The 144,179-nt window shown below is 44.9% G+C and overlaps 1 protein-coding gene and 2 long non-coding RNA genes across 9 annotated transcripts; 1 reads left to right on the plus strand and 2 right to left on the minus strand.

Moving 5' to 3' along the window:
* Positions 1 to 10,989: 10,989 nt before the first annotated feature.
* Positions 10,990 to 23,350, plus strand: LOC111757633 (uncharacterized). The gene is made up of 3 exons (XR_002791934.2): positions 10,990 to 11,521; positions 12,912 to 14,557; positions 21,665 to 23,350. It is a non-coding gene; the product is annotated as an uncharacterized LOC111757633 (long non-coding RNA).
* A 7,455-nt stretch (positions 23,351 to 30,805) lies between these two features.
* Positions 30,806 to 40,490, minus strand: LOC106028275 (uncharacterized). The gene is made up of 2 exons (XR_010049746.1): positions 32,845 to 40,490; positions 30,806 to 32,711 (listed from the first exon to the last, which is right to left on the minus strand). It is a non-coding gene; the product is annotated as an uncharacterized LOC106028275 (long non-coding RNA).
* A 3,910-nt stretch (positions 40,491 to 44,400) lies between these two features.
* Snx19 (sorting nexin 19) lies at positions 44,401 to 94,533 on the minus strand. Of its 7 annotated transcripts, none has more exons than XR_010049747.1 (11): positions 92,393 to 94,533; positions 89,523 to 89,664; positions 88,353 to 88,453; positions 88,117 to 88,236; positions 86,299 to 86,429; positions 85,041 to 85,137; positions 84,420 to 84,588; positions 82,054 to 82,183; positions 59,635 to 59,819; positions 53,195 to 53,852; positions 50,524 to 50,964 (listed from the first exon to the last, which is right to left on the minus strand). XR_010049747.1 is itself a non-coding variant. In XM_003472589.5 (11 exons), the coding sequence occupies exons 1-11, from the start codon at positions 94,079 to 94,081 to the stop codon at positions 57,675 to 57,677; spliced, it is 2,985 nt and encodes a 994-aa protein (XP_003472637.1). In that variant the 5' UTR covers positions 94,082 to 94,533; the 3' UTR covers positions 57,408 to 57,674. The 7 variants fall into 7 exon arrangements, 5 of the variants coding, with proteins under 5 accessions (XP_063112171.1, XP_063112170.1, XP_003472637.1 ...); XM_003472589.5 differs by lacking the exons at positions 50,524 to 50,964; positions 53,195 to 53,852 and adding exons at positions 57,408 to 57,807; positions 58,772 to 58,859; XM_063256101.1 differs by lacking the exons at positions 50,524 to 50,964; positions 53,195 to 53,852 and adding an exon at positions 44,401 to 49,042.
* Between the last annotated feature and the right edge of the window lie 49,646 nt (positions 94,534 to 144,179).

Genomic DNA, 144,179 nt, shown 5'->3' on the forward strand with positions numbered 1-144,179 from the left:
AACATTCAGGTCATAAAGAAGACCAAGAGCCCCTTGTAAGGTCTAGTTTTTGTGTATGTGTGCCAATATTAATAAATTCTGATGTGTAAGTTTCTAAGACAGGTGATTGAGAGATGATACCAGTCATTGCATGTTTTAAATAGAGGGAATCTATTTCAGTGATGGGCTCACATGGGGCTGGGTGAACTGAGAAGCCAAGTGTGGGGTCACAGTGGTAACCAGGAAATTAACAATAGGAAGAAACTTGTACCAGCTGTGGGACCAGAGGAATAAAGAGAGGAGGTGCCATTTTTAAATCTTGGTGCACTGCCATCTCACCAAAACTAGCACCACTATGGACCTGAAGCTGGGGTAGAATCCAGTCTCTATTGGCTGATGTTGCTGCAGCAGGCGGGCAGCAGAGGCCTCACCTCTTATTCTACTCCCACTGTCTGCTCTCCTGCCTGTAATCCACAGCTGAGGTAGCCAGAGTCCAGCAGCCCAGGAGTTTGAGAACTGCAAGGCAGGGCACATCCAAGGTGAGGAAGAAATGGGTGGACCAGCAAACAGGCCCCAAATGGGCCTCCAAATAGGTACATTGTCACTGGATCTGATTTAACATAGTTTAGTTTGGATTGCAGCAGATTATTATGTAACTTTCAGTTTCTCTGTCCTGGGGTTTGTCTCCTCCTTACCTTTTATTCTTCTACTTTGTCTTTCACAATTTCTTGATTCATGAAGACATAAAATCCGAGTGCTGTGGAACACAGCGAGCCATGAGGATGGATCTGAGGTAGGAATGGGGAGCAAGTCTGCCCCTTGGAGAGCCTGCTTTCAACTGTCCACAAAAGTCTCCTGGACACAGTAGGGACTGACCCAGAGATAAGGCAAGAAGAAAGGAAGCTAAATGGAAGAAAGGGAGGCTCCATGAAAATCATGAAGACCCTGGTCTCCCCCAGCCTTTCTTTCCCTGGGGTTCAGTGCTCTTCTTCCTATCTTGCTTTCTACCCTCCAAAATCCTTCCCTAACAGAATCTCAAAGCTGGGAATCAAATGGGTGCGTGTGCTTGCACACACACACACACACACACACACACACACACACACACAGACAACCTCTGCTTAAGACCACGAGTCACTTAGCTACATATACCTAAGTACGGATAAACCCAGTCTCCCTCTCTTGGAGGAACTTGCCTTTAAAGTTTCATGTCTATTACTAAAACATTAGAGGTGAGGAGTGCATTTCTCATATTGGATACTTCTCCGCTTGACTGTGGGGCAGGCCGGGAGGTCAGCTGAGCAAGGTAAGACAGAGTGACAAGGAGGCCAGTGCTGGCCATCATCACAGAGCCATGAAGTTAGACAGGAAGGGAAGTTGTGTCCCATCATTTATGAACTATACATTTGTGGTGCTTATTTTTGTGATCAAGTTAGCTGAATTAAGAGACACTCAGCAAGTAAAGCATTTCTGTGCATGTCTGGGAAGAGACTCAGACTCCAGGAGAAACTAATGCTTGAATCAGTGGGCTAAGTAAGGAAGGTCTGTGTTCCCCAGTGTAGGTGGGGACCGGCTAACTGGCTACAGGCCTGGATGGGACTTTTGTTCCTTTTTAGGCAGAGGAAAGCTGAATTCATTTTTAAAAATCTCTTCCTTCTAGAGCTGAGACTCTTCTTTTCCTGCCATTGGACATCAGAACCTCAGATGCTCTGGCCTTCAGACTCCAGCGCTGGCACCAGTGACATCCAGTGCTCTCAGGCCTTTGACTTTGGACCAAGCATTACCTTTATCAACTTCCCTGGTTCTGGGCTTAAACTGAAGCTGGCTAGTGACTTCTCTGAGTTGCCAGCTTGCAGATGACATGCTGTGAGATGCCTCAGCCTCCATGGTATGTGAACCAATTCCCGTAGTAAGTCCCTTCTTATCTCTCTATCCAGCCACACTATAAGTTGTGTCTCTCTGGAGAACTCTGCCTAATTCTCTGTCTGTCTGTCTTTCGTCTATTGGTTTATAAGTATCTTAAACTCTTAAAATCTAGCTTCAGAAGAATTTCTACATTGGATTGGAAAATGAAGCCGTAGAGCTCTTTAATGAGACTTATCAGGTGACATTGGAGTGGAGAGGCTCAAACCCTTGTGACTTACAGCTGCTTAATGAGCTGAATCTGCCCTGAAGAACCACAGCAGGCATCAGAGCCAAGGAAGGCAGAGGGGAAAGAAATAAAGTCCACTGAGTGATAAGGTTATATAAAGAAAAACAGAAGGGAAAAACATTGCCTAATCCAAAAAGAACACACTTACATTGTGATTTCATGTAATATATTTCCTGATCCCCAAAGAGCATTCCTTGCCTTCCCATGCTATCTGATACCAGGCAAGGCTAAATCCCTGTGCCCTGGTCAGAACGGCTCTCAGGGAAACATCTGTATGGATTTGCTAGCTTTCCTTAACAAAAGGGCCAGTTCAAAGCCTCCGGGGCTTTGTGCAGCTCAGTTGCTGACAAGTTTTGCAAGGAGAAGCAAACAGGTTCCCCTTCCATACCAGATGGGCTCTGTTTTCCCAGACCAAGGTTGCAGAAAGTTGTGTGTGGGTGACATCAATTCAGGCTAAGAGTGAGAGGCTTGAGTGATAAACCTTAGACTGAAGCGTGCTCTGGAGAGAATCCATGAAGCAAGTGCCTGGCCTGCTCTTGGCTAATCCAGTAGGAAACTGGCCCCGGCAGTTCTTGCTGTATAAAGTGGCTGGGAATGGGGAGAGTAAAATAGGGAGAGGCCAAGCCTGCTTTCTGGATCATTTGAGTCAAGAAGCAAATTCAGCTTGACAGGGACAACAGAAGTGGTGAAATAAACCAAACAATACTCTCTCCCGGAAACTGAGAATTTGCAACGTATCCAGAGAGAAGGAACCATCAGGCCCAGAATTCACCCCAAACACTAGTGTGTGATTCTCCCTGCTTCTCACACAGTGTGCGGCTCCCACCTGCATAGAAGGGCTTTGTCTTTCAGAGCTACGCAGATACTCAGAGGCCTCCTCCTGCTGCCCTGACTCCCTCGACATCCAGAGGCCAGCTGGCTACAAAGCACCCTGCCTTTCAGAGTCCAGGAACAAGTGTGTTACCATGGGTGCTGGGACCCTGGATGGGGTCCTAAGTGCTTGTATGCTATGCACAAAGAATTGGATGTGGCGGACGATGGTAATAGCCACAATGTTTAATGAGGTGAAAGTGCACTCAGAGTGGGTGGGTTCAGGCTGGGAGAGAGGAAGGTGGCATGGCTGCTGAAGATATTAGGGTTAGGGACTTAAACCATTCTGGGGCCAGGGTGCCTGTCACTGGTGTTTGCCTGACAACGTGGCTGACTAGGTGCCAAGTCACATCAGCCATGTCACAGCACACAACCTTTCCCATCCTTCTCCTTTGTGGTTGGACGCATGAGATCCAATCCATATGGAAGACCCTTTAGTGAGCTCCAGGTGAAGAACAGTTACTGCAGATCATTCTGGAGGACTTGGCAAAAGTACATCCTGGTTTGGAATTCTGGAATTTTCTGGAGCAGGTTCAGGGCTCTTTGCTTTCCTTATCTCTGCCTCTAGGTAGTAAACATTAGGAGAAAGTTTGGTTGGTGGACCTGGGGCTTCGCCCAGCTTCAGGTGGGTTAGAGGAGTGGTCCAGCAGCCAGTGGAGGGGAGTGGATAGTATCCCCACTTTTACTTTCTGTATTATGTGTGTCTTTTAAGATTTGCACCATTGTGAGGCAATCAGATACTGTCGCACCATGGCCCTCCCTCTTCCAGAGACATATGTCAAACTTGTTATTCCAGCCACACCAGCTTCTAAGATACCATCTTAGCTTAAATACCTTTAATATTTTCTTAGATGTAACAGCTACGAGGCTTGGAGCAGAAATTCTGTGGCATATTCAAAATCATGTTCTCAGATCAGTACAGTTAGAACTGGAGCTGAGTGAGACACTGTCACCCTCCAATCAATTCTAATAGTACCTGATGGCTATTCCTGCTTCCATGGTCCTGAGTGAGATGAAAAATAACAAAAGCTTAAGAAATATGCCCTGGTGAGAGCACACAGTGCTGCTCTCCTAGCCTGGCTCTCCTTCACCTTCACCTTCACCCTACCCCTGCCTCAGTACAGGTTCCTAAGTATGCAGTATGCACTTTAAGTATCACTATGATCAGCATGACTCCTGGGATGAGCAGGGGTACTAAGAGCCCCCAGTACAATTCAGCACCCTGACAATCATCCCTGTCCGTCTGACCCAGAGATTCAGTGGAGGTGTGAAGCAGCTGTGTATCTGGCCTTTAAATTCTGAAAGGCTGGTTCATCCGTCCCTTTCTTTGCTGTGAATAATTTCATGTGCTTCTGACCTGTGTGGAGGTTTTTCTGTCCCCTGGACACCTTTCTTGGTCTGTGCTTTGCACTTTGCTGGCATAGACTTTCCCTGAGTGCAGTGTCCTGTGACCTTCCATAGTGGAGCTGATTGCTATTTACGGTGTGTGTATTCTAGACAAGAACCTGGGCAATCACTGGCCCATTCCACTGTAACTGGTGTTTTTCAGAGCACCACCATTTTAAAATTTATTTATTTTTGATACCAGAGACCAAACTCGGGACCTCGCACCAGCCACACAGACGCTTACACCGCTGAGCTAAACCCTCGGCCCTTGGAGAACCACCTTTCAATGAGACACCCTAAAGCATTAAGTATGTGGCCCTGCCATTCTGTTTCAGTGGGAGGCTAAGCAGGTTCTCCCCATGGCCTGACTTCAGCTTCCTCCTGGGCAGTGAGTGTGTAGGTGTGACCTCCAGAGGGCCTAGACATTTGCCATCTTGCCTTAAGATTACCTGGATAGAACACAGCCACACATGCTTTGGAACAAAAGCAAGTGGGCAGGTGGAGGGAGGTGGGGTGGCTCAGCCTGAAAACATGTCTGGAGTGACTTGACCTGGCTCTCAAGCCACCACCTCCAGCAGCTCTTCTGCCCTTGTGTTTCCTCCTGTTGCCATTGAAGAAGAAAACAAAAACAGAATTGCTCATATTTACACCACATACGAATCACAATTTAAGAAGTGATTCTGGGTCATGTGACTGGCAGATAAGCAATAGCAAGGAAATGCCAATTAGGCACAAAGAGTGTAGTGTAGATGAGTCCATGTGGCGCTCTCCTGAAGGTCCTCTCATGTATTTGTCTGTCTCTATTGGTCTTAAGATTTCAGAAAGAGTGAGAGAGACAGAGAGAGAGAGAAAGAGACAGAGTCAGAGTCAGAGACAGAGAGAGGTGTGAACCAACACCATAAGGACATTATTTTCAAATGACAATTTTTAAAATGGAGAACATAATTTTCTGGAAATTGCATTGGTTGGACTTTTAAGGAAGGATTTATGTTCATATGAATTGTGCAGAAAGGAATTTTAATAACAGAGAGGCAATGTGAGACAATGTAGGCCGAGATCATAATTCAGAGCCGAAAGGGCTTTCCAGGGAGGATTAGCATGCACTGTAAACCCTCCCTGTCACAAGAAAGCATGTCTCTGCACTGGAGCTCCCTGGCGAACACACTCCCGGCGTCCAGCCCCACAGTTAATAAATAAGCATCGCCTGCCCTTCTGCTGAGAGCAGAAAAGGTCTGAATGGCTGTGTAAACACACCTCTCCTCTCCGTGGTCCAGTTGTGCAGAGTTAGGCTTCGGAACGTCATCCTTTACATGTTTTGCGTTGGATCATTGATTGTTTGGGTGGGAACAGAGGGGTTGTCCTAGGCAGCATCCTAACCTCTGCTCCCAAGAAACCACTACCAACGCTTTCTTAGCGATTACGATTACAAGTCAAATTGTGTCCAGGTGTTTCTTCCTCCATGCCGAGAACCACTGATACATAGGAATCAGTGCTGCCCACTTAGGTCCTGTGAAGGGTGCACTTGTTGGCTGCTGACCAAATCAAAGGTGGCTATTTGTTTTGGTAAAGAAGAAAACCGATTTATTCAAAGCTGGCTCTAAGGAGACAGAAAGGCCCATTTACCTCAAGTCACCATTGTACCCGGTACAGGTGTCTCTTACACAAGGCAACGGACAGGGGGGTGATACAATGGGACAATGAATGGTTCAAGCTTGTCAACCCCTTCTGGACCCAGACCTCACCTCCCTTCCTGTGGAAGTGAAACCAGCTGCCTGTATCTGCATGTTCTACCCAATCCATCGGGACAGAGAAGAGGTGAGGAGGACACCCTTTCTCGTCTTAGACCTGAGGAAGTTTGGAAAAGCCATTTCTCTCTAAAGGAAAACAAATCTAACTTTCAGAGTTCTTTTTGCCATGACAGAATGCCTTCTTTTTTCTCCAGTGTCTCCTAACAGTGAAGTTAGCTCTTTGGGGAGCTGCAGAGAGGCGTGACATCATGCCTAGTGATGCTAAGTACCAGCTGGTGAATGGGAGTGGGGAGTAGCTAACCTTGTGCCTGTGCTGAGTGAACAGTGCTAGCCTGGACAGGGGTGGGGAGGTCACTGTGGCAGCAGTGGGTCCCTCTCCCATCCCATGCACCTGGGTTTCCCATGAACAGCCTTAATTGAGTGCTGAGTGGGCCAGGTCCTGCTGAGGCTGAGAAAATATGAATTCTGGCTTCAAAACATTGAAACAACTCTTTGGCAACAGTCAGCATTAGAACAGAAATGACTGATGACATAACTCCTCCAGAAGAGCCCCTCTTATTTGGGTAACAAGGAAAACTCAGGCAGAGACACAGGGTGGATTGGGGCAGGGATGTTGTCTGGATGCAAAGCGCTTCCCAAACATGACAATGTCCTACCCTATTCTTCACAACAGTGGGACCTTAAAACAAAGTGACGAAGACTCTCTCTTTGCTCTATACATAATGGATACTTGCTCTGTATTTGCAGGGAAAGATTGTTTCTGTAGTCAGTAACATCTGAATGCTGTTGGATGAGGTAACCTTGGCATTGCCATGGAGACATGTTTTCTAGCTGCGCCTGCATCATGAAACTGCACACTGAGTTATTGCTCATCTGCAGCTGGACGTCCAGACACAGAGGAAAGAGTCGTGTCCATAGCAGGACACACCCCGGAAGAGGCCACAGTGATTGCCACAAGGCCACTCCCCCGGGCCTGTCCACAAACGGGTCCGAAAGGTCCATTTGGACCTAAGACTGATGTACAGATGATGCCGGATTGTGAGCCCTCAGTAAAGGTGAGACAGAGATGGCGTGGCAGGGAAAACTCATGAAAACCAGCTTGCAGGTCTCCTCCCACTGCTGCTCAGATCCAAGGAGGCATCTGTTCCCAACAGTCCCTTTGAAGTAGAAGCCGGGACTGATGCACTGCTGTGCCTCCTGGGACCACAAAAGAGGAGACATTTCTGTGGCTACAAATAGACTAGAAAATACTTGGAGGGTAATATTTGGCTGCACCACAGAGCCTGAATTCTGCTGGAATAGTTTTATAAAGCAGTCAGGCCATGGTACAAAACCCATAAATATCATGCAGATCATGACAGGACCCTGCAGAGACGTTTCTCACGTGGAGAAGTGTCTGGGTGATTCAGGACAGCAGTGCACATGCGGTCCACTGAAACGGGGGCTGTTGCTCACACTGACTTTCTCTCTGAGAAGCACTTACGTCCAGGAGAGGTGGAATCAGTCTTTGACAAGTGATGTGCAGGGTTGATGTGTCTGTTTCCAATAAGCTGTTTTATCATCTGTCGGTGAGTTGAGTGCAAAGTATAAAAGTTGATCTCATAAAAGGGGAACATGAGTGGCTGGCATGTCACGTTGTATCCTTGTCACTCTGTGCCCTGGCAGCTGGGCTGGCCCTTATTTATAGCAAAGGAGGTTACATAAAAGCAGAATAATCGGATTTTAATTATAATGGGGACTTTTTTCACCCCACGGGGCTCTAAAGGGCCAGGACTATTGTGTGACTTCTGGTTTCCAGGGAAATATGTGTCCCTACGCCACTTGGTAAATGTCCTGCAGAGGAGAAAGGCTCTGGGCTTCTTTAAAGTAGGGTGAGAATTGATAAAATATTTGAAAGAAACAGTCACTGGAAAAATAAATGGACTTCAACTAACATTTTTAAGGACTTAAGACTTCACTAACGCATAGGATTTATTTGAAAAATGACAGCTTCCGTTTTCACAGGACGGTATGTCTAACTGCTAAGAGAGGTGGAGAAAAAAATAGCTCTCATTTTAACAATAAGCTCTCAGGCTAGGAATGTGGCTCAGTGACGGAGCGCTTGCCTGACATATGCAAGGCCCTAGGTTCTCTCTTCAGCACTACAAATAAAATAATAATAAGTTAAAAAAAAAAAAAGAATAACCCCTCTCTCATGAAGACCCACTCCATTTGGGGTTCTATTCCACTTTGCTACCAAAATATCCTTCCATCTCTGCCAGCCTTTCTCTTTTCAAGATTTTGTTATAACCAGTGTTCTAGCCAAGGATAAAAAGGAGAGAGAAAAACAACCCATCACCTGCCTTAGAGTATAGAACCATTGCCTAATGCAGGGGCAGAACCATTCAAAACCCACAAATGAGAACCGTTGGTTAATGCCCACGTGGATGGGAAAGTGCTCAGGATGAAGGACCCGAGGGATCTGTTTGCTTCCTTTCTTCACCTGCTGCTTCTCCTCTCTCTCAGCTCCCACGTGGCCTACATGGACATGGCTTTTGACGCCGTTTGCCTTGAGCTCTGCAGCCCACGCTCAGCCTCACTGATTTTATATCTGCAGCCTTGCAGTCTCCCAGCTCACCTCCTCAGGGCTGGCCACAGCAGGTGACAATCTGGATTGACGTCACTCTATCAAGTTAGTGGTGTGGGTACTGGAGAAACTAGAGGGATGTCCTTCCAAGCCAGCCCAGGGCACAGAGGCCTCCACGTGGGTTCTGTCCAGGACAAGACAGATCCCAAGGCCACGTCCCTATGACCCATTCCCTTCGACCAGGTCCCATATGCTAAATTTTCATCACCTTCCAATAATGCTATTGAGTTGTGGTCTCATCAGTGGTTGAATCCACTGATAAAGTTAGAGCCCTCATGATTCAAGCACCCTTTCAAAGCCTCACTTCTGAACACCTGAGACTTATGGGTAAAATTTTTAGAGCTAAGCCATAATAAAACCTTCGAGAGTCTTTAAGATGTCACCTCATCCCCTTCACCACTCGGTACCAACCACCACTGCAGTACCCGTACCACTGACTTGACAGAGTGACGCCAAAGTACCTACAGTAGCTAACCTACAGACTGCCACCTACAGTGGAGGGCATCCCCTTCTGCAAACGTCAGCTGCTCCAAATGAAGGTGAAATGGGTCCTGGCATCCCCATGGCTCTCCTACCTCTTTGGGTTTGTTCTATGTGCATTAGGAATCTGCCAGTGCTCTGGCCTTAGCCACCTTTCGAGGTGCATCACTTCTCCCTAGTTTTCTCCAATCCTGATCCACTGAAAAATAAAAGCTAAACTCTACCTCTACATCCTTCTAATGCCTGCAAGACCTTTTTACAACATGAAATTGCCTCTTCTCCCATCAAAAGGCAGTATCTGTTTCTCCACCCCTTAAACTTTGGGTTTGACTGTGTGGCTTATTCTGGCCAACGAATACCAGTAAATGTGACACCTTTCCCATCTTTCATAAGAACTTCTACCATGTGGATGAGCAGAGACTGTATTCTAGAGAACAAGAGGTCATGACATCTGTCTCGGCCATGTAGGTTGTAAGAGGGAGGCCATCCTGCATCTCCGGGTCTACTGCGGCCACCCCGAGGCGAGTCATAAATGGGCATTTCCTAAGCCACTGGGTTCTGAGGTGTTTCATAACACAGCAGAAATGAACATACTGTTCTTTCCCACTCCTGCATGCTGAAATGTCTTTCCTTCTTTGAAGCTCCTTAGTATTGGTGTTACCTTTCATTTAACATCTGTCATTTTTGACATCTTCTTAAAACCATTTGTGGGAATATTTAATGTCTATGGGGGAATAAGTTGGTTGAAGGCTAAATTCATGCCAGATTCATTTTTACATTTTCCCCAGGCTACTTCCACAGTATCATCCATGCCCCCCGGTTTCTGGGGGGGGGGTGCTGGTGATTAAGCACCACGGAACAGGGATTTAAAATACAGATTTTGAATTTGTGGGTTAAAACTTCAGTTCTGTTGTGCACTGACTGTCTTCCAGAGAAAATTACGAAGCTGTTTTATTTTGCTTCAGTTTTCTCACCCATGAAAGAGGTCCTAATAACGGAGCCTATATCATGGACTTGCGAAAGGGTTGCAGGAGTTGATGTAAATAATTTGTTAAATACAACTAAAGAGAGGTGCTGGTACTGCCTCCAGCGACTGCAGGCCTCGGCCTCTTTCATGGTTGTCTCTGTTTTCACTCTCACTAAATGCGACCCTGTGCTGCATTACTGAGTAAAAATCCCACTGGCAATCAACTAGTCTGATAACAAAGGGTCAGAAGAGGTGGCTGGATCTCTCTGGGGTCCTCTCCCACTTTAGAGTGAGGGCAGTTTATAAGGAAGTGTTCAGGAGACAGTTGGTAAAAGGATGGCCTTTGGAGCCATTTGGTCTGCATTGTGAGTGCTGGCTCTGTCACTCACAGCTTGAGCACGCCGGGGCAGGTTAGGATGCCTTCCTGGGTCATTTGTAAGGGGGAGTAGCGTTGCCCGCCCCTCAGGATGGATGTGGCCCCTATGGTGTCTGCTCAGTGACAGACATCCTCACTGCTCCTCCGTGTGTGTCCTCTCTCAGTTATGACAGGTGCTCCATCTCTACTGCAATGGTCCCGGCTGCGCGTTCTTGCCTGAAGGACACCGAGGGTGGGGAATATCTGCCAAAGGCGCCATTATAAACGCAGCTAAATTTAGGACTGCCTGGCAATGCCTTCCTCTCTTGTGAGCTCAGTTTTGTGGTGGTTGTTGAGTTCCACATCCATATATGGTGGCCATTTGCACAGCTGCAGAACAGGATTGCAGCACCTGACCGCACCTCCTCCATCCTGGGCTCCTCCTGCCCTGAGCATTACAGGGAATAAGAGTGGCAGTGGTACTGGACAACAGGGTTACAGCAGATTCTTGATTTAGCCTCTTCAGTGTCTTTGCAATCTGTCTATTGTTACATCTGTTCCTCGTCCAAGCTGCAGTCGTCTCTTACCTAAACAACTGCCTTTGCCTCTCCTCCACTAGGGACGTGTGCAGAAAACAGGGCCCCCAGGACTTCTGTCCAGTCACTAATTGAGGAGTCAGCCTAGGAACAGAAGGGAGGACAGGCAGCATGGGAGAAGAAAGACCCTTTCGGATTGCAGGCCACCGCTTTGGACAGCCAGGACCTGCTTGGGACCTTCTGAGGGCTTTGGAATGCTCTGGGCCTGCGCATTGCAGCCAGTGCCCAGCCTCTGCTGGTTGAAGGTTGCTCTGGGAAGCGCAGTCTCCCCAGTACATCCAGCTTGTCCCTGTCCAGGACCTGCAGAGCTGCCTGCACCAGTGTGGTTGAAGGTGTATGGTAAGAGGCACCGGAGCCAGGAGGTGAGGTGATACCCACGCACGGGGCTCTGCCATGACTGTAGCTGACTCAGTGGGGCTGTGCAGGTGCAGGGCAGAACATGCAGGGCTTCCATGAACCTCCTCATATCCCTCCTCACCTTGGGCACCTTGATTTTCTTCACATAGGAGCAACAGCAATCGCTTCTTCAGAAGGCTAAGTGGACTGGTCATACCTACACACCCAGGTGTCAGGACTTAAATTGGCTTGCAGATGAAAATGTCACTAGTGACCCAAGAGACCGTAGCCCATCTTTTGCCCAGCTGTGTGCTCCATTCCTCCTCACCTCCTGCCCCTACCCTATCAGGGAAGCAGGGGTGGATGAAAAGTGCCAGCCACCTGATTTGAGTGGGTCACATAATCAAGGCATCGATCTGCATTTTAAACTCCCTGGTGACCCAAAAGAGAGGGACTGGGGAAAAGCAAAGCCCCCTGATTTGGGGAATTACATCCAGGAGTGTCTAAGTTTCCTAAGCTTGGAAGAGCTGCTGCTGATTTTAACTGTCCTTTATATTAGTTAAGATAGTTATACCACTAATTTTCTTATTTCATTGAAAAGAAAGGTTTGTGCTAAAATGGTTTGGACAGTTAAATGCCATTACCTTGTGTTGGGAGCCGCCGACACCGGTCGCCTTACTTGGCGGACGTAGGGCCTGTGGGTGGGAGCGGGGCCTGAGCTAGATTGCCCCTCCCATCGAGTGAGTCAAGTTGGCGCCTGCTTCCTGCCCCCTGATTGCGCTGGCGACTTAAACAACCCGCTCTGTAAGATAGTCTGCCTAGCAACAACTGATGTTAGCCAATTAGCCCGCATCGCGCGCTTTGAACTGATTGGCCACTGTCACCCTATAAAAGTGAATGCCTCTCCCGCCACGAGAGAGAGAAGCACAGAGGAAGCACAGAGAGAGATAGAAAAAGTCCACCGGCGAGAAAGGGCTGGTGGCAGAGTGGAGGCCTCGCGGGGCCCACGCGGAGATAAATAAAGGCAAGGTTGCACACCGCCAGACTTTGTCGTGTGTCTTTCCTGCCGGCCGGGAGCGACCCCGACAACCTTGCACTCTGAGTCACTAATTTAAAGGTAACAATATGTAGTGTATTAACCGCTGTTACCCTCCTATTTTCTTGTTTGAAACGGTTTTATTCTGTTTTTCTCTTTAAAATAAAATAATTGTCCCTCTGAAAATCTTCCCCGTCTCCTCAGGAGCTGGGCCCTTGGTCCCGGCTTCACTCCTGTTCTGTGCTCTCTGAGTGTTGGGCACCATTCCCTGTTCCATGCGTCTCCCAGCTGCTTAGGGTGCCCGCCCTTCCATCTATCATCCCTTTCTCCCTTTCACCGACTTTCCTCCTTCTTTCTCTGTTTTCTCCACTCTCTGTAAGGCTCTTCCCTCCTGCCTCTGGGTCCATCTGTGTGAGCCTCAAACACCTCCACACGTGTATGGTCAGCTTTCCATTGCTGTGCCGAACAGGAGCGATGATCACCTGGAAGGAGAACTTCACACTGGCTAGTGGTGTCAGAGGCCTCAGTCCACGGCTGTTTGGTCTTTGGCTTCGGGCCTCCATTTAGGGGAGACTGAGTGGCTCAGGAGGCCTCTGGACCTCATGGTGTCTGGAAAGTAAAGAGAGAGAGAAGAGGGCCAGGGAACGCCCAGCCACCTAACTTCCCTCCACTAGGGCCACTCCTATAGGGCTCACTGCCTCCCCAGCTCAGGGCTGATCCCTAGTCAGCTGGCTGTCCATTTCTCCCCACCCCCTTCTTCTGCCACTCCTCCATCCCTCCGAAGAGTTGTACAGAGCGGCTTGGCTTCCTGTGGAAAGGGAAGCAGCCACCCCTTGTCCTCCACTCCACCCTGCTGCAGTCAGACACCTCCCAGCAGGGAGTCTGAGGCCCGGAGCCAATGCCCAGGTTCCTGCTAGGCCTGTGGCAGACACAGCATGTCCCGCTCCCACACCAGCTCGGACAGTGCTGCCCTACAGAGCATGGGACTGGTGGAGCCTCTCCTGGGCTCAGGTAGAAAAGGCACGCGTTTGTCTTTGGCAGCAAGAGAGCACAGACATCTTTTAAAGAAAGTCATCCGCTATGTGTCAGAATAGTGGAGCCAGTTAATATTTTATTATTGTTTAACTCCAGGGATGGGGGTGGAGCAGGGAGTTACTTTCCATGTTCAAGACAAACGCAGTCCTGAGGCTTGCAGTTTTATGGTAGCACTGGTTGCCAGAGTTCCTTTTCCTTCTGACTCTAGAGGGAAAAAATAAAAAATTAATTACCTACTTACAGATCAATTGCATCTTCCACTGCACAGAACAGGCTGCTGCTAGGGTGGGAAGCCTTTGAGCCAGGTCGCCTTCCTAGGGATCTTGTGAGGAAGGCCTCAGACTAGGCGGCCCTTACCCCGCTCCTCCAGGACAGGGGTTCCAGCCCATGCAGCTGAGACACCCTCCCCAAATCAGTTCAGAGCCAAAGGGTATCAATCAGTGCCCTGAGAGTGACATATTTCCTTGGGTCTTCTCTGTATTTGGTTTCCTTTGGAATCTGGGTCTCATGGGACATATGCTGGACCTTTTATAGATGAAGCTTTGGGATGACACCTTGGGAGAGTGGGGAAAGCTGGAAGAGGAAACGGGAAGAGGTCAATGTGGGTGTGGTGTGCGTGTGCAGGAGGCAACCGAAAGGAATGCAGGGGTGAAGGACAGAAGTGGGGTGAGACGTATGGCTGCAGTAGAATTAAACTTGGGGATCTGGTATGTTGGGTGGGATGGGCTCTGGGATGACAGCTGGGGACTTTTTATATCTATAGTAACGCTTGTCAGTCCGTAGAAGTGTCTATCTCTGCATCTGATCCCAGCTTGCCTTTCTCCTTTCCTTCCTGCATCAGCAAATCTTTCTGAGCACATGCTGCCAGCCAGCTCGTGGCATGAGCTCCTCTCTGCTCTCTGCTGTCAGGGAACCTGGCAATTGTACTCCTGGAATCCAATGTCGCTCCACAGGCCGATGGACGCTGAAACCCGGGAGGCCCACTGGAGAGGTGCGTATGCACCCACATCACTGTGGAGGGCCACAGTGGAATGCCAGGAGGGCCTTAGAGAAGGCAGAACAGCACAGCTGCAGCCCTGCCAAAACCTACCCTTAAGCAGGAGAAAAATGATCTAAAACATCAGAGCAGAGTGGCCCTTCAAAGTAATGAGCTTCCTGTGCGAGGGCCAGGCAAGCAGGACAGGCTGCTGTGGTGCAGGGGAGGTGGCCCACTCAATGCCAATGTCCTTTCTAAGTTCTTATTCTGTGATTCTTTGAAACATGGAACAACTTTATTTTTAAATCCACAGTCATTTATTTTTAGCTTGGGGCTCATTTTGCAAATGCTTTTTAACAGAGTTGGAGGGGGAGGGTGTTCCAAAGACCTTCCCATTTTTGCAGCCTCTAAAACCTTTCCAGAGCAGGTTTTCACCCTCAAGCTCTAGGTTCTGGGCTGTAGGGAAACTTCTTGTGCTTTAGTGAAAGCCCACAGCCTTCCTTGTCTCTGGATCACTGCTTATTTTTAAGAGATGTTCCTGAGGTCTTAATTCTTATTTCCTTCTCTCGGTTTACAGAGACAGGAATTAAAGGCCAGTGGGTGCACTGCAACCAGCGTGGTAGAACCTGTCCCTGGGAAAGATGCTTGGGTCAGAGGGGAAGCTCAGATTACCTGGATAATGGGTGTCGCCTGAGCACGTGGTGTTGGTGCCCTGCATTTTAGTCTACTGGAAGTCAGCTGAGCCAGTTTGTGGCCACTCTGGACCAAGCCCAAGTACCCTGGGCTGTCCCAGGTTAGCCATACCTGTGAATCTGATCTTTGGCCATCCTGGGGACCTGGAGGGAGGGTGGTAAGGTGGGAAACACCACCAGCTCTAGCCAGCTGTGGTTTAGGTGGGCAACATCTCCAGGCCAGTGGCTGGGAGTGGGCCAGCACCTCCTTGCAGACTACACACGGCTGCCACCTCCTGGAACTTGCTGTCACTCTTCTGTGAACAGCTCCACAGAGAGGGAGACACTAGGGGACAGGACAGGCGGGTGCAGCTGGGTGTCACTGCGTGCTACTGGAAGGGCTGAGCTGGAGGAGGTTGTAGCTCTGGGTGACGAGGGGCTTGTGCTGTCTCAGCCTTGCATCGGTAGAGGCCAAGATGGACTTATCACCTCCTTTGCACCTCATACGCAGTGTTCCTAAAACAACTGGATTTTTCCAGCAATCCTTTTTCTGGCTCTCAGAGTTGGAGCGCTATTTCAGGGTGCTCAGAAGGGCCCTGCTGCACATCCCTGACATAGGCACCTCCTATGGCAAAGGAGGGTAACCCAGAGACACGGGCCTTTCTGAAGGCTCTAGACCCAAAGGGCAATAAGTAGGAACAGCAGGTCACTGTGCCCAACTCCTGTCTCCAAAAGTGCAGCCCTATTAGTGTTCTTCCTGGGAAGATCAGCTGTTGGCCAGCATCCTGAGATGGTGTCTACTTGCCCTGGCTGGCAGGTACAAAACATGCTCCAGAAGGAATTCCATCCTGCTGGGCCTTTGTTGTGTCTCTGAGGGGCACAACAAAGGGGCATAGATGCCCCTTCTAGTCCTGCATGCTGCGACTTGATTGGAACCTTGACAGTCAAGCTCTTGGTGCAATTCTGTTTGACTTTTGTCCATTTATCACCTTCTGTCAATGCCCCTGGGGCCCCAGAGTAATCATAGTCTGCACCAAAATTCAAGTGGTGTTTCCCAAACCCACAGGTGATGGGAGTCCCTAAAATGCCAAGAGACTTATTTGCAAGTGGATGGTAGAGACCACAAGTGATCTTGCTACCTCTGCTGAGCACGCCCCCAGCTCTGTTATTTGAACTTGGTCCACATTCACCTGGGCCCTAGCATCCAGGGAGTTAGTGCCACACAAAGCCTTTGCCAGGAAGGTTGGCAAAGGGCTGCTTGACCCTTCTTGCTGCTGCAGGCAGTGGTCAGGGGTGGAAGGGCTCTGCTGGCCTGACTGGAAAGATAGGCTGAGGCCTGACAGGCATGATTTTTGTAGCAGTGGGGTTTCATGTGCCATAAAAGAAAGGGCTACATCATGGGGTACCTGCTGACCACCGGTCAGGAAGGGCCAGATGTATCTGAGGACCTGAATCTTCCTCAGATGCTGGGGTACTGAAGCTGAAAGGTGCCGAGGTACATGCAGAGGTTACCAAATTCAGCTCTGGTAGGAGATCTGTCGAGCAGAGCTGTTGTCCTGGAGATGCTGTCCTCTCCAGGGAACCACGATGTGCATTTATTTTATCATGGAGCCCAGCACAGTGTGTTGCACAGTCCACAGACCAACGCTGTGGTCAGAGGCAGTGAGCTTCTGCTCTGCTATTTTGCTTTGTGACTTAGATCCTGTGTTTTCCCCCTATTTTACATGCTGAGGAGCTGTAGAATTAATTAAGTCACATCACCAAGACAGCTGAGAAGCCCCTATGTTGAAAATCTTTCTGTCTTGAGGCAGTGAGCTAGGGGCTGCTGCGTTCTTCACACAGGTTGACTGGCATCTGGACAGTGAGCCCACAGTCCTTTGGAGTTGTGGCTCCTTCAGAGCAGTGTGGATGACACTGCACTGGCACTGGGCTCCTCCCTTTTGTGACCAGAACCTGCATGCATGCCACAGCCTGTCCAGATCAGGACAGCCACCTGGAGACACAGACTACAGTGCTGTTCACTTAGCTTCTCAGAGATTTGTAACTTAGCTCTTGACATCGCTGGCCCTCTGCTGTGGCACCTGAGAAAGTGGACACAGGAAATCAGAGACTGTGTCACAGGTCAGGTGTTCAAATTGTGGGAGGGATGGACTTCCTGGCAGAAAAGCCCCTACTTAGCTTGGGCTCAAAGCAGCCACCAGCAAAAGGCAGTCAGAGCGAACTGGCCCTTTATCCCCAGGGCTGAGCTCATTCCTGGTGCAGGCTCTAGCCGCAGGGCTCCTCTGCCAAGTCCCTTGGCCTCCCTCCGCTGCTGTGGAATCCGAGCGGGACCGTCACTCGCCCAGCTGTTAGGAATCATGTTGAGGATGAAAACAATTAAGCTGGGCAGAGAGCCCGCCCCAAATCCTGACCTCATCTTTGCACCCTCTGTCCACTATTCTGCTCTCTTTCCTGGTCACCTCTTCTACCCATCCAATCAGCCTGGACGAGCACACTGGCCAGCAGCTTGCTAGCTCCAAACACATGGAGCTGCAGTGGAGTGGAAGACCCTGGGGCACATGGAAGGGATCAAGAAGCAGCTCTCCCAGGAAGCCCGGCCATCTGTGTGACACCACCTGATAGCAACCTTTCCTGTACGTCCCCCTGGCTCTCTGTGTGGCAAACTCCCAGAACTGAGGTTACAGATGTGGAAACTGAGGCATGGTTGAGGAGAGTTGTAAGCAGCTTGGTCACACACCCAGGCTGCCTGAGACTTTCAGTCCAGCTCAGGCCCACACACCAAAGGGAGCTGGGTGAAGGGTGATGGTGTGACTGCCTCTTTCAGTTCCATACCACTCCTGAACTCCTCCAAATATCTATGTCCCTGCCCCTGGCCCTGGGCTTTAGTTCTTCACCTCATGTCCCTGCGATCTAAATCTGTGGCTGGCACACAGCGGTGCTCAGCAGATTTGCTTCATCTGACCAGTGATGGTGCCTGCTTTCTGCCAGCATCACTGGGGTGGGGGCTTCTGGTCTCCCCACAGCACCTCCTGCTCCAGCTCCAGAGTGGGGGTGCTAGGGCTGGGACCTGGGCAGTGAGTGCAGGCCATCTCCCACTGGCCAGCTCCCTGCCTCTGCACCACATGCTGCCCGAGTCCAGCTGTTGCTTGCCACACATGCCCTGCTCTCCTTCTGTTCAGGTGTTCCTGTTCCTGCTTCATCTGGCCACTCACCTTCAGTGTCAAAGTATAGGTCTCAAAGTCTAAGGTGGCTGACTTTAGACACCCACAAGGGAGAGGAAGGTCAGTCCTAGGGAGCAGGTGACAGAGAGGACTTCAGGGTGCACAGAGGATGCCTGGGAAACCCAGCTCGGCGGGCCGTACCCAGAACTCCCCTGGTCACTCCCGAGGCCCACTCTGAGTGTTGGGGTGGATGACAGGAGTGCAGGGAAACTGGAAAAGTATCGAATTTTACCTCATAAATATGTACAACTATTATATGTTAATCCAAACCTTTAAAAAATGTTTCAGGACACAGAAATATTAAATATCCTGATTTGGTCATTACACGTTGTATACTGGGGCTCAGAAATTGCAGTTAAAATAATAGTTAATAAATATTTTGAAAAGGAAGAAAGGCATCCCACAGTGAATTTCTTCTCAGCATATCACCTTACCAAGGCAACAATTCCACCCCTCGAGGGTGGCTGTGCTCCACCCACCTTCCAGCTGCTTGGGTGTGGCTGGGGATAGGAGACTGGGCTGTTCGGACAGATGATTTCAATTTAAGGCAACATTTGGAAGAATATTGTTCCACTTTCTCATTTTTCTTAGTCCTCCCCCACCCTTGAAACGTGATTCGATCAGTGGCGGATGAGAAAGGCCTGTTTCCATAACAGCACCACTGTGAGAAGGAAAAATCAGAATTTGAAGCAGCCTTGGATTTATCTGGAAGAAGCAGTGGGTGGGGAAAGAGATGGAGGCCTGGCAAACACAGACATCTCAGAAGCAGCCAGATGCCTCCTTCCATCCCAGGCCGGCACTTCAGAACCCACGAGAGTCAAAGATCAGGGGTCAGCGTGGAAGATCCTCATATCTGGGGCACCTCCTCGCTCCATTTCTGATTTCTGTTTAGCTGGATCTTTCAAGGCACAAGCCCTACTGCACTGATGTCACCCAGTGATCAGGATCTTTCCCTTTCTTGTCAATTTTTCCTGTGTAGTTGAACATGTTAAAGTGCACTTTCCTGTCCCCTCTAAAATCTCCAAAGTAGAATATGATCACCATATCATCCTCCAACACCAATGAGCATGAGTCCAACTGTCCAGATAGGCTGATACAAAACTTGGCCTTGACACTGTTCATGGTCAAAGATTTCATCCAAAAGGAGGAGATCTTTGGGAAATAGCAAGAGTTTAAGCTCAGCCTCTACACCCATTTGGAGTTGCTGCAGTTGGGTTTCTACTGAGAAACTACAGGCTGGACTTGATGTCCCAGCTCTCAGCTGGCATAAGATATTTAGGGAAGCTGCTTGTGGGAGGCATGGTTTCTTAGATGGTGCATTGCCCTGAAGATCTCCAGTTCTGAGTGTGAGGATTTGGGGTAGATGGACACTTTTTGCTGAGGCTCTCAAACTGCTGGTGTCCTTGGAGATCTATATACTAGACTAGCTCTGGGCCTGGCCAGAGCTAATGGTCCAGAGTTTGGAAAAATCCCCAGTGCAATCTCCTCATCCAAAGGTTCTGCCCTTTGCTCAGAACCCCACTGTGCCTTTTAAAGGAGACTGGATCCATATGTTTCTAATTCATTTACACTTAACTCATCAGCACACTCCTTTTTATGAGTGATGTGCTATTTGGAGATGTCTTTGTAAGCTTGTTTATAAGAAACCCTTAGAAACAAGGGGCCATGCCTCATCAAGGCATGTGTTAGGGATGGCAGGGAAGACTCCTTCTGATTTTGGGTTTGAGTCCTGTTTTGGTTCACAAGATGAAACGTGAGGTTTCTGCAGAACTGCGTAGTTTAAGTGTCATATCCTGTGAGCACAAGCCTAAGGAAATAAAAAGTCTGTGCAGATCTGACTCTCATTGAATGCTGGATTTGTGAATACCAAGGTGATAGATACTGTAGGACTTGCACTGGAAAAGATCACAGACACGGGAGAATATGAACAGCTAACTGCATGAAGCTAGCATGTAGGGGAAAGCATGGTGCAGAGGGAGGAAAGGTGAGCAGTGCAATCTGGGAAGACTCACTGGGCAGAAAGAGAAACATTTGGCCTGAGCTTTGGAGTCCAGCTTGGACTTCCAGATACATGTAGGCAAAGCTTGTAGACCAACAGAACAACAACCCGGCACAGTATGCAAGGCGGACATGCACAGAGTGTATTTTATGAGCATCAAACAGACCAGTGTGGTCATATCACAGAGTCTTGGGGGAAATCATAGTGAGAATTAGGGCCAGAAACATAAACTTGAGAAAGAATTAAGATCTTTTTCTGTATGCAATGGGAACTAATATATATTTTTAACCATGGAATGACTTTATTAGAACAATGATTAAAAAATGAGAGCTCAGGTTATAGTGTAATTGAGGCTTTATTGAATAATTTCCGTGTTCAAGCAAGTGTTCTAATTCACTCACAAGAATAAATCCATTTCATTGTCATTTCAATCCATGAGGTAAAGACAATTTCCATGTCTATCACATAGGAGTAAAATGGAGAACAGATAGGGAACCTGATCTGTTCAAGCAGTCAGCAATCCATAGAACTATGATTCAGATCTCGCTTTGGGTCCCAGGAGCTGTGCTCTTAACACTTAACACTCTCATGGGGAAGAAGCAAGAAGCAAGCAGCACAGGAGGAAGGTATTTCAGGATCCAGGAAGAGATTCTGAGGGTCACACTGAGCAGTGAGTGAGAGACAGACCTATGCACAGACGCAGTGAAGCCCTGTCCCCTGCTGGCTGTGGGAGTGTGGGGAGGAACAGGGAGCAGAGAAGTCTTTGTATCTTGGGATTTGAACCACAGAAGGCAAAACAAGTTTTGTGGCGGTGGTGAACAGTTCAGACTTGCAGATCATGGTTTTGTATGAAAATACTCTGCTAGAAATTGGAAGCCTGGGATGGATAAAGTTTGAAGCTTCAGATACTGAAACAAAATAGGGATCGTTGGAGCCAGAGCAGTTCAGAGCATCAGAAAGCCAAGGTCTCTTTGAAGCCACGGAGAATAACTTATCATCTATTACCATTTTGCTTTCTTATTATTTAAAGTACAGAATTTGGTTGTTAATTTGAGACAGCCCTTCTTTTTCAAATGTTTGCAGCTATGAATTTCTCTCAGCACCACTTTCTCTGTGTCCCATAAGTATTGGTATTGTTGTCTGCATTTGTTTTGGGGATTTTCTAATTTCCCCTGTGACTTCCTCTTTCACCCATTAGTTAATGGTATGTTGTTAAAATTCCACCTTCCAGGGGGAGAACCAGCAGTGTCTCCTGAGATCCACGCCATGTTGAAACTTAGGACTCTGGGAAGCCAAGCAAGCACCTCCCCTCCCTGGTAAGCAGAGGCAGTGTGGCAGACTGCAGCCCTTCCAGGGGGAGAACCAGCAGCAGCTCCTGAGATCCATACCGTTGGAACTGAGGACGCTGTGAAGCCAAATGACCATCCTGCCTCCCTGCTAAGCAATAGTGAACCTACTGCTACATGGCCTAGAGTCAAATATCCCACTTCCCGTATCCTCCTTCTCCCCCCGCCCCACCCAGCCCACTAGCAAATGGGATCCAGAAATCTGAGCGTCTCCTGGGAGGTTGACCATAGCAAATAAGGGGGACTTCCTTCTACCATTTCTTTGAAGGCAAATATTTTTATTACTGTTTTGCTCTTTTCTGATTAATGGTACTGCTCTATTCAATATTCTGTTTTGATAAGTTCTATAGTGTTCTATCTTTCATCTCATTTTGATATACGTGATTGAAAGAACAACTATTACAAAGATAACAAAATATACTGTGATACCTATTACTGTTATCCCGGTAACCTGCTGTGAAGTTCTGTACCAATTTCACTGTACGATCTTAGTTGGCTTTATTCTGACTTGTTCTGTTGTATACTTTCAAAATAAAATTTAAAAAAAGAAGAAAAAATAAAATTCCACATATTAGGGGCAGGGATTTACCTTAGTGGTGCAGCTCCTGCCCTGACAAATGTGAGGTCCTGAGTTCAATTCCTGGTATCAAAAAAGTAAAGTAAACAGTAAAATAAATTCCACATATTTTTAGATTTCCATGTGCTATGGAAAACAAATAACATGTGAGGAAATGACACTGAGGAGGCTTAGGAGACAGTTTATTACACCAGTTGGCCTGAGTGGGATCTCTCCCAAAGAGTCACAGCCTTGCCTGGGATGTGTGTGTGGGGGGATGTTGGGTCTTTTATAGGGAGAGCAAGGGGGAAATACAGAGACAGATTTGGTGCATTATGACTGGGTGGGTGACATGACAGGTTGCCAAGAGAGTTTAAACATTTCAAGTTACATTGCAAGGCCATCAGTTAAACAAGCATCAGTTACACACAGGAGGGAATGTTCCATTGTCAGGGTTATCGAGATGTATCTGCTTGGTTTTGGTGGGCACTCTTGGTGAGCTTTCTTGGCAAGCTTTTGTTGAACATTTCTATTTCCCCTTCACATGTATTTGTGGATTTGTAGATTTTGGGGGTTCTGCTATTAGTTTCTACTTTTATTTCACTGTGGTTGGAAAAGATAGTTTATATGACTTTGATCTTTTAAAATTAAGACTTGTTTTGAGACCTCACATATATCTATAATGGAGAATACTCCATGCGTACTTGATAAAATGGTGCATTCTGCATATGTCTAAGAGGTCCAGTTGATTTGGATGTTCAAATACTGTTTCCTTTATTATCTTCTGCTTGGTGGTTTACCAATTATTTAAATCCTAGGATAGAAATCTACTAGATTGTAGAACTGTTTCTTCATATCTGTCAAAATTTATTTTGTGTATTTTGGAGCTCTGGTACATATATGTTTATATTTGCTGCATCTTCTTAGTTGATTGATCCTTGTAGGAATATATAATGTCTGTTATCTCTCATAGAGTTTTTAACTTAAAATGTATTTTGTTGGTATTAATATAATAGCCTCAGATTCCTTTTGGTTGCTGTTTGCATGAAGATCTTTAACCTTACATTCACTTTCAACCTATGTGTGTCCTTAGATTTAATGGGAGTTTCTACTAGGCAGCATATAGTTGGGTCATGATTTTTGAAAGTTTTCCAGTCTAATACTTTGTGTGTCACCCTCCATTATCATTTTTATGACTCCTTAATAGCCTCTGACTGCTTGACTGTCCTTACCATACCAACAAAAAGGCAGACAAGAGAATCAAAGGCTCTATGTTCATAGGTTGTAAGCAAATGACTTTCTCCCACAAGTAGTATACATGTGACAAGTTATAAAGAATGAGCATATATAAGCAAAGGCCTTGGAAAGGCCAGTTCTACCATATCAACCACTATTCCAAGACATCAAATAAATCTGTCCTTGTATAATACTATCTTGGGCCTAGAGGTTATGGTACCATGGTGGGTTCTAATGCATGTCTTGTTCTGTGAAAACACTAATTGCATGAGCTTGTGTTGCTCTGAAAGTAGAGACTGGCATAGGAACACTGGAGCAGGTGCTTTATTTTTGAGGTGATTCCAAGTTGCAGAAATGAATGATGAGAGGGAGAACAGTCTACTGTAAGATTCCATTGATGCTGCTACTGTGGACCTTGCAAACTCAATTCTGCAGGAGTTGCTGAGATGTGTACACAGTTATCAAATACTAGGAATTTCTAGTGGGAAGGACAGGAATTCAGAGGATCTATTCAATGTGAAAGTTTCCCCTGGAGGACATTAGTTAGTCTCTGGCTCTTTAAATTGCACACGTTCCTGGGCACAGTGAGTTATTGTCTATTGGTGAGGTATTTACAGCAGATAAGGTAGTGGTATTCTCTGTCATTGGTCAAAGTTATGCTTGACCTGGCTGTAATGGTCTGTGGTAGGTTGGAACGCTGATGTGTTGGGTAGTATCAAAGCTGTTCACAGCCTGACAGTCATTCTACATCCTCATAAATACAGATGTGGTGCTCTACCATACAGAACCCCATCGTGTAAATGAAGACTCCCACTTGTCTTTTTCCATCTTTCTCTTCTCTTCCTTTCCCTGTCACATTTCATTCTTTTAAAAAATCTCAACACAATAATAATGAGGAAGTGAATCCCATACTTTTCCAAGCAACTGCCATTATGAAAAGGAGCTCTTTGTTTTCCTGATTTATCAATCCTAGAGGAAAATCTTTAGCAGATTCTCTGACTTTTCAGGGTAACTCCTTATATGTTGAGAAATCAAGGGACCAGGGATCCCCCGAAGCTATGGATTGACTAGAGGACTGCAGTGGTTTGCACTGCTTCTCTGTGGGGCTGCTGTGTGCAGGGGGTACCCAGAGCCCTGTGCATGTCACGCAGCCTTTCATTGACTTTTTCCCCAGGGATTCCTTTTGGCTGAACAGCAAGCTCTCTGGGCTCTGCGACAAGAGAACATCTCTAACATAACATAAATGCTGGGCAGCTGCTGGAACCTGGAGATGGCTCAGCACAAGCAGCTGTGTGAGGTTTTTGACCTTGGAGAAAGCAACACCAAATCCCACGGCCATGGGCTGGTTTCCCTTTGGACTTAGTGCAAATGAGGCTTAATGATAATTAAACAGAAACACGTGGAGGTGAAGGATACTAAAAATGCGTTCCTTGTGAAGTAAAGAGGGGACACAGAAAGAAATTTTATGCTGACAGCAGAGAAAACTTTTTCTAGAATCATGAGAGATACAATGACTGTGAATTGTTAGCTTGAGAGACAACTCTCGTTTCTACTTTTTGTGATTCAATCCTGCTTATGCACACTTGTTGCCATGAACACCACCTTTTCCACCACCTCCACAGAACACAAAAGCACCTATGACTATAAGAAAGGACCCGAGAGTGGACACTGGATAGAGTAGGAGATGACTGCTCAAGGGGGATGTGAGTGGCCAACATCTCCACTAAGGGGCTCTAGGTAAGGTCGGCAGATTTTGTGTATCTTGGGAGAAGATCTTTTTTATGGTCACTTGGGAGAATAATCTTTTGTAAGATCACTTGGAGTTCCCTAAAAACTGCTTATATCACTAGAATAAAAGGAATAACAACAACAAAAACAGAAAAGAAAACTATGTGAAAACATTAATCATAGAAAGTTGGAAAGGCAAAGACATTTGTGGCTATGGAAAATTGGAAATAAATTTTGCTTGCTTTCCCTAAGCAATGCCAGCTGTGGGTCTGCACCCTCAAAGCAAAACAGAGTGTACAGGAGAAGAGGGGAGACAAGGATCTCCCAAAGGCTTTGTGTGTGTCTGGGTTAAGACACTTATATTCTATACTTTCCTGTTCCTCAAATCACTGCTTCAGTGTGGGGCTTAGAGAATGACACAGTAAGTGCTGTTCATAGTTCAGTGACCCAAAGTCAGCTAGGATGAAGCAAATCTACATTATGCCCACTCTTCTCATTGAATTTGAATTCTGGGATCTTACTAAGCTTTCCCATTGTGTTTAAACACCATTTCTAAGAGAGTTTATCCCAAAACTTTGAACAATGATGTGTGTGCTTGATGGTATAGATCAGTGCCACACAGTCTGAGCTTTGGGGTCAGATCTGAGATTCCAGCTCCACTGTTTACTACTTGTAGAGTTTGGGGAACTGTTTAGCCTCTTAAAAGCTTGGCTTCCTTAACTATAAAATTTAAGAACCAGTGGAATTTGGGAGATGAAATGAGATGGTACTCAAAGAAAACTCAGCACAGTATGTTACAGAGAAAGCAGTTGATAGCTGCTGGCCGTAAATAATCTCCTCCTCCCCTCCCGCCCCTCTCCCCTCCCTCCCCCTCCCCCTCCTCTTCTTCCTCCTCCCCCTACCCTTCCTCTTCCTTCTCCTCCTCCTCCTCCTCCTCTCTTCCTCTTCCTCCTCGTCTTCTTCTTTCCCTTTCCACCACAGACATAGAAACACTGTGGCCTTCTGCAAGTGTTTTATAAATAAAGTTTTATTGGAACACAGTCCATCCATTTGTTAGTGTATTTTCTGTGGTAGCTTTAACAGGAAAGAGATGAGCAGTTCTAACACAGAGAGTATGAGCCACAAAGCTAAAAATACTTACTCTCTGGTTTGGGCTCGTACCATAAAAAGCACACATCAGTGTCCAGAGCTATGAGGGTAAATTCTCTTAGAAACTATTTTTATTTTTATTTATTTTTTTGGTACCAGGGATCGAACTCACAACCTCACACTTGCCAGGCAGGCGCTTATGCAGCTGAACTAAATCCCCAGCCTTAGAAATTATTTTTAATTGCAATAGGAAAGCTTAGTAAAATCTCAGAATTGATATTTTATAAGAAAAGTGGAAATAACATAAAACTTTGTTGATATCTGCTCTAGAATTTAAAAAAATGTAGAGAGAAATTTGTGCTTTTTTGGGGTTTAAATTACCATTACATCACAGCTTTGATGGAAAGAAACTAGAGAAAGAGTTCAGATGAAACTTTCAAGAAACGGAATCTATGTTTTCATCAAGGATTTTGCAACACACCTAGAGGCAGAGAAGAGCAAACGGGAAGAAAGGAGCTGTTATTAAACCAAACATGTTACTCAGAGAAAGGGCAGTGGGGACTTTTTGATTTTTGAAAAATCACAGGGGCAAGTAAAAAAAAGCTTAATGAGTAGGAAACAATTACTCCCCATAATTTTTATTGTGACTTATGTATTTTTGTTAAAATAGAAATTTCTGTTTCCAAGTCTAGAGACATAATCTGGAAAACCTCACAGAACATTTATAACAGGAAAGTATTTGCACAGAATAACAGATATGATATCTCTTATTGTGAATTTTCCTTTAAACTTAAAAGTTGATGGGCATGGCAGTCATCACTATAATTCCAGTGGCCTTGGAGGCTGAGGCAGGAGGATCACAAGTTTGAACCCATGTTGGGCGACATTGTGACTTAGTGAGATTTTTGACTCAAAATAAAAAGTAAGAGGGCTGGGGATGTAGCCTGGTGTGACGGTCCTGGGGTCAACCCCCAGCTCCACATAAACAATAAAACCACAGAACAAAAACCTGAAACTTAGCATAGCCAAATGCAGAGTATGGTAGAATTACTGGTCTTGCATTCTAAAATTATCTTTTTAGATTTATAGTGCTGAACATAGTCTTAAAACTCTCTTGGAAAAAAAGGAGTGACTTGAGTTGTTAGCAACAAACTGGAAAGAAAATAAAAACATCCTAGTCCTCTAGGAGGCTGAGGCAGGAGGATGCCAAGGTCAAGCTCAGCCTGGGAAATATAATGAGACCTTATCTCAAAACAAAAAATAAAAAAGCACAGGGGCTGTGACTCACTGTGGAAATTCTGAGTTCAAACTCTAGTATTAGAAAAGTAAAAGCCAATTAAACAGTGATAACAAAAAACACAATACTTTAAAGGTTAGGTAGAAATGGGTTGGGGCAGTTTATCCAGGAGGGCAGAGAGATAGGATTTGCCCACAGGAAGCTCAAAAGCATTGAAAGAACCAGGAAGGATCCCCAGGACTGGCATGGAGCCCCAGCATCATTGTGGTCAGCTGCGGTCAACGGCCACTCTTCCCTCCGTCTGAGCAGTTCCATGAGAACCATGCCCAGACCTCCCTGTCTCGAGGGACTCACAGGCCCCAGGGACAGTGCCACCTGAACTTCTTGTTTCTGCAGGGCATGAGTGGCCAGTGGTACCCTGAAACTTTTCCCTCATCTCTCTTGGGGCTGTGAGCAGTTCAGGGCGGACATTAGCTCCAGGTCTCCCCCAAACTAAGCCTGAGGTGGGGCTGAAAATCAGCACAGCTCTTCAGGGCCTCACCCTGCAGTCCCTGCCGCCTGTCCCTCCCCACGTGGCAACATTCGGGAACAACATGCAGCAGGTCCCTGGGCTAGAGGTGCTCCTCCCCATCTGCCTTTGTTCCTGGCCCCTAAATGAACAACCAACACTAATGCCTGTACCCCACACCAGCTCCTGCTGCCCAGAAACAGCTCCTGCTGTTTTGTAGATTTGAGGACAAAAAATGTAAACATTTCAATAATAATATATTTTTAAAGGCACAAGGGGGCTAGGTCTGTAAAACAGCTCACCTCTCATCATCTGCAGAAGAAATCTAATAAGTTTTGGGGTTCACTGGGGAGCCAGAGTATATTTCATTTTATGAGAGGATTAAGTTTTTACTGAATTACATCTTTATTCAAGGTGCTGCTTGTGTTTATCTACTAAAATTAGAAATTTAACTCGGTGATTTTTGGGCTAGTGAAAGGTAAGCCACCATAAAAAGTCCTTTGATGAATCAGTTCTTTTAGCTATGACCCTCTTAGGGCTTGAAGACTGCTGGGCAGAGGTTACCCCCGAAGATGAGGTTGGTGGCAGCTGCTGGCCAAGGCTCTAAGTGACCAAGTTAAGTGTCCTCTGGGACCGCGATTGGCCCAAGGGCAGGGGAACGAACAGCGGAAGGAGTCACAGCGAAACCAGGTTTGATGTAGTTGTGCCACTAGTATTTGAGGTTCCTAAATCTCGCTGGGCTTTAATTTAATTATCTATAAAAATCAAGGGAAAGGATTATTGGTGATTCTAACATACCAATCTGATGTTAAGCTAGTGACTCAAACTTCCTCAGGGATGTTGTTAAAAGTGCACATTTCTTGGCCTAAATCTGGGATCAACGTAACTGTCATGTTCATCAGAAGGGAACCAGTTAAATAAATTATGATACAGCCAGGCATAAGTGCCCCTAAAAACAGTGGATACGTAGCACTGTTGTGTAGATGGCTCTCTAAGGACTTTCACTAATTGAAAAAGCAAAGTGCACAGTAAATTCTTGAATAAGTGAATCTCTCTCTCTCTCTCTCTCTCTCTCTCTCTCTCTCTTTCTCTCTCTCTCTGTCTCTCTCTCACTGGGACCGACTTTTTCAGCTTTTGTTTACTAAAGATTGCAAGTGAAACTGTGAACAGTGTTTCTTTTTGTAAAGTCTGACAGCTACACGTAGGCTACTTAAACAACAGTTCACCCCACCTGTTCTGATGCCTTTTTCTTTGGTGTCCTTTAGCATTTATCTCCTCCTGTGTTACAAGGAGGGGACACAGTTCTCTGGGGAAAGGAACTGAATGGGCAGGAGGTAGACCTGGGTGTGGATTTACCAGGTGAGCAGCTCTGTGGAGCTTGCTTCTCGGATCTTGGGATCCTCATCTTTTCATGGAGTCACATGATTAGCAATCAAACTGAGTGGTTAGTTTGCACATAGCGTCATGCAGTCTACCCTGGGAAAGACACCCACATGCAGATGTGGAATAATGAACAAAGAGCATATGTGAACCCTCAATAGATTCTTTAAAGACAGAAGATATAAAATCCACCCTTGAGGAACTTTATGACCTGATTAGGGAGACAAATTTGCATGAGCCAATTAGAGGACAGTATACTGCCACATACAAAGGACCCTGGATCACCCTTATTCTTACGTCACACCCTCTCCAAAATGAGTCTCCTGAAATTCAAGAAAATCAGACTCGACAATAAAAGTAAAACCCAGGCCCCTTGACTGTATTTGCATTGATCTGTAAAGTAAAAGGTGAGCCAATGATCGCTAAGTTCTTTGCAGTGATAAAGTTCTCTAATTCTACAATTTCTAAAAGCAGGTCTGCAGTGAAGAACCCTCCCAGCTGAAACCAGATTCCTTCTGATTCAGTGGTGTCTCCATTTCCATTTAAGGACTTGGACGACCCCATACAGTCTCTGTATGCAAAGCTCCCCAAAGATAACCCCAAAGAGAGATCCCTACACGGTGTCAGACCCAGTGTCTGCCCTGGAGAGCCTATTTTGGCACTACCCTGTCTGGATGAGGCTGGGGGAGAGGAGACCTAGCCTGGGGCAGCCAGGTGGCAGTCTAGCCTGCTTCATCACAAAGGCCCCAGTGAGCTTGGGGACCGCACGTAACAGGGGCTCCGGGCAGGTCAGACTTGACGCCTAACTTGACCCCATTGGCAGCTAGAGTCTGATAAAGACGTGATTGAGCTGGGGAATTCTTCCTGACAGCTTAACAGATGGCTATAATTAGGGGCCCGGCTCTGAAAGCATGGAGGAACATAGAGTCCATTGTAGGCAAGCTAAACGCTGTAAATGCCAAGACCAAAATGTGGCGTGAAAGAAGCTCAACATTCTCTACTACGCAGGAGGAGTAAGTCTGCGGGGAAATGTGTTTACTGAGCGTGATCAAGCAGACTCATTTCCTGTTTCTTCCTCAGACCTCGAGTTTGCATCTATGGCAGATGTTTCTGGTGTGACTTTGATCCCTGTAGCTCTACAATCTAACACCAGAGAGATGGAGTGGGTAAGATCGGCTTCCCAGGCTGGGAGGTTTTATGTAGAAGATCTCAAACTATTCCCCTCCTCTTTGGTTTCCTCCTGGAACCATTCCCTGACTGATAATAATGCTGATGATGACAATGACCAAACATTTTTAGTGTTTAATCCATATTTGTCAGATCTGTTTATGCTTCATTGTCAAAATGATATTAATGAAAGTAGCTTTAAGCCCAGTACAATTTGGGGGGACTTTGTAAAATCTTTTTCTTAGAAATAAGAAGCCACAGTGTGCTATTGATAGTAAGATCCAACTTACAATGATCAAAAAAAAAATACAGTGAGCAATGGTGATAATGGTCTCTTCAGGAAGAACAACAGCTCATTATTAGGACAGAAACTCAGAAAGTCAGCAAGGCTCTGACTAAGTAGGGGTGTTAGTCTGGACTTCAAAATGCTCAGGCCTGTCATAGTAGCTAAGAGTTCAGTTCCTGGTTAAGTTCATGAAGTAGAGGTCTTGAAAGAAATTCATGAATCAAAAAATTAGATAATACCAGGTTCTCAAGGGATTTTTGAGGCTCCAAAGTGCAAAGCTGAAATCCTATCTCTACGTTTCCTACTAAGAAGTTGAACTTCCTCCGCTGTAAGGTTCTGGTGATCAGAAACTCCACCTCTTCTTACAGTCTCCTCTAATTTGGGCCGCCATGAGTTCTAAAACTTTCTCCCTCACGTTGATCTAAAATCTGTTTGTTGTTTTTTCCTACCTCCTACTGATTTTTCCCATTCAATCTCTTGGAGTCAAACAGAACACAGCTAAGTTCTTGTTCTGCATGTATCCAGGACCAGCCACATAATTTGCAGGGCTCGGTTTAAAATAAAAGTGGAACCTCTTATTTGCAATTATTAAGAATTTCAAGATGGTAGCAGCAGAGTATTAAGCCAAGCATGGAACCTTCTAAGTGCGGGGCCCTGTGTGTATAATATGTGTCACATATGTAACTCTTACTTACAACTCTTTTAGTGACCTCCTTGAGTCCAGGAGGTTTTCTGGGTAGGTCACTTTTTGTTTTGGTTTTCAATGACAGGATTTTGTAGAATTCAAAAAGAAAACACATCATCTCCTCTACTTGGTATTAAACTCTTATCAAATTCATGGAGTAGTCTGGTCTTTTCAGATATTAAAGAGTCCATGTAGTCTTTTCTCGGGCTCTGAACTGTGCTTGAGCAAACATTTGCTCTTTTCTGCTGGGCTTGGGAGGCCTGCAGAGACCTGCTTCTCCCCTCAGGCCTTACACTTTCCCTCCCTTTTCCCACTGCCCAGGCCTGGCTGATGGTGAGAAGAGAGTGGTGGGTGGGAACCGCCTTCACACCTGGAGGTGCCCATGTGAGCTGTCTGAGTTGAGGACCCAATGCTGCCTCGTCCCTTTCTCTGGCTTTCTCCTTGCATGGGGACTTCGGTTGCAGCTTCCGGCATCTGTGATACCTCCTTGGTTGGAGGTTTATAGGATTTTCTCAGCCTGTGGCGCTTGGTTCTCCCTCTGCCCCACTGAACTTCATCTCCATTTTTCCCGTGCTGGAATACTGGGGTCATCATCCCACACTGCTCATTTCCAGTGGTCCCTTGGACAATTTCCAAACTGCCTTCTGGCTGGTCTCCTTCTCCGGACTCACATCTGGACCTTAGAGATGAGTGTTCCTGTCCTCCCTCCATCGCAGCTGTCTCTTCATTTGGCCAGCAAAGGCCCCCAAGTATAGCCTCTCTTCTTCAGAATTTCTCCAAAGATGAGTCAGAAACCAGTTCTAGAATGTTCTCTAGCTCCAAGGAACATATGTCAAGCTTGTTGAGAGGTCCTTTGAAGCGCTTCTCAGCTGGCCTGAGTAGTGGAAGATGAGGAGAACATTTCGACATGCAATTGTCTCTTCTTACATTTTTATTGCTATTAGCACATGTCTGCCATATTAACTTCCCACGAGGCAATCCGTATGCACTGCCATTGTCTTTGTGGGGAAATGTCACTGTTTCCTGCACCACAGTCATAGCATCTGGAGTGGATGGTGGACTAAAGTGAAGAGCATAAATTCTTTTATTTAAAAGAGAATAAAACAAAACAGCAGATCAAAGCAGATCAGAACAAAACAACACAAGCAACACAGGATTTCGAAACAAGACAATAGGAAATCAACAGAGGCTACCGTAATGTCTCTTGTTTTCTTCGAAATAGTGGTCCATATCTTCTCTCACCATGAATTCAAACAAAACAAAATAGTATAGAACCGATGAAAACAAATGAATAAAAGCATCACAAGCCTTCAAAACCAGACAATAGGAGAAGCAACAGTGGCTACCATAATGTCTCTTGTTCGCTTTAAAACAGCTGTTCACATCTTCGCACCTACTGAAATAAAATAATAGAAAACATTCAAACCAATCAAAACAAAGAATAAAAGCATTATTGGATTTCAAAACAAGATGACACAAAGTCAAAGAGCATAAATTCTTGGCCTGGCACCATTCTTCAAACCTGTGGGAAGTTGACAGCTTTTGGACCTTGGCAGCAATGCAGACCAGAGACATCTGAGCTCCACAGCCTGGCCCCTGGATGGACTGAGAACAGTTGAGGGTGATCATTGCTGTAAAGTCAAGGTAGAACCTCCAAACTATGACTGTGTTTGGAGATGGGGATTTTCTGAAGATGATTAAGGTAAAAATGAGCTCATAAAGGTGACCTGATAGAATAGCTGTCCTTGTCAGACGAGAGTACTTGGTAGCTGTCTGTCTCTGTGCCTCTTTCTCTCCCCATCCCTCTGTCCTCACCATGCAAGGACACACTGAGTGATATCTCACCTACAAAGAAGGGAACCTTCCTCAGAACCACACTGTCTGGTAACTTCACGATTCCAATCTCAAACAGTGGAAAATAAATCACTGTTTTAAAGCCAACCTCCTATGCTATTTTATGTTGCAGCCCAAGTTGACTAAGACACCTGTGCCTCAGGGTTTGATGACTGCCTTGTTAAATCTGGGTGACTTCCAGGCCTCCGGACTTTCCAGCGGATCAGAACCTGTTTGCTCATCTGTCTGCAGGGGCTCAAGTGTGTGAACCAGTGGAATCCCACCTTCCACGGAGGCCGTCCTCTGCCATATGTGAAAGTGTGTGGAGTCACCTGCCCCTTACAACCTCTTGGCTGCTCATAAAATTGAAGGTATGAGAGAAACACATTGGAGACTGGTTGGTGCATGAACAGAGCCAGGCCAGCTCCTACCAACATGACTTAGATGCTGATTTTCCTTTCTGCTAAGGGCGTAGGGTAGAACTTGGGCAAGTTAAATGTGCTTCTGATGCAACACAATTGTGTCCGACTTCAAGGATGTGCATAGGTCTGAAGGCCCAGCGCCAGGGAGGTCAGATGAGTGCAGAGAGCTTGATCCTCAGCCCCCGGAGCAGAGGGCGCAGCCTGCGAATGCTTCCTGAAAGGGCACTGAGGCTGGTGGTCTAAACCCACCCTGCTGCATCGTTCCTTGTCTCATTTCCTATCTTGTCCATACTATGCATTTGTACATGTGTTGTATAAGCATATATAAGAGTAGGGTGACATTGGAGGAGAACTGGTGAGACTGAACAAAGGTCTGCAAGCTAGCAAATCACACTGTTTCAGTGATCATACATTTACTCCAACATAGTATCAGGTGGTATAAGATGCTAACATAGGAGGATGCTGAGAGAGAATTTTTGCAATCATTCTTTCAAACTAGAAGCTTAAAAATACATGTATTTTAAAATATCTATTTATTTTTGTACTAGGGAGGAGTTCAGGACCTTTGCTACATCCCCAGGATTTTTAAAAAAATATTGATATAAAGACTCACTAGGTTGATAATTTGTCCAGGTTAGAATCAACCTTGTAATCCTCCTGCCTCAGTTTCCCAGAGTTCTGGGATTACAGGTGTGGTCCACCACACCTGGCTAAAGACTACATTTATATTAGTACCTTTTCCGGCCCTAGGAGGAGAGCAGTGAATAGGACTCAGACCCTGCTCTCAAAACTTGTGATGCAATCCTGACCAAATACCATTAACATACCTCACAGATTTAGAGAAAACACACCTAAAATTCATTTGGAGGAGGAGACCTAGAATAGCAAAGGTAATCCAGGCTAACAAAGGCAAAGCAGGAGGTATCACCATTCCTGACTGGTAATTATACTACAAAGCTACTATAATAAAATCAGCATGGCAAACAAAACAAAACAGACCTGATGATCAGTGGAACAGATTAGAAGATGCAGATGCAACTACAAACACACTCAGTCACCTTATCTTTGACAAAGAGGCCAGATGTGTTCACTGGAAGAAAGATAGCTTCTTTAATAAATGGTACTGGAAAAATTAGCTTTCCACATGCCAAAGACTAAAACTAGACCCATATGTATCACCATGCACTAAACTAAAGTCAAAATGGATCAAAGATCTAAATACTAAACAGAGACACTAAATCTACTGGAAAACAAAGTGGGTAGAAAACTTGAAGACATAGAGGTAGGCAGAGATTCATGAACAAAACCCAAAGTGCACATGAAGTACTTCAAAGAATCAACAACTGGAATCTCATCTTATTGACAAGTTTTTCACATCAAAAGAAATGAACAGAGTGAAAAGAAAACCACAGAGTTGTAAAAAAATTTTAACCAACTTTTTCTCAGACAAAAGACTTCTATCTAGAACATGACGAAAAATTGAAAAAGAATCAGCATCCTCCAAATTCGAAGGCTCAGTCCAAAAATGGGCACCTGAGATGAACACACACTTCTCAAATGAAAAATGCAAATGGAAAATAAATATATGAAAAAATGTTCAACATCGCTAGTCATTTGAGAGATACAAAATAAAACAACACTGAGATTCCATTTCAAACCTGAAAGAATGGCTATCACCAAGAAATCAACCAATTTTTAAAAAAAAAGAAAGAAAAAAACCAACCAGTAGCTGGCGGGCTGTGGGGAAAAAGGAACATGTCTCCACTGTTGGTGGGAATGTGAACTGGTACAACCACTGTGGAAACCAGTGTGGGATTAGAGACCCATTTGACCCAGCTATTCTCCTTCTGGGTATTTTGCTGGAAAAATTAAAAACATTGTACCACAGTGTGATATGTGCACTCATGTTTATAGCAGTGCAATTTATAATAGCTAAATCTTGGAATGGAAACAACCAAAATGCCTGTCGACTAAGGAATGGAAAAAAAAAAGACGTATTTTTATGCAATGGAGTACTACTCCGCTATAAAGAAGGATAAACTCAAGGCTTTTATAGGTAAATGGATCATACTCATAAATGAAATAAATCAGACTTGTATGTGTAAACACTGTATTTGTCTTCCTGGTGTAAAAACTGAAAAAATAAATAAGAACCAAAATGTACAACAGATATTGGTGAAAGGAGAAGAAACTTCTCAAAAGGAAAGAAAAACTGGGATGGGGGAAAGGAGAAAAGAAGGAAAAAAAATATATTGGCTAAGAGAATCACACCACTAACTTCTATTAGTTCACTGAAAGGAAAGGTTTGTACTTACATTGTTTGATCGGTTTTTCATGCCTATATCTTGTAATCTGAGCCACTTTTTTTTTTGGTCTTTTTGCAGTACCAGGGATTGAATTCACGACCTTGCACTTGCCAGGCAAGAGCTTATGCCCCTGAGTTATCCCCAGCCTCGCAGCTACTTTGAAGATAACAATATGCAATGCATTAACCATTGTTAATCCTCCATTAGCTTGTTTTGAAATTCTATATCATTGCTTTTATTGTTTTTCCCCCTTTAAAAAAAGCTTGTGATGTGTTGACAGAAGGGCCAGTGGGGACGCACTACTTGTTGGATACCTGCACACACGCAGTGCCACTAGGAGTGTCGCGGCCCAGGGGCCAGAGCAAGGCAGCGCTAGCACAGAAGCTGGGTCCCAGAGCCTGGGAAGGGGCTGCTCTAGGGAACCAGAGCTTGTGGAAGGGACACACGAGGAGCCTGAGCCCCTGTGAGACGAAGCGCGGTGAGGGTGCACAGAAGCGAGCTGGGAGCTGACCCAAGACGGGCTTCCTGCGGCCAGCCAGGGAACAAGCTCGCTCGTTGTGGGTCCTGGTAGTGCACCTGTCAGCAAAGCGCATGCGTCAGGTCTACATCCTGGAGAAAACCAGTCTGGGGCTCCCTTTTTGCAGTCAGCCAGATTATGAGCACCCGAGCAGCAGGACTCTGCGAAGGCTAGGGCCTCTCCTCGCTGGGCACACACGGGCGCGCAGTTAGGCTGTGCCCGAGGAGGGAGTCAGCATCCCCTGTGTCCCCTTTCACTAACTGTGGGTTCCCCAGCTCTCTGCACTGGGGCGTCCAGGTGTGTGGAGCTTTGACTGTCTTCCGCCCCTCTCACATATTGCTATAGATGGGAATTACTGAACGGCTTCAGACCACTTCTCACTGCGATCTGGGCACAGTCGTTCTCCTCACACTCAGCTGGGCTTCAAGTTCAGCTAGCTTTAAAATATTTCACAGTTAGATTATAAACTAGAGAGAGAGAGACAGCCAGAGAGAGAGAGAGAGAGAGAGAGAGAGAGAGAGAGAGAGAGAATTCAAAATCAATTAGGCCTCAAATTATACAATTTTAGGGACAAGTCTATGGGTAATTCTTCATGCTCAGGGCCACCACCATGAATTCTTGTTGTTTGTTTATTATTTATTTATCTATTGAATATATAAATAAATTGAACTCACTCAGCAGCCCAGGCTGGTCTGGAGCTTTGTGGTGATCCTTCTGCCTCGGCCGGTGGAATGCTGGGATTGCAGTGTGCACCCCCACACTGGGCTGCCAAGATGTATTTTGATTATGAATTTTGAAGGTATCTCTCTTTAACTTCTTAGGTCTTACCTCCATCCACCCACAGGGATCTTTCTCCCTCTGATCATTTCATCTTCCCTTGCCAGCCTACCTAATTTTCCAGAACTTTCCATTCGTGACAATTCCACAGGTTCACGGTTGTCTCTCTCTAATAGAGTCCCCATTATGGCTTCCAGCTTTATGCCTTCTGCTGACCCTCAAAAGTGAACACACTTCTCACAGAACAATTTGAGTCCAAGTTTAGGGAAATTATTTAGCTCCAAGAGCCCATGATGCCCTCCTCTTACAGGTGATTTGGGCTTTACCAAGAACAGAAACAACTTCTTAAATCCACTTAAATCTTCAAGAGAAGGTGGGGTGCTGCCCTCCCTCGATCTCAATAATAACAAAGCCTGAGTTGAGTTCTTTAGGGACCAAACCACTCTGAAAGCGAATGCCCCCATGAAAACCCAAGTCCTCATAACCAGGTATTTATCACCCAGGAATATGGCCCACGTTTGTGTTTCCTGGTACTTTGGTCTATTTGAGAAGAACTTGAGGCTGAGTTGCTATGAAATTCTAGGCCAGTTACCTGGAGGAAGAACCACGACAAAAAATGGGCTTTTGCAACAGTCTCCTACGGTGTCAGGGAAGCAGGTGTCTGTTTTCACCCAAAGGAAAAGACGTCAGGTTGGAAGCCCTGGGGCCCTGTATTAACAGCAGGTGAAACCTCTTACATGGGTGTCCCCTGCCCTCCAAGAATTCTTGTTTTGTTAGGTGAAGTATGACACAGACCTTCAGAATTTTCTATCCTGTCTATGTGGCTTGGAAGATCTCGAGTGATGTTTGATATTTAGAGGTGAACAGAATACTGGTCTTAGCAATTTCCTTTGTTCCTTTACTAATATAATCCACAAGGATTTTTACTTGGGTACCAGATATTAAAATGTAAGTAAGATGTGATTGATGTCTCCACGGAGTTTATACCTGTCTTAGTCACTATCACTGCTGGGGCAAAATATCTGACACTTGCATTTTAAAGGAGAAAGGGTTATCTTGGCTCATGGTTTCAGCACACGCCTGGCTCAAATGCAGAAACTGCAGGGTTGGAAGGGTCTGGGTGGAGGAAGACTTCGGCATTTTTATAATAATGACCTATTCCATGTAGTAATATCCTTTTTCTCTTAAGGATACCTTTTCCTCCTGGTCTCACCTAAGATTGGCTTCTTAAGAACTGTTTATAGTGAGAACTTCAAGATCTGCTTTCTGTAATAAGTTACACTTTCTTTTTTGCTCCTCTAAACAATACAATATCTTGACAAGTTCTTAGCAGACACAAAGAACTGAGATGGGTTATTACCTTTGCCTCCTTACCTTCTTTCTGGGCCCATTTTTTTTTCTTCTGATTTTCAACTCCTTCCCAGTCTCTGTCTCTTCCTTCGGCACCAAAACCCTGCCAATATTCTCTAGGAAGCAGCTGAGGAACCAGTCTGATCCAGAGCGCTGCTCCTGGGTTCTGGAAGCAGAGATGCAGAACTCGGCCAGCCAGGCCTTAAACAAGTTGGTTCAGCAGCTCCAGAGAGAATACGCAGCAGGACAGTAACCCTGATGACGCTGTCTCGCTGTCTGCAGAAGCTCCTCAAGAGCTTCACCCACATCAGCTAATCCACTATAGCAAGGAGATAGAATTATATCTCATCTGGCAGTTTATTTTCAAAAGTCATCAGGCCACAAGAATTTCATTTGGGTGGAGTATTTATAATGACCTTTTATCAGGGTCTGATCCCTCATCCCTTCTAGTAAATGAATCTTAACACTGGTGGCAGTATATTTATACTCACTGTCTTTTACAAGCTCTGTATCAGTATAGAGGATTTCACTCTGCAAGAAACAAAAGAACTGTCAGCTGCCGGTGTTGTGAATGCTAGATCCCTCGATGTCAGCTTCCAGATGACATTTGTTCACCATCCTGGAGTTCTACAGGCTCCCTGGAGCCCACAGCCCAAAGGCATGGCACCCTTACTAAGCATTTATTTTCCAGGAAGAAGCTAATATTTGTGTGTGTCTCAGTTACGTCCCTCATTGCTGGGACACAAAACCTGACACCCACAGCTCTCAGAGGAGGACAAGTTGATTTTCGCTCACAGTTGGTAAAAGTTTTAGTCTGCAGTGCACCAGCTCCACGGCTCTCTGGCTGGCGGAGCAGAGGAAAAGGTGCTCACCCTGTGGCAGAGGGGGACAGCAGAGCCCAGAGAGGGAGCAGTCTGGGAGGGGCTGTGCCCTTCCGGGGAACGCCCCCAGCGGCCACCTCTTCTGACCAGACCCCGCCTCCTCACGCAGTCAGCTGTGTTCTCATACCCAAAATGCAGTCACAGAGTGCCCCACTTTTGAGCACACGAGGCTTTGGATGGACACACGCATGCGCACTCCCCCCCCCCATATAAACCATAACACCACTTCCTGGTCCTTGTTTTTAGTCAGTGAGACTGAAGAGGTAAGTAGGTAGAAGTTTCCAGGGTCTCTCACCAAGCGCTCCTGGTGTCTCTGTCACTCACACGACCCTGTCCAGTATTCACAGATCTCGAAGCGCCTTGCTTTATCAATACAATTCCACGGGTGGCTGAGCTGGAGTGAAACTGGGGCCTCTCTTTGTCTCCCTCAAGACTGAGCGGACAGCTGTGGCCTCCCAGCTCCCGGCCCACGAAGCCCAAAGGAGACGTGCTCCTTACACTCCAGCTGGGTGCAGCTCCCCTCTTGCATGACCAGCTAGAACTAGGCACATGATGTCCCCAGCCATAAGTGATAGATCTGGCCCCGTCTGTCCCCACACGCCCTAGTTCCTGTGTTCTGAGAACAATCACAGCCCATTCCTCACCCTGCAGCCCCTGATTTAGCCCGAGATCTGTGCACAGGCCATGACACACCTGCCTCGCCCGCTCCGTCACCACGCCCATGGCTATAGCCAAGTCCTCAGCCGCTGTCACTCTCCCATTCCTCTTACCCCCACCTAGGCCTGCCCCCAGCGCCCCTACCCTATCCATAAAAGACCCAGCTCAGTAACCTGACCCACTTTTGGAGTCACTCCAGAAATTTCCACCTGAAACCCCCAAATTCAGGCTGGCTGCATTCTTTACCTGGTCATCACTGTTTCCCTAACAGTAAGGGTCCAGGAAGGACAATTCTCACAGCGCCAGGGAGGCAGAGAGCCCGCAGCATCCTGCAGAGCGCGCGGTGCTCAGCACTGCCTGGTGTGCTCTGTGTTTCAGGTCCAATCCGTCATCCAGAAGCACTGAATATGTGTGAGTGTGTTGGAAAGTGTTCCTGGCTGACACGCCCTCCCCTTCAGAAGCGCCTATGGCTTCACAGGAGATTCCTGGCACTGTCCTATTGAAGTTCAAGGGAGGGATATTGGCCAATAACTTAAATGGGAGGGAGACTGGAATTTCATGGAGGAAGTAGGACCTGCAATGGATTTGAACATTTGGCATCCTGGCAGTAACAAGCACCAGGGAGGACTTTTGATGCGTGGCTCAGAGTGTCTGAGCTCTTTGCTTCAATGTGTTGATTGATTGTTTACTGTTTATTTATTTATTCATTGAATGTTTACCAAATGCTTGTATATGCCAGGCCCTGGGGATTGTATTATTGATATGTTTCTTCATGGAGCTTGAAGCAGAAGGCACTAAACAAAAAATGAGAGAATGAGAGAGAAGGAGAGAGAGAGAGACAGACTGGGAGAGAGAGAGAAAGAGACAGGGAGAGAGAGAGAGAGAGAGAGAGAGAGAGAGAGAGAGAGAGAGAGAGACTGATAGTGTAGTGGGCGATGAAATATTAACACTGAATAGAGTAGGTAACGGTGTGAGCATGTCCGGGCTGCAGAGGGAGGAGAAACATTACTATTTCATATTTTGGGGAGGGCAGAAAAGCAGTCAAGCAAGCAGACTGTGCAGATCTAAGAGAGGTGTCTAGCACAGGGCACAGCTCTGTAGGCACAGGAGCCCGGGGCCACGTGAGGAAAGCAGAACACCATGCACAGATAGCAGCCTGCACAGATAGCAGCCGGGAGCCGGGGCATCAGGGTTTGCTTTGCAGGCCTGGGGGTGGACATTACAGCGGAGTGACTATGGATCCAAGCCCGACCCTTGCCCACTCCATCTATTACTAGGTGAATGTGGAGGAAACCTGGCAGTCACTGCGGTCTCTGGGGATTAAGGCAGCGGACCCCGCAGAGCACCAAGCCCAGAGGCTCACACGTGGGCAGCCCTCTGGTTCTAGCTACTTCTGGCCTAGCACGGTGCTTCCCCTCTCCAGGATTTAATACTGTCATCCACGGATGGCGAGCTTCGGAGAGCTGGGCTCCTCTCTCACGACTCAAGAAGCCTTCCAGGGAAATCTGAGGCTAGCTGTCCCCCTGCACACCGTGGGCATGTCGCTCTCTCCAGTCCCAGGAAACGCTTCATGGTGTGCTCCTGTCGTGGTCCCTCCCCCATGAATACAGGCCGATCTCTGTGTGGCGAGCAGGCTGCCAGGGAAGGGTCACAAGTCGGGTCACAGCTGATCTTGGGTGCCCATCAGAGATGCCAGTGGAGCATCACACTGCCCTGTGTCACCCCTGATGTTCCCGGGTTGAAATTCTCACCCTGAGGTGGGGACTGGTACTAATACCTTTGGGGGGAGATTAAATCATGAGTGTGGCGCTGTCCCAGCTGTGTGAGGACACGGAGGGAAGAGACGTTCGCCAGGCAGTCTGCTGGGCCCTGCCCTTAGACCCGCAGCGCCAGACCTGACAATGAAGGCCTTGTGCGCTGACTTTTCAGAACTCACAGGACTCTGTAGGCTCCAGCAGTGGGGACCTCCCTCTAGGATTCTTCCTGCAAGGACAGGGTTTCCAATGAAACCCCCACCCACCCTTCTCCACAAACAGCAGGATGCCTGTCTGTGGACTCTGGGAGCAATGGAGCAGCACCGTGCACGGAATAGGAACAGGTGACGGTGAGCCTGGGTGGTGGTGACCCTGCTGGGCGGTGGTGACCCTGGGCGGTGGTGACTATGGGCGGTGGTGACCCTGGGCGATGGTGATCCTGGACAATGCTGCCCCTGGGCAGTGGTGAGCCTGAGCGGTGGTCACCCTGGACGGTGGCCCCCAGAGGACCCAGGTGCTATAGCGCCTGCGTAGGGAAGGGAGGCGTGTGCTGTGGGTCGCGCTCGGGCCTAGGTGTGCGCCGCCGCCGCCCCTCACTGATCCGGGCCGGGAAGGCCCCGAGCGCTCTGGGCCTCGTGTTTGTCCCATGCGAAGCGTGGGGGAGGCCTTGGTTTTGAAGAATTGTGACGCTCAGTCCTTAAGAATTGCAGGGCCCCTTCTTGTGGCCAGGGACGGCGCGCGGACGTGCGGCGGGCGATCGGCCCCCTCGGGTCGGCCCAATGCGCGTGCTGCAGGCCGGGCGGGAGCAGACACGGCGCGGGGCGGGCCCGGGGCAGCGGGAGGGCGACAGCACACAGCGACCCGCGCCTGCCTTCGCGGCCCCCTCTCCCCGCGGTGACCCCCGTCTCCAGGGGGGCGCCCGTGACCTCAGCACTGCAGAGCGAGGCCTCCCGCGCCCGCACCCCGCCTCCCCAGGCCCAGCGCCCCCAGGGCCGGTTCGCCCCAGACGCGCGCGGGGTCCTCGGAGCGCGCGGCCGCTGTCTTCCCGATGCGTGAAGCAACGGCGCCACCTGCTGGCTGCAACGCCTCCGCGCGCCGGTGACATGCGCGACCTCGGGCGCCCCCTTGTGGATGTTTGGAAGACGGGGCGCAGAACCAACTGGGGGAGAGCCCTCGGGCCAAGCCAACCTTGCTGCTCGAGAGGACTTCCCACCGCGGTGACCCAGTGATTCTGCTGGCTGCGCAGAGGAACGGAGCCTGAAAAGCCAGCCGTGCAACGCGTTAGACGCGGAGGCTCAGAGGCACAGATGTATCCAGGGACCAGCCACAAGTGACACACTCCCAGGTTGCTCTGGGTAGCAAATAGAAGAAGTAGCTGCTTAGAGGAGAGCAAAGAACTGTGCAGAGCGGTGGGAAAGAACCGGAGGAAGTGGAAGGAGAGAGAGGAGGTGCTGTTCCGGCCCTCCTCACCTCCCTGGCTGGCTGCAGCCATCTGAAAAGCAGGCTGGAGCTCTTTCACCGGAGGGAATGGCTTCGCATTGCCAGCTCCTCCCGTCTGAACCAGCCAGTCCCCACTCAGCCCCCCAATCCTCCCTCGGCTCCACTGTGTCACTGGCAATCGCTCGAAGAAGCCCCTGGCTGGGGCTCAACCTCGGCTCCTGTGTCAGCCGTGTAAGAATCTCAGTGTCTTGGGAACGTGAGCTCGACTTGAAATAAACTTCCCTGAAAGGCTTATTTTGTTTTGGGACAAGTCTCATACCAATCTGTCCTGCCAAGAAACGACTGCTGTTAAACTGTTGGTTTTCACTGCTGTCAAACACAATCTTCCTAGCACTGCATGAGACAGCTGGCCTTTGGGGCCCACTGGAGCAGAAGGCTTTGGACTGGCCGAGACTTTCCCAGAACACTCTGGAGAGCAGAACTCCACCAACATTACCACCACAGGAACACCTTTCAATCCGCTGTTGGGGTGCCCTGAGCGGGGTCCTGTCTCAGCACCCCAGAGGAGGCTGGGAGACCTGGAGCCCACTGCAGCTTACCTTAGCTTTATTCATTTGATTTTATTTCCCTTTATTCCAAATGCAGACAGTCCTGCAGGGGGCCTGCCTCGCACACAAAGGACAGGAGAAGGAAGAAACAATGTGTCCATGGTTTTACCCAGCGCTAAGCTACTAACAGGACACAGGACCAAACTCTGTAGACGCCTCCTGTCAGCAGTGCCTCTCGGCACACTCAGACATGAAAAGGGCCAGTTTTATGTTACAGGTCTTGTTCTTTTATTTTGACTTTTGATTACAGTAAAAAAAAAAATCACCCAGATGAATTGTTATATCAGGCAGTGCTGTAGGGTGCGTCCACTGCGACGGCCAAGGACAGCAACTTCCCAGCCTCCCCTTTTACATCTCTGAGTCCTGTGGTCCTGTCAGTGGCTCGGTTTCCTGTGTCAGGCAGTCGGGGAGCTGCCCTGTATTCCAGGTCCCTCGCAGTCTGCATGCTGCTTTGGTTCCTGGAGAGGACATCTTTTACCATGCTGCGGGTGGCTGTGCACACTGTCACACACAGTCACCCTCCCGTCACAGAGAGCTATGTGGGCTTCCTCGCTCCATGGAGAGAAGGTGTCCTCATGCTCCTCATGCTGCTGTAGGACTGGTGGGGATAAAACAAGAACCTGGCCTGCGAGGGCTTTCGTTCATTCTCACACACAATACGAACTTTAAAAATCTCTGCTATGACCCCAGGAACACTGCGCTAAGTGAAATCAGCCAGGTGCAGAGAGAGGAAAGCCACATGGTCTGACTTATATGTGGGATCTAAAAGAGTAAAACCTGTAGTAATAGAGAGTAGATGGTGGTTAGCAGGGCCGGAGGCAGGGAAGGGTACCTGCAGATCCTGGCCCGAGGACGCAGACATTCACTCGTGAAGGGTGAGGAAACTCACAGAGCGCAAACACAGCGTGATGACTAGAGGTAGCAACAATATATTGTGTATTTGAAAATTGCAGACAGTAGGCTTGAAGTATTTTTACCATGCACAAAACAGCGTAAGTAAGATAATGGCTAAATTTGGCTAGTTTACAATGTATCTCAAAGCATCATATTGTAACCTATAATATATATACAAGCTTTGTTCAATCTATAAAGCTTATACAGCATGGTATATAATATAGTATCAATCATGCAAATCGGTAGTAAGTGGTACAAAAAAAAAAAAAAACAAACCAGCAGGATAGGAATGAGGAGGAAGGAATGCTACTTTTCAGGTGCAGTGCTCAGGGAAGCAGCCTCCGAGAAGCTAGCACGTCCAGAGTGGGCAGAGCCACGTGGACATGAGGAGAAGACCATGCAGGCAGAGGAATGAGAGGAGGCGAAGGCCCGGTTCCCAGGTGTGCTTAGCTTGGGAAGAGTGCGGGGAGGAGGCTGTACCCTGGCAGAGGTCTTGGGCTGTGACTCTGAGAAGCCATGCAGTGCGTGCATTGTGGGAGCACCTCTAAGGGGCAGGCAGTGAGCATGGCCTGGCCTCGGGCTCCGGGCACCCCTGTGGCAGTGTGTGTGGGAGGAGGTGCGTGCCAAGGGTGCCCATGGTCCTGCCCTCCACCCCAGGCCCTGCAAGTGTGGACACCAGTTCTGAAAAAGCTCTGGAGGGAGTGGCTGGAGTACTCAGGGGCCCCTGGCCACGCTGGGGGAGTTCAGACAGGACAAGACCCTGCAAAACGGGAAGACATGGCCTTTTTGGTCAAGGAGAGATGTGTGTAAGAAGGTGGCCTCGGGCACCTTCTAGCTACCAAGCAGCCTAGTTGGAATCAAGCCTCTCACAGCAGAGTGGAGGGAGCGGGAGCGAGTGGTGGGAGGCTGAGCAGCAAGGAGGTGACAGCCTCCCTCCAAGTCAGCGTTAGAAGTGGCCCCTCCTAATCCAGATGATCTTCCCAAATTGGGATGGTCAGGACACCAGTGCTGTTGTGCTTGGAGGCCATTGAGCTCCCTGGGGGCCTCTTCCTGTCCAAAGGCTGAAAGGGGTGGTTACCTCATAGGCCACCAGCCCCACCTGCCCTGGACTAAGCAACGCTGTCCCCAGGTGCCCCTCTGAGGAGGATGGAGGCCTAGCGCTGCATGCCTGCATGTCTTTCTTCATGTGCCGGGCTGTGCCTGCGCCTGCCCCAGCTCTCGAGTGCTCTAGGTCTTGTGACAACCAATGTGACTTATCCAGAAATGAGCTCGCCCCTCCTCCCGGAGTACAGATGCGCAAGACGCCACTTTGCTAGGGCCCAGCTTGGAGCCTGGGCGTTGGATCGGCTGTCCAGCAAGAGCGGTAGGTGTGGCATACTCCCAGCAGCACGCTGGTGCCCGCCTGCTGCCACCATCTATGAGATAATGTCTCTCCATTTTGGGACCCTGACATAGTTACATCAGACCTCCGTGGCTGAGCTCACATTCCAGGCCTGAGACCAGTGTGACAGCACCGAAACCTGAGCCGCGAGAGACATTCTCAGGCTCAAAACTCACAAACCCCACAGGGAAAGGAATTTGATCAGAAAACAACACCATTTGGGTTATTTTAATGCCGGGATTTGAGCTGCCCTTTAAGCAGAGCCCCTTCTGTCACAGGGCTTTGAAGCCAAGTGACCCTGGCGATGACTTTCACTTGTTTTTGACTGCAGGGCAAGGTCATGTTTGGTCTCTGTGCTGACATCGTGGAGAGCGAGACCCGGTGCAGGCTGTGCTTCTGGGTGTGCAATGACGGGGCTCAGGCCAGGGCCTGGACTACGGGTCCAGTGCAGGGAATCTGCCCCAGCACCCTCGGTCAGCCACCCAGAGATGAACGTACCCAGGCAATCATTCTATCTCATTGTCCGGGACCCGTTCACCGTTAACCCTCTGAAAGGTCACCACTGTCCACCAGCCGATCGACTCCTGAATGCAGAACTCCTTGTAGACTTGCTGTTTATTGCATCTTTTGTTTAGTGCAGTGGAGAGGAGAAACCAACATGTTGTGTGGTCTGTGCATACAAGGAGTAAACACGAGGCTGTGACATAAAGACTGGAGCTCAGTGAACTGTAGATATCAAAGGACTTGGCATGCAGGATCATTCGCATGGGTGCACAGCAAGAGCAAAGGCCCAGGGGTGGCAATGCACACGAGTGTGGGACAAAGAGTCTTCAGACTTTAGTTTCTTAAGACTGAAGTTGATGAGAAGACCCTTCCCCCAGGGGAAGGGAGAGTTCAAGTCAGGCTTGCTGTCACTGGAAGGGAGCACTTAGTTTAGAAATCCTTTCCTGCACCCCACCCCGGCTTCCTGCTTTCCCTACATTGAGACCCAAATGAAGGTGAAAAAAATCTCCGCTATGGATACAGAAGTCAGGTGAACACCATCACTCCACAGTTTTCAGGACACATTCAGAGAGCATCCTGACGGTTCCAGACGCTGGCCTGGGCCTGCTGTCAGGTGGACAGGGTCTTTTTTGGTGCTCATCCAGCCTGTCTGCGTGGACACAGAAATCCACAGAAGTCCAGGGAGGTCAGGAGATTGGACTGAGGTCTCTAGGGCCCTTGACAAGAAGCTACAGCGAGCTCCTCAGGTGTCAGGCAAACGTGTGTTCACACATTGCTTCCTTCTTTGCTGCCTTTGGAGACAGCCAGGTGATGGGGACTTGCTCAAGTGTCACACCATGCAGCTGTGACTTCCCACAGCTTGAGATAAGGTTTTTATTTTTATTTTTTTGCATTTGTTTGGTCATTTCAGAAATGGCTCTTCTCTGCCATTGTATCACCTATAGGGTTAAAGGGACACAGTCACCAGTTTTCCAGTGTGTGTATGTGTGTGTGTGTGGGGGGGGGAGGGGGGCTCAGGACCTTGTGCTGGCTGGGAAGGTGCTGTGTTGCTGAGCTGCAGGTCACCTGTTTCCCTGCAGCCAGGAGGCTCTTCTCTTTCACACTGAAATCCACATGTGCTAAGGAGGGAGGAGTGCTCCCGGGTTCCAGAACTGTTACACATCAGAAGGTTGATCACCCCAGGGGCAGGCTTGCCCTTGGCCTTTCCGCCCGCCCCTTACATACTGGGAGCAGAGACGTCCCTGAAGACAGAAGGGGAAGTCATGTCCCTTGGTGTGGTCACCTCCTCCCACTTTCCCGCAGAGTTAGGTAGGACTATACAAAGTGAAAGAATCAGATTGAAAAAGCCCTTTCCCCAGGGGCTGGGATTGAGCGTTGCAGAGTCTGCCTGTTGGTGGGCAAAAAATCACCGCTCTTTCTGAGCCCAGAACAGCATCTCATTTCTCCTACAGTTGATGGAGAAGCCCTTTCACCCCAGGAACTGAGAGGCCATATAGGGGGACATGTTTCTGGGATGCCTCAAGACACTAGACCTGGGGAAGGGGCCTGGTTACCATAGTAACAATCCTGCAGCTTGGCAAGTTAGAGAGAAGTTTAAGGTGGAGAGCGCTGCAGCTGTGACCTCACTCAGGATGCCTCCTCCCCAGGTGGAAGGTAAGCGCCCCCCACCCCAGGGATTCACAGCAGAGAGCATGTCTCAGCGACGTCCCCAGGCTCCGCTTTGCTGGTTCACTGCTGGATGCTGAATGTGTCCTTGGGCCTTTGCTTTACACTCGCTCGGGGGCTGTGAAGAAAGCTTCCAGGTGGTCATGAGAGTTCCAAGCCCACTGGAAGGAAAGAAGGCTGCTGCTCACTGGCACGAGGCAGCTGCCGACTTCATGCGTAGATCAAGCAGCTGTATGCAGGCGAAGTCTCCCAGGGGCCGCCTGCCTGCCTGTGCAGAGGGAGCCTGAGCGCTTGTGGGGTGGTGAGAGGGTGCCAGAGGAAGACAGTGGCCCCGCACTGGACGGCATGCTGAGAGCACCGCAGCAACCAAGCCGGGCTGCCTGGAGGGCTGTCGAGGACCCACTGCAGAGACAGAACTAGGTAAAGCCTGAGGGTGGGTTAGGCAGCACCTCAGTACCTACATGCTCCACGGGCAGGTCAGTGGGGGCCCAGGTCAGTTAGACAGAAATGTGACCGCCAGTGTGCTCCTTCCTGGTCATGAAAACAGCTGTATGTATCTTTCAGGCAACTGGAGCTTGGTAAGTCAGTCAGTTTAAACTAAGCTTCCAGTTAAATTTCATATTTCATACTCTGGGAGGCTGAAGCAGGAGGACCAAAAGTTCAAGCCCAGACCAGGAACTCAGCAATTTAGTGAGACCTTGTCTCAAAAAATAAATAAACAAATAAACAAACAATGAAAAAACCAGAACTATAGCTCACAGTGAAAGCTCTAGGCTCAACCAAACAAAAACAACAATCCGTTTTCAAAAGGAACTACAGTGCAGGTAGGTGGAAGGCATATATAACTATAAGCAGACAGGCCGGGTCACCTGTAATCTCAGTATACTAAGGAGGCTGAAGCAGGAAGAGTGCATGAGTTTGAGGCCATCCTGGGCTACAGCACAGCCTAAACTCCACAGGGAGACCTTGTCTCAAACAAACACCTAAAAAAAGAACTACAGGGGATGGAATTAACAGCAGTCCCTTTGCTTTTACATGGCACTTGTTATTTCCCCATCTGAGCACGAATCGTTCAGCATCTCTGTGTCAGTCTTAGGAAGTCTCTCTAGTAGGCGGAGCCTCAGGAAGTGACGCGGATGAAAACTTTTTGGAGTTTCTGGAGGCTGCAGGAGTGGTTTGATACCAGCTGCCTCAGAGAAAGCTCTCCAGGGCACTGACCCTCAGAACCTGAGCCTAGAAGCGAGTGAAGGACACTTGAGCGGCTGCTTTGCCAGTGGTGTGAACAGTGCCCAGCACGTGAAGAATTTACCAGAATGAGTGACTTTGGGCTTGGTAGTGATTCCGATGCCATGGAGGGGAGCATGGGCTAACCTCCCCCAGAAGACCACAGTGGAATGAAGTGCAAGCACACACTCAAGGCTCGTGCCTGTCCTCGCGCTGACGCATCTACTCACTTTTTAGTTACTGTCCTCCTTGCTGAGGCCCAATACGCAACACCACAGTTTAAAACGGAGAGGTTCTGGCTCCTGTTTTAGTCTGAGGTAGGCAGGAGGGCACTGCGGAGGGCCTGGTGGGGGAGGGTGGCTTGCAGTAGGGGGTGAAGAGGCAGCGGGAGAAGCGAGGGCCAGGGACAGAGCTGTAACCTTCTGGGTCACCCGGCCTACTGCCATCTGCCTCTTTCAACCAGGCCCTGCTCCTGACAGTACCACAGACAGTTGCCTTCCTTGAGGTCCTGCATGAGGTTTTGGGGGAATATTTAGAGGTAAACCTAGCAGCTACCAAACAAGATGAGAGGGCGTCCAGGCTGGTCCTGAGGGCCGATCAGCTGAGGAAAACTATGGATAAGGAAACAGTCATGTGAGGGCTATGAAAGACAGGAGAGATGACAGGGACACGAAGAGTTTATTAAAGAAGGCATTCGTTCTTGTTGCTACTTACATTTAACCAGAAGTGAAGGGAGAGGGGCAATCAGGGAGGCACGCTATGTGCAAAGCTGCCTGCTGTGAAAGCAGATCTGGAAAATTTCTATCACTTGGAAAAACTGCACAGAAACCCTGATCCTGTAAAGAGCTCAGGTCTTTCCATCCCGACAGCAGGCGTCTGTCCCTCCAAAACCTCAGGATGTGGCGCTGCTGTAACATGAGCTCTCGCCTCGGTGCTCCTGGCTGCTAACAGGACGGCCATCGTACAGCCTGTGCAAGTGGGGAGGCTGCAAACACGACTGCGGTATGGACACGAGTGCTCCCTCGCCTGGGCTGTCCGGGCTGGCTCTTGCCTTGGGAATGCTACATGCCCCTTGTCAGGTCACATCTGTGCAGCATCACCTGCAGAGGGGGACAGTCTCAGCTTCAAACGTAAGATTTCTCTACCTCGAACAGATCCACTGAAAGGGAAAATTGTTGGTCCTCACCCTTAGGCAAGATATTCAGAGCTGCTGGGGACAGATCTGGTATTAATTGTCCAGTGTCTCCACTGGAACAAGTGGTTCCTTCCAGGAAGGTTCACACTGGAGACGGACCAGCCCGCCCCAGGGTGGGTAGAGTCACTCTTGACTGCAGAGCTGGTTCCACAACTTGTGCAAAAAACCACACAGTGGGGTGAGGACCCGACTGGTTTCTCTGCAGATTCGATCCTTATTGTAAAAAGACACATGACTGAGTCGCCTGGAGATTCCTCCTTTTCGTGAAATGTGCCATTATTTTGATTCTCAAGCTGACTTTCCTCCTCCTGCGCCTCTCTGCTAGCTCTTCCCTTTCATGTCCTGGCCTGGATGATTCCTTTTCCAGGTCAGAACAGGTGACTGCATCCCCACACTGGTAGGATGTCTGGGATCCCTCCGTTCTTAGGCTCCTGGCCTTGGTTTGCTCTGTTGGGTCTGGGCAAACAGCAGTGGTTGTGGCATCTTAGATGTGGCTTTGGTGAACCAACAGAAAAGGTGCGAAATTCACCTGGGCCCAGAGGAACTGCAGGATAACTTGAAAGAATTTGCACAGAGGGTGGACTTTTTCAGCTGTCTTTTATTTTCCCTTTATGGTAATCGATCCCTTAAAGATTTGTGTCTGTGGCAGGGAGGAGTTGAGAATTTTTTTTCTTGATTTCAGTGAGAAGAGAAGTGGCCACAGTAGGGCAGAGGGATGCGGAATCAGCAGACATGCTGGGTTATTTTTATGACTGACTGATTTAAAAAATATTTTCAATTCAAGCGTTTTGTTTAAAAACCTTAGCTTTTCAAACTTATGGCCCACATACTTAGATTGCAAATGGTACTGTTAAAAAGTGTCAGGGATCTTGCATAGGAAATAAAAGAACAAACTTTTTCATTTGACATTTGCTGCTGAATAAAGTCCTCCAGATGGCTATTTGCTATTCTCCTGCCCCATCGCCGTCTTCTGCTCCCAGTGTATTTTCAGAAAATCTGTTCAGGCTACCTCTGAAGTTAATAAGCACAATTTGTTCTTTAGTAAAGTTTAGTATTTATTTTGTATTTGTTATAGATTAGGTATAGATGGAGAAAGGACAAGGCGGTGCAGGGATATAATAGGAATGAAAGACACAGGATGTTTGCTGCCCTGAAAGAATTAGAACCTCTTACAGAAACCTCACCTATATGCAGTCACTGTAAATAACGAGAGGGAGGAGGGAGAGTTTTGTCTGTGAGCTCACCAGTGCTTTGGCAGTAGGTGCTATCGACAGGTGAAAGCAGCCCATCTGTCCAGCAGGAGGCCGGAAGGCAACCCGCCTGCAAACAGGCGCACAGGCCAAAGGCCAAGGACCTGAGACAGAATGTACATCCCTAGATTTCTGCAAAACTTTCTCAAATAACCTTCTGCCTCAACCATCTCCATAACAGGTTCTGTTCGTTCCCAAGAAAAACCCCTCCTGCCAGCCATGCCCACGGACTCTCCCGGAAACTCGGGGGCTGGAATGAAAGATGCCTTCACTGTCCTTGTATCATCTGCATTCCTCAGTAACAGAAGGCCAACTCTGAACAAATCACAGGAAGCTGGAAAGGAACTGGCCTCTATCACTAGTGAGATCTGACTCCATAGGACCAGTATATGTAAAGGACTAGAACTCTAAAAGGTGTTTTTTCTTACTGTAAGATCTTCTCTCTCTCTGCAACATAAGTGTTCCCTTCACATGCTCAGGGTTTGTCCCTCTGACAGCTACTGGAGCAGGACAATTCTTCCTTGGGTGAGACCAGCACAGGCTGATTATGCGGGGCCAGTGGTGGCGAACCTATGGGGTCTGTCAACAAGGAAACCTCTAAAAGGTTCATCGCCACTGACCTAGGCTGACAGTTCACCAAGTCCACCTCGACTCAGAACAGAACAGGCAGGTCCCAGCTTCTGTGGACATGGTACAGTCTCCTTCATCTGCACTGATACCTGTTCTATATAGTTCAGTCATGAGTAAACTTAAGTTTCTAGAAGTAACCACAGCCAACTCTCCTTTGCTTCTAAGAACTGGGCGCAGCTGTGACACGAAGAAAAGGGGCAGCAAAAAGCCCCAATGTGGAGTATTTGCGAACTACACACTTAACTTCTTACTTACCAAGCAGCTTGCCTTTCCGGAACAAACACTAACTGGTGATGAGGGATCTCTCTAGGGTAGAAAGAATAGATAAGTCCCCTCAGGAAATGCTTTTTCTGTTTGTATTATGGTGCTGTTTCTGTTTGTTTTCCTCCCATGTCTCACTAACTGCTGTGACTTCACAAAGGCAGGGCACCCACACTTTCAAAGCGCTAGCCGCCGAGAGGCATCCTCTGTGCCTTTTCCTGCTTGCTCTGGCTTCTAGGAAAGCAGTTACAGTGGACTTCGGAGCAGGACGGGAGTGTCTGACAGGGCTGTGGCTGAAGGACTCGGACAGCTCTGCGCCGCTGCCTGGCAACTACCGGTGCCCACATTTCGTACCCCAATTCAGTGTGACGTGTGACTCAGTCGCTGCCGTCACACTTCACACTTGAAGTTCCTCGGGTTTACATTTCTTTTTAAAGCAGTGGTGTTGTCTCACGTAATAGGAGATAGCGGGCAGGGCGGAGGATGCACACATCGGCCTGGGCAGAGCTCCCTCCTCCCTCCTGCGAACCATCACTCATCCAAGCAAGTGGCCTCTCCTCACACAGGGGCTGTGGCCACAGGCAGCGCTGCTCCCAGTCTCTTGTCCCCGGAGGCAGTGTGAGTGGCAAGTGCCTTGTGATTTCTGGCATTTCTGGTGGAAAAGAAATGGGTGCCAAGGTCCCAGCGAGCTTTTCCAGTTGGGCCTCCAGCACAAAACATCATGGTTTCCCTCCTCCCAAGTCGGTTCCTCCCTTGGTTCCGCCCTCCCCGTCGAGGGTGTTAGGAGCCAGTTCCTCTCCATCCTGGGAAAGTCCATCCTTCTCCCACGGAAAAGGCTGAACAGCAGGTGCGGAGGGTGCTGAGGAGCTGAGGTCTGCCAGGGTGGCCTGGCCCAGCTGCTCCTGGAGGAAGGCAGGGCACCCGCACTTTCATAGTGTAGCTGTTCCTCACTTAATGACCTTCCTGGTTAACAACTATTTGGACTTAGGATCTGCCACTCGAACTTATGCCCATCTTTTTTTTTTTTTTGTGGTACAGTACTGCATATCTTGCTTATAGACCCTCAGTCTCTTACCTTCTTTATACAGTACTATAGCTTTGTCTGATTGCAGTGTAGTTTTATGCTGTTATATATTATACTACAGGATATAAGTTATACAAATAAAAGCAAAGTCATCAAGTTGGAGTTCTGCCCTTTTTTACTGAATACTGTAACATACATGGTATACACAATTCCTCAATTAGTGACCAATTCATTTAATGACTTAGCCATAGGAATGGTAACTTGGTTGTTAAATGAGGAATGTTTAGATAGCGCTTGAACTGTTAGTAGGCCTTGGCCTAGACTCGTGAATCCAAACTTGCATTTTTACAAGCGCCCAAGTGAATCACAGGTGTGTCACAGCTTGGTGGCACTATTTTAATTTACCACTCTAGACCTACAACTCACTGGTAAATCTAAGCCAAGTTTGGGGACAGTCACACATACTGGTGACTGCATGACTCAACTGGTAGGGGGGGTGTTTTCACACCTCAGTGGAGAAGGAGCAGGGACAACAGAGACAGCTGCCACACACCCTGAGACAGTTCTCTCTGACTCCGTACAAAAAAGATCCACAATGCGGACTCTTTAAGAGAGAGAACCTCATTGTACTTTGTTTAGTGTGGGCTTCTCAGCAGAGAAGATCTATACGTAGGTTTCAACTATAAAATGGTACCAGGCAACATCGACCAAGATGTGACAGCAACTGATGGTCTGCCCTGCGTGGATGGGTGGAGAGAGCTGGCCTATGTACACAATTCGGATGGGCCTGGAGGAGCAGGAGCCCAGTGAAGAACAAACACTGTGTTCCCGCTTATATGTAGCTATATAAATTCCCTGAAGCAGACAACAGAAAGGTGGTTCTTCAACCTGACACCACTGTCTCGTACGGCCAGGAGAGGGAGACAAGAAATTCTGCTCAGTGGGTATGAACTTTAGCCAGGGAAGGCAAAGCAGCTCCAGAGCCCTGACAGACAGCCATGTGTTTGCAGTCGCAGCGATGGACTGCACGACCTGCTCAGCGGGCGGATCTCGCTTTATGTGTTTCTTTACAGTGACCTGGAAATTTCAAAATGGGAAGGTGGTGTAGCTTGATTCATGTCAAAAGTAGCACAATCTGAGTACCTACTTCTCCTCAGCCCACATTCTCCAGTATGCTTTTGAGTTTTGGGAGGCATCATCTGTAAGTCTGGAAATGAAAATGTGGGCCACTTGGGACTTCTGAGGTCAGCTGAGCAAGAGTGAGGATCGCATTTACCACTGGGCAGAAAAGAACGCCACATCTCTCTCTCTGTGTTACAGAAGAGAGGAAAGGCTTTCATCTTACTTCCAATATTAAAATTCTGACAAGGGAATACAACTTAATAGCAAGTAATTGAAAAAAAAAAAAAAAAACAAGGAAGGCTTCTGGGTTACGCTTGCGCCTGGCTGGCAGCCTCTTCCCAACGGCCGGGGCTGGCTCCGGGATATTGCTATTGGGACCGCCACCATCGGAGTGGCTACCTTCACACCCAGAAGGGCGCTGTGTCCCTGGTGACACTTGTTACTTCCCAGGACAGTTTATCTTTGAGGACAGGCAGAGGAGAGGTGGGGCTTCTTACATAAGAGAGATATGAAAAAGTACTTTGGGCTGGAAACGTCAAGATTCTCCGCCACAGGAAACACCATGTGTCAGCCTACCGACCTACTGAATCTGGGCCACATTCGATCCAGAAGCGATAGCACATTCAAAGTAACACAGGTGGCCAGCGACACAGGAGGGGGGGTCATTGGGTAGCAGAAACCGGGTGCCCATCTTCTCCCATCCAGAACAGAGCAGTATGCACTGAAGCGGTCACAGCGGGTCTGGCTGGAACCCCCCAACTCCAAAGCCCTACACATACCACCCAAGGCTCAGACCTTAGCTCTCCCTGCCTGCCTGTCAAAGTCTAGGATGGGAAATGTTTCTAGTTTCCAAGCCATTTTCACATCACAGCCAGTTTCTAAGGCCAGAGGGGCCACGAGACATCAGCTCAGGTATCCCTGTGCTTTTCAGCAAGAATAGCGCACCTCAGCCTCATGCTTACTCAGGTTACAGGTTTGGGGTGCAACTGCGCAACTTTTGTCTATGAGCAGTTTTAACTGTGGCCTTATCACCCTTTCAGGATCTAAAAGATCGCTGAAAAGTCTTGATGTCCCAGGCTACTTTCACCAGGATAACTCCAGGACCCTCCTCCAAGTGGGAGGAGCTCACTGTTCGCAAAGCAAAGTGGGGCTGAGGGGACAGTCACCCCGTGTGTCCCAGGGACACCTGAAAACCTCTCTGCCAGTCACTCGTGTGGCTTAGCAGGCAATGCCCCTTGGGGGCTCGGCGTCGGCTCCTCTGGCAGCCCTTCCTCTGAACTGCCCTATCCTTCTATGATGACACAGTCTGGCAGAGTACAGCTGGCTCCATGGTGGGTTACAGCCAGATCCTTCCAGAGCAGGAAGCAAAAGCCATTCTCTGTTCCTCTACTAATATTATCTGCTCAGAATAAGTTTCCTGCCAAAGCTTGTGAAGGAGGCCCCTGGCCCTCGGCTTTCTGTTCTCTGGGCAGTCTCACCGCAGAGCCAGAGCTTGCCCTGCCCTCTGGAAAGGCTGAGGCTGAACACATGGCTTGTGATCTGGCTGATGACAGAGGGAAAGTCACAGATCCCCAAGCGCAAGGGCTTTTCCTGAGCAGGGGTTGAGAGGAAAGCTCACACAATCTGGGATGCAACTCTCTTGCAGGAAAGGGTGTGCAGGGTGGGGTGGGTTTACCAGAAGCTCTGGCAGCTTCCCCAAAGCCCTCTGGACAGGAAAGTGTAGCCTGCAGGGAAGCTGCCTTTATGACACACTCCATAAGGCTGTCAGGCTGGAAGACAGCTGAGGAGTGAGATGTCCGAGAAGTACTTTTCTTCCATACACTTCTAGAATGGTGGGAAAACTAGGTAGGGTTTGGAGTCTCATTCTCAAGAGTGATCTTGAATGAATTTTCAGTTTCAGGTGGGAACACGGAGCTCAAAAGATTATTTTCTCTTCCAAGGAAACCTGGCTATGGTTTTCTCCTGTTCTATGCAGAGCTTGTGTGCTGGTGAATTGGGCACATATATGCACAGGGCTGGGCTTGTGGGAAATAATCTGAAATAGGAAGGGAAGCAGAGAAGGAAAAGGACTCATTCCTTTATTTTGTAGCTTCCTTCTCCGAAGCAAACAGGACCAACCTACTAACAACACCTGCCAAAATTTATGGAAATGGAGAGGCATGCAACCGATATATACATACATTCATACATACATACACAGAACCTTTATTACCTGCAACAACTGGGGTAGCACTAGAAGGAGAACGGAGCCACACAGCCCGTTTCCCCGGGGCGCAGCTGTCCTGACCGGACACTGGGGCTGACCTTGGGAAAAGGATAGTATCTCCACTAGGAGGCCACACCCATCTTCTTGGGGCTGCCTGGGGAACTCGAGGGGGTACTGGTTGATGCAGGGTCTTCAGCTGAGCCACAGAGACCCAGGAACTCCAGGATGATATCTCCAAGGCAGAAAATTAAATGTCTGAAACAGACAGATGAGCAACTTAAAGGAGGCTTATATTTCCTCCTTCCCCAAATTAATATCTACAACCCAAGCTGCAGCAGTTTGAAGGACAAACTACCATGAAATCAGTGTGGAACTGCTAGTGGCAAGATTACTACTTTAAACTAGAGTTTTACAAAATTTGACTTCTTTTTGCCCAGTGACCTTAGCACATGGGCGCTGCCCTAAGGGCTGTGAGAGGTAAGCCCCGTAGGACCCATCACTGACCACGCTGCTGCTCGACAGGCTGCTTACAGGAAGCGAGGCCCAACAAGTTTGGAGGGTGCGAGTGGGGACCCTACCCTACCCTATCCTTGGGGTAGGATGGAGGGATGTGTGGAGTGCCTGAGGCTTTTCAAGAGCATCTCCACCTAAGGGAAGGAGCCTAGCTGTTCTGAACTATTCTTGCAGTCTTTATCCACCCTTTCTGGTCCCTTTATTAGAGTCCACCTTATTATCTTGTCCATCTGATAGTAAGCAGAGACACCTCCTGATCCCAGGGGAGTCACAGTCTTGCTGTGAGGCCAGGAATTTACATAGAAAAATCATTGCACAGCAAGTACAGGCCAGGTGTGTCCTGCAGTGTTAACACAGGCCGGCTGGTGTTGGGAAGAAGAACCAGCAGGCACAATGAATAAGCCTTAGAGGTGCTTCCAGTAGCTCGCATGAGGGCCTGCAAGGAGTTCTCCCAAATACAAATGGCAGCCGGCCTGGAATAGCTCGCTACCCAAACAGTCTGCTCTGAAGCCCGAACCGTGGACTTCACTCAGCGCATGGAATCCAGGGAAAGGCTGGAAGATAGCCGAGGAGTGAGCCTGGTGTCCAGAACAAGGCAAGCTAAGACTACCATCACGTCCTTCTGAATACTGGTTTGTGTGAAGAAACCCTGCCACCTCAGACGGCTTTCCTACAGCTGGTATTGGGTACCTGTGCTTCGGCCTACCTGTTGATGAGGGGCTGCTGTAGGGACTCCAAGACCAGCCCCCAGCTCAGCTGGCATTTGTCTGCTCCTAGGATTTCTACTAAAATACCTGGTGAGGGAAACATAGAAGATTTGTGTTTACTCCTGAAGCATCAGAAACGAAGGAGGCTGTCTCTCAGGGTCTCTGCCATCTTACATAGCTAGGGCATTTTTGGCACATCTCCAAATCACATACCAAACTAAAATCTCGTAACACAGAGGAAAGCCAACAGAAATGTCTCCTTAATAATGTTTCCTAAACAAGAATGAGTCGCAAGAAATAATTTTGTAACCTGCCACAAAAGTGCAGGTGCTACTTCTGAGGTGACGGTGTCACTCTGCTGGAGCAGAGACGGGGATGGGGTAAAGATGCCCTGGTCAGTGCTGAGCTCACTACTGTTCCCTGGCTACCACTGCCTCCTGCTCGCTGAAGCACCAAGGATGAGTTTCTAGCTGTGCCCCTGACCCACCAGGCCTGAGCTTGGGCCATGTTCTTTCTTGGCCCCTGAACACCATGAGCCACCCAAGAACCTGCAGCCTTCAGCTGGGAAGAATGCTCTGAGACCCGCTCCTCCAGGGACTGCTTCCTGAGATCTGCTCACACGTTTGTATATCAATGTCTGCCCCCCAGGGTTCTGCCTGAGTATGGAGACAGTGTGGCCTACGCCATCCGCTTCATTCCCTTGCCATTCCTGAGTGAGGGACACAGCTGCAGCCATGGCTACTTGCTCATCAGTCTGATTTGTGGACCCAGTCACATGGTAGGCCCTCCTGGAAATGGAGAACGGTGTGGGGTAACAGAGGCCAGCATGACAGAAGGACATTCGGTCTCACTGGTCAGTTACCTGGCAGGATGCCCATGAGGCTCTGCAAGGCCTGTTTCTCAGTAGCCTTCTTCTGCTCCTGAGTCCGTACAGGTCGTGGAAACTTAGGCAAAACTCCCCCGGGCCAGATGGACTCCTGAAGGAGCTGCAGGTACTGCACCCAGTGCTGTGGGCAGGTCAGGTTAGCCACCTGCACCTCCAGCCACCTGTGTTGGCAGAGAAAAGAAGGCTCAGATAAACCGGAAGGAAATGGGGCAGCACCGCGTCCCCCTACTGTTCAGGGTGGAGATGGCGTCAGGAGGTGAGGACTCCTGAGGGGTGACCAGGTCTTGGGGCAGAGCCCCTGTGAAGGTGAGTTGGTGTCTTTACAAAAGAGAGGTATGGAAGACCTCTCTCCCATTCTACCATGTGTGGACATGAGGACACGGGGAGGGGACAGCCCTCACGAACAAGGACAGGCCTCACCAGACACTGAGGCTGCTAGAGCTCTGTCTCTGGACTGTGGGAAATAAATTTCTGTTGTTGTCCAGCCACCAGTGTATGGTATTTTCTCAGAGAAGCCTGACCTTAATGGGCTAAGCAGGAATCCTGTGGGCAGCCGGAAGGGGCTCAACGTGAGCACGCCCACTCGCAATGCAACAGCTGTGACCACAGAACGTGAAAGTGAGTGACAGTAGCAGGTATTTACTGAGTGTCCAGTGACCCACGCATTGTGGTCAGGTTTGCAGAATAGGCGTGAAGTGGCCTGGGACCCAGGGAAGGGCTGCACCAGGTCTTTCCAGCTATCCAGCCATGGGAGCATCTTAACCCTCTCAGAGTCCTGCACGCCGCCTTCAGAGAAAGGATTGGTGCTTTTAACAAGAAACCCTCGCCCCCTTCTCGCTGCTCTGGTGCACAAAGGTCTCCATGGCCCTTCTGGGCCGGGAGAGCTGCCTTGCCCACAAGGTCCTCTTCTCTCCCGGACCGAAGTCTTGCTGTAACTCCACCTCTTCCCCAAATCCTAGACCAGCCCAGCCAGCAGTCCTCTCCTCCTGCTAGACTTCCACCGCTACTCAGCACTGTAGCACAGGTTTAAAGCTGGTATTTTACTCAGGAATATCAATTATTTTTTCACGTGTGCAGAACTTTCAACTGAATTGTAAGTGTCACAAAAGTTCTAGGCCATGATTCTCTTAAAAAACTCAACAAAGTGTGTTGGTGCTCAAGAAATATTTGCTGACTCCTAACATTTTCATTAGAATAAGTATTTCCTTTTGTTTTACCTTCAAATATCAGTCCAGAACTCTGAGGGCCAGATATATACATGCATCACTCTTTCTTTGCCTCAGTGTTCCCCAGAGTGACATGGTCACCAGCGGAGATGACTGTTGAGGTCTCTGGTACATGTGTCACACTGGAGACTGGCAGGCCTGTCCCAGTCATGAATGGACCCTCAACTGGTTTTCTACTCTTGTCCAGAAGACTGTTTAGGACCACAGGACACGGCCACGCATGCCACTGCTCCTACACCTGAAGTACTGGTCACTCATCAAAGAGCAGAGGGGGCTGCCAAGGCAAACTTTATTTAACTGCCACTATGCCAGACAGTCTGCATTCCGCCCATGCTGGGCATTCCAGCCCTGGGGCTACAATCCCCCAAGCCCGAGGCTCACAAATGAGTCTAAGAATAGCCACCTGAAAGGTAATAGGAGGGCAGGAATGGCAGACCTCGATGGAGATCAAGAGCGGCACAAAGCCGCTCGTGCCCAAAATAGCCCTCACGATTGTGCCTGTTATTATTAGGGCCGCATCTCCTTTTCACAGGGCTTTTCATTCAGCGAGCCTAAGCCGCCTGCTGAGAGGGATCCAGCGACACAGATCCCTGTTCCTGTTTATAGAAGAGGGTCACCACAGGGAGGTGGCTGCGATCAGGTTCTCTGCAGGGATCGAGTGACCCACGGGTCCCTTCTTCACCTCCACCCACGTGTACGTGTGTGTTTTGCTGAGCTGAACAGTGTGTGTGAGGCCCTCAGCGAACAGACTTCAGGAGGAGGGCAAAGCCTGCTATCTGAAATCTTCCGAGACCCCAAAAACCCTGAGAACTAGACATACTCAGCCAGAATTCGTTCTAGCCAGTGGCTCACTCATACAACACACATAGTAAGCCCTCTATCCTTAGTTCTGTCCTCCGGAGTCAAGAATGCCTGTGACTCAGACTCCTCCTCAAAGCTTCAGGATGCATACAATTGCCCCTAGACACAGCATTATTCCATGGCGATCTAGGGACTCGGTCATCTTCTGGGTATGTCTTATAAGACGGAAGCTGATTACTTTGGCATTAACATTAAACTTGTCCAGTGGGACATGACCTCACACTGCATTAAGGCACAAATGTCCTCTGCTCTCTTCCCAGGTGAGTCACATCTCATACACATAGGATGGAGAGTTTAGTATGTGACAAAGTACGAATGTATACAAGTCTCTAAGAACACAACCTATGGAACTCCAACAAGCGGGAATCCTGGGGGCAAGAATTGAAGTCTGCAGAAGCAAAATGAGCAACCTGCTGGTCAGAACAATGCGGTGAGTACGGGGAGCCCATCAGGACAGCCGACTGACAGGACCAAAACCTCAAACAGCACGCTGACTACAAGTGCAACAAAGGCCCTGCCCAGCACTATAAAAGTCTGCGGCCCGGAGCGGGTCCACAGAAGGCCTGGCAGTCAGACCTAGAATGCGTGTGACGAGACGCGTGTGACTGAAAGCGCAGCAGCAGCTTTGGGCCCACAAAGGCTGTGGCTGCTACTCACAGGCGCTCTGCTGTCAGCTTCCTGTGTTACTCTCCAGCCCTGCAGGTTACATGCTTCGGCCCTATGTGACCTAAGCCTTGGCTCTTCCTGGAATTTTCCTCTTATCCAGGTTCTTCCCACCACCTCCTCGGAAAATGAAGGCCATTCTCTCCCATCTCACTTGCCAAGCCCAGGCAGCCCTTGTGGAAGTCTCAGTGCAACATGGCTCTCTGGAACACAGAACCTCTGACAGTTCACGACAAACACTTCAGTCTGGAAGGGAGAAATGACAAAACTCAGACCAAGAAAACCACTGCCATGGCCCTTGGCCTCAAGGTCTTGCTCCTCCTGTAGTATGCCTGCTGAAATCTGTGAGCTGTCACCCCATTTCTAAGACATGCTTTGTTATTGCACACAGCGCCTTTCAGGCTGTGGGGCCGGGTTTGGGGATCTGGTACAATTGGCCTTGCCTGACGCCTAGACAGAACCAAATGTCCATGGGTTCTAGATAGCAGGGGAAAGGATGGGGATTTCTTCACCCAAGGAGCTCATCTCTCCTCTCCATCCCTGCCTCCCCTTCCTTTGACATTCGTTCCTACAGTGAAGCTCCATCCACACCACCACCACCACTTCTTTGCTCAACAACTGCTTGGTCCTGCTTGATTTATCCAGAGACTGAGAGAACACAGAGGACAAGGAGCTTAGGTGCAGGGGACTTAGAAGAGACACTGACGCTTTGAGCCTCCCTGTTAGCTCCCGCCCTCTCTCCTCCACACGTTGTCTTCCTATTCTTAACACGGCAGTGAGAATGTTCCAAGCCATCTGTGTCCTTATGTCCTTAAGCAAAACAGATGGAGCTGAGCATCACGGGAACTTTTGGAGCATCCGCTTCTGTAATATTTTTCAAATTGTCAGCTGTATATCATTAGAATTTATATAACCTGCTTTATTGTTTGTGGCATTATTTTAGTGATAATCAGTTGGTACTATTTACTTTTGGCTAAGAAAAGTCTAAAGTTTCAAGGAGCATACACACACCTACTCCTTACTATAAAGTACTAACAATAAACCATTAACAAAGTACAAAAACTATTATTTATGTAATACAAAACAAATGAGGTAAATATGCTAAAATAAATACGGTAGAGAATAGCCTCAAATAACACTGGTTTTATTTTCCGTTACTATTTCGGTTCTGATATTTGATTAGGGATCCTTGCTTCTACCAGTCTATGTTTATTCCCCGCCCCCCACCAAAAGAAGGAAAAAATTCACAGGTTTATCATGTCAAGCCATCTCTGAATCATTCAGGGTACATCAAAGCCATACAAGGGGCCCAGAAATAGTCAACGACAACATGACAAAACAAGAGACGACACCCAGGCACTCAGGACTTCTCCTCTGCCAGGTGCGGAAGAAGGGAGGAGGAGGGAGGAAGTGCTTGCATGACCCCAGGGTGCGAGGTACTCCGCGCGATCAGGGCAGCGCGTCTGGAACAGCTACAGATGGAGGAATAAAGCAGTGGCTAAAGAGGAGCCAGTTTAATACGAGGGCTTAAGATGGTGCTTCAAGGTTAGCAGAAGGGTCCTTTCCCATCCAAACAGAAGAATCAAGTCTTCTGAGGAAGGGGAGAAGACTTGGCCATATGTCATCTACTTAGCTACACTGTTTCTATTCTTTTTAAGAGAAACCAGACCGCTGGACATGACGAAGGGTCTTGCATCACCACGGCTTCATGGGAAGCGTCAAAGAGAAGACAGCAGAATCCTACGTGAGAAAATATTCACCAGAACCACCACAGTACTCTAGCACAAGTGCCAGTGTGTTGCTGGAAAACAACATTCTTCATGGCCTGCCTGTCCGCTAGGTTGTGTGTCAGAGGCAGCCTCTGGGAGGTGACCATTAGACTCCATCCTAGGGCACCAGAGGTGGCTCAAGGGGCAGAGCTGGGCAGGGTACAGCTACTCTTATGTCCAGAGGCAACTTCTGCCATTCTGGACAGGCCTACAGTAGGAGTGTTCAGTCACCAAGCTGCCCTCTGAGCAGGGACTGCAGCCTTGGCAGTGCGGACTCTGTCACGCTGTGGGCTGTCCTGAACTGTCAGCACATTCCTTCTTCCTTCGCCCCAGGTAGATGGCAGTGGTGACAATCAAAACCATCTCCAGCCACTGCCTCACGTCTCTTGAGGACAGATGGCTCCAGCCGAGAATCACTGCCTTCAACCCGGGGTCTTTTGGGTCTAGTGTCAGGCTGTTCTCACACCCATGTTAAATTGGACAGTCACAGCACATAATAGTGTTCAAATTGTGAGCTGTGCATCACTAGAATTTATGCAATCTGTTGTATTATTTGTGGTATTATTTGAAGAAACTGAAATAGAAATAGAGCAGAATAGAAAACGTGAAAGCACAATACCTGTTTCAGGATATTTCTGGGTCACATATATGTCTATATCAGATAGGTGTGAGTGTGTGTGTGTTTGCACACTTGCCCACACTCTCAATAGGGTGCAATGTAAAATTTATTTTTTACTGTGGATTAACATTTTAAAGGAAGTTTGAAAATCACCTTTACAGTACGAAGGATTAGGAGTTCTGAGAGAAGGGAGGAAAGAGTACAGGTCCCAGTTTCAGCTCCCAGGAAACACTGCTCACCCTTGCCATCCCCCTTGGTGCCCATTTACAGTGGCAGATGCCACGAGCACTGTTTTCTGCATGCTGGTCGTGGGACACATATTGGGCAGCCCCAGTCCACAGAGTGGAGGAGAGAGCAGGTCTTGGTGGGGATGGTGTGGATTCCTGGCCTTTCCCCTTAAGCTGTTTCTGACAATTTCACAGGTGATAAAAGTGACACTTTTCTTCTGATTCCTTTCCCAGGACTCTGTGTTCCTGTTCTAGCCTCCCTGGTGTTTACAGACAGTTCTTCCTTCAGCTCAGCTCCAGGCTTCTAGGTCCCATAACTAGGTCACCCCAAGAGATCCAGCTGTGTCTGACTGTGGATCTGGGTTACCATGCTTTCTGCCCTGTGTAGGAGGAGTAGGAAAGGAACTTGGGGTAAGAAACTCCAGCTTCTTCCCCTAGTGACTATTGCAAAACTGAAGGTGGCCAAAGTGTGCATCATGTCTTCTTTGACTTTTTCTATTATCTTTCAAATCATGGATCCATGGCTCCGGCACCTGTCCACCAGAAGACGACTTTATGAACACCACAGGTTAAGCGTCTGCATTCCACATTTTTATATCTACGAAGTGTTTGTTTTTGATGAGTAATGTGTAAGTCACAGATGTACAATTACTATGAATTACAAATTCAAGGATTCTTAGTCAAGAAAAGAACTTCAAGCACTTATCTGTCAAACCTCAGAGGTTGTCTCCTCCAACCTCATGAATCCCACACATGGAAACACTTAGAAGCACTAGGGAGCAGCTCGCAGCGGGAAGAGCCCCTTAGAGGCTGTGTGCTTCAACCTCTGCCCCATGCAGAAACGGCTCTGCCTCTGTGATATAGCAGCACAGAAAAGGGCTCCAGCCTCTGCGGCAGAAACCTGGGTGTGGCTCTTGGTCCTGCCTCCCACTAGCAGGAAGTTGTGTAGCTTGGGAAGTTGTTAGGCTCTTGAAAAGAATGATCTAAATAAAAGAAAATAAAAAAAAAAAAAAAAAAAGGAAGCAAAGGGTGATCTTCGCTCATTAGAAATACTTCTTAAAACTGGCAATACAAACCTGCCTCTTGTGAGTTTTAGTCATTGTCCTAGCTCTATGTACAGGTTGTAGAGGTGACATAAAGGGGAAATAATAGCTAAATTTAAAAACGCAAAGCACCGTCTTTTGTGTGGCCTAGTGCCTGAGAACTCCAGAAGGTAGAATTATGACCAATAGGTATCTGGTCGAATCTTTGCCGAAAGACAGCATCTTGCATTTCTAAATTCATCTATTATTTCCCTTTATGTCTCTTCTATAACCCATACATTCTTAATTCTGCCAACTTCAAAACTGGGCCCCTAGTAGAAAACAAAAGAATGGAGGTGAGAAATGTGCCCTTGCTCATTCTGGTTCCCTCCTCTAAGCGCACTGTTGCTCTGCTGCTCCTCTCTTAGTGTCCAGAACCCCAGGCCTGAGAGGTGACCTGAGCAGCGGAGGAACACAGCACTTGTTCCTGGACCAGATGCTCTCCCTTTGGACAGCTAAAGACTGCTGGCTCTTGGAGCATACAAACACTAATTCACGTAACACGTGCAAAACCCTGACCCTACATTTAAGACAAGTCACGTGTCCTGTTTAAGCCTAGTTCTGCCCTCCCTATTTCCACTACTAATAATAAACAACAACAAAACCCAACTAAGTTCAGTTTATAATGTTTATTTCTATCAAATTCTACTTTGTGGTTTTATACTATCACCCTCATCTTTTGAGATCTTTTTGAATACTGAGTTGTATTTCCCATAATATTAATTATTGACTGTCATGGTTTATGTCTGTGTCCCCCAGGCCTCATGAGTTTGCATTGTGCATTTGTGATTGGTTCATTGTCTAGTGCTTGGATTGATGATGTCAATGCTATACCCACATACGGGTGGAGCCAGGATGTGATGTAATGGCAGGAAGAAGGTGTGTCTTGCTCTTTGCTGGTTCCTGCTTGCTGTTTGCAGCCGCCATGAACTTCCGCCCAGCTATGTCCGCCTGCCTGGGAGCCTACTGAGTGTGGACTGAAACCTCCAAAAACTGTAAGAAATAAACCTTTTCTTTCCCAACTTGGGCTTCAGGTATTTTGTCTCAGCAATGAGTAAAAAGTAACTAAGACATTTACCTAAGATTACGGTGGCTTTCATATTTGCTATGAAAAATCTGGACAGCTGCCTAGCTGAGAAGAGCAAAGGCAAGGCTCTATCACTAGAAATTTCCTTCGAGGCTGACCTCAGTTTACTCTCTTGTGTGAAAAATGTTTCATTAGCCATGAAAGCGCTACACAGTCCGGGCACACATGTCCACTTTATGATACGCACATCATGACAGAAGCTTGCTGAAATTCATGTAATTGCTACCCTATTCCCTTCATCTGATGGCCTCAAAATCCCACCAGTAAGAGAATTACGGTCCTCTCAGGTAGGACACACTCCTACTGATCCCGCACGGCTCTCTTGGGCTACTCGCCTTCCTGAGTGCTCACAAATATCCATTTTATAACTGGTTTCAAGAATGTTTAGAGAAAACTACCAAGGACTATTATCTTTATCAAGGGTTTAAAAGGCAAAGTATTTACCACCCCCAGTCCTCTCCATATGGCAATGTTTCTTAGTGACTTTAGGTTTTTAATGGTAAAGTACATCTTTCAGCTTCAAGGAATCCAGTTCCTCTAGACCAAGAACCTGAAGCTGACCACGGGATAAACACTCTCCTTATTTTCCTATGTTCTTTTCTGTTTTAGCCTTCAGTTCTCCTTTGATGTTTGTCAACTCCTGTTAGACCATTTTCCTTGACAAAGAAACTATAAATAGCCTAGCAAACAGCAGTTGTTGAATGCAATATAAACCTTTTTGTCAATGTAAGTAGTTAATACTACCCCAAATAATATGCCTGTATGTTTTTATTGGTTGTTTTTTAGAGGTCTTCTTTTGAATGATTCTGTACATCTTCAGCTCTCTGTGTGTCTCAGTGTACTGGACACATTCCTTTCGGTCCTGCTGCCATGACCTCTGCAGCACTAAGTTCCCTCTACTCATTCAGGATCTGAGCTCAGTTAACTACCCTGGCTTCACTGGGTGCTAACTTTCTCCTTGGTAGAATCATATTTGCTTGCTCATTTATGAGACACATAGTGCTGAACTTCTTTCAAATGCCAAAAGAATGAGATGTAAGGTTTGAGGATAGAGACCTGACTTACCTCCTCTTGCTGTGCCTCTGAGCAGTTCCCGTAACAGCCTCAGTTACAGATGTTTGCTGACTGAATCAGCCCTGTTCCCAAACGACCAGACACCTCTGCTCTTAGCATGTTACATTCATTTGTTATCACCGCATGTAAAGCTGTTATGTGTAATCTTACTGCCAGCTTCCCCGGTGAGTTGTACTGTCCGTCCACCTTTCTTTTTGCGTCAGTAGCTTTACATGACTTTCAGTTGTAACTTTATCCAAGTTTGTTTCAACTCCTTGATCTCCCCTACACAGATGAGTCTTTTAGAGTGTATTCTCCTCATCTTCATTTGTGCTCTCTCTGCAGCTTGGTGTCTACCCTGCAAGTTACTGTGTTCCAGGGCTCTAAAACATTCAAGAACATTCCCCAGGTAGTGGTTTCCCAGTTAGCTACCCATTCCACACTTTCCTGTGTCTCCCACAGACAGACACAGGGGAAGATGCAAATATTATCTGGACATAGGCGTTCAGTCTGAAAACCGCATTGCAGTTGTAAGCGGGACTGTGAGGCCTCTTTTGCCGAAAGCACTGGACTCTTCCCTTGTGCCGGCGAATGTCTGAGGGTGACTACACTGGACATCTCTGCCTCCATTTTGTATCTGCCTGCCTTGCTGAGTCACTTTCTTCCGAAGCTACCTCGGACCACAGGAAGTGTGGGTCTGACATGGGTCTCGGCTACTGCCTCGTTACTGAGAAGGAAGGGTCTATTATAGCTCAGTTTCTAGAAGTTTCAGTCCATAGTTAAGCTGGTGGCTCCAAGGCAATGGTGCACGGCAGAGGGGGAACAGCTCACGGCAATGGGAAGCAGAGAGACCAAAGGGTCAGGGAGAAGGAGAGACCCTTCCAGGGTCTGGAAGTGGCCCCCGGTGACCACCTCCTCCAACACGGCCTCACCTCCCAATGCTACAGTTAGCTCTGAACCCATCGGAGGACTCATCCACGGTGATCACCCAGTTACCTCCCACCAGCCCCACCTGGGAGCACAGAGGCTTCAGTAACAACCAGCATTCTATGCGATGAGGGGCAGACTCTCCAGGTGACAGCAACTTGAGCAGGAAGCTGCGGACGAGGCCTCTCCAGAACAATCCTGAGAAAATGATGACCCAGGCTGTGGTCTGGCATACGGTGTGACTCTGCATACTTCTGGCCTTCTTGTCTGTTTGGGGACTCATGTCATACCCCAAAAGACAGGGCCGAGGACACTGGCCCCCTTGGCTTCCCCTTATGGATATGCTGGTCCAATTCCTTTCCCGCCTCCAGCAGTGCTCACCTGTCCCATAGGCACCTTGGGGTGAATGGCAGAGTCTGGTCTGTTGGGCTGTCCAGGGCTGCGGCCTCTGCCCTGGAATTCTGGTGGTATTACCAGAGACAGTCCAGGTGCCGTCATTTACTTTTATACAAATAAAAGTAACAATCTCTTGTCTCAATGGGCACAACAGACTTTTAACTGTGATCAGAGACACTGCTCACATGAACAGCTATGCCAACCTGAGCACCCGAGCTCCTTCAAGGCCAGCCGGCACACGGCGTCTCAATCCACAGGGCAGAGTTATGCTGGGGCTTTCCTCTCCCTGTTCCTAAGCAAGTGCCAACCTCTGGCTGATCCTATCTCCTCAGAATCTCGTCAAGCCATTGCTCATACCATCTGCATGGCAGTGGTCTCAGTGGGCCCCTCCTCACCTTCTAGCCGCGCTTTGAAGCAAAGCCTTCCTGTCTCCCAACGCCAGCTTTTCCCCCTTTAATTAATCCTCTAGGACACTGTTGAAGAGGTTTTTCTAAATTACAAGTGCGACCATCCTGTCACTGTTATGTGTTCTGTAAACCTGCCTCCTACCAAATGGGGGAGAGGGTATGTCCTTTGAAGGAGTCAGAGGATTCTGAAGAGTCCGCTACCCTAAAATGCTTCAGGGTTACCTCCGCACACTGGAATTCCTCCTTTGAGAAGCGCAGACATGCTACACGGCTTTACTGCCCTGCCCTCAGTGCTCTGCCCCCCAGCTCTGATCTAGATTCCCCTCACTTTTTCGTTATTGACACATATTAATTGCAGTGGGGTACAGTACACACAGATCAAATCCTCACATGCGCCCCTCGCAATCTCTAGTTGCCATTGTTGTACCATGGGGGCAACTGTTTGAGCTTCCACGTACCACAGAACATGTGGTACCCGATTCTCTGTGCCTGGCTTACTTCACTTAACGTAATGATCTCCAGTTCCATCCATTCTGCTGCAATAAAGCAGATTTCCTCCTGCTTTACAGCTGACAGTTCTCTCGCATGTGTACCACACCGCATTTATCCATGCAGCTGCTGCTGGGCACCACACCTTAGCTACCGCGAGTGGAGCAGCATAAACCTAGGTGTGCAGCTACCTCTATTACAGCACGCTGACTTCGTCTCCTCTGGACACACGCCCAGGAGTGGGAGGGCTGGATTGCGGGGTAGTTCTGTTTCCAGGTTTCTGAGGAACCGCCATACTGCTCTCCATAGGGCTACACTGATTTATATTCTCACGACAACCTATGAGGGTTTCTCTTTCTCCACATCTTCACCAACATTTGCTGTTTTTTGTTTTTCTGCTAACACCCATCTGACTTCCCTCTTCAGGCTGCATGTGATACTACCTGCCCTTGCAGCCTTCCCTGGGGACCCCACGACTGACTACTCAGCCTCGTCTCTGACTCACAGATAGCTTTTAAAGCCTTAATTTTATATTAGGATTCTTTATTTGTAAGTCTGTATCTCCAATTGGATATTAAACTTTCTATAGTAGGGACTTAGGGTCTTTTTATGTATTTTTGTCATGTAACACAGTGCCTGGTATAGGAAGGTAATTAATAAATACCAATTCACATGTGCATTACTGCTCTAAATCAGACAAACAGAATCTTAAAGTATGGCACACAGCTCCAAATAGGCTCTGCAGAAAGCACACATCCCACTATTCGAAGCTGCCCAAAAAAGGTTGCTCCTTAATTATTCATGCTGACAGAGGGAGACAGAGATAGGTCCTAAAAACCTGTGGGCCCTGCAGACACCTTTGTACATGGTGTTTGATACACGTTTCTGAATGTCTGGCTCTAAACTTTAGATTGACTTTGCTGACGAACTTTGTTGAAGCTAATAATAAAACGAAACCCTGGGCCAATACACCAGCTGTGTCCGTGGCGGCAAGTAGTCAGCAGATGGAGAATGCGGGATTCATCACGGATAATCCATGCAGTGGGCAGTTTGCACCTAGTTATGGATTCCTCTGGAAGCCCAGAGATGGAAGCAAGGGATAGTCAGCCAGGCTTCCTCGCTGGTACACTATAAATCCTAGAGAAGACAAACAGCTGCCAGCAGCCTACGTTTTTGTTAGTTTCCCTGGCAAACAGGCTCAGAGGACAGAAGTGACTGGAAGTCAAACAAAAACAGAGTGGGGTTATGAGGACTGTAAGTCACCCCCTCTGCTGGATGGAGTAGCATCAAACTTATTCCAGCCAGTCTCCGAAGCTAGCATGAAGCAAGGAAGGCAGAACAAGGGGAAAGACTGAGGTCGAAGGTCAGACTACCTTTCTAACAAACAGAATGAAAGGCAGGTCCTGGAGGACTCCGTTCTGGAGAACACCTAGTGCACAGGGTGGGGCTCTAGCCATGTGTTCTAGAGGTCAGGACTGGGGCCCTTTAGGCTCCCTGAGGAAGTATTACACACGCCTGGTGCCTTCTGAAGCCTTCCAAGCCAACTTCCCAGCTATACCTCGAAGCCACTGATGCACTGCAGTCAGGCAATGAAGAAACTGGAGGCAATATGCCTTAAAGATGACACCAGAAGGCCACTGACACTGAGCTTGCTGGGTGGCTCACAGCCTGAATGGACCGAATTCTGGCCTCCCTTCTGTCAGGAGGTTAGTGCTTGCCTGCGTGCTTCGCAATGTTATCAGAAAGACTAAATGGGAAGATGGAAGAATTTAAAGTGCTTTCGTGTATGTGTGTGCAACAGAGAAACAGGCTTTACAGAACGCTGCCAGCTGCAGTGAAGACACGACAGCAGGGTCCCGAATGAGCTTTGCTTTCCCTGCCTATGTTTTCCCACTGTAAACTCACTCCCCGCTGGCAGTGTCAGGAAGGAAGTGCAGGAACAGTATCCCATCTGGGACTGGGTGACTAGGGGACTATACGACTGAAGAAGGACTCCATCGGAGATAGTGGGTATATTGAAAAATTTATTTCCAAGTCCTTGAAACTACACCTCTATGTGGTCAACCATGAAACTTGTACCAAAGACTACAGGATCCAAAAGGCCTCTCCCCCTTTCCCCTCGGCTCCGTGTGAACTGGCGGCCTGGCTCATTCTCAGTCCCCAGGTAGTTACCCTGACCCTGCCTTTCTGTCTCAGCCCAGAGTGAGGGCAGGGAGGTGGTGGGCAAGGAGGGTGAGGTAATTAAAGTGGCCACCCATGCAGAAGAAAATGGAGTCTGCAGGAGGGGACAGGGCAGGCAAAGGGTGCAAAGTCCTTGGGAAGAGAGGCAGACACAAAGCAGGGGAAAAGGCAGGCCTTCAGTGGTTGTCCAGACAACCAGGGCCCCTATTGTACTTGGTGGCTCTGCCTCTGGGGAGACCTCTGGGCTCCATGGATGGTCCAGGCCAGGAGAGGAGCTGGAGGGGAGGCCACGGTGGGCAGCGGTGCCGAGTGCGAGGTGGGGGAAGGATGGCTATGCGGTCTCGGGAGGAGCTGACCTCCAGACTTCTGTGGAAATGAGCAGTAACACAGTGTGCTCAGGCATCACTTGGAAGAAGATTATCTAGGACTGTATTTAAATAAGCAGACACAGTGGGCGTCCACACTATGCTGGGAAAATGGTTAGAGGAGGCTAGGAAAGACCAGCCTTGAGAACACATGAATAAGACAAGTAGATGTCAGAAATAAACAGGCAGGGGAAACACAGAGGTGGGGGCTAGAAGAGAAGGAAAAGCGACCCAAATGAACGGAAGAACCACTTGTGAGGAAGAGTTATTGGAAGATCCTGTTTCTGGTTTCCTGTCAGAGGCTGACCTCGCAGCCTTCCCGGTGGAGTAGAAGGCTCTCTATCCTGACAATAAGGGCACAGAGGCAGAGTGCTGCCACACCAGTCTGCTCCAACTGGGGCCTTGGGGATACCGGCTGTTGACAGAAAATATGGGGAAGCAGTATCTCAAATTGAAAAAGACAAAAAGGATCCAGAGGAAGAGGAAGAAGTTGTTGGAAGCCATTTACATACACAGTGACCTTCCTCCCCAAATCCGCTGGTGCTAGCATTCCCTGAAAGGTGGGCAACAGTGTATCCCCCTGTTCTCCGTGGTCTCCTCCTACTCCAGTACCAAAGAAGCCTCCTTCACCACTGGTACCCGGTAAGAAGGTGCTGGAACAGCACCTTCTATCACAGCAGGCCCTGCGTTCAGTGCCCAGCATAACCTTCCCAAGAAAGAAAGAAAAAGGTCTACACTAAGTGTTAAACTGTGGCTGTGTCCCTAAAACCAAGTTATAGGAAAGGGCCAAGCACTCTGCATTTACAGCCGAGAGCAACAGGAAATGCCCTGGATGTAGGGGCTGACATGATTCTAACATTAGTACAACCGGAAATGTTACTTCCACTTCAGTCATTTCTACTTCATTCACAGTCTCAAGCTTTAGGACCCCAAAGGCCCGGCACAGGACTAGAGAGCCCACAGACAGCACCAACCAAACCCTTTCATCTAGGTGTCCAGCTGGTCTCCTGGCCATCACAGCCCTCTGTGTACTGAATTCCTAAGGGACAGAGGTGGGGGTGTTTACTTAATGGGCAGCTGCTGGCAGCACACAGTGCTCGGAAATAAGAATGCACTACAGTCCCCTGAGAAAGCGGGCACAAGGGTGGAAGATGAAACAAACTTGGCGTGTCAGAGTCACTAGCGCTATGGACTGGGTGGATCTGAGGCCTCTGATTCAGAGCAAGACACAGAACTGCCTGGATTCTATCACTGTCTTGGCAAGGGAGCTGTAATTCCCAGACAAGTTCCCCTCATAGAAGGCCAGCAAAGGGTATTGTTTAACCTGCGGCGCCACCTGGTGCCTAGAGGAGGAATTACTGTACTTAGGCTTCCCATGGAGTAACCTGGTGTCCTTCCTGTGACATATTTGCAACAACAAAATAACAGACAGGCTGGCTAATACTCAAAATATGTCCAAAGGTTGCTTTTTATTTAAAAAGTGACATAATGCTCTCTTACTCTTTTAAGTATGTTGTGTTGCCTGGAATATCCTTCAGCCTAAATCAGTTTAAAGGATACCTGTCGTAAGCGCTGGCTCTAAATACATACCTTACTCTATAAATACTCCCCGATATTTACTGCCTAACCATCTTTCATCCCTCAGCTCCACGAGTGAGGCAAAGAAGACCGAGAGGAGGCTGAGCGGCAAAGGCAGACTGAGTAACTTATCCAGGTCACCGAGAAAGTGCATCTTGCAGGATTCGGATTTGGATCTGACCTCAAGGCTCAAGGAGTCTTGCTGCCCCATGGGAAGGCAGTGGTCTGAAGGGTGTAGCAGCAGGACAGCTTGCAAAGAGGGCAAGCTCAGCGGAGCTGGGGTGCTTCAGGAGAAGGTGTCAGGAGAAACCTCGTGCTTAGGTCCAACCACGGCTCTGGGAACTGGAGCTGGGCAGATGATCAGATGGGAGATGCTCTGTAGGAAAGGGACATGGGGTTCTGATTCCATTTGTGCTGCTCGTCCCTCAGAACTGTTGAGGAACCCGAGGTTCTCCTGAAATAAACACAGGGCTGACTCAAGTGGAATGGCATGTGAACTTAAACACTTGTTCAACGGGAACAAACTCATCAAGCCCGCGGGCAGTGTTTACGGTGGTGAGTAAAACATAGTCCCTGCCCTCTGGAGTATTACGTAGTGGTCTAAAGCTGTCGCCAAAAGCTCTCAGGTTCCTATTCGTAGTTACACATAGGCAAGAGACAGTGATAACATGACTCAGGGGGACAAAGACTCTGGTGTTTCAGGGTCATGGCAGCTTCTTAGGAGCCCTTCCAGTGAGCAATGGTGCACTCCTTGAGCGCAGAAGAATCCCAGAGTGCAAGCACACAATGCACAGGATGGGGTGGTCAGCCACACCCAGCTGATACCACCCTGAGACCCACTCAAGTGCAGACTGTCAGCACGGGACAGGACAGGCAAGGCGGCTTCACTCTAGGAAGCAGCACAATGACACTCAGAAGTCAGGCAAGGACTGGAAGAAGAGGACATGAGCCCTCTGGGGCTCTCTCAGGCCTGGCCTATGAGGGTCAAGAGCTTCTTCTGGTATGGCCTATTGGCAGAGGCGTGGGACAAGCAGTGGTCCTTCTCCCTAAGAGACACAATGCAATCCGGGCAGGCATTGCGCTAAAGAAATTCACTTCAGCACCTCTAAAAACAGCCCCAGTCACTGATTACTTCCATGCTGGGAAATAACCTGACACAAAATACCTCAGGACTGAGTTCTAGAGCGATTATCTGGGGGTCCTCTCTAACTGTGCATTTTTCTGGGAAGTTGTGCACAGGTGTAAGAGACAATGGACTCCAGACCGGGTACCTGTGAACCCCCATTCACATCAGGACTAGGACATGAGATGCAGGTAGCTACGGGACACTAGGCAGTCTTCAGCCGGCTACTTAGGAATAAATCAGAATACGCATTTGGAAATGTGTTTCTACACTGCCAGCAGACGCATGTGCCTGGTGGAAACTGAGGGACTGGAAAGGAATAAAGCTCGGGGAGCTTGAAACAAGGCCAATTCTAGGGCCCCTGCTTTGTGAGAAAGTCTGCGTAGGGCAGGCCACTGCAATAGAAAGTTTCTTCACCTGCATATAATTTTTCTCTCTCTTAAAATGTGGCAACATAGGGCTCTTGCTAACTTACAGACCGCACATCATTTCCCCAAAAATACGTAACTTCCTGCCAGGCACCGTCAGTATGGGGCATGTCGGTTCCTTTCCGACGTCATTGCTTGTGCCCTGTGGTAGCTGCCTGCAGTTTCCCTTAAGAAACACCAGATTTGTGAAGATCCCTCATCCATGTGCCACTCACACATGCCCACTGAGAAAGACCCGCGGGAGTTGACCCTGGTGAACCCCTGTGATTCTGGAGTGACCCAGAGGGGATCACAGAAGCATGCGAGTTCATGGCCATTTTTAACTCTCCTTAGGCGAGACAGACACCCTGCCTTGATGGTCTCAACACTCAATGGCCCCAGACACTGCCACAACCTCCCCCTCACTGACCTTGCCTGGGAGACGGTTTGCAGACAGACAGTTTTTCTAAGAAAATGACCCCGCAGCCTGGCTTAGGGTACAGAACTCGCCGTTTAATTTTTTTCCTGGGTGCACTGCTTATTGGCCTCCAGACACCTGCATGTTTTCTTGCTTTGTGAAAATTTCCTGACATTACATATTTTTTACTCCTCTGCCTACAGATTATAGAACCTTTTCCTTTTCCCCTACTTTCTGCCAAGCAATTCTACGCCACGTGCCCCAGCACATACGCACAGAAGCACATGTGCACACACACACACACTTGCACTCACTCTTTAACTAAGAAATCTTGGTGACAATGCCAGGAATGTGTCTACTGCCCTTTGACAGGGGTCCGATGCCACCCTCTGGGCCACGGGGAGGGCAGGGCATGGCCGTGGCATTCTCATACTCTACTACTGGCCTGGCTCCTATTTTTATGTGGCCTCACTCTGGGCATCCAGGCAGCTGGTCCAGCTTCTTCTCATTCCTCCACTCTAAATCAGACTCCAAAATAACCCCACCTCTTACCTTGGCTGCATCCTTCTGACCCAAACCTTCTATCATCAATGGAGCATAATACATCTCTCCTCCTTCCCTGCAACCCAGACTAGCTCAGAGCAGTTTCCCTAACCCTGACTGTGAGGCTTGCAGGGATACTGTCAAGTTTTCTGTTTTCAGATGTGAGCAGTTTGCACAAGCTAGATTCCCTCCTGAGCTCACACTGCTACACTAACTCCCTTTCCCCTCCCAAATAAGGAGGTCTCCATGTTACATAATGGTATGTTCCCAGCACAGAAGTTGACACACGAGGTTGGGCACGCATGCGTGCAGGACTTGCCTTTGACTTAACAATGCCTTTTTTGGGCATCTAACTTCTCATGTGCTCCCCTCCTCAACTCCTTCCACACCATGAACAGTCATGAGAGATTTATAAGCCTGGCTTAGATCAGAAGCCTCCGACCTTAGCTGAGAAAAGGGGGTCACGAAGTTGAATTTATTTCTCCCTCTCCACCCCTGCAGACTGGAGACAGCATGCCTGTAACCTGGCAGAGGTCCTCAGAGTCCAAGGCAGTTATGTACACAGGTCTTTTAAGGAAACAGAGCGAGTAAAAGAAACTGGAAGCAGAAGAAATAAATGCCTTCCTGGAGAAATAATGCTGGAGGTTGGAAAATAAGGGCATTTGCAGGAGGTGGTGCTCCTAATTCTAGGTGGCTGAATCATTCCTGATGCCCAGACCACATTGTGTTCAGAATAACTAGAGAAATGGCTGCAGCCACCTGTGGAACCAGCACCCATGACCTTGCTACATAAAACACAGAACTCAAAGGCAGAAAGTCTAAGTGCCCATCAAAGGATGTGGCTCAGGTCCCTGCAGTTTCAGAGAGAACAAACATGCGGCCTCTCAAGCAGCTGTCACAAAGGCATGGGGACACTGGACCTCATTTCGTACCCACCCAGGTGGAGGGGCAGGGGGTGCAGCAGGGAGGGTACCACTGCTCCTATCAAGTTCCCGGCTTATTTGCTTACTACAGCAAACAAAGTCAAACACTGGCACTGCATAAACTGTACCTTAAAAATAAAAATCGCAGGCTGCCCAGGGATAGAATGTAGCTGACTTTTGGGGGTGGCAGTGCCTTTTTTGCTATGTCAGTGTGTAGAGATGGGGATGCAACCTGGATTCTAAATATCTGGTAGTCTCTTCCTGGGGAAAGTCTGCTGCTCTGAACCGAAGAGTTTTCAGTTAGCTTTTATCCCTCCAAACTACTGGGCACAGGGCTGAGCCTTCAAAGTTGGAGAATCATCAGAGCCAAAGTGAGAGAAATCTGGGTTCAGATTCTACATGTACTGTAATATTTAGGAGCTCTGTAATCAGGATGTAAAACTCTCAATTCTTTGAAAGCTTTAGCTTCCTCACATGGTAAGTGGGGAATCACAATGCCTCTTCCTCGGGCTTTGCAAGTGATTATAGATGCTACAATGTGCCTAACATGTGCATGAAGTAATCTCCACAAACCCTGTCTTTGCGTGGCCTAGACATGTTGTCTTCATACGTAAGACTAAGCTACAGAATCATCTCGACAGTCCTTATAAAGCCAAGCCGTCACGTCTAGAAGGTCCATCCTGAGTAGCTCAGACAGGCACACAAGAAACAGTGGCAGCAGGCAGTCGGCGACTGGTAGAGGGTGGAACGTCCTGAAGACTAAAAACCGAGTTCATCTGGAGCCAATAGTAGAGGAAGAAGAGACCAAACACACATTTCAGTCTTCCTTTCCTTCACTGAAGAGGAAATTTTTCTGAAGACCCAACATTTACTGGAAACCTTGTAATACATCTAAAGAAAAACAGTATTACTGATTCTATGTTCAGATGAGGAAACCCAAGCTCAGAGAATTTAAATACAGAACAGCCATCTACAGTGGTAGTTGTACCTTGGGCTTTGGAACACCTGGGCTTGAACGCTGGCCCCATCACTAGTTGGCCTGTGACCACGGGTAAGGTCCTAGATTTAGTGTTCATCTTCATTAGATTGTAAGATACATGTAAGCAGGAACCATGTCTGCTTTGTTCAGCACTAACCGGTCCTCAGGAAAATTTCTTTCAATGAATAAAATGGTAAGGCCAAAAGAAATCTTCAACTGGATAGAGAGATAAGTACTTCCAGACAAAGTATGACGAATGCCATGAAACAGCTTGAACGAATTTCTACCACCAAGTTAAAAGGCAGCTCAGACCAGGGCCCAAGTGCTTCTTTCCATCCCACTCACCCTTCACTGAGCTACTGCAGCACGACGGGCAGTTTCCCAGCCCACATCTGAGCCCTGAAGCTCTCGCCCACACCTACAGGGTCCACGGGGCCTGTTTCCTTTTCAGTTCACCCTCCTGCTTGGATTTCCGAAGATCCTCGCCAGGCGAGACGCAGAGGCCCTCTGAACTGACCTAGGCCCTTTAATATTCACGTTATTCAAACTGTAGATAAACCTCTCCTACCTTCTTAAAGTGGAGCTCACTCTCTCTTGAATTTCTCCTATGCTTCTATGTACCTATGGAATAATTTTGTGTTTTCTGAAATTGAGTCCTCACGCAAATGATTTTAAAGGAGAGGGAGACATCAGTGATCAATATCTGGAATCTTTCCATTTTTTAAAGCACTTGAAAGACCAGCAAAGGGAAGCTTAATAGAGGGAGAAGAGAAGTGAAGGCCAAATAAGCAACACTCATAGATGGCTGAATAAAACATAAGGGAACATATTTTCAATATAAAGATACTAAGAAAGGAAATGTTTATGCCTTTATCAAATACTTACTGACTCTCTGTCTGCCCAGGTCTTGTACAATGTGCTGAGGACACAACGCTAGTTCGGGCCCTTAAAGGAGGGCTTCTGTCACTTTGGGAATGTTCCTTCATGACTGTTTAGGGGAAGGGACAGAGCTGTCCCGAGTAGCACAGGATGGTAGGCAGCATCTTCCCACACACACTGGATGCCACTGGGAATCTCCTCTCCTGCTCCCAGCTACGACCCTGGATTCCCCAGATACTGCCTAAGTCACTAGGAAGATGCAGGTGACTGCTAGTTGAGAACCACTGGTGTGGGGAAGCAGATAATTTACACAATACCTGTGAGGCAAGAGTTAGTGCTAAAACTTTGGTAGCAAAGAAGGTTCCTTAGTTCTACGAAAGCGGGAGAGGATACCATAGAAAACTGCACAGAATAAATGACTTCTCATGATTACTGAGAAATATTTAGTACTAGGTTAAACACATGAAAATGGGGGCAATTAGGGTCCGAGTAGGAGAGCAGGAAAATGAGGAGAGAAATTTCATTCAGGCAGAGATAAGAAGATAAGCAAATGCCTCGAGGAAAGAGACCACTCAGGCAATGAATGACAGTTTGCAGGGGAGAACAGAAATAAAACTGGGGCCAGATCATGCTAGGTAAGTAGCAACAAATTTAAATATAAATAGCAAATGTATTTCTAAGCTTTTTTTGTGTTCAAGATTGAACCCAGGGCCTTATGCATGCTACACTTAAGCTCTATCACTGAACTACATCTCAGGCTCTAACTGTGTATTTAAAACACAGTGAGCCCTTTTACAAACAAAACCTTGCCTTGATCCTTGATCAAAGCGAACTGCTTTAGCTGGGTCATGGTCTTCCTGTTTCTAAGACAGGTCCTTGAAGTACCTCCATGGGACTTTAGAACCCCGAGACTGTTCTAGGCAGCACAGTGCCATTGGGAAATCTGAGTACAGAAGTAGTTTTTCAAAAAAAGCTCCCTGGTGGCAGAGCTGAGTATGAAGAAGGGGCAACAGGGAAAGCCTAATGGTACAGAGATCAGCCAGCATCTCACACATGGGCCTCACCAGGTGACTAACATACAGGGAAAAGCAGACTGCTTTGGGGTCACATAAATCCAGTTTAAAGCTTCTTGTATGTCAGCGTGACCTTGGGCACATCATTTGCTAAGCTCTGTTTTCTTATTCTGTAAAATGGGGCTGCCTACTCCACTTGATCACTATGGAAAATATGTAGCTGGGGCCAGGTACTAGGCACTGGCAGACACAAATATGTGTCTCTTTCCCTGCGTCTCTATGAGCCTTACTAATTCAATGCAACTCTGAGCATGCTGAGAGGGAACAGATTCTTCAGGGAGTTTCTACGTGGTATACAATAGATAATGGCGTGGTTCTGTAAAAAGATTTTTTGGAGCAACCTTCATGTTCTCTGGAGTGAACCACATGATATGGACATGTCAGCATTTGGCTTCTTACTGCCAGGATGTCTCATAAGGCAGAGATCAAGTAGATAAAACTTAAGCACTCCATGTGTCTCTGGTTCACAGACAGTGTCTCAGTTCTTTTTTAGTTTAGCAAAGCTGACAGCCATTCTGTGATTGGGAAGTCAGCAGTTAAAAACTTATCTGTATATAAATCTTCCAGGAGATCAAGTTGTGTTGGAATCACAAAGCTTGAATTATAAAAGCCAAGTTGTAAATCCAAACTTCTTTCTGGCTTTCACACCTTGTATCACCAAGCGCTTCTTCATTTGTGAATATTTATTCTTCTATTGGAGAAAACAACCTTTAATCTGTTTCTCTTGTCATTCCCCGTTTATTGTCACGGTGGTAAATACTGCCAGTGAAGAGTAACACTCCCTGTAACATGGTGAACGATGTGAGGCTTTGGGATAGAAGTGGGTAGAGAATTCACCCAGAGTTCAGATGAAAGCATCTGAAGCTCACAGGAAGTATCTAAGTACAGGACACAGGAAGTCTTGCAGAGCAAGATGCTGTCAAACATTAGAAAACAGGGCTATCAGTGGGAGATTTGGACATTCTCCAGGCATTGCAGCCCCTGGGACTGAGAATCTATCTTCTTGCATGGCCGCAGGTCCTTGGACCCTATGCTTCCCTTTCCTAGTGCAGGGACCCACATTCGGTCCAGCTCTGAGCATTCCGAGCTTCTGAAGCGACAGCGATCTCGGCAGCCTTACCTCTGAACAAGGGTTCCGAAGACAAGGCGGAGACATTTCTGCATGTTTTCAGTGCACAGCCATTTCCACTGCTGCATCACGAGCAAGAGGATCAGATCCAGGGCTATGTCCGCTAACTCGGTCTCCGTTCCTGGGGGACAAAAAAGCATTACAGGTAACTCAGGAGAAAGCCCCATGTCAGAAGTGTGCTTCAGGGGCCTGGGTCTCTTGAACCTTAGTGTGGACGACCATATACTTTTACAATCCCTCTGCACTGCGATCAGGATCTACGCATTGGTGTCCGGAAGTTCAGTGACTGCCCTGCACGCCTTCACAATTCTTTTATGTTCCTCATGTTGTCACCTAGTTTTTAAAAAATGCTTTACATGTAATTATTTTATTCATCTAGCTTCTGTTTCTCCTCTATTTCCTGGCATGAATTCATTCTATTCCAATAAGTGCTCCCACCTGATGACTAACTGGAACTGGCAAGGCTTCGTCCTTCCAGCCTCGCCTTCCACTCGCCCCCACAATGTACCACGGAAACGCCGTGGGCAGATCGGGGAAAGATCTGAGTTACAGTCTCCTGCAAGACTATCTCCATTACACACACCGTGGGGGCTGAGATTCAAGACGCTTTCCTTTGATTCTGAGATAACATGGTTCTAGGAAAAGCATCACACCTCCAGAAAAATGTCATGACATATACTGGTTTTGTCCCTATTTGGAAGATCTGAAGGGTCATGAATGAGCTCATCTCCATGCTAAGCTGGAGCTCCTGAACACATGTGTACGTGGAAAGAAGCGTCAGTCCTTTAAACTTGTGCCATGTGGATTTTCATTCGATCTCCTTTCCTAGAAACCCTGCCGGGAGTGCCTGACACCTCAAGTGAATGTGAGATGCTGGTCTCACTGCTCTGCTTGGTGTCACAACCACCAGTGTCTCTCAAAGTCCAAATCTCATGGGTGTGCTTCACCCACTGTGCCCAGGTGTTCATCCTTTAGAACAAGCATGCCTGCAGAGCTGCGTAAATGTGCTCGAGTGATTTCCACTTTCCTCTAAACCCCATTGAAAGAGGATTCCCTTCACCTGTACTGTACCGAGGGGCACAGGAGCTGATGAACCACCTTCTGGATATTTGCTCAAAACTGGGCTGTCTGGTTCCTTGAGAAATAGCCTCCCCTGCAATGTAATCATTTCTCAGTTCAAGCATCTGCCTGAAGCTGCCACCATGTGGCAACATTTGGTCATAGCAGTTTAAAAAAATTGAAGTAAACAAAGTACAGCTAAGCTGTCTTTAAGTAAATGTCTCTCACAGGAGCTTCTGGAATCATTTGGGCTGGAAGAAAGAAGTGCTAGGGCATAAATTCTCCCTTTAGAGGGATGAAACTTAAAATCTGTAGGCTTGATTTTGGGCAGAATGGTATTATTTTGGTCATTCTTTATATTTACGATGCCTTAGGAGTTCTGAGCTTCTTTCCCTGTCATGGCTCCTGCTTTACCTGACCAGTGAGCTACGCATGCAAACCCCACTTGTAATGTACTTAAATTGAGGGCCAAAGAGCAGAGGCCAGGTGATTTGTTCACAGGCCCCAGGAGAGAGCAGTGGAGTTGGCTTTTCTTGTTGTGACCTTCTATTCCCAGCAGAGGTCTCTGTCTTGGTAGAATCCACAACCCTTCTTCTTAAGCACACCAATTAATATTTAACCTGCCCTTCCTTTTCTGGGAAGCAAAGCTGCCCTGCCCCAAATACTCACAAGTGGAGAGCCCTCCCCTGCTCTGCTCAGGACTAGGTGGTATCTTCTGCCACAGCAGTAACTGACGCAGAAGGAACAGATCTGGGGGAAAGATGCACACCATGTCTCAGCTGCTCTACAGAATCCAGTAGATAGGTGTCAACAGCACATGTGTGATAGTAGAAGCCAGCAGTGTGGCCAGGATTATCCAGGGAAAATGTGCAGAGAACAAGCAGAGAGCCAAAACCGAACTTCCAGAAGGCTGATAAGGAAAAGCAGTGGAGCACAAGGGGACCACAAAAGAGACACAGAGAAATCCAGGAAACTGGTATCACAGACAGTGGGGAAGGATATTTACAGATATAGACAGCAGCCTCTTATGTCAGAGTGTGCCACAAATGTCTTAAATGAGATGCTGACATTACAAGCAGGGAGCAGATCCTGCTGCGTGGGGACCACTGGTGTCTGGACCCTGTTCTGCTCCAGCTGGCAGTGGGGTTGCATCCTCCTTTATCTCTATCCAGCACCTCTCAGGCTGGAGCTCGGCATACCACACGCTCAGCTGAACACAACAGAAATTAAAGCTACAAAGCTCAGTTCTCCAAGTCCTAGGCTCCTTTCTCCGGGGGAGCAGGGACCTCCCTACTTACCTGAGTCATTGCTGCTCAGGTGTTGGGCTGCAACAGTTGCACTGGGCAAGCAACTGTCCACATGTCCCTTGGGGATTTGTTCTGGGGCTCCTGCTGCCTGCATTTCCAGTACTTTTGTCTGCTTTTTAATAAACGATTCCATTCCGGACATGGACAGGATCTCTGACCCCTAAGGAAACAGGCAGAGGCACATGAAGAATGTGGACAGGAGGCAATGGATGTGGCACCCTAGGTTTCTGTATGTCTCACTTGCAAAAGAACTGTGGGCACAGACCTGCTGAATGAGCTATTCCAGGAAAGCTTCTCTTTACCCAGGTTGTAAACCCGCCACAGCACAGTCACTTCTGGACACACTCTTAGGTCTCTGTTCCCTTCCAGAAGTTGACTTTTCTTTCTGTCATTCATGCCACACTTAAGAAGCCAAGCTGACAACTCCAGACTGGTAGGAACTCAAAGTCAGCGGAGAAAACATGTTTAACAAAAATCTCAGAGGCAGACGTTATGCCCTTTAGCGGGACACAGAGCCCTCCTGATCGCAGAGACCATCTGACCTCCCATAACTGCACGGGCACTAAGCTACGTTCTCATCCTTGCAGCTCCCTGGGCTGCTTTGCTTCTTACCACATGGCTTTCCTGGAGGCAATAGAGAATCCTGTCATGTGCTTCTGTCACAGTCAGGGCTGGCGCAATTTTGCTGGATGAGAACCTCAGTCTGGACCTGGTACAGAAACACACAGCACACACAGCACAGTTCATGGTTTTGGCTGGCAGGTACCGGTAACGCATTAGGCACCAGACCTGGGACTTACTGTGCCAAGGGGCCAGGGAAGGCCGAGGTCCTCCCAGCAAGGCACCGTCTAGCCGTGCCTCTAGACGGAGCACCACTCTTCCAGTGGCAAAAGGCTTTTGCCAATAAAATGGGAACCAGTTGGTCACGGTCATATTTTCACAGGCTAGGAAAGTGGCAAGTGCATACCACGCACATTAAAAATTTGTTCAAGATTAAGTAAGTGGCACAGACTGAAGGTTTTTAGTAACGTTGCTGGTACTCTTTCAGGACAATCATTTATTCCTCTGTGTTCTACATAAAACTGGAGGGTGAGTTCCAAGTGATAAAGGTGTTTCTAGAAAAAGAAGATTCAGCAGTTCTGGCATCACAGTCATCGTTCAAACTCTGGGCATAATTTAAAAAGACCGAGCACTGTGGTCTGGTTCTGCTGGCCCTTAACATGGACAGAGACAGAGATGGACAAGGATAGTCAGTGCCCTGCCGTGTTCTCTCTCTGCCTCTTTGTAATGATCCAGATGCACATGAAATCTCCAGTAAGGCTAAGTGTGGTGCCCCTACCTTCCACATGCTGATGCGGGAGCTGCTGAGGAACAGCTGGAGCCTCAGTGTCTCAGCGAGAAGCAGCCGTCACCCAGTTACTAAAACAGGCCCTGCGGGTTTCCATTCTAGCCCTTTCCTGTTTATTGCTAGTGTATGCAATTTCTGAGCCAAGTATTCCAGAAATGATGGCAAAAAGAGATGGTTCTAAGCATTAATTCTTAGTGGAAAAGAAACATTTTGGTTTCTCAGGAAAACAGAAAAGAGGACATCAATATTCTAGAGTTTTCCTTCTTGTCACAACTCTGTGGTCACCTGGGGCCCTGGTTCCTAAGGCAAGAGCAAGCACTCAGGGCACTGCCCTTGCAGCATGTGAGTGCCCTGGTGGAGCACCAAGGCACCCTGGTCTCACTTTGCCTAAGAGCAGGTACATCAGACCTCCCTCTTCTCTTCCACATGGGTGGGGCCTGCAAACAGAATCGAGCTTGGCTCAGGGTTGGGATCAACCTGAGAATTGGGGGAAGGCTCCCAGATCACCAGAGGGCTCCTCACTTGCTGGCCTTCTTGCCTTCTGTCTGTGGCTTGCTCTCATTCTCGGCCTCACTCAGCTCCTCCGTGGGGCTCTGGGGCTCAGAGCGAGGAAATGCGGTCTTCAATGTGTCCACAATGGCACTCACCACCATCTGCAGGGCCAGAGGGGCGGGTCAGTCAGTGCGCTCAGTCCCCAGAAGGAAAGCAACCCACCGCAGAACAATCACCTCACTGTGCTTTGCGCAATAGGACAGGCATGGTGCCAGGCCACCAAGCTCAGCCTTCTCCACCAGCAAAGTCAACACCACTCAATGACAACAATCCTCCTTCCTCTGTGGCCATAAAAATCTCCTTATTGCAGAGTAAGACAAATAATGCAACGGAGAAAGCAGCCAAAACAAATCATGAACTAAGTAAAAGCCAACCTGGAAGTTTTTTAGGCTGGAGAATGCTTTTCATGTTCAGTTTTTTCCCCCCTTTTTACATTAAAAGGTGATATCGAGTCATGGAGCAAAGAACTCTTTTTTTTTTTTTTTTCCAGTCCACAGTTTCTTTAGGTACAAAACATAAATATCATTCAGGTCAAAATTCAGGTATTCTGGAGTTAATATTAACTTTGGTACTACCAGGAGAAAACCTAATAATCTTCAATGAAGAATGAGAATGGTCTCTACTTCTCAGAATGAGAAAATAACACACATTTACTTCAAAAAGAAAACATACAAATAAAGTCCTCAACTATCAAGAAATGGAAGGAAGCCCTTCCTGTCCTTGGTGCCTCTTGCCAACGAACACTGCTAGCAGAGAGCTGTCCCAAGGCTCTGTTTCCTTGTTCAGTCACGGTCTCCCCCAGGGGCATGATCAGCACGTGTAGGACAAGGCTGAATGTCACCGAGCCCACTGGGGATGCCAGGGAGAACACAGCAGGTCAGGTGCAGAGGACTGCATCAGCACACAGATACTGGGAGGACACAACTTGCTCTCCAGGCTCCAGAACTACAGACTGTGGGCGGTCTCCACGTGTCCCATTTACTCCTGCATCACTGGTGAGTAACGCAGGTATCCACCTGGGAAACACTGAGCTGGTGAGCACACACTCTGCACAGACTCTGATAAGCTCTGTCCAGTGTGTGGTTTTTCCCATAGCAGCGGATGCCCCCCGATGCCTGCCCTGTGTAGTGGATGTCTCCTGACATCTGTCCTATGTAATTTTATTTTACTTTGCTCCTCCAACCCTAGATGAGAAGATGGAGGCCCCTCCTCTTCTGCCAGTGTTTCTCATCCAAGTAAGTACATGGCTGTCTTCTACTGGACACAAACCTCAGGATTCTTCCTTGGAGATGCGATACCAGCTGGTCAGTACAGTTGACATGTGCGGGTGTGCTGCACAGATGTCCTAACATCTGCAGGTGCTGATATATTTTTATGAAGAAGGTACAGCTCTCTGCACACTGTCTCCGGCAGAGAAGCATCACATCATCTAAGTCTGCTTAGTGTTCTGTCTGTGGGCTCCCCTTCCTGAAGAATCAATGCGGGAATCCCTTGTCTATGGAGGCTCACATGTCCCCTTACATACTCCCTCTAAGAGACAATATCAGGTTCCTGGAGGAGCAGAGATTTCATACACTTATAGAATTAGGGTTCTGTCTACTAACAGCTGCTCACTAGGATTCAGCAAGTTGAAGACCTAACCACTATTTGGCAAAAGGTCTTAAAAGTTCTAGTACATGTTCTATTGCGTGTACCCCATGTTCTAGCTCCCTGACTTTCCAAGCCCAAACTCCACTCAGCAAACATGCCGCATTTACAGCATAAGCTGTGTAGTGGCCCTCCGGGTACCTTGTCTATCCGAGACACCATGAACGGTTTCTTCACAAAGGCGATACGAGCATCAGTGTTCAGAGCAAGGAACTCCTGTACCTCCTCACTGTTAGCAATCTCAGGAATGGCACAGAGTTGCTGCAAAAATAAGACAAGAGGGTTTTAATAAGCAATTTCAGTCCCCACATCTCTCTTTGTTACCTTGGGCAGGTGCCAGTCAGAATGAGAGCAAAGCTAGAAGAGAAGATGCTGACCTTCAGGAATGATTCCAGGAGGCTTTTCCGGGCTTCTACTCTGTCACTGTCCATGTTTCCAAAAGGAAGATCTGGAAAGAGCTTTTTTGGACCCTTTACATCTTCAAAACAAAAATGAGATTCATTCATTATACATTCACAAAAAGCTTATTAATTAAAAATACAGAAAGTGACTACTGACTATACTGAGTATATTTCCCTGGGATTTTTCACTTAACTTCAGGAGTTCCACATATACCCACAGGGATATGACAAATGCAAGGTACTCCTATCACTGCCAAGTGTAACAATGGCTATCAAAGTGAGGGCTCTGAGTCCAGTGGAGCTACTGGACTAGTTCTAGTGCTACTGTAATAATGATCTTTCTGTGACTTTATTTTCTATAGAGTGGGATGGTACCTTGGTTCTCCCAAAGGAAGTCCTAGAAAACTGAAAATCAAAACAGCAGCCCTTGCCAGCCTCTCCGGGCTGGGCCTGCCATCTCTCTCACTCCGTGGCTACTCTGCAGCTGCCTGCGGCTGGCATTTTCGATCTCTGGTTGTCACAGCTGACTATTTTCTGGCTAGGTCTTATTTTCAGGGAGAGAGGGTGGCAGTTGTCTCACAGGTTGTGAGGATGAAACCGAGCAGGTGTCAGGTGTTTAGAAGAGAACCCGTTAGGAACGAGCTCAACTTGGTATTAGATGTTGTTATTAAGACAATAAATGTGTAACATATGCCCAAACCTACTAAAATGTTTATGTGGGTGATTGACATTTTTACAAACAAAGTAACGAGTTATTAGCTTATTCTTAGAGTTAAATTTATACCATTTTCTTTTTTCTGTGCTGTGAAGATGCTGAACAGCATAAAAAACTTGTGGTTGTTAAAGGAAAGGAAGTGATGAGGATTTCTGGGTAACATTTTAATATTTGAAAATTATCAATCTATGGTTCTGAGAAAGTTTAACTGCTCACTGTCTCATGGGCACAGGCAGAAAAGTGAATTTTAAGCTTAAAGGGGTTTAGTGCCAAGGACAGACAGCCTCAAGAGGGACAGGTCAGAACTGTCCATCACCTAAACCTTGAAACTTCTAAGTAAGACCTGGGGAAGAGAGAATCCTAGTTCTGTACTCCCACCCCAAAATCCCGCCACACATTCAGGTCAGGGTGGCACCAGGGTGGATGCTGACTTTTGATGAACTTCCGCAGATCTGGTTTCTCCTCCAGACGGGTCTGCAGGTTCAAGAACTCCCGGTAGCGGCGGTTCACGGTGTGGTAGGCCAGCTGCTGCAGGCCACTGCTGCCCTCACTACTGTGCAGGGCGGTCTCGTACTGTTGGAGGAACAGAGAGCTGCTGACTGATGAGCCGTGTCAAGGACTTCTACTCAGGTGCTGAAGACCACTTACTCACTGGCACACAGTAACAGCGAGTGGACCTCAAGAGAGGCAGAAGAGGTCCCCGCCCTGCTGCAAACCTGCTACATCTGAGTGGAACAGCTCAAACTCTAAAAGCAGCTGACTTAAAGAATGAAATCTACTTTCTGATATATTCAGCCCACAAAGTCAGAAATGAGTTCACTGCTCCTGCTTTGGCCATGCAAAAGCTTCCTCCCGTCAGATACGAGCCTTTATTTACAGAAATGGCTATATCACTCTTTTTTAATCTTAAAGATCGAGAGTAAACCAGAAGGCATATTAGCCATAAAAATGACATTTCTATCATTTTTAAATTACAGGCAGGACCTTTTAAGGGGAAAACCATTTTGCCATTAACTCAGCCAGTGATGGTATCTCTTAAAAGCAGGAAGAGCAAACGATTTCAAACAGCAGATGGGTAGAAGTCATTTGTTTGCTTGGAATGAATTAAAGGACATGCATTTTTGTTTTGCTTTGGGCAGATTTATCTTCCTAAATATTATTCCTAAAAGTAAACTGAAATTTTTCCTAAGTATAGGGTACCTAATGTTTGCATCAAGTCACATGATGAGCAGAGATGCGGTTACAGGATCTGCGTCCCCACCCTCCACATGCCCAGAGGACTGCCTGGTTCCTCGTGTGCTGCTGGAAGACTGTGCACCCTGAATAAGGAAGCCGGGGCTCAGTACAGGCGCAGGAGCTCAGATATAGTGGGAGAACTCTGTGCGTGCCGACTCTTACTAGGAAACGGTTGGTTAGTTATTGTTTGGCAGTACTGTCCTGCGACCATGACGGAAACAACTATTTCCTTGTTGGCTGGACTTCAGGCTGGTGCACAAAAATTTTCCAGAGGTAGAGAGGGCGATGTATTCACAATGAGCTGAGGTGCGTCAAGGAGTTTCTCAGACTAGTATGGAAAGGAAAGACAGACAGGCAGAATTTGGGGGAGGGGGACTCTCATCCTTGGAGTAGCTGAGAATTATGATGCTCTCTCTAGGATATTCTGCTCCTTGAGAGAGAAGAGTTAATTCTCATGTGTTCACTTCCATTATATAAAGGGAAGATTGTTTCACTATGAGATGTGTAAATGACATCGATATATAATTTAGAACCATGTCCACATGGAAATTTAAACCCAATCTCAAACTATGCACAACTGGCTATGTGATTTTGTTACTCACTGCTCATCTGCCCTGTTCTAATCTATTAGTATATGTTTGCAGTATTAATGATTACATTTATTCTGGGGAGTTGGTACTTGTACCTAACGCATCTTAATTCCTTCTTTTGAGCCCCCCCATCCCAATTTCTGGGTGCTGTTACTCTTAGCAAAAGATCTCAATTTCTTATCATTCATCATTTCATTTGTTCTTCATTTGTGTTTTGGGATTCTCATGAGACCATAATGTTAACTAAAATGAATCGGACACATTTTGCCTTTTCTAATGCCAACGTTAAATAGGTAGCGATCAGTGTCAAAATCTGCAGTAAAAGAGGAGCAATAGATAATAGGAAAAAGACAGATCTAAAAATTTTTATCAACTTCATTTTTCTACTGATGAGGAAGGAAAACTGTCAATTAATACAATGTTGGAACAACCAGAAGCCAACAAGAGAAAGTTGCAGGTCATCTGGAGTTAGAAGAACAAAAAGGCAGGCAAAATGTTAATCAAGATACACCTATGCTTTGAGGTTAGCCTGAGTTATTCATGACCAGATATCTATACTTCTAAAATCTACCTATTTTATAATGAGTGTGTATATGTGTGTGTGTGTGTGTGGAGAGGCATGTGTGTGCACACTTCTTTCTAATTATTTCTATTGTTTTAACTTAAAAAATATGTCATAATGTTGTTTTTTTTTTTTTCAAAATGTTAAATCATGATGCAGCTAAGTTCAACAGACTAGGGAAAGCACTCTTTCTTTTAACTAGACTGGGATTTTACCAGGAGGAATGCAGTAACCACACCTGTGCTCATGTTTGGACTCTGAAAGAAATGCAAGAAGGCAAGTAAAATCCAATAGATAGGGTCCTGCCCAGGAATCCTCTCACCAAAATTCTTCCTTCCTACTTTCTTTTGTTCTTTTAAAAAAATATTAAAATCTTTTGTACTTTATTTTGGGAAGGCAGAAGGTACCCCTTCAGAGGGTACTGTAAATTCCTTATTCCCAGAGATATTCAAGCACAAATTTGGAAACCACTGGGCAGAGAAGCTATGAAAAGGGCTGGTTAGATTACAGCAGATCCTGCAAAATGCCCTCTATGTTACCTCCACATTCTACTTTCAAAAATATATATAATCCTGGAATTCATCCTTTGAAATTCTCATTCAGAATCTTTCAATCTGTCAGAATTAGTATACCACATTTAAAAAGCAGCCTAAGCAATTATGAAACACAGTTGAGTTTTGGAACCACTGAAAACTGTGACCGCCAATATTCTAACAATCCTGAGCTTCTGGGTTTGTTTGTGTGGGTAAAGAATAAGTCTACTCTGCTTTACAAATTAATTAGCTTCAGCCCATCCACACATGCTTGCTGAATTAAACACAGCAAAGAGCTGTCTCCCCTGAGAACATTCACTGAGTACTCTCCAAACCCACTCCCAGCCCAGAGTGGGTGCCCACAACTCTAATCCAGTTACCTTCACAGTATAGAGTGTGTATGGGTGGAATCCAGTGCCACTGTGCTCTCGGGCGGTGATGGTGCCAGTAATACGAAGGTTCTGGATGACAACCGGTCCATCTGGACTGCTCAGGGGCTCAAAGCTGAAGGTGCCTGAGCTGAGAGGCCCAGTTGGAGAGGAAGAAAGTGAAACCTGTGGCAAAGTAGGATCCAGGGAACTCACAGCATCAGTGAGATCCTTCTCTAGGCACGAGGGTCGTGGGGGGCAGGTTTTTTCTGGTGTCTCTGGTAAAGCTGTCAGAGCGGTAACATCCGGTTCTACTTCCTTTTCTACACTGTCAATCTGGATTTCTGGGCAGGAATTTAGCATGGACTCCAGCAGACCTGACTCTGTTTCTGTCCCTGGAACCTCCTCAGCTTCTGCTCCTTCAGTGCCCTCAGATCCCTCACTATCCTTAGGCTCCAAAACCTGAGACTCTTCTAGGGCACACAAGGCATCCTGGATTCTGTGAGACAGGAAGTTGCCCGGAGTCATTAGCATGATAGTTTCTTTACCCAGTTCAGAGAGGGGAGACTCCAGCTCTGAGTCTTCACATAAGAACAAGGGGCCTCGGATATTTGGATGTAGAAAATGAGATGAGTTGTTTCCTACTTTTCTTTCTTCAAGCATTCCACCCAAATCTGCCTCTATAGCTTCATGACCTTCTTCAATCTCAGGGGAGGGGCCGGCTTCACTGGAGTTCAGAAGCGATGTAGCTGCTCCAGGAGAGGGGGCTCTCCCTTCTGGTAGACTGTCCACTTCTAGAATCAGTGGCAGTGATGTGGGCACGGAGGGCTGCTCCAGATCACCAGGGGTGCATAATGGTTTAGTTGCTTGTTTGAGATCATTTCTGGCCCTGGAAAAGATACTTACAAGTATAAGGTGGATCCAATCAGGATCTGACAACTTGTTGATCAGTGGTAAGATTACATTGCAAGTAATGAGTTCGACCACTACATGCCGTCCAGTCCTAGTATCCAAGTGGGGCTTGGGTACCAGACCTTTAAGTAACAAATTCACAACGCTACGGGTATATGTGACCTCGGTGGTAGGGTTATGCAGAGCAGGGTGGGGGGCAGTAGCCCGGCAATATGCCTCCCAGAGCTCAGAAGGTGGAACTGGACCACTCTGCTTCCCTTCAGTGGCCTCCTTTGCCTGAATATAGCTTTGCAGGTGACAACCGCAGAGGGTCAGAACCGTCTGGGTGAGAGCACGGCTGTCCACCATGCCCATTCTCCTCCGAAGCTCCTGTACCAACCCCTTCATGGCCGCTTCTATCTCTTCCTTAAAGGCTGACTCCTGGCTCACTGAGTGATACCAGGATAACACAAAATCACGAGTAATCATCTGGATAGTGCGGTTGATCAGGAGGTCCAGCTGTCTTTCTGCTTCGGGACACGGAGGGCAGGAGGGCACCGAGATGAAGCGTTCCAGGTGCAGTCGACCCGAAGCCCCTACAATGGCACCGGAGCCTAGCCATCCTCCCAGCACCACGAACAACGCAGAGAGAAGGCACAGAAGCCACACGTTGACCAGGAGGTGGATGACCAGGAGCCAGCCGAGCAAGACCCCCACAACCATCAGCTTCCGGCCACTCCATAGATTACTGGGGTGACAGCTGGACTCCGCTTGCGTCTCCTGGGTGGGAAGCCCGGTCTCTGTCTTCATGGCTGAAAGAAGGAAGGTCTCCGGAGGTCAGTCTTTTTCAAACTCACTTCAGTGGCAAGGAAGGAGGAATGGACTGCGATCCTGACAGGAGGGAATGGGCTTCTGTGCTGATATCAGAATGACCGGGGCTCGGGGCTGTCGGCGTCCCACAGGTACTACAAAGCGACAGCGGCAGTCCGTTCCCGCCGGGCGCCGTCCCCAGCGCCCTCCGCCAGCCGGCGCCAGCGGGGGAAAGGCCGAGCCGCAGCGCAGCGCGGCGGCGCCCCGGGAGCGCGGAGGGCGGTGCCGAGACGCTCGCGCTCGCGGTCAGCGGCGGCCGGGGAAGTGGCGCATGTCGCCCGGGCCTTCGCGCCCAGCTCGGCCCGGACCGGACACATTGGTGACCCCACCCACGGCTTCGGCCCGCAACGACGCAGGCTCAGGCGGCTCAGGAGGCCTCGGTCCCCCAAAGCTCCTCGCCTGCTGTCCGGGGACAGCTTCCGGGTCGCGGGCGCGGGGCATGCTGGGAGGGCGGCCGCGCATGAGCGCGGTGATGCTTCCGCCCCCTAGTGGCAAGGGGCTGGTGGTGACGCTGCGGGCGCGCCTGTGTCTTCCACCCTCAATCTATGCTCTCAAAGGCTGGTTGCGATTCCCAAAGTGTCTTGCGGCCTTGCCACGAGACCCGCAGACCCAGACTTCTGCTGGGGCGCCTTTAAAGTTTGCTTTAGCTCTGGTTATTGCGTGCCCTCTACCCGCATCCCTTCCAGCTTGGAAGAGGGTAGAGACGATCCAGTTAATGCCACTCACACGGGGTGTACACCTTTCTTTTGCCAGGTTGATTTTAGCATCCACCGGCTCCCTCCAAGCATCTGTCCCCTTCCTTTCTTGGTTCCCAGCTCGTCTTTCTTGTTCTCTGCAATGGCAAACTCCAAGTCATAAAACATAATACAGAGACAGGTTTATTCCTTAAACTTCATGGACTGCATCACAAAATCAGGTTTGTGATTTGGGGGTTACTAATGGCACTACCTGAGAGGTCACATACGTGAAGCTTCTGCGGGGCACTGTTACTGTGGTGGGTAGCACGGAGGAATGGAAGCTGTCTTTGTCCTAATCTCCTGGGGCGAACTGAGGGAATACATGACAAGCACATAAAAGGGTAGTTAATAAAGCGAGTCTGTAGAGGATACAGCAAAAGGCTAAATCTTACTGGTATTTGGGGGAAGGAAAATCACTGTGAGTTGCAGTGGTTACGGGCATCCTGTAGAAAAGGTAGCTTTTATTCGGTTCCTCAAGAGTGAGGGATTCTTTCTGTTCGTCGTTGTTTTCTTTCTCTCTCCCCCAAATGCATAGCAAAAGAAGGCAAAGGTGGAGATGTGTTTTTAGATAATTTGTAGTGTCTTTGGTTTGTTCTCTATATTTGATTGTTTTGAGGTTTAGTGTTACACAAACTGAATTACCTATAGGAAGATTAAATGTCTGACAATAGAACTGAACATGTGTACATGCATTTGTGTCCCTTGGTGTGAAGCCAGCTTCTTTTCTCTGTTGTAGTCTTTAGAAATTCTGTTTGCAATGCAGTTGTTCTCTTTACACTAGCACAGGACATATATAATTGTCACAGAGCTGCTCCCAGTCGCCTATGCTCAGCATACTCTACTCTGTCAGAAGCCTTTTGTCATGACAGCGCCACTCCCTAGATGGTTAAAGGAATCTTCGGTCAAATTCCAGCTAAAACTGTGCCAACAAGAAACATATTGCAGCTTCTTCTGGCATTTCAATTTCTACTCCTGGTTCAAAGATCTGTTTTTAATGCAAAATGAGCCATCCCTTAGATGTGAGGAGTGGTTCATGACTGACTGCTTCTACAGCAAACAGTGCAGTGTAGGACCAGTGTCCAGTAAGAAGATGCCAACATCCCTGAAATCTCAGAATGCCAGTTCATACTTCCACTGCACACTCCACTGCTACTCAAGGCCCCACAAAAAAGGAACATCAGAAGTGGACACTTCCTCTCTTTGTCCTTCCAGACCATTCCATTGTTCTTGGAAACAGTTAAGATAGCAGTGCCCTAGAAAAGTATTTCTGCCACCTAGTTGGGAACTAAAACACATAAGCAAATTATGGAGGAACTAAGGGTGCTGCTGAAGACCTTTCATGGCAGCTGAGAGAAAGTTTTCAGTGAAGCAAGATCCGGAATGTTCAGGGTAGTCGGGACTGACCTTGTAAGTGGGCGCGATGCCACCTGACCAGATGGTCTGGAGCACTGAAGTAGCCAAGAGTGTCTTCCTGATTCTGAAGCAGATTTGATAGACATGCCAATGCACTTGTCATTTGGACAGGCATGAGTTTCTGCCTAGGGGTCTGGGATATTTAGTCTCCAAACAGATTAATCACTAGGAGGAAGTGAGAGCCATGACTGATGTGCAGTGGTGTGTGTGTGTGCACCTGAGTGTGGTGTGGGGATGCTGTCTGGCCACACCACTCATCCTTTTGTGAGGTCCTGCCTTCTTGTCTTATCATTTTGGGTAATATTAAATGCTTAGCTCTAGAGTGTTGGGGATACCAAGATAAATAGGCATGTTATTCATTTTACCCTATTTAAAGAAGAGATATACAGAAAGAAAATTGTAATTAGAGACCATCTCACATTTAACATGATGTGCTATGATTTTGGCAATAGAAATGTGTACAGTAGAATGGAAACACAAAACAGGAATGGTTAATTGGGGAATGGGTGGCTAATAAAATGTTTACTCATTCATAATAAAATAGAGATAAATTGAATATATTTTACAAAAATATGGAGCTGAGAGGGGATAGGTAAAGGAGATGGGTTCTTTAGGTAGCAGCATGCAAGTGAGACAGGGACAGGAGAGCAAATGGCACTGTGATAAGAGGCCAGACTATAATCAGCTCTGCTCAACTGCAATGTTCTCTCAAAAAACCAAAGCCATGGAAACTTCCTACAGGGTGGTTCAGTGATGTGACAGGTGAGTGGAGAAGAGGTGACGGTGCACGCTTGTTCACATGAAGGCAGAAGGGGAATGAATGGTGAGGTGGGAGAAGGCAGAGGGACTAAGGTTACAGGTCACGGATTTGTAATGGCATCGGTGGAGACCGAGGAGTGATTTTCTCCTGAGTGTTTTCAGTATAGGAGAGAAGGAAGCAGTACATGAGCTCTTGTCTCCTGGAGATGATCAGGGGCAGATGAAAAGGTAGATAAATGATAAATGGTTAAGACCTTGATATCCTGAGAAAAGAGGCACTAGAATTATAAATTATGGTGTCAAAGAAAGGAAATAAAGCCATAAAATGTAGCAAATTGTAAAATAGGGTTAGGAGTACTGGGGAGAACTGTTTCTAAGATGACAATATGTAATCTATTAACTAGTGATTTCTTACTGTATATTTTTTTCTTGAAATTCTGTACTACTTGTACCCTTTTACTGCTTTTTTTTCTCTTTAAATAAAAAATTCTTCATATGTTCTGAAAAAAAAGAAAGAAGTGAGCAGAACAAAGGTTAATGGTTATGGATAGATATACAGAGCCTGTGTAAGTATCCTAATGCTATGTCACCAAATTGCCACCAACTTCGTGCTTTCCAGAAATACAGATTTATTGTCTTCCTGTTCTGAAAGTCTGAACTAGGTTGGCAGGGCTGTATTCCTTGTGGAGGCCAGAGGGGGACAATCTGTTTTTCTGTTCTTTCCAGCTTTTAGAGGCCACCTGTGTTCTTTGGCTTGTGGCCCTACATTGCTCGAGGCCCTGCTTCTGTTGTTACATCTCTTTCTCACTCTGAATCTCCTGTCTTTCTTTTATAAGGACCTTTGTGATGACATTGGGCTGCCTCCTATCAGTCAGGGTAATCTTCCCATCTCAAGATTCTTAATGAAGAATCTGATCTCTGCCATTCTGAGATGAACAGAGACCACATTAACCCACCCTTACTGCTGTACTTGTGCACTCATTGTAAATGCATAATCATGGGTTGATAAGGCCTAGTAATCATAGCTGCAATCCATAACTCCCATCATGACTCAGCCTTGTGATTGACAAGTAACAGAGAATCACTCTACATTCTAGAGCCTTGTCCCTGATGAATAACCCTACCCTTTTCATGGGATCCACCCCTCTTATCCACTCCTATAAATGCCTTATAGCCTGTATGAGAGTAGCCTGTCTGGTTTCTAGTGCTGGAGTCGTCTCTCTGCAGTTTATTCTGAATAAACCTGTCCTGTGAGCTTCTTTTCCTTTTTCCTAACACTTAAGACTATTTGCCAAGTAAAGCAACATATTCATAGATTTTGCGGATTAGGATGCAGACATAGCTGGAAAGGGGGAATATTATTTGGCCTATACAGAGCCTAAATATTTAGAGATGATCAAGTCTGGCTGTGGACAAATAAGTTCCCCAAGTAGGCTATGTACAATATGTTAGGGTAGAGGAAGAAATTTTGAGTCTATGGTTCTTGAGAACGATATTCTACCTGGGCTTCAAAGTCATCAATACAGTGAGTACCTGATTTACAAACGAGTTTCATTCCAGGAGGATGTTCATATGATGGATTTGCTCATAAACCTGTCCAAAGACTTATACACCTTTGACACAAATTTACAGTGTAAAGCATAAAAAGCCAAATGCAAGGTCTGTCCATATCTGTGACAGTTCACAATTAGAATGTTCCTAAATCAAGGGCCTTCTGTATCAGGGTGCAAAAGTTCCCAATAAATGAAAATGACAGAAGGCTGATAAGTGAAGTAGTAAGTAAGTTAGTAGCAACATAGGAAGTGGAAGTTTTGAATAAGTTGGAAAATGAATTATCTGAAGTTGACAGAAAATGTATGATATTCCCAAGAATGGTTCCACATCCTGCCTCAAAGGCAGCGATGGAGAAAAATCGGCCGCCAGGGGGCAGCAGGAAACAGCGTTTAAGGAGCCGAGGCTTCTCCAATAATTCGCATATCAGCTCAGTATCCATCCATCCGTCCCACAGGGACTAACCTGAGGATTGGGAATTCAGAGATGGACTTTATCAGGTTTTGGTTCTTAAAAAGTCTTCGTCGAGTACAAGAGACAGACACAGATGCAATGCAAGTAGAGCTGTAATGCAAATATGTCAGAACACGGAAGTGCAGATAAATAGGGAAATTTGTACAGAAGAAATGACAGGGGAGTTGTCTGTGAAGGATGCGTTAAACTTCTCCTGGAGACAAGAGGAACGGGTCGTTCTGAAAGCGAGGAAAAGGCCTGGAATGCTGTGTAAGCTCTTCTGCTAGCTTGCAAAGGGCTCACAACAAATTTCTATAGACAGAGTGGTTTCAACAATGGAAACTTTCCTCACAGTTCTGGAGGCCGGAAGTCCAAGATCCAGGTCTGGACAGGTCTGGCTTCCCTGTTCTCTCCCCTCGGCTTGCAGTGGTGGCCTTTACAGATCCTCACAGCCTCCCCCAGCAGCCCTTGCTGGTGTCTCTCCCACTTAGAAGGGCACAGTCACGTTGCATGGCCTCCACGCCTTTCTGACTGGTGTCACCTCCATCATCTCGTTAAAGGCCCATCTCCAAGAAGAGTCAGGTCCTAGGCACTGGGCATTAGGGCTTCGACATATTCGACATTTGTGAAGGGATAAAATCTCAGCCACCACAGCTTCTTTCTACTCGTGAGTTATGCGGACGCTCATGGTGGGATCTCTGCAGTACTGAGCCGTGATCGTCTTGCTGGTTCTCACTGCATGCAGAAGTGGAAACCACTGAACTGCGGGCTACAGTGATGTAAGGTGAACTTCCTCGTCCGGCTACGTGGGGTGCGAAGCTCTCTGTAGCCTGTCCGCTGCAGAACGGCTGCTAGAATCCTGTGCGAAACGCTTGTGGTGAGTTAATGGGGTAGAGAATGCAAAGCGGGTGAGGAGCCCCAGATCCACTATCGCAGCCCACCCCAAAAGCAAATACAAAGCAATCTGTGAGATGAGGATAGAGCTGCAAGTAGAGAATAAGGGGATGAGTGAAAGGGTTGGGGTGAACCCAGGGGCAGGTTTTCCCAGCAGAACCACAGTCCAGATTTGAAGTTCTGTTCTAGCAGCAAGAAAGTAAACTGGGTTCTTGATTTCCACTTGGAGCCACAGCATTTGGGGTGGGGCTGAAGAGGCTCTGGGTTAGTAGAAACTCCGGGTGGCAAATGCACATCGTTTCTGCAAGACGATATTCTCATTTTAAGACCCTAAGATATGCACAAATGTAAGACAGAATGAATACAAAATCTGAAACCAGGATCATCATGTATGTGCAAAGGCAAATTTTCATAAGTAAGAATCACTAGACAATCTCACCAGGACAATAGAGATTGAAGTGGTCTGACACTTAATACAGAGAATAGATCTATGAATGAAACATGGCTGGAACCTAGTGATCCTGTATTGTCAAACAGGGATATACAGGTTCAGGCCATAGCCAAATGGAACTTCTGTAAATGAAGAACATGAATACTGAAATAAAAATCCTTAACCCATGCAAAAATTATTGATTGTATAGAAAATTTTTCCCTGAAGTATTTGTTGAAATAAATTATTTAGACTGTAGCACACAGAGCCAAGAGACAGAATATATGAAAGACAAACTAAGAGAAATGGATGTAGAATAAAAATTCTAGTACAATGTGGTGGCACACGCCTGGAATCCCAGTGCTTGGGAGCCTGAGGCAGGAGGATCTCCAGCCTGGCTTACATGTGAGTTCAAGGCCAGCCTGAACTACAGAGCAAGACCTTGTTTCAAAAAACATACAACAAAAAAATCCTACACAAACAGTAAAAGTTCTAATATTTGTATAATCAAGATCCTCATGGAAACTAATGGAAAGAATGGGAAAGAGGAAATATTTAAATGTTTTTGACAGAGAATTTTCTAGAACTGTGATGAAAAGATAAATCCATAGATTCAGAAAGCATCGATAATTTAAAGTATATCAATAAATCCCAAAATTGATTGTTTTAAATAGGACTAACAAAGAAGAAAATATTATGTGAAACTGTGTGGAATGTAAAAGAAATATAATAGGCAACATAAAGTCTGAAGATTACATACTACAAATATAGGAAAGGTTAAAGGAATAATTTTATGACAGAAAATTTAAAAAGTATTTAACTTTATTTTTTAGGACATATTTGTCATATATGTTGATCACATTCATGATGGGGAATTTGTACCTGTGCATTATATATCTTAATTGTTTGCTTTCATTCCTTCTTCCTTCAACTCTTCTTCCCCTCCCCATTTACAAGAGCTTTGATTTCCTTCCTTTCTTCCCTCCCTTTTTTCTTTTTCCTGCTTTCCCTCCTTCTTCCTGTCCCCCTTCTCATGTTAACCTGTTTTTCCTTCGTGATGCTCTTACCCTTTTGTTTACTCACACAACAGAAACAATGTGCTACTTCAACTTGTGTGTCTGATTTATTTCACTTAAGATTATAGTCTCAAGGTGCATCCGTTTTCCTACAAATGACTCAAGTTTATCCTGTTAGCCAAAGTAGTACTCCATTGTATGTAAATATCCTATTTTTTTATATACTCATCTTTTGATAGGCCGTTTCCAAGATTTAAGTATTATAAACTGTGCTGCTATAAATGTGACTATAATACAGTTTAAAAAAGTCAAGGGAGCCACTCCCTTCCCTTCATGCAGCTGCAAACACAACATCACCCTATTATCCACGTTTAATTAAATGTAGGAGGTCGTGTGCCCCAGCCAAATCACTGACACCGGTACGAGATGCAATGGGAGGCACCTGGAGTTAGAGACTTTGGCCCTTTAAATACGGGGATTCTGAGCTGCCGAGGATTCTTTCTCCTCTTCGTGCTGGAGCCCAGCGTAGCCAGGAGACAGAGCCAAGGCACCAGCCCCAAGCAAGCTCCTTCACACCATCACCACCACCACCCACTCCTTCTTCACCACCACCAGCAGCAGCTCTGCCTGTGATGTGTATTCCTCCTCTTCCTCCTTTTCCCTTCATCCTTCTGCTTGTTCTGGTCACTCCTGTCTTCTGATCTTCAGTAAACACAGCTTCTTATATTCACTACCAGGCATACGCTTGGCAATTCTTTGCATGTCGTAAACAAGAACTTGGACTATCCTGACCTATTCAATTGTAACAGGTGTGCATACATCACTGTGGCATGAAGTTTTAACTCTTTTGGGAAGATATCTAGAAGAGGACTACCAGGGCCAAAGGGAACCTCTAGTTTTAGTTTTTTGAGGAGTCTGATTTCCATAATGTCATCATCAGTTTATATTTTTAGCAGCCATGGTGAAAGTTCTCCACCAAAGCCATGCCAGCATTTGTTACTGGCTGATTTCTTGAAGAGAGCCATTCTTTCTGGAAGAAGATGGAATCAGTGTTGCTTTTTCTCTAATGACCAGAGATGTTGAACATTTTTTCATGTATTTATTTGCTATTTGTGTTTCTTCATCTTAGAAGTGTGTATTCATTTTAGATGCCCGTGATTGGATTGGGTCTTTAACTGTGAGGGGTATGATGTGTCTTTCTTTCTTTCTTTTTGAGTCCTTTATGTATTCTAGGTATTAGTCCTTTGTCTGAGGAGCAGCTGATAAAAATCTCTTCTCATTCTGTTAATTAACACTTCATTCAGTTAGTGGTTTCTTTGGCTCTCCAAAAGCTTTTTAAATTTTTGTGATCCCAGTTGTTGATTCTTTGTAATATTTCCTGTGCAATTAGGGTTTTGTTCACAAAGTCTTTACCTACACCTACATCTTTTAGTTTTATCTATTCTACTTTCCAGCAGATTAAGTGTTTTTGCTTTTATAATTAGATCTTTGGTACATTTCAATTTTAGTTTAGTGCATGGTGAGAGATACAAGTCTAGGTTCAATTTTTGGCATATGGAAAGTCAGTTTTCATAGCATTATTTATTTATTTATTTATTTATTTATTTATTATGTTTTATCGGTACCAGGGATCAAACTCACAACTGCCTGCTTGCAAGGCAGGTGCTTATGCCACTGAGCTAAATCCCCAGCCCTTACAGCACCATTTATTAAAGTGGCGATCTTCTTTCTAGTGAAGTTGTTTGGTCACTTTGGCAAAGATAATGTAGCTGAGTTATGACAGAAAATTTAAACTCTAAGATAAATGGAAAAAATTTAGAAAAGGATAAATTATAAAATCATCTCAAGAATGTGATATCTAAATAAATCAGCACCTATTAGTCAAATAACATTTTGGAAGTCTACCACAAAGAAAATACCAGATGGTTTTATAAACCAAGTTTTCCAAAATGATTTCAAATAGTATGTCATTAAAAATTTGTATAATCTTATATAAGTTCCTTAGGAGGCAGAAATGTCCATTTTTTGAAATCATGGCCATGTTTTAAACTTGAAATTAAGACTGCACTATAGAGAAGAAGAAACTTTATGGGCTACCCTCTTTCGTCAGCTGAGATGCATAGATATTTTAAATGAAGTGGTAGGTAACTCTATCCAGTAGTGTACACAGGAAAAAAAAGATTTTGTAAGGATGATGTACATTAAAAATTCCAAAATCATTAGCCATTACATTAAAGATAAAATGTTTTTATGTTATCTCAGTCAATACAGCAAAAATGATAATATTCAGTATTCATAATTTCAAGCAAAAACAAAACTCATAATTAATATTTTAAGAGAGCATTTCTTTTTTAGAATTTTATTTTAAAGAGAAAAACATAATGAAAATAAGTTTCAAAAAACAGGGTGTAGGATAGTTATAATACTTGATACATTGCACACTGTTGTCTTATAGTTATTCAGAGTATAAAACATAGGCTTGATATCTTGTTTAAACAATATTAGCGTGAAACATTCATTCCAAGGAACAAACAGAAGCTAGCTGTGTAACTACCTTAACTCCTTTGTATATGCATATTTTTTTTCTTTTACTCACTCTTTCTTCCCTCTATCACAGTTCATTTTTTGTTTTGAACAATTTCTCCCCAATTCACAATATATAGTACACTTTTTTATTTTAAAGAGAAAATACAAAAAAAACCTAAAAAAATCTGAAAAATAATAACAATAGCAAAACAACAACAACAACAATAAACAACAATAACTGTAAGGATTTTCAAAGCAGGATGATAGGAATTTAACAATGGTTGTTATACTGCATATTGTTATCTTCAAAATAGTCGCTCAGGTTACCAGATACAGGGATAAAACAAAACAAAACGTTGCATTTCAAAAACAAGACAGAAGGAAATCCCCAACAGGTGCCACAGTGCACACTGCCATCCTCCAAATAAATGCCCAGGCCACCAGCCCCAGGCCTGCAAAGTCAATCAAACAACACAAGCACCAAGCTATTCCCTTCATCTCAGTTGCTATCCTCTCACCCGGCATCCTCCGAACCAGCCAACTGCTTACATTGCGGGGGCGGGGGATAGGAGAGCAGAGGGACTGATGCTCTTCTGGTCCCCCCCCCCCCCAGCTGGTTCACAGGAAGGTGTGCTTTGTCATCTTACTGAGTCTCCTCCCAGTTCCCATGCTGGAACTGGGCTCATGGGAAGGCATGCCCTGTCTTCTAAGGGAGTGTTTCTGTATTTTAAAACATCATGTGAATGAAAAATAGTAACAGAAGCAGCTTCCTCATTCCATTATGTTGTTTTTCTTAAACATTTTAACAGCTCTATGGTTACTGAGGTGTAAGTGATGTAAGTTGCAAATACTTAAATTGCATAATTGGATAAAGCTTTGGCCCATGTGTGTGCATATATATACACACACACACACACACACACACCACATACACTTACTAAACTCATACACAATACAGATAACTGGCTTGTCTATCATTCTGATTTGCTTCCTGTCACTTAGATTAGATGGGAACTTTTAAAAATATTATAGAAATGGAGTCACTCACAATGTGCTTTCTCTGTATGACTTCTTTCACTCAGTATAACTATTTTGAGGCTCATCTGTGTTATTACATGGATCAGTAGTTTATTCATTTTCATAGATGAGTAGTATTTAATTGTATAGACATACACCAATGTGTTTATTCTTTCACATGTTGATGGACATTACAACATTTTCTGAATTTTGGCTATTACAAATAATGCCTGTGTCCACATTTGTATACAAATTTTTGTATAGAGATGTTCTTTCATTTTGCTTGGGGGAAATGCTGATTGGTAATGTGGTTGTGTGGTGTAGTAGGTGTAGGTTGAACTTTCAATTGACTCCTAAATCATTTTTATATTCCCAGCAAAAGTGGATGACAGTGCCAATTCTCTACAGTCCTGCTAACTAAATCTCTGTCTATACCTATCTGTCTATCCCTGTATGTCTCTGTCTGGGACTGTCTCTCTTTCATTCTCTTTTGATTTTAAATATTGATGTATATGTAGTGTTGCCTGTTGTGATTTTGATTTGCATTTCCCTCATAGATAATGGTGCTGAACACCTGTGCTTATTTGCTATCTGTATATACTTCTTTAGATGAAGTATGCTTTACAATCTTTTGCTGGTTTCACTGGATTGTTTGTTTTACTAAGTCTTTAAGGCCCTTTTTATATTCTAAATGTAAGTGTATTACCAATCTTTTCTCAAAGGTTATGTCTTGCTTTAACATATCTTTTTCAAAAACAAAAGCTTTTGATTGTGAAGAAGTCCTATTGATACCTCCTTGTCTCCAGCTTTCTGATCACGTTCCAGCCAAGTCCCTGGACACCCAGAGTGAATAGTGGCCACAGCCCAGAGTTGGTAAACACCAGTCACATGTGTGGCCATTCTCCTTCCAAGAAAAGTGAAGGACCAGGTGCACTTCCTGAAGCTGTGCCCGCTGGGAAGATTTCCCTTCATCGCTGTTCTTCAGAGGTGTCCCAGAAAGAAGATTTAGTGCTGCAGCTGCCCATTATTCCATGGTGCTTGAATATTGGGCAGAACCATCTGTGAACTAAGCCTGAGTTTTCTCTTCTTCTATGAACTGTTTGTAGCAAATTCCCCATAAGGCCTGAGGGGATGAGGGGAAAGAAGGTGATGAGAGAGGGACTATTATGGTTTATATCTAGATGTCCACCCAAAGCCTTATGCACTCATAGGCAGGGGTTTTGATAGGTGATTGGAATACGAGGATGTTATGCCTGATCTGTTGTTAGGAGATGGGCCTTGTCGGAAGACCGTGGGCATGACCAGAAAGATGTATCTCCCTTGTTGGTTGCTTCCTTGATTCTTTGCTTCTTGTCTACTTTGCCATAAGCAGCTCTCCTTTGCCCTGTGCCTGTGCCATGTGGTTCTGCCTTAGAGCCAGCCATCTATGGAGTGAGATATGAGCCAAAATAGATCTTTTCTTTTTTAAGTTGGTGTCAGGAATGGTGTCACAGCAACGAGGAAAATCACTAAGGCAGAGACCATGAACATTGGGCACCCTTTCCATGTAGCTTGCTTCTATCCTCATGGTCTGCTTGAAACTCATCTTGTACATACCGTCTCCATTGGCTGATGGAGTGCTGATGGGTATGCCCTCTTTGGGGTATGCTGGGTCAGATAACATCCAGTTCATGGGATGGGCAGATGGATCATGGTGAGGTGTTCAGTCCCTACCAGAAACATAGTTTCAAGCCAAAAATTGTTTCTCAAGAGGAGGATAATTGTGCATCACAGGCTTTGGACAAAATCTGAAGGGTCTACACTGTGATTCACCTGCAACCAAAGGCTCCAAATGACATTTCCTGCCACAGACTCTTCAATGACCACTGGCTTTAATGAATCAGTGGCTCATGTCTCAGAGAGGCTTGTATGTCAGCCTGGACTGCCTGTAGGACTTTCTTTTGATCTAAACTAAAAAACAGCAGCTATTTGGGTGACACAATAAATAATTTGGAGCAACACACTTAAATACGAAATGTGTTTCATTCTAAATACAAAGAAGGCCATGAGGCACTGTGCCTGGGATACCTAGGACTATCTTGAAATATATTATGTGCCTGTATCTGTAGAGATTTTAAGGATCTGAAGGCAGCAGGATTTCTTTGGCAAAAATTTTCCTACCTTCTGACATGCAAACGTCTTACCAATACATTTTGATTAGTTAATAAGTCTTGCTTACTAGATCCAACTGACATCTTATCAATACCATCTATGTAATGGACCTATGAGATGTCTTGAGGAAGTGAAAGGTGATCAAGTTTCCTACAGACTGATCGTGACCCAGGGTAAGATTGCTGATATGACTTCTGGTGGTCTTTAGAGACAGGTAAAGAAAAGCATATCTGTTAGCTCAATAGCTGCATACCAGTTAATAGAGGATATGCCATTTTGTTTAAGCAATGAAATCACATCTGGAATAGCAGGTGCAATTGGAGTTTCCACCTGGTTAAGTTTATGCTATTCCACTGCCTTCTCATCTGTTTTTAGCTCTCCAAATTGAAAAGTTGAATGAGAAGGTACCAGGCAACACCACCCCTCCAAAATTCAAATTCTCCAAGTATTATTAATCCTTGAAATCCTCTTCTGGGATTTGATGCTACTTTTGGTTTGCTGTTTTTCTAGTACAGGCAGTTCTAGGGGCTTCTGCTTGGCCTTTGCTATCTATCATGACAGCCCTTGTTCTACTGTGAGGGAACCAATGTGGGTATCCTGGGAAACACCTACTGTGTGGGCCCACTGTAAGGTACTTCATCAAGCTAGAACTTCATTGATCACCTGATTCCATAGAAACTGCTTTTGGCTGTGAGTCACAGTGATATTTTTGGTTTTCTGAAGTTAACATCAATTCAGAGCCAGTGTTCAATAGTCCTACTAATGTTTGATTAATTACTTTTCCCAAAAGAATCATTCTGATAATACTGGCTCAAATCTGAAAATCAATAAATCAATTAAGGGGCCATGACTCTGTTTTGGAGACCCAATTTAGACTATTGTTCACTTTACTTAGAACTCTCCTACCTTAAATTTAGTAATCTGTTCCTCTATTTCTTTAAGGAGTGACCAACTAATGGTGCCTTAGTGTCCTTTTGCCCTGTAGTTCATTATGGTTGCTGTTATGGATTAAAAGCTTGTGGTCAACTTAACACTGGCTGAATTAAATCAGCATGGTGCTGAGTGTAGATGGCCCAGCTGAGGAAAGTTGCCAGTATAAATAGAGATTGGAGAAGGCAAGTGAAGCATTGGGGGTTCTCTTAAGTGTTGCTGTTTCAAGCCATTGGTTCTCCTGGAGGAGCTTGTCATGCTGGTTTCCTCGATATGAACTTGGCCATTATCATTAGAGGGGTTTGGGGCCTTGTCACTGAGCATGGCTGTGGTTCACTTTGGGGGAGCTCTGGTCCTTGTATCAAGCATTGCTTCCTGCCTTGGGAGGGGAAGACGTGTGCAATTTAATCCCCAGGAGAAGCTTGTTGCACTGGCTTTCTGCCATGTACTTGACTGTTCTCCCCCATTGGAGGAGCTTGGAACTTCCATGTCACTGAGGATGGCGGTGTGACTCTTCAGGGGAGCGCTGGTCCTTATTCTGAGCATGATTTCTCAGCTCCAGTGTAAAACCCTCTACCTCCAGCACAGCTCCTTCACCCCACTGGCATACGCTTTCTATCTTCCACCACTGACCTTTGGGCCTTCCCAGCACAGATCTGTAAAACAGACTGGCCTGAGTCCTTCTAGTGGGCTCTAGACCTCTAGTTGGGAGGCATTGTTATGGACCCTAGGTCTTTATCTGAATTCATGTAAGACACTCTTGTGGGATCCAGACCCTTGGCTAAATATTCTGGGTCTTTAGTGTTGTGGACAGATTTTTCTGCACTTTCTTGTGTTTAACTCTGTGTGACCATCATAAAATAATGTTATAAATCCCAATTGTAATTGTGCTCCTCACAACCCCTGACCACAACAGGTGCCCCACCTGACTCATGAATAATACCACCACTGTCAACAGTTGGCTCTTCCCCTCCCATAAACCAACTCTCTCTATTCCATGTAAATGTCCTACTTCCAAGCCAGTGGTTTCCATTGTAATTTTGGAGCTACAAAGAATGACTACAGGGAGACCTAGCATCTAGGTGATACTCTGAATTGGACCTATGGCCTCAGCTGAGTTATGTTCCAAGCTTTCTTTTTTATTTCAAAAAAGGAAGTCACTATGTCACTAATTTGCCCAGGCTGGGCTTGAACTTGCAATCCTCCTACCTGGGTCTCACAGAATGTTGAGATTATAGTCATGTACCACCACCACTGGCTTACAATTTATTTTTCACAGCTGGGATAAAAGGCTTGTTCTGTGGATTCTCTCAGGTTGGGTGATACACTGGTGCCAGCGTTCTAATCCCCTTAGCATTTGGTAACACCCCTTATAGATTAGTCAGGCAGTTTTTGAATTTAAACTTCACTTATCATTAGCCAACGATTGGTCCATATGTCAGTCAAGCAACCGACCTGATGGTAGAATTGTTTCTAATCTTTTGAAGTTGGGTTGATCAAAATAAATGGAGAATATTTAAATTTTAAAAATTTATTGAAATAAGAAACATTGCCATTAATCCCCTTCAAATTCTTGCCCCTTGCTTCAAACACATTTATCACATAATTCTTGCCACTTTCTCAAGCAGTTTTGAAAGTCTTCTTTTGTGAGGGTTTTTATGAGGTTTGATCAAAAATGAGGTGAATGCTACTGAGTGTTATCTAAGGAAAAGCCACATTAGGAGTTCTCATCCATCTTATTCACCATATCTGGTAATGAGTGAATTCTGTGTCTTCTTCAAAAGTCAGAGAGACCATAATATAAACATTTTGAATCAATTTAGGCCATTAAGGCAGCTGCAACAGTACAACTAATAATAGTCACCACGGTGGACTTCTGGAACTGCTCCAGAAAGGGACAAGAATTGTGGGATAAGTGTGGTCAAAGTGAGGGAGAATATTTTGAAAGGGATTAAGAACAATATGTATTTGTCCTTAATACAAGGAACCTATGAAATATTCACTATATTTTTGTTCGGATCTTGTGACTTTGAATCTGCACGTGATGAAAATTGGTCTGGACTTTTTCTGCTATTTTCCCACGTTTAGTGTTCATTGTTATTCATATTCCCCAGATTGCTACTGGTGTGAATTTGAAAAATAATCGAGTTCATCTGGATTGTGTCACACCCCCTCAGTGGCCCCATCTTGTGCCTCACCTCTTGAGTTGAACTGTAGATGTTGATGAAAATGGGGGGAAATCACTAAGGGACTTCCCCCAGGGGGCCACCTCAGCGGAAGCCATGACATCCCCTCAGGACAGGAACGGTTATTCTCTTCACACACAGTTGGCAGAAGGGCTCCTAGTAATGGCAAAAATATCTTAGCAGAATTGAAGAATTTACTATGCCTAGGTTCATTCAAAATCTGCCTATATATTCAAAAGAGTTATTATGTCTGGTGGCTCTTAATTATTTTCTGCAGTTCTATATCTCCTTCTAGTGTAGTTTTATTTTTGTGCTTTAAGGACTTCAGCAATATTTCTTATAGTATAGTTCTGTTGAAAAGAAATCCTTTAATTTTTAGTATACCTGAAAAAGTTTTACTTTACGTATCAAAAACATATATTTCTGGTATGAAATTGTAAGTTGAAAGTTTAAAAATTTTTTTTAAGACTTTAAAGACCTTGTTTCACTTTCTTCTGGCTTTTATTGTTTCTGACTATAAATCTGCTATCATTCTTAGCTTCATTCCTCTGCATAAAATATACCTTTTATCTCTTCCCATTTTAAGAATTTCTCTTGAACTCTGGTTTTAACCAATTTAATTATGATATTGCCTTCAGGTAGTTTTCTTCATTTTATTGTGCTTGGGGGATATTGAGTTTCTGGGATCTGTGGACTTAAGAGTTTTTATCAGATTTTCAGAATTTTTGACTATGATTTTCAACGATTTTTTGCCACCCCTTTTTCTTTGAGAGACTTCAAAACCGTATTTATGAAGCCCCCTGACATTTCCAGAAAGTACACAGATGCTGTTTATTCCCATTCCTATGTGAGTGCTGGTTCCTATTTCCTCTAATCCTTTCAAGTGCTTCTTCATCCTCGGCCATGCCTTCCATTGCATGCCCTGATCATTATGCAGTTGAAGATTTTAAAGGCCCTCTCTGAAGATATTCTGAGATATTCTCTCAGTCTATCTTTCTCCTCTGCAGTAGTGTGTTCTCTGAACTTCAGACACCTTGGCTTTCAGACTTCTACTCATCTTGATTCAAGGAAGCTACCTTGTCCTGCTGGCAGTGTGGATTGATAAAGCTTTTCAGGCTAGTAGCAGAGCAACTATATTCATATATATCTTTTCTGGTTTTATTGTTTCAATAAAGAAGTAGATATAACCCTCTTATTTTATCTTTTTCAGAGATGAAATCATATTTTAGTCCCACTCCTATTTCAACAATGACCTTCTTTTTCATTTTTAGACTTTAGTTATTTGTCTTAAGTTTTGGACAAAATACTCAACACTCACAAAGGAGGAAAGATTTATTTTGCATCACAGATTGTAGATATTTCAGCCCATAGTCTGCAGGCTCCAAGGCAGAGTGGCATGACAATCCTCAAAGTAACTAAGAGATTCTGGTACCAGAGAAGTAGGATCATGGCTGTGACATTACCTGACCATGTGATAGGAAGAGTTTGGAGAGATTTGAAGATACTGGAAAAAGAAGCAGCCCTGGAGTGCTATCACCTGAACTTACTGACAGTTCTAATCAGAGCTCAGAAGACCAAAATACTGATAGATATATAAAGATGAGACTCAGGAGGTACCAGTTAGGAAGAAGACTGCACTGACTGTTGAACTCTGGTCCATATGTATTATGCTTTATCAAAAAATTTGTCTGCATTTTGTTCATGTCCAGATACTTTGCAGGAGACAGGTTAAGTGTGACAGACTAATCTGGCAGAAGAAATTTCAAGGCAATCTAATGTTGAATTGGTGGCTTGATCTATGTTGACAATCAAGAGCAAAGGACCCAGAAGAATGATTTAAAATGTTTTAAGTTTGTCCAGAAAGGAAAATCCAGTAAAGTTGCAACCTGTAAAGACTAGAGGAGAACTTGGTTGCTGAGAAGGAACAGGGTAATAGAAAAGATGGCCTGAACACATCACAAGAACCAGCAGGACTCCACTCTTTGCAGCTTTGATATTGCAAAGTGAAAGATTTTGCTTGGAGAAGAGAAGCGTGGGATACCATGTTCCAGAATATTTACAGTCTAGGGAATTAGTTCCTTGAGATTGAGTTTATAGTGCTCAGCAATCCAGGCATTTGACCTCTATAGCCAAGAGAGAGGGAAGCCTGGCTACTGCTCCTGGTGCTGTCAGGCCTTGCTGTCATCTACCTGGTACAGGTTTTAGGCACATGTGGAATGCAAGAGTTGTGAGGTCAGGAAGCTTCCACCCAGATTTCAGAAGATGATCTGTGAGGCTAGGCAGTATGCCCCTAACAGGGCAGTTGTGCAAAGCTGTGAGAGTGAAGCTGAAGGTGTAGTGGAGATCTCAGAAGGTTGGAAAAGCCAGGTATGTGAATCACCTGATGAAAGACAAAAGGAGTGAGCAAAGCCAGCCTGACAGAGAAGCCATGGGAGCTACAACAAGCAGCAGTGCCATAGGGTGGAGCCACAAAAGCCTTTTGGAGTTCATATCTTACCACAGATGGCACCAGATGCTGTACATGGAACTGCAGGATTTGCACTTGCTTTGGTCCCATTCCCTTCTATCCCCCATTTGTGCCTTTTGGGATGGGAATGTTTATCTTGTGTGATTGTACGTTGCAAGTATTTAACATTCTTTTCATGTGGACATAGGCTTACAGCTAAGAGTTTGCCTTAAATCTCAGAATTCAGACTTGGAATTTTTAGCAATACTGAAAACACTGTTAGGATTTTATTAACTCTTAGAGATGGACTTAATGATTTTGCATAAAGAGATGTGCATGCATCTTTTGGAGGCTGGGGCAGAATGTTATAGCTTATATCCATGTTCCCCTAAAATCCTCACATGCTCCTAGGTGGGGCTGTGGGGAGATGGCTAGATCTGGGGGTGTGAATATGGATTAAAGGTATGTGAAAATTTAATAGGTTTATCATAGTTCTGCGTATGGAAAATGTGCAACTCCTTCCTAGCTGTGGGTGGCACCAACCAATAGGCTTCTAGCCTGCAAGGAATAGAAAAGGGAATGATGGAAGGCAGGCTACTGCTCCTGCTGGTGTGCTGCTGCTGGTGCTGGTGCTGGTGCTGCTGGTATTGCTGTTGCAGCTGCTCACTGCTTTCTGTGTGCCCTTCTATAGACTGTTGGCCCTCTGCAAGGCCCCTCTGCTGTGCTGCCCTACCTTGGAGTCAGTCAGCTATGAACTGACACCTCTATAAACTATGAACTGAAATAAACCTTCCTCCTTTGACTTGTGGGTGTTGGGTATCTTAGCAATGAGAAAAGTAACTAAGGCAGATCTCAGACCCAGAGCCTTGATCTCATAATATTTAGCAATTAATGTCAGGTAATTTTGGCATATGTGAAGGTTTTCTTCTGTTTTAATTTTCCCTTTTCTCCTTTGAATCCTTAATTTCATTTCTTTCTTATTCTAATGGGTTGATTTGCATATTTTTGTTTTAATCTTATACATCTTGTATTATTGGATAATTTTTAACATTTTAAATTAATATAAATGATATAAAGATACAAAATAACTAACCCTGTCACCAAACAATGCTAAGATGACTCTCCTTGCACATTTTCCCTTATAGATTTGGGTGAGAAGATTACCAGCGTTCCCTTGATGGCATGTAAGTATTCTTGTGTCCTCTTTACCTATGTGGAAAGCAAAACTCTCCTCTAATAACCCAGAGCCCTACCAATTAATGCACTTATTTCACAATACAGGTTTTCTGGTTGATGCTTCTTCCTCTCTATCTGATTTTATTGTATTTTCTTGTAGTTTACTATTGAAAAATAAAGAGCAATGTTACTAATATTGCTCATATTCCACATTCAGTATGAGATAATAGATTAATATGAATGCAAATTGCTTCAAGGAATTCATTCCCCTTCTCTTTCTTTTAGTAGGAGAATTTTAGATAGGCACCTGACTGTCGAGATAGAGACCACCTTCTCTAAATTTCCCTTTGGCAAGGGGTGGTAATAGGGTGAAGTTTTGTTCAACATGATGTCTATAAAAGTGTAGTGTGCACAACTTGTCTTAGAGACAGGATTCTCACCCTTGATTTCCAAGGCAGCAAAAAGTTGACAAGAACCTAGACATAGAAACAGAACCCTCAGTCTTGTGGTAAGAGTAGCAGGTCTACTAAACCTGTGAAAGACACAGAGTGGCCTCTAAGAGTCTACCTTCTCAGGACTTTAGTTCAGAGGAAAAAGAAACATTTTTTGCTGTTATAGTTTAACTGATATCTTTCCTTATGCACACACATATGTAACATACATATATTTCCCTATATCTATATATATATATATTTATATCTGTATTTCTATCTCTGAGTTTCTCAACATTTCCTAAAAGTAAACACATCCAATGACCTCTTCAGGTTGTAATTTTTGCATCTGGCAAAACTTTTAAGTTATTGCCTTTTTGACTCAGCTCATGACTATCAGCTTTTCAGTAACTATGTTGAGGATATTTGCAAGGATAGTGTGGTGGAGAGGCATCATCCTTAATCTGTCGCTTGCCGCTGGATTATCTTCCCAGGTCTGGCTGGTGGGAACAGTACATGGCAGATTGTGGCAATGAGATTGAAGGCTCTGAGTGGCAATGCCAGTGGAGATGTCAAACCTGCTGGCTCTCCCAGCATGTCCAGGTCCTCAGTCTTAGTCTCAGTTAGATTTTACCACATCTTTAACTTTTGCACATGGAAGCCTCATTTTACATTTCTGATTATAACCTGTTGTCCTCAGCTTAAATCATTTGGTTACACCTAGAGGCAAGGTGGCAGTGATGCCAGCTAAAGTTCATAGCATCCTGTCACTCGAAAGAAGGAAAAAATGGTATCTGTTGAGCATCATTAGCAGCTTCTATCACACATCGGAAAAAAGGAACAAAATGCATCATTTTCAGATACAATGAATTTCCTGATAAATTGTACAAATAATGAATGTTTATATAAGTGGCTGGCTAAAGAATAATACATGTAACTTATTTATATTTATCTACATTGTCAACCACACTTTAGAAATAAAATTTATAATAACAATACGTACTTAGGTGTCAAGCTGACCAAAAGTACTTTATGGAGAAACTTATGTAATTTGATTGAAAAATATTAATGTTCAATGTTCATGTAAAGGAATGTTCAATACTATAAAGATATTAAGTTTCTGTGGATTGATTTCTAATGCAATTCCCGGTGTTTCAAGTGGAAAATAACACGTTGATTGTATAATTTATTTGGAAATTATATGGCCAAGAATCTCCAAAATATTAAAAGAAAAAATGAGATTTAAGTACTTGCATTCCCACATAGTAAGATTTATCATAGAGTTGTGGTGATTAAAGCTATGTGGTTTGGTGCTAGGGTAGACAATTTGTTCAGTGACATGACACAGAGAAACCAGAAACAGACTAATGAATGTCTGTGACCCAAGAGGCTTTCAGATTAACTGGAGGAAAGGAGGGCCTGAATTGATTTTCCATACAAGAAAAAAAAGGCATTAGATTACCCCTGTACAAAGAGCACAAAAATCAATTCCAGATAGATTAAGAACTTAAATTAGAAAGCAAATCTTTAAAATTGTTGGAAGAAAATGTAGGATGATATATTTCAGACCTCAGAGCAAAAAAAGTCTCTTTAAAAAGTAAAAATTACTAAGCAAAATAGAAAGGTTGCTGACTTTTATGACAGTAGAATTTAAAATTTCTCTGTCAGTTGACATAAAGAAAATAAAAATACAAGATATATACTAGTGGAAGTTATTGTCAACATTGAAATTAAGAACACATTTATCTCTATAAATATAAAAAGCTATAAGCCAATTATAAGAAATCCAGATAACCCTCTTTAAAACTACCAAAATAAATGAGTAGGCATTCCACATTGTAGAAGACACAAATGAAGAATAAGCATTTAAAATTATATTGAAGCTCATTAATAAATCCTACAATATGAAGACTTCAATAAGTATATCCATTAAATAGGCACAAGACAAGAAGTCTAGCAATACTTAATATTAGACTAGATATGAATTAATAGAAAATTTTACTATTGGTATGTAAAACTTAAAGTACTATGGAAAACAAGTTGGCATGGTAATAGTCAACATTCACTTACATACTAGGAGACACTGTAAGATTGTTCGTAATGTGAGTCTTATCATTAAAAAGCTGGAAACATTTTAAGTAATTGTTTATAGAACTACATCTACATGGAACGACTTGGATAAATCTTAGTAACAACATACATCATTAGAGCTGTGTTTCTCAAACTCTAATAAAAAGCATCTATTAAAGTGAAGATTCTCATTTACTGTTTCCACGCTGGTGTGCCAGGTTCTGTATCTCTAAAAACTTTCCTGTAATGTTACTCTTCTTGACAATAATGACATTCTGGGGAGCCAAGTACTATTACTACATATGGTAGATATCTTCTATATGGGTACAAAATCAAGTTAATCTTGGGAGTGTTATTTAGGTGTTCTGTGAATATATACAAAATAAATTATAGAAATTATTATCAGAAAGTTTAGGATAGTGGTTACCACTCATGGGAACACGACCAAGAAGAGGAGTGTATTATATCAGGTTTATGTGAGATACTGATAATGTTGTAGTTCATAAATCATAGATTGCACCATGTACTTTGTTTTGTTAACTCATTCTGTAAGCTTGGCTCTCCTGTAGACATTGATTCATAATGGGTAAAAAAAAACAAGAACAAAAAAGCCAACCTTAGATTAGCAGGCATCTTCAGTCCACATTATACACCAAAATTGCCTCAAGAGGTTTAAACCGCTTCCCATGTACTTATTTACAGTCTCTAGATGCTCTGATTGACCTGGGTTGAAACCTGGGCACCAATGTTTATTAAAAGTTTTCCATACTATGCTAATGTGCAGCTATGTTTCAGAACTACTATGGCAGGGCATTTATAATGTCCTTCAAGATGCAAAATAGTCTGTGATTTGAGTGTATAGTATCGCTTTTTGTTCCCTTATTAATTGGAATTCTTGGAAAGAGTGACCTAGTTTAGCTTAAATACCATGTTCTTTAATAATTAACTAGGGCCTTTTGAACTGGAATCTTTGTGACCCTTGAACCTGCCTCCATTGATTCTTAGGCATCTACTACCATGCTCAGCAGAATTGTCAAGGTACCCAGTAACGGTGGGTAACTGAACTCTGATTTACTGAGCATTAACTAAGAATCTCCTGCTGGACAAATTTCATCTCTTTCCTGGATTTCACAGTAATTTATACTCACTCTATCGAGCCGCTACTAGTTCTCAGTCAGTCATTTGTTGGCAATGTCTCTCCCACTCTGCTGTGAGCTCCTCACTGATGGGGTCAACCTGTATTATTCTGAAATTCATAGAGCTGAGCCCAGTGGCTCAATAACTGTTTAGCAAAGATATAGATAAATGCATTTTGAAAACTTTTTCTATCATATGTTATGACCTTTTGCTGTTTTGATCCTAGTTGTAATTTAATTTCTTAAGAGTCAGGAGCATCTGCTTGCAGAGAGGTCCTTGCTATTTAAACTCTTCAGAGATGTATAGAGTAGGAGATGGACCTAAATTTATTTTAAGTGCAAGATGCATTAGAGAAATGTTCACATTTTAAATAGACTTTCAAGGAGCAGTATAGTTTCACAGAAAAACTAAGTAGAAAGTACAGAGTTCCACTATCCCTTCTGTTTTATTGACATCCAACTATTGAGATCCACCACTAGAGTGGTAGATTTGTTACAAATTATTAACCTCCATGAACATAACACCATGAATCATTGCCTGTGGTTTACAGAAGGATTCACTCTTGCTATTGCAATTCTAAATCGTGGCTAAGAAAAAATATATGCATCCATTGTCTTAGAACCATACAGAATAATTTCATGGCCCTAAAAGGCCTCTGTGACCCATTTATTCATCCTTTTCCCCAACATCTGACAACCACAGATCTTTTTTATTACTCCATATTTTTGCCTTTTGGAATGTCAGACAGTTGGAATCACATGTTTCCAGCCTTTTCAGATTTGTTTCTTTCATTTAGTAAATAAACATTTAAGGTCCCTCATGTCTTTTCATGGCTGGATAACATATTTCTTTCTAGTGCTGAATGATAGTTCATTGAATGTGCCACAGTTAATGAAAGACCTCATGGATCTTTAAGGACAATCATCAAAAGTGTTATGGTTTAGATGTGGAAATTGCCCCCAAATTCTCATGCACTCAGACATGGGGCTCTAAGAAGGTGATTGGATCATAGGGACATTATGCTCATCAGCAGATTCATTCATCAGTGAGTCCAGTAGTTGAGGGTGCTGATAGGCGGTGAGATCTGCTGGTAAGAGGAAGGTCATTTGGAAAGTAGGATCTCCCTCTCAGCTCCTCAGTTTTCTCTCTGCTTCCTAGACTCTGATATGAGTGATTATCCTCCAGTCAGGCCCTTCTGCCATGGTGTTTCTACCTTGGAGCCAGCAGACTCTGGACTAAAGCCTATAAAAACCATGAGCCCAAATAAGCCTTTCCTTGGTGAAGCTGCCGATGCTCCAGGATACGGTGTGTAACTAAGACGGTGTATAAGTAAGAGTATGCTTACTGTGCTAAGAAACTGCCAAACTTTTCTAAAGCAGTTGTACCACTTTGCATTTCTACTGGCCACAAACAAAAAGTTCTATTGCTACATATACTCAGCAATATTTCTTGTTGCCAGTGTTTGGATTCTGGTCATTCTGGTGCATGATGGTGTCCCATTGTGCTAATTTGCTTTTCCCTTTTGACATCGGTATAAAGAATCTTCCTATATGCTTAGTTGCTGTCTGTATGCTACCTTGGTAGATGTTTGTTTGGGTTAATTTTTTATTTTAATTGCAGAGGTAGTTTCCTTACTGTTGAGTTTTAAGAGTTCCTTGTGTATTTTGGAGAACAGTCTTTCTCCCATTCTGTATCTTACCCTTCTCTTGATACAGTTTTATTTAAAGTTGTGGCTATAAACCTGAAAGTGGATTATTTGCCTTTTTATATAGTAGAAGTGTATAAGAGGTAAAACTATTTATTGAGGATTTGGGCCAATTTAGGTCAGTTGTAGAGTTGTGTATCTTTGGTGTGGGCAGACAGTGACGTGCCCATTACTTCTCCATCCTTTACCTGTGGGTATAAAAAACTCATCTGTTTTAAGTTTCCCCAGCTTGGTGCCTGGTTTTACCTATCCTTTTACTTGGACAATCCATCAATGGTCAGTACCATAAGTGTTTGGGTAACAGGCTGTCTCCTCTCTTCCATAGTCCCCGAGCTTTTCATGATACCTGGTAACCACCGAAAAATGGTTAATGTTTGTACAGTTACAGACATGTAGACTGAACTCACACAGAGAAAAGTTGCATTTCATATGCATCTTTAGCAGTCTTGTAACTAATCGTCTCATGGATGAAAGGCTGAGGCATAGTGGGAGAAGTGGGGATGGTAGGTGGAAAGGGAAAGAAAGAGAAAGAGAGGGAGGGAGGGAGAAAACACACTTTGTGAAAATGTCCAAAGTTTGGGGTAGTGAGAGGAGACCCACAGAGGCATAGTTTAGGTAGGAAGACAGGAGTCTTCGATGACAGATAGGCACAAGGAAGCTGTGATGTCATCTCTGTTTGTGTCTGTATTTTAGCTGAGCCTAGGCAAACAGTTCTAAAAAATTTCCTTCTTCATCTCCTGGGCTTGTGAGAGAGAAGTCTGGAAAACTAGGGCATGTTTCTGGGTAGTCTGGGGAGAAGACAAAATGACAAGGACCTTGGGAGCAAAGCACATGGGCCTTGGGAGACTGGCGTCAGAGTGCTGAGGGGAAGAGGACTGAATGTTGCTCTTGTGTGGACTCTGTCGTCTGAGTTTCTTTTCTCATCACCAAGACACAGTACCTAACAGCCACAAGTTAAAGAAGGAAAGCTGTACTTTGGCTCACAGTTAGTAGAGGCATCAGTCCTAGTCAGCTGTCTCCCAGACAATGTAGCATGGCACAGGGATGTCACAGAGAAGAAACAGTGGCGTGGCAGGCAGGAGGCAGCAGCAAGGTGAGCCCATTTCCTGTTATTGCATCCAGAAGACAAGTTTTTGATGGTGCCACTGATACCCAGGGTGGGCCATCCTATTATTGACACCCAGATCTATGATAAATCAATTAGTGGGATAATCCAAGACCATAAAACCTTAATCCTGGTATCATAAGCCTTAGACCTGATACCTCTGAGAAGTTCCACCTATGCCCACATGAGGCTTTGGACTTCTAGATATAAGCTGTAACACTGTCCATCACTCTCGCCTATCCACAAATAAACCATGACTTTTAATTCTTTATTCTGAAGGCAAATATTCAGCATCTCCTGCTTCAGTTCTATTTCCAATAACCCATATCTCCTTATATTTCCCTACATGACTCATGCCTGTTATAGTAAGATGCTGAAAAATTAAAATAATTGATTAAAAGATAATTAACAAAAATAGTTACTTAAAAAGATAGTTATTAGCAATATTGTCATTCTGTACTAAGCTTGTTACCCTAGTAACCAAGCACCAACCATATGCTTATAAATTAACTGACTGCGTTGTTATGCTGTTCTGTAATGCGTCATCCTTCCCCCACCTTAGTAACCTGTGTGCTATGTCAACTTTTGCAAGAGACAAATGATGCTGTGTCAACCATTGTTCCCTTTATGAGAGACAAATGTTCCTGGAATTGGCAGACCAAGGGCTATGAGTTGGCTAACCACCCACTGTGAAATGCCTCTGACCTCAACAAAGGGGAACAAAGCCCACCTTATTTCTGTTTCTCATCACTATGTACTTAATGATCAATGAGCTAACCATAAATGAACTATAAAAATCAGTCAAAACTCTAACTCAATTGCACAGCTTTGCAAATTCCATCTGCACTGTGTCGCTGGGCCAGCTAAAATAAAAGTGCTTCTTCCTAAAAACGACATCGTTTTGCCCCATCTTTTCCATCTCAGGGGTTTTGCCCCATTTTTCATCTCAGGGGCTTTTGGGGAAGTACAACATTTGGGGGCTCTCCAGGATTACATGGGGGCCCCTCCCCACATTTTTTCACCAATCAGCTTGATCCAATCTTTTGTTCTTTGTAATTTGAATGCGCACGTTTGAAGTTGCAGACAAGCTTGGCTGGCTCCTTCTGCACCGGAGCGGGACACCCTCTGGGACAGGGTTTCTAGCCCATTTGTGATTTGGGATTTTTTTTATCCCTTTGGTTTTGTGCTTGGTATATTTTTATTGTGGAGCCATTTATTCATTTGAATCTGTTACCTCAGTACTAACATTCAGATTTCTTTTTTCTCTTAAGCTACTGTTGCAGGTTCCATGCAGCTAGTTGGACTTAAGGGTCATAATAAAAATTTATTTCCCTTTAGGTTGCTGAACCACAGACAGGAAAACCTTTGTTTGTGTCATTAATGTTGGTCTTGTCTTTTGTGGCGCCTTGTTTAATGTTTTAGTCCTCAACTGATTATGTACAACCTTGGCATGCCTTTAAAAGTATTTTTCTGGTTAAAATGTAAATATATATATATACACACATATATATTTACACATATATATGTTTATGGTTTGAAAAATCATATTGGCTTTACCAAGTAAAGCCAGGTCATACTGTTATTGAGCCAGTTTAAAAAGTTACAGTTTTTAAAGTGTAACATTTTAAGGTGGTAAAAAGACATAAAATGATTTACTATATTTTAGACTACTTCAAGGATTTTGTTAAAAGTTTTAATGTTGTCTAAAAAGCTAGAGAAAAGGTAATTGTCTGGTAATAAGTAAGAAACAGAAAAACAAATGTGTTCAGAATTTGACAGAATTGGATCAGTAAACCTTTACTGCAAAAATGTTTCCATTAAAATAAGATTATATTCTAAAAATGGGGAGAATCTGTCTCCTCCATTCATCACCCTATTTGGGATGACTGCCAGCAGATTTTGCAGGTTTTGTTTATAGTAGAAGAGAGAGAAAACATTCATGTTGCGGGATAAAAAGCAGTGTGCATTCCAAATAAAAACCGGTCCTCTGATCCTGAATGCTAGAACCATGTTTTCCCTTTGTCCTGCCCCGATTGAACAACCAGAGGTAAGAAGGCTCTATTTCAGTATTGCCAGTTGTTCTCAGAAGCCTTTAAGGGCTGCCAGAAAACCCACCAATTTGTCCAAGATAGCAGAGGTGAGACAATTGGATGATGAGTCCCCCTCGGGGGTTTCTGGAGAGATTGCTAGAGGCCTATTACATTTGTACACCTGTAGATCTGGTAGCACCTAAAAAGGCAAGGGCCATTAATAATGCTTTTGTAACTGTCAGGCCCCTCATATTAAGCGAAAATTGCAAAGACTTGAGAGATTTGAGAAAATGCCCCTCAGTTAGTTATTAGAGTTTGCTTAGAACTGACTCTTTCCTCCCGGCTGATGCAAGCCATTCAACAGATTCCAGTTCCTAGAAGCAAACGTGAAAATTTCTAGGAGCCATAGGATATTGCCTGCTTTAAATTACAGACTCACGAGACCAGGCTTTTAAGCAATTAAAATCAGCCTTAACAGAAGCTCCAGTTCTGGCTCTGCGAAACTGCAAAAACCTCTTTCTCTCTATGTTGATAAAAAACAAGGGATAGCAAAAGGAGTACTGACCCAGAGTTTAGGACCATGGCAAAGGCCTGTTGCCTATCTTTCCCAGAGACTTGATAATGTGGCAGCCCGATGGCTGCCTTGCCTGCAGATGATTGCCTCGGTGGCCCTCCTGGTGAAAATGGCCCAAAAGGTGACATTTGGACAAATCTTTTAATTATCTCTTCTCATTCACTGGAGACGCTCATCAAAGCTCTGCCAGACTGATGGCTGCCTAACTCTTGAGTCATGCACTATCAGGCATTACTTCTGGATCTGACTACCATCAGTTTGAAGGAGATAGTGGCTTTGAACCCAGCTACTTTGCTGCCTGATAATGAACCCTCCTTGCCTCTCTGATCATCTCATGGGGCTTTGACCAGTCTTGACAGTTGAGCCACTGTCTGGAGTTTCATCATATTTCTCCGATGGAAGCAGTTACATCTATCAAGGTAAGCGGGTCATGGGAGCTGCCATCACAGACTCTCAGATTCTATGGGAACAAACCTTGGAGCCAAGAACATTGGCCCAATAGGCTGAACTCATTGCCCTCACTGAGGCCCTCAAGTTGTCAGACTGATAGCAGATAAGCCTTTGCTACTGCTCATGTTCATGGGGCTGTTTATCAGGAATGAGGTTTATTGACTTAAGGGGTCCAAAAGATCAAAATGTTCCCCAAGTTTTGGATTTGTTAGCTGTCATTGGGATGCCAAGGAAGATGGCTATTAAATAATCTAACAGACGCCGCTGACCAAAAAGCAGCCACAAAATCAGCGGGAATTGAGACAGTCCCAGCATTGCTACTGATTCCACCCACTCTGTCAGAGCCCTTTTGCACTCAAAAAGATTTACATTTGGCAGCTCAACTCCAAGCAAAGTCTGATATCCCTGGGGGCTGGTACCAACTGCCTGATAATTGAGTCCTCCTCCCCAAGGCCTTGAGATGAAAACTCATGCAACAAGCTCATCAGTCCACTCACATGGGAAGATCATTACTCGCTGCTCTTTTTGAGATCATTTCTTTATCCCTCAGTTATTGAAGCTTACTCAGTCTGTGAGCCTTAGATGCCCTCAATGCCAGTTGGTAAACCCTAAGCAACCACAACAAATGGAAACCACTTGTTATTGTGGGACTATGCCTGGAAAACATTGGGAAATAGAGTTCACAAAAATGGGAAAGCCTGGACTTTAAGGGAATGAGTGCTTATTAGTAATGGTAGATAGCTTTTCCTACTAAGTCTTGAGTCAGCCCTGAAAGCAGTTTTCCCAATTTGGCCTCCCTTTATCCACAGGGTCTGACAATGGCTCGGCTTTTACAGCCCAGATAACTCAAAAACTAACCCAAGCTTTGCAGATTGATTGAAAACTCCATTGTGCTTACTGGCCTCAAAGTTTAAGACAAGTAGAAAAAATAAATCAGACTTTAAAAATGGTAATAAATAAGATGGCATTGGAAACTGGTGAAAACTGGGTGAGTCTCCTTCCTTTTGCCCTCTTGTGTGCGTGATGTATACCCTGTGTTGCAGTTGTTTCCCCTTTGAAGTTCGGTATGGGAGACCTCCTCCTCTTATTCCTAAGATTTCTGAGAAAAAAAAAAAAGCTGATCTGGCTAATCAAGATCTTGTTAAGTTCCTCCAGGCCCTTCAGCTATCTCTAACTTCCATCCACTGGTTATTCTGAAAACAACAACCTCTGCCTATAGCCCATCCCGAGGATGAACGTTCTGCAGTAAAACCTAGGACACTAGTCATCAAGAGACATCACCATGAGTCTCTCAAACCATGGTGCAAAGACCTCTACACCATGGTCCTCAGCACTCTGACTGCCATCAAAGTCGCTAAAAAGCCTGCCTGGATTCATCATTGACATTTCAAGCCAGTTCCAGCCTCCGACAGCAATCAACCTACAGATAAGTGGACTGTTGTTCCTTCCAAGGATTCTTTAAAGCTTAAAATTGCCAAATGTATCTGATAATCCTGTTCTTAGGTGTTCTTCCTTATGGAGACCCCAAGGAGATACCTTGTAACCCACTGTTTAAAACTTAAAAAAATTACTGGGACTATTTCACTGGTAAATTATTGGTAGCCAATGCTACTGTCTATGAGATAATTAAGATAGATTTATGTCCCCATTAGATAACATCCCAGCAATAATTAGACAAAAAAATGTTGTTGGATTTGTATGCCATGCTTCCTGATTGGTTGCTAATAGAGACTTGCAGGGACCTATGTAGTCAAAAGAAATTAGAGTCCACTGGCTGGTATCTTTGCCCCCAAAAGCAACAGCCAGCCTCTGATCATAGGTGTTCACAGTCTGTAGAGACAAAATATTTTTGTAGACATTGGGGTGGTGAGTCTGTGTCTCCTTGACAGGGAAATAAAGGGAGTCGTTACCTTTTCCTCACTCGGGAGACCCCATCTTCTGTTCTCCTCCACTAGACTTCCTGCTCCTGAGAACTTTTTGCCCTCTGTGATTTCTGTACCATCTCTAGACCCCTTCTTGCCTCTGGATATTGCTTATGGCAAATCAACTTTTAAATTCCTGTACAGATGACACCTCTTGTTGGTGGGATGCTAGGACCCTGCTCACACTGGACAATGTACAGGATACCCCAGAAACCTGTGTTCTCTGCCTCCTACTCTTTGCACACTTCCCCTTATGCTGCGCTCTGTAATCTTACCTCTTCAGTTTTGATTCATAATTTTTCCTATCCTGCTAATCAACACTTTGTTGCTCCCAATGGAGCCTGGTTTGCCTGTATTTCTGGTATAACTCCTTGTTCTATGCATTCACCTGTTCACCCAGTGCCCTGAGCTTTGCATATTAGTCCATGTCTTTCCCCAAGTGTATTGGTACTTTAGAGATAATGGTAAGAGTCACTTGTTCCCTAGCTTTGACTTAAAGAGTCCAGTCTGAGCAAAAAAAAAAAAAAATCCTGTATTATTACCTGTATTACTAAAAATTGAGATAACAAGGTCAATAGGTTTGAGTGTCCAGCCTAATAGTTAAAAGATCAAAATTATAGACACTTAACCGCACTCATTGACCAAGATTTAGCAGCCCTTAGTGACTCTGTCTCCAAATTAGATGATTCTTTAAGTTCACTGGCTGAGTCTTTACAAGACTGTTGGGGTCCAGATCTCCTGTTCCTAAAGAAAAGAGGCATCTGTCTGACATTAAGAAAAAATTGTTGCTTGTATGCCAATTATTCTGGGGTTATCTGACAAAGTATGGCCAGCTTTAAATAGGAATGAAAACAAGCCAGACAAGCTGAATAAAATTGATATAAATGATGGTTTTCTCTATCTCCCTGGTTGACAACGTTAATCACAGCAACCTTTGGACCTCTGTTAATCTTACTTACTTGTTTAACAATTAGACCTTGCATTATAAACAGATTAGTAAATTTTGTCAAAGACCGAGTTCAAACAATACAACTCATGGTTTTAAGGTCACAAGTTTATGAACAAATACCACTGCTTAAAAATTCCATGAGCCAATGATTTGCATCACTGACAAAAATCAGTGGGGAATGTTATACTAAGATGCTGAAAAATTAAAATAATTGATTAAAAGATAATTAACAAAAATAGTTATTTAAAAAGATAATTATTAGCAATATTGTCATTCTGTACTGAGCTCGTTACCCTAGTAACCAAGCACCAACCATATGCTTATAAATTAACTGACCGCATCCTTAGTTATGCTGTTCTGTAATGCGTCATCCCCCCACCTTAGTAACCTGTGTGCTATGTCAACTTTTGTTCCCCTTGTAAGAGACAAATGATGCTGTGTCAACCATTGTTCCCTTTATGAGAGACAAATGTTCCTGGAATTGGCAGACCAAGGGCTATAAGTTGGCTAACCACCCACTGTGAAATGCCTCTGACCTCAAGCAAAGGGGAACAAAGGCCCACCTTATTTTGGTTTCTCATCAATATGTACTTAATGATCAATGAGCTAACCATAAATGAACTATAAAAATCAGTCAAAACTCTAACTCAGTTGCACAGCTTTGCAAATTCCATCTGCACTGTGTCGCTGGGCCAGCTAAAATAAAAGTGCTTCTTCCTAAAAACGATGTTGTTTTGTCCCATCTTTCCCATCTCAGGGGTTTTGCCCCATTTTTCATCTCAGGGGCTTTTGGGGAAGTACAACAATGCCCTGCAGAGGTTTCTTCCTCCTCCTCCTCCTCCTCATATGCATTACACCTTCCCTTCTTAGTTCCTTTCTTCTGTGTTGGCCTTTGACCTTCATGATCCCTCATACTCTTTTGTAATTTCACTCCAAGAGAATTAAAGAACACAAACATACTACCAAAGGAAGCTCGCATCTCTTATTCCTTTGTAGAGTTTTGAAAACAGCTTTAAACATGCATAGGTCAATGCTGGAAATGGTATTGTGAATTCATTGTTTTTTACCTTTAAGCAGTAAGAGAAATCAGGAATACTAGATCTTAGAAAATGTCCTCTAAAAATTTTTAATAATATATGGTTTTGAGAGAGTGCATTTAGCGTGCTTAAGAGCAGAGACTCTGGGACAGATGCCTGATGTTTAACTCTAGTGCCAGCATTTGCAGAACTGTATGCTTCCACATAGGCAGCTTACCAATTTCTGGCTCAATTTCTTCATAGGAGGACTGGCAGTATCTAGTTCCTAAGATTGTTATGAGGGGTAAGGTAGTTATATGTAAAATACTTCATTTTTACTGGCATGAATGAATCTGATATAGAGCCAGTGCTATACAGTATATAAATGTTTTTAATGAAAAGCCAAATAGTTGGGTTTTTATTGGACAACATTTTTCATTTCTCTAGCATTTTTTCCTTTTTAAAGAGGGGGAGTTGTGGTGAACACCCATAATCTCAGTACTCTGAGAAGCTGAGGCAAAAGGATCACAAGTTCAAGCCCAGCCTGGGCCACTTAGAGACTTGGTAAGACCCTGTCTCAAAATTAAAAAGACAAAGACATAATAACAAAATGAAATGGCTGGGCATGCAGCTCATTGTGAAGGGCTTGGCTTCAGTCTCTGGCACCAACCTAGTCACACATACAAAACCAAACAACAAACAAGCAAATACCACAAACAAAAACAAAAACAACCTCCTAGACAAAAACTCTTTTGGTAGGAGCGTGACTGGAAGGGAGAGAAGTGCCTGGGAGAAGGAGGGGTAGGAGGAAACCTTGAGGAGAAAAGTACATCTAAACTTTGAGGGTTGGTGCTGAGCTCAGAGGCAGAAACTGACCAGGGAAAGATCAGGCTGACATCAGCAGGTTTCTCGGGGTGGGTGTCTCCTTCCCCCTCCGTCACTCATGCAGGGCTCTTTTCCTGTTTTAAAACTGCCACTCAGTTTTGGCTTCTTCAGCTGTCTATGATAGGGACTTGTCAGAGATGAAATAAAAAATTTTGTCATTATTTCTAATTTTTCTTGATGTCTTAGTCACTCACAGTTTTACATTCAGGCCATCTGGGTGTCATCAAAGCATTAGGTTTAAAGAGGAAAGATGATGGATCGTGAATGTTTATGAGGAGATAGCAGCAATTATAATGATGGTAATGAAGAGTGAAGTGGGGAGATGGGCCTATCGGGATGCTTCACTGGGCCTGGGGTGGTGGAAGAAAGTGGCCTGGTGGGCTTGGGCATAACCATTGTGCCAGGATGGATGGGGCTGCGTATCTGCTCAGCAGCCTTCCAATGTCATAAAAAAAAATTTTTTTTTAGAAATATGCCTCTTGGAACCAGGTTTGCAAGTTTTACATTGAGTGAACAGTTTTTTCTTATGTTATGTCAGCTGAAGAATAGAGAATGGTGGAAATAAATGGCTGGAGAATTCAAATTGCATTCACTCTTGACATTGGAATTGACAAATAGTTTCATTCCCCACTGAAATGGAAAGCTTATTTCATAACATAGATGGGTCCAAGGGAGAGGGGTGTCCATGTTTTATTTTATTGTAACTCTTCTAGATGCTGTTATAGAGTAAAATCAAACGTTTCCCTGAAAATCCAGTGGGATCCATCCCTTGTTCTACTGGCCACATTAAAATTGAAATAAAGTCAATCAAAAAAGATTAATTTATAGCCACTATAAAACTTGCTCTGGCAGCTGCTTACTGTGGCTGGAGCAGGGGTTCTCAGGTAGACACAGTGGGTGGGCTGTCGGCGTCAGAATGTGCATCCTGGTGGGCCAGGCATATGCACAGAGGAAGGTTCCCTGCTGGAGATGGACTTACTGGAACTGGAGGATACTTTTATCAGAGCCTTGGAAGGGTTTATAGGAAAACTACAGATTTCTCCTTGACATTGCCTCAGGACTCCATGTCTTTCATTCTTCTGACAGCGTGAATCACCAAGAGGCCAGAGTCACAGTGTGACATCCAGTGAATCAGTGAGCACAGCAAGCTGCAGGTTGGTGGCTGCCAGTCTGGACTCATCAGAGTGCTCTTGTTTCAGAGCTTGGTCCTACTGCTGGAGTCCTCAGAGGACATGGAACCTAGCTGCTCCTCCCTTGTACACCATCAGTTCCTGCTCTGAGAGTCCTCAATCTTCCCATCTCCTCACACCTTCTCTCCTCCAACTTGCCAGAGGTTGAACATCTAATAGACTTCATGAGTTGTAACTTGTCCAGGTCATCACTGGAGATCAGCCACCCTACTCACTCTGTGGGTTTAATGCTGATGACTGATTTGTGAAATTCAAATGAAAGGATCTCTTGAGTCCCTGATACTGTTCACGTGGAAACCACAGCCATCTTCATACCTCCTCAGCATCATTACCTTTCATTCTCCAGTCCTCCAATAGGCATCTTCTATGCTGAGTGCATGGTGATCAGTTTGGTCTTATGTGTGAGAGTCGTAGATACTTTAGTGGCTATGAGAGCTGAGTTCAAGGTTCAGGAGCAGAGCCAGACCCTGGAAGCTGAAATCTAAACTGGAATAGAAATTATCCTGACAAGACCAGTACAACACAGTTTAGGGCTTTTCATGATCTCCAACTCCATAATGCTTGAGAAAAGTTTTTTGTGGGCTTGGGGCTCCAAAAGTTACCTGCTCAGAGGATCAAGGATGCCCACTTTGCCTAGGGCAAGCAATTAATTAGATAACTTGCCTTGGTGGGCGTAGATGTCTGTTGAGGGCCTACTTTCTGGTTCATCGATGACTATTCTTTCCACATCTTCACCCAGCAAAAAGGTGATGAAACACACTGGAGTCTATTTTATAAAAGTCTGCCCTCTGTGAACTAATAGCCTTCCTATGGATTATCTCTCAGTATCACACTGGTGGCTAGGACTCCAAAAAGGAATATCGGTGGGACACACATGTTCAGGTCACAGCACCAAGTTATTTGGGCACTCTGCTATTGATAGCAATGCCAGCTGCCACTTTAGAACCCTTACTATGTGCCAGTACTGTGGTATTTCACTTTGTTGAATTTTTACCTGGCTCAAGTTTTCTCCTCCCTCATCTTCAGCAGCTGGACCAAATCAATATCATACTCTCAGAACTTTGGTTTTTCTTGAAGCAGCCAGGATTGTTGGGAATTAGTTCCAGGTTAAAGGTCAACAAAGATCTACTTAGATGATACTCAGAAGAGAAAAAAGAGATTTAAGTTCTGTTTGCTTGTCAATAATATTGGAGACTTTATCCATCTTTTCTGATAAAGTGGAAAGAGAGAGATATGGGTTAGCATCCATTCACTATTGGGTCCTGCTGGCCTAGACTTATGCAATGGCCTCCATAGTTATTTGCCTTGCTCTCCTCACCAGCATGCTGTGAGCACGGTGGGCATGCAGGGGAGAATCTGGAGTGAGGTGGAAGGGACAGTTTTTCAGCCTGAGGACAAGGTCAACCTTAACTACCAGTGAGTGCTTCATTCCATTTTGCTGCTGCTGCTGATGTCTATGGTCTGTGTCATACACCTTTGCCTTGTGCATCTGGTCCTGCATGATTTTGGTGCCTCCATATGTAGTTGTTGACTTACACTCTTAGCTTGGCAAATCCTTCCTAATCCATGAAGCTTTTAAGCCCCTCCTAGACTTCCTTCCTTCTTTTCTCCCTTTGTTCTTTTTTCTGTCTTTGATTTTTGTCTGTGCCACTAAAAACTTGGTCATCATGTTGGTAAAAGCATTTCAGCATAGCGATTAGACACCCAAGCTTGTGGGATTTCCATTTCATCATGAAAACTTCTGGATTCTAGTCCGAGTGCTTCCTTTTACCAGCTGCATTTCCTCATTTTGTAAGTAGGGTTGACATTAAATGTACTTACATCATGGAGTTGAAGATAAAATTGCATACATTATTTTAAATAAGTAATTTAGGATTTTACTTGGCATGTATCAAGCTCTTGAAAAACATCTACTATAATGTTGCTATCAGTGTCTTTAGTATGTTTATGTTAGAGTGAAAAGAGGCCCATGTAGGGTACAGTAGCAAAAATAATTTATTGTAAAGATGCAAGGGGTTGGCAATGAGAAGGGACTGGAAGGGGACTGACACATTGTCTTGGTCTGATGGTCTGCAGGGTCTCTCAGTCAAGCGACATGTTTATCTCCTTGACTCATGCCATTATTAATGGGAGCTCTCTGTTGCAAACTCTGGGGGAAGACAGCATGCTTGTTTGGTCAGCTTGTTATATCTGCTTCTGGAGATCTTCACTGAAGGCTACCTCAGGACCCCTGAGATATGGTGGCACACCGCGTGGAGAGTCACACATCTCAGGCCTAGGAGATGCTGCTGCAGTCTGTCTAACTGGAATGATGAGTGTGTTGTGGCAGGAGCTGAAGTGCTAATTGCAGTAATTGTCTACTGAAAATTCCATTCAAGGGTTTCTGATTTTTGGAGGTTATGAAGCTGTTTCCACTTCCCAGAAGGGAACTGTCTCTTAACTTTCCCTGATCTAGCTAAATGCTGCCACGATCTTCATTATAACAATTCATGCCACAGTATCACACATACTTGGTAACTTTGCTCACCAGGGAGCAAGGCAAAGACCCAGGACTGAAAACTAATAGGGCATGAGAAAGAATCTCTACTTTTAAATTATCCCAGAAGAGAGATTTTAGTCCAAAGGAAAAAAAAAAGTCAAATGTGCATGCAATTTGTCTCTAGCTCCACAGAGATTAAAATGTCAATCTATCAGTTCTGGCAGTTAATTTCTGGTAGATTGGACTGCAAATCTGGCATTGCTGGTACTGAACATAGGGATAGTCTTTCTGAGATTTCTGTGTATCTGATCATAGGAAGTATGTGAAATTGGCCCAGCAACTCTGGTAGGGTAAGTGTATTGCATTTTGAATATCCATGTCAAGGAATTCTTTTGAACACTGAGAAATCTCAGGTTAGAATCTTGGTGCCAGAGTCCTTTGGGAACTAGAAAACTTAAGGCTGCTTATTCTACAATGTCCAGAATACCTAGGAATCAACTAACTTGCACTTCTGTGGTTTTCTAAACCATTAACAGGAGATTAATTTTGATGTCTCATAAATGTGGAAAGCTTCTGAGTATCCATTATTTTTTAAAGGTTTATACTAATTTCAAAACATCTTTTGCATAAATCTGTTTAAAATTAACACTAGAAAAGGAACACATCTTTTCAAAAGGAGGCAAAGCATAAGTCCTGCCATGTAGCAGCAAATCTAATGTTTAAAAGGGGAAGCTAAACAGCACACGACAGTGCCTCAAATCTATTAGGATTTCGGGGATCTGTTGGACAGAGTCTCAGGGGCTGCTCTTTTCCTCGTAAGAGATGTGTACGTAGGAAGGGATTGGTGTGGCCTTGTGACCGAAGTTTGCCTTTTATCCATGTGAAGTTTGGTCTGCATAGGGAGACCTCACTGGGTACTGACTGGTACCGACTGGTGCAATTTCTGGAGGTGTGCCAAGGGCGAAGGGGAGAAGAGGAAAGGAATCCTCATAGGAGTTTTGAGTCTGTGTATTTCCTCAGGGAAGATGGAAAACATGAAAAATGGGAGCATGAAACTGTTAGTACTGATAGAATTAATTTAGGGAAATATACTTAGGAGTCTCCTACAAGGCTTGTAAGACTCTATTAGAGACTCAGGTAAAAGGGATATGTGAAAAAGAGTGAAAGGTTAAGACAGATTATATCAGAAGTTTTCAGTAGATTCAAGATATTTTCTGTAATGAGTAGCATAATTAATTCCATAAAGAATCATTTTTAGTTGGTAATTAACAGTATTGTTATTTGAATATAATCCGAAGTTTATAACATACAAATAAATGACAGACTTTGGGATTATAAGAAAGAAATATAAAGCCCATGCTTAAGGATATATGTTCCATACTCTCCTGTGCTGAGAACAGAGAGATTAAAATAGTCCACCAGAGCAGAATCTGTGCTGTTTACCTGCTGCACCTGTCCTGGGGTTTCTGAGGCACAGCAGGTTTTCCATGGATGTCTGGATATCTTCACTCATTTTATCAGGACTTTGGGACACAAGCCCTGGCACGTGTCCTGACTTGTGGCCTGTCCCCCTGCCCTCTCCTTTTACACCCTATCACGATTCCATTCCAGCCTCGTCAACCTGGGCTTCAGAGTGCTTAGGAAATATCTTCAACAAAAGCCTTTTAAAATTACTTACCCTTTTCAAGAGGAATTAAAGGCTCTGTAGAGAAAAGACTACAGAGAGAAAGCTGATGGAAATGCTGGGAATTCAGCATTGTGCATTACCCACAGAGGGGCTTTTAACGGAGGTATACAGATTTGGTTGAACTGAAGAGATCATTCAGCTCAAGCCTGCAGGGAGAACTGGGGGTAGATTAAGCAGTGATTGATAAATTAAGTGGGTAATTATTTCTATTTTTAAAAATCATTGCTTTAATTGCATTTCCCTTTAAATAGGTAGGTTAGATGTCTCGTGTTGAGTTCAGACAAGACAGCTGATGTTTGGCAAACTAATAAAAATCTTCAAGCTATAGCATAGAAAGAAAAAATCAGACTCCCTGGAGCTGCCCATCCGTAGTGATAGGGAGCTTGGCCTACAGCGTGACCTCTATTCAGACAGCCTCGAGGTCTGCTGGGAGAATTAATCTGAGCTTGCCTCAGTGAATGCCCACCAGGTTTGGGTTTGCGCAGAGCGCACCCCACTCTCACCTCCATCTCCTGGGTCCTTGGGGGCAAGCTAGCACATAGAAGTGATTACAGGAGGAGCCAGCGCTTCACAGCTCTCGAGGACTGAGTATCAGCACCAGAGCAGCAAATCACGCTGACCAAGTCCACTTGGGGAGGGGAAGGGCAGGTTCTTTCACCACTGTAGATACAGAGGCCACTACACATCAGGGTTACTGTTTTTAAAAGCAGCTTCTTGGGTATATAATGGATATATAATAAGCTCCATATTTCACTTTGGAAATATTACACCCATAAAACAGTTTTCTTGATAAACATAATGAATGTAGCCGTCACCTTGAACTTTTCCATGGACTCTGTTTTAGTCTCTTCTTCATGTCTCTCCCTGGCTTTCCTTCCTGAGGGAGTTGCTAATCTGCTTTCTTCAATTATAGGCAAATTTATACTTCTAGAATAATATAGCATTTTTCCCTTTTTTGCTGGCTTTTTCTATTTGTTATAATTATTTTGAGATTCATGTTGTATCATGCATTAAAAGTATATTGCTTTTTCTAAAGAATACTTAAAGATAAATACTAAGTTGTTTATAATCATGTTGATGAATATCTGAACTATCTCTTGATTATGGGCATCACAAATAAAGGGAGAGCATATATCAATGTCCAGTGCAAAGGCTGTTCCCATTCCAGTCTCTATGTGGATATATTTTCCTGTATCCCTTTGGGTATGTAACTAGGAGAGGAGAATCAGAGTTACAAGATAGGTACATGTTTAAGCTTTTAAGAAATTGTCAAATTATGTTCTAAGGCATTGCTTTTTAGTTTTTATTTTCATTAGTATGAATTTGTAGAAAAATAGTGATTATATTCATTGCAGGGAGTTGGTGCAAATACATAACACATCTTAATTCTTCCCTCAATCCCTTCCTTTTCCCTCCTGCTCTCTCTCCTGGTGCCCTTCCTTTTTGCAAATGATCTATCTATTATATTTTAATTTGCCCTTTAATTTGTTTATACTTCGGGGTTCTCATATAAGAGAAATCTTGCAGTATTTCAGCTTGCATGTCTGACACATTTTTCTTGACATTATGCTTCCCAAACACATCTATTTTCCTACAAATAATTCAGATTTATCCTTCTTTATGGCAGGGTAATACTCCATTGTGTACAAATTCCACATTCTCTTTATCTGTTCATCTGTTGGTGGACATCTGTTGCTGCCTTCAAGTTTTAACTGGTGTGAATTGTACTGCTAGAAACACGGCTATGAATGTGTCACTGTAATGTATGTTTTAACCCTTTTGGCGAGATCACTAGAAGCAGACTTACTGGGTCAAATGGAATTTCTGATTTTAGTTCTTTGAAGAAGCTCCATAGTAGTTATGTAAATATACTTCACATTCCCACCAGCAAATGTTCCATTTCCCTCTGCCAACTGTTAAGCATTTGTTATTTTGTTTTCTTTTTTAAAATTAAGTTTAGATCCGAGGATTTAGCTTAGTGGCACAAGCGCCTGCCTGGCAAGTGTGAGGTTATGAGTATGATCCCTGATACCCACCCAAAAAATTTACTTAAAATTACATTTATTGGTACAATTTAGATATCCATAATGGTCACGTGCATCATAGTGAATTTGTAAATATGCATGATATATCTTGACTCCTCTTTTTCTCCATTGTCCTCCCCTCCCTTCAACCCTTCTTCTGTCCTTATTTATAGAAACTTTGCCTTCATTTTATCCTTCTTTCTCATTTTTTATTTCTCCTCCCTTCCTCCCTCCTCCCTTCCTCCCTCCTTCCTCCCTCCCTCCCTCCCTCTCTCCCTCCCTCCCTCCTTCCTTGCTTCCTTCCTTCCTTCCTTCCTTCCTTCCCCTCTCCCTGCTTTCTAGTTCCCCTTCCCATTTGACCAATTTTTATTTCACAAAATCTGTTACACATTTTGGTTTTCATATACACTTTCACTTCCTCACACCAGAGTGACAATGCAATGTATATCCAATTTCTTTAAGAGTTTGGTCTCTAGTTCTGGGAGGTATGCTAATGATATTTTGATTGAGTTTGCATTAAATGGGTATAACAATTTCGGGAGTATGGTCATTTTTCATTATGTTGGTTCTTCCTACCCTACAGCAAAGGATATCCATACAGGATATCTTTGCAGTTTTAATGTCCTCTTCAATCTCCTTTTTCAGAGTACTGTAATATTCTATGTATAGATCTTTTACTTCTTCTGTTAAATTGATTTCTAAGTCATTATTTTGGATGCTTTTGTGAAGGGTGTGGTTTGCCTAATTTTTGTCTCTGTAACTTTGTTGTTTGTGTACAGGAATACTTTTTATTTTTGAGTGCTGACTTTATATCCAGCTACCTGACTACATTTGGTTAGTAAATCTATGTATGTATATTATACTGGGAATTGAACTCAAAACCTTGTGCTTGTCAGGCAGGCACTGTGCTGCTGAGGTGTATCCCTGACCCTTAGATCTACCCATCTATTGGTGAAGTTTTTGAGGTCTGCTATGTAGAGTATCATGTCTTCTGCAAATGATGATGATTTATTCCTTTCTTATTTTAATTCATTTTATTTCTTTCTGGTGTCTAATTTCTCTGGGCAATGTTACCAAAAATATATTGAATAAGATTAGTCAAAATCGACATCTTTGTCATTTTTCCTGATTTTAAGTAAAAGCTTTAAGTTTTGACCATTTAGTATGATGTTGGCTGTTGGTTTGTTATAGATGGCTTTAAACAAATTGAGATAAAGAACATCTATTCCAATTTTCTGTATTTATCATGAATTCATGTTGAACTTTTCAAATCCTTTTTCTGCATCTGTTGAGATAATCATATGGTTTTTGTCCTTGGCTCTATTGGTATGGTGATATTTATTTGTTTATGTATGTTGAATCATCCCTGCATCCATGGAAGGAAACTAACTTTGTCATGGTATACAATCTTAGTGATGATTTGCTGCATTCTGTTTGCCAGTATCTTACTGAGAATTTTTTGTATCTATGTTCATTATGGGGTTTACTGTATAATTTTCTTTTCCTGGTTGGCTCCTTCTCTGCTTTTGCCATCAGGATAGTACTTGACTCTAGGAGTGACTTTGGGACTACTTCTTCATTTCCAATTTCATTAAAGAGTTTGAAGAGTGGTGGCATCAGATCTTCTCTAAGTTTCTTGTAGAATTCAGCAGACAGTCTATTAGGATCTGGGATTTTATTTGCTGGTAGGTTTTTAACTATATCTTCAATTTCATTGAGTGATATTGGGCTATTTAGAGTTTTTATGTCTTATTGATTCACCTTTGGTAATTCATACGTATGTAGGAATCTGTCTATTCCTTCTGAGTTTTGCCCATAATAAGAATAAAGATTTTTGAAGTCGGTACTGATGATCTTATGATTTCTGTATGTCCATTATTATTTTTCCATTTTCATTCCTAATTGCATGAATTTGAGTCTTTCCTTTTAGATAAGATTGGCTAAGGGTCTATCAATTTTATTGAATCATTTAAAGAACCAACTCTTAGATTCACTGATTCTTTTTATTACCATGTTAGTTCCCATTGCATTAATTTCTGCTCTAATCTTTATAATTTCCTTCCTTATTTGTGTCTTGAGCTTGACTTGTTCTCTTTTTTCTAAAAGTTTGAGGTTCAACGTTAGGTTGTTTATTAGAGCGTGCTCTGTTTTCCTAAAGGAAGTGTTCACCACTATAAATTTCCTTTGTCGGACTGCTTTCATTGCTTCCCGTAAGTTCTGATATGTTGTGTTGGCATCATTTAATTGTAGAAACTGTCTAATTTCTTTAACTTTATCTGTGACTCATTGGTTATTCGGGAGGGTGTTGTTTAATTTCCATATGTCTATATGATCTTTATCCTTACTTTTGCCATTCTTTTTCAGTTTCATTAACTATGCTGTGATGATATGCATGGGATAATTTAAATTCCTTTGCATTCACGTAAGCATATTCTATGAACTAGTATGTGTTCTCTTTTGAAGAATGTTGCATGTGCTATGAGAAGAATGTGTATTCTGATGTTTTGGTATGGAACATTCTGTAGACACCTACTAAGTCCATTTGTTCACATATTTGGTTCAGGTCTGATTTTTTTGTCAATTTTTTGTCTAGTTGATCTATTTCTCATGGTGGGTATTGAATGTCACTGTTACAAATGTTAGTGCTTATTTGCTTTTTCATGACCATTAATATTTATTTTATGTAGTTGTGTGCACCAGTATTTCACACATATATGCATATATATGATTGTTATTTCTTCCTTTTGGAATTTTCCCTTAAAAAGTATGTAGTGATCTTTTTTGTCTCTTTTGATCAGTCTTGGCTTGAAGTTCACTTTGTCTGCAAATAGAATAGCATTATCTGCTTTTTTCTAGGTTCCTGCCACATGCAGAATTGTCTCTCATCCTCTGACTTTAAGTCTATGAATTTATTTTTAAGTTAAATGTGTTTGTTGTATGCAGCATGGTGTTGGATCTTGCTTCTTGATCCATTCAGTTAGTCCATTCTTTTTGACTGGCAAATTGAGACCATTTATATTGATGGTTTATAACCAGTTATCTGATATATATTGGCTTGTGCTTGTCATTTTATTTTTCACTTGTTATTTCCCTGTCTTTCCCCTCTGGCTTACTTGGTGGATTCTTTCTGTTGGTGTTTTTGGAAATCTAATATTAATTTTCTCTTTCTAAAATAGCCTTCAGAATATTTTGGAGAGCTTATTTGGTGTCATAAATTTCTTCAGTTGTTCTTTGTCATAGAAGTATCTTATTTATCCATTGTTTGTGTTTGCTTATTTACATTTTGAAATAAGATCTCACTATGTAGTTCAGGCTGACCTTGAACTCATGATGTTTCTCCCTTCTCAGCCTCCTGACTGCTAGATTTATAGGCATGCACCACTATACCTGTGCCATTTCTCCACTGATTTTGAAAGATAATTTTTCAGGGTACATTTATCTGGGCTGGAGATTGTTTTCTTTCAGGACTTACAATACTTCACTCCATTCTTTCATTGACTCAAGGATTTATGTTAAGAAGTCTGCTATGATTCTGATGGGCTGTCCTTTGTAGCTGATGATTGTGTTTTCTAACAGTTTTAATATTCTGTTCTTGTGCTGTATTTCTGGAAATTGTTTTGTCTTTTTGAGAGTGGGTCTTGCTATGCAGTGCAGGCTGGCCAACAACTCATTTTGTAGCTCAAGCTGGCCTCCAATTCACAGCAGTCCTGCCTCAGCCTGCTGAGTGGTGGGATTGCAATTGTGTACCCCTATATCAAGCTTCTGGAATCTTATGTCTGGTGTAGATTCATTTTGGTCATGACTAATGGAGTTCTATATGCTTCACTTATGTCAAATTCTTTTTCCATGCTTGGGAAGTTTTCTGTAATACTTCTGTGAACAGATATCATTTTCACTGTCTCCTCCTTTTTCACTGACTCTGATCAACCTTATGTTGTTCTTCTTTGTATCATCTTGCAGCTGCTGGATTGATTTTTCATGGTCAGTTGCTACTTTTAAGACATCTTTCTTTTCATGATTGCTAACCACAATCTGTGTTCTAGATCTAATATTCTGTTCTCACCTTGGTTCAATCAGCTGTTTATAATTCAGTGGGATTTTTAATCTTCTGGATAACTTTTTAATAACTGTTTCACAGGTTCCATTTCTTTCTTATGTTAAACACTTGTGGTTTCCATAAGTTTGGATATTTTTATCTGTGTCTGCTCTAGAGTTTCCATAAGTTTAGATATTTTCATCTGTGTCTGCTCTAGAGTCATTGAAGAAGCTGTCATTTTGATCACCATCTCTTTTTTTCTTTTTCACCTGTTAGAATATCACTGATCCATTTCAGAAAATTCAAGTGGGTGGCTTCTAGTTTTTCTCTATCTCCTTGTCCTCTAGACTTGTCCTGGGTAGGCTGGATATCTGGGGTTACATTTTGCTTCTGTGTCTTGTTATTGTCTATTTTTAAATTTTAATTTGTTTTCTGTGTTGATGCTTATAAATTGCTTATGGTAAGTAGCTTTATCTATCATTGAGGTTGCCCTGAGAAATGTCTATTCCTCGAGGTGTCCTCAAGATGTAGTTAGCTCTTATCCTTTGCTTCTGGCCTAAGATCCTACCTTCCTAACTTATTTGGGATGAGAAGTTTCTATCATTTTGGCTTAGCACCCACTCCTTTGGTACTGGGTCATAGTGATGATTGTGACTCCATACAAAAATCTGAACAACCAAAAATCATTCCTCTAGTGCCCTCATTTCTGTGATAGTTTCCAAGTCAGAGCCTAAATCTGGCCTGGGTGACCCCACCAAATCTGCCATAGAATTACTTCTGGATGTGGGGCTGATATTGATCTCTAGATGTGGGGATTGGGGCAAATCTTCAGGCAGAAACTTGGTATATGTTGCTTCATGTCCCAAGCACTTTCTTACCCTGTTTGTTGCTGCATCCATCTCCCATTTGTTGTGGTGCCCTCAAACAGAGACAGCCCAAGGCCACTCCTAGTCCCCGGTCAGTGCTGCTGGGAGTGGGGCAAGAGGGTTGGTGCTGTTCTACTCAGTATCTTCACTGCTGCTGTTGCAGTCTCTAACCCTGCTGTCACTAGAGGCTTTGGCTAGCCACTGTGGCACATCACAAAAACAAAAATTTAAAAACCAAAAAGCTGGTGGCCCATTGGGGAGCAGCTTTCTGGTCATTTTTCCTTTTGTGCGCTGATGAAATGTATTTCCAGGCTGCAACATGCACTGTTTTGAGGAAGGTGAAAGAGGCAAGAGGTCTTATATCCTGAAGTTATCATGCATGGCTTGGGTTTCCACATGATTGCAGTTCCTCAGTTATTTGAGGATTTCCTGGAGTGGTGGTTCCTGCTGTGCACACAGGTAGATTTCCCCAGGTCGCTATTTTATAAAGTCCTATGGCTATGTTTTGTGAGCTATGAGTCTCTTATTTCAGATTGGTTTTGGTATCCAGATATATGCCCCTCCTTTTCTGCCAGTTAGCTGTGATTTTTTTTCTGAAGTACTCCAATGTGGCTCTGTCTCTGTTAAGCCAGTTTGAATCTCCAGCATTTATTATAATTTAATATCATAATAATGACCATTTTCTGAAGTAAGATGAAATATCAGTATTGTTTTAATTTGTATTTCTTTCATTTCATGTATTTATTGGCTGTTTGCTCTTCTAAAGAATTTCTATTCATTTCAATTATCCTTATTTTTTTTTTTGTCTTTTTTGTTTTTATTGGTAGCAGGGATTGAACTCACGACTGCCTGCTTGCGATGCAGGTGCTTATGCCGTTGAGCTAAATCCCCAGCCCCAATTATCCTTATTTTGGTTGGATCTTTTATTTTGGGGAGAGATCTAATTTACTGAGATATATATATATATATATATATATATATATATATATATATATATTCTGGATATTAGCCCTCTGTCAGAGAAATAACTAGAAAACTTTTTCTGTCATTCTGTAGCAAGTTTCTTCATTTGGTTGTTTCTTTTGCTGTGCAGTCATTTCTTACTTTAATAAAATCCCATGATGGATTATTGATATTATTTCTTGTGGAATTGAGATTATATTCAGAAAGTTCTTATTATGCCTATGTCTTCAAAAGTTTCACCTAGTTTATGTTCCAGCAACTTAAGCATTTGTGTTTTAATATTTGAGTATTTGATCTGTTTTGTTTTTAATTTAATACACTATGAGTCAATTCAATTTTTTGCATGTGTATAGTTGATTTTCTTAGCGCCATTTGCTAATGAGGTTGTCTTTCCTCCAGTGTATGTTTCTGGCCCCTGTGTTAAGGATCAGATCACTAAATGTGCTGAGGGTTATTTCTGCATACTTTGTTCTATTGCATTGATCCGTACATCTGCTTTTGTTACGGTATCGGGCTGTTTTTGTCACTATAACTTTGTGATATGACTTGAAATTTGAGATTGTGATGCCTTCTGCTTTGCTCTTATTACTCAGGATCGCTTTTGTGTTCTGTGTCCCATCTGGTTACATCTGAATGTTAGAGTTTATTTCTCTAGCTTTGTGAGGAAAGTCATTGGTTGTTTTGATTGGGGTTGCTATTGGTTTTGGAAGTCAAACTTTTTGACAGCATTGGTTCTGCCTATCTAGGATGAGGGGATATCTTACCATTTCCTGATAGCCTTCTTGATCTATTTTTTTCAAAATACTGTAATTTTCGTTGTTGAAAGCTTCCAATTCTTAAGTGTTTAACATTTCTTGAAACTATTATGAATAGTATTTTATTCACAGGTTTTTTTCTTTCCAGATCTATTATTTTTATACAGAAACACTAAATTTTTGTGTAATGACTTTGTATGCTGCTATATTGCTGAATTTGGTTATTAATTCTGGAAGTCTTTTGATAGAGTTTTTTGGGTTTTTCTGTGTAAAGGATCATGTCATCTGCAAACAATATTAATTGGACTTCTTGTTTTCCTATACATCTCTCTTTTATTTCTTTCTCTTGCCTGAGTGCTCTGACTGGTGCAGTAATGTTTGAGTACAGGAATCGTAATAGTAGATGGTCTTTTGTCCAAAGTTGAGTAGGAAGGCTTTCAGCTTTTCCTTATTTAATATGACGTTGACAGGATTTTCACAAACGTCTTTTCTAAAGAGTTCCTACTTTTTAATATTCCTAGTAACAGTGTATGAGAGTTCCATTTTCCTAATGTTCTCAATATCTCAGGGTGTAGTAATTCTTTTACTTTTAGACATTTTGATAACTGTGCAGTTATAGTTTATGGTGTTTCCCTAATTAGCAATTGTGTGAGCCTCCTTTCCTGTGTTTATTTGTTATATAAATATCATTTTGGAAGTGCTTGTTTAGGTCTTTTGCCTGTTTTTCTATTGGGTTGTTTCTTTTTATAGTATTCATTTATTACTTAGTTTTAAAATTTCTTTGTATAGTCTAGGTACATATTCTTTGTTAGAAATGTAATTTGAAAATATTTTCTCCCACTCAGAGACTTGATTATCTTTTCCCTCTTTTAATAGTATCTTTTTCAGAGCAAAATTTTTAATTTTAATAAACATTCAGTTTATTTAGATATTTGGTGCTGTATCCAAGAAATCTTTTCCTAAAGGTTATAAAGACTTCCCAATGTGTTCATCTCAAAGTTTTGTAGTTTTACATTTAGTTGGCTTATCCATTTTTAGTTAATTTTTGTCCATGGTGAAATATTTATATTACATTTTTAATTTTTTCTTTATATGGTTATCCAATGTTTTAAACAAAATATTTCAAAAGATAATCTTGCATTTATTGCTTTTGTGCCCTTGGCAAAAATCAATGGAAAGATATGCATGGCTTTATTTCTATACACTTACTTCTGTTTTTGTTATCTATTATTCTTGACAATAATACTATACTATCTTGTTTTCTTTGGCTTTGGAATAATTCTGAAAGACAGGCATTATAATTATCAGCTTTGTTCTTATTTTTCAAACTGTTTTTGGCTATTTCAGGGTTGCTTTACCATATGAATTTTGCAATCAGCTCGCCAATTTCTTCAAAATATTATCTTGTGGAATTTTAATTGTGACTGCATTACATTTATATAGATAATTAGGGGAAATTGACTTCTAAATAGTATTGAGTCCTCTGATTCATAAACATAATATATGCCTGCCAATTAGTTTGAATTTTCTTTAATTTCTCTCAGCAATATTTTATAGCTTTCAGTGCTTGGGTCTTACAAATCTTTGATAGACATATCTTAAGATATTATTTTAAAAGTTTTTAAAATTTATTTTTAAGGCCATTATGAATCATGATTTTTTTTAATTTTAAATTCTATTTTTTCTTATTTGTTTGTAGGGTATGTATGTGTTAGGGTTTATGTCATGTATCCCCTAAACATCAAAAGGTCACAGTCAGGACCTTTGAAAGGTGATTGGATTATAACTGACTTGCTGTTAAGAGTTGGGTTCTCTCTCTCTGTCCTGGTTCCTTCCTTGACACTCAGCCTTTTGCTCACTATGCAGCTCTCCTCTCCCATGCCTCTGTGCCATCCCATTCTGTGTAAGAGGCAGCCTACTGTGCACTGAACCCTCTAACAAACTGTGAGCCAAAACAAACCTCTCAATCCTTAAGTTGTGTCAGTTGTCCTAGCAATGAGAAAAGTGACTAAGACAATATGTTTAATTCTTGTCCTTTCTTGTGGTGCTAGGGATCGAGTTCATGCATTAAACATGCTA

This window comes from Cavia porcellus, unplaced genomic scaffold, assembly GCF_034190915.1.
Source record: "Cavia porcellus strain 051 isolate PalLab524CR breed Dunkin Hartley unplaced genomic scaffold, mCavPor4.1 scaffold_9, whole genome shotgun sequence".
NCBI classification, from domain to species: domain Eukaryota; kingdom Metazoa; phylum Chordata; class Mammalia; order Rodentia; family Caviidae; genus Cavia; species Cavia porcellus.

Coding starts and splice junctions, on each gene's coding strand:
- Snx19 (XM_063256100.1), bottom strand. CDS start 94,081: ATGAAGACAGAGACCGGGCTTCCCACCCAGGAGACGCAAGCGGAGTCC. Junction 82,184..84,419: donor CCTGAGCAGCAATGACTCAG/GTAAGTAGGGAG, acceptor TTTGTCCCCCAG/GAACGGAGACCGAGTTAGCG. Junction 53,853..59,634: donor CCTCATGGGCATCCTGCCAG/GTAACTGACCAG, acceptor CTTTTCCACCAG/AAATGCCAGAAATCACAAGG.